We start from the raw sequence: 144,179 nt of genomic DNA, 5'->3' as shown, positions 1-144,179 counted from the left end.
GTAACTGCTCAAAAGCACATCTTTTTAAAATGCTTTGACAATCATGTCTTTCTTTTGCACTCGTTGGAAGAGGTTCACTATTAAGTGCATTGGCCTCTGTTGGGCAGGCAGCCATGAAAGTACCAGGAACTCACAACAATATGAAAAGCCTGCTAATCTACTTGTGGTGATTTACGATTCTGAAGAATCCCTTTTCTTTGACCAGCATCGTCTTATGCCTCACACTAACCTGAACTCATGATTTGGCACAGGAGGGCAGGTGATCAAACAGTTTGATCAGAACCATCTGGGCAGGCCATCTGAAAGGGGGAGAGAAAGTTGGAGATCCTTTATAAACCTACAAAATATCACCAGGCTAATTTTGATTGTTTAATTCTTGAAGGGGAAATTCCGGGCAAAATCCCAATCCCCGAAACTTTCCTTCTCTTTGGAGAGGAGGGAACAGGAAAGTGCATACGGATCTCTCAAATGCTTTTGTTCTATTCTGGTCGAGAAAGAAAGCAAATTTACCAAGTTGCTGGTTTTGAAATGAGTGTGGAGGGCAGAACCCGGAAATCTTGTGCACGATTCCGGTAGCCCAGTCGGAAGGGTTTGGCCGGCGGGATCATACTGGCTGCTGTTGCCGCTGGTGTAATGGCTCCGCTGCTGCGGATCTTCTGTGTGCACGGTTACCGGCAGAACGAGCGGTCGTTCCGCGAGCGGACCGGCTCCCTGCGGAAACTGCTGCGGAAGCGGGCGGAGTTGCTCTACGTGTCGGCGCCGCTCAGGGTGCCGCCTTTAGGGAGCCCGGCGCAGCAGCTCGCCGCTGCTGGAGACGGTGAGGGCGGCCGGCCGGCGGGCGGGCGGGCAGGCCGGGGTGGAGGACAAGGAGGGGGCGGGTTGTGCGTGGTTAGATTGGAGAAGCTATTCGGCCCGTTTTATCCGTGCTGGTCGGCTTTGGCTCTGCATATCCTTGTCATACCGGGGCCCCCACTAAGTTCTAGTGTCCACACCGTCCGGAACTGCCGGCACTCAAAGCTGAAGCTTAATAACAACCACGACGTGCACTTATAAGCTGGTTTATAAATTAGATCATAGAGGCCGAATAAATTCTCTGATCTCATTTGTAACACCCCGCAGTCATCCCAGAGCTGCGTCAGGGGTGTTCTATAGGACAACTAACCTACTACATTGTCAAAAGGGTGGAGTTTTAAGGAGTGTGATGTAGATCGGAGAGGGAGAGGGAGGTAGTTCCGCAGCTGAAGCTGACAGCAGAGAATTGAATGCAACTGGGGAAGTGTTAGCTGGAATCAAATCGAGTTTGTTGTCATCTGAATAAATACAGTGAAGTATTTAATAATAAGCCTGCTTGCAGTGGCATCATAGGCAGTTAGAATCAGACAAAACACTGAATATAAAGTACACATAAATTTTACAAACCGGTGAAGAAAAAGACCGTGTGACACAAAAGTACAGTCAGAAACAAGTCCATGGTAGGTTGTACAACTGGAAGAGGTTAGAGTCAATGGGAGGGATTTGAAAACAAGAAGAATTTAAATTGTGGCTGTTCAGTACAAAACTTAAACAACATACCTATCTATGTTAGCCAGTCTGCCCTCCATGGGCTCTGACTACACTTCTTGTTGCCTCAGTAAAACAGCTAGCATAATTAAAGACCTCACTCACTCCCCTGTCCCATCAGTCAGAAGCCTGAAAGCACCTACCACCAAGTTCAAGGGTAACTTCTATCCCGCTATTATCAGATTCTTGAACGGAACTTCTGTACAATAAGATGGACTCTTGGCCTCACAATCTGCCTTATTATGATCTTGCACTTTTCATTTACCTGCACTGCACTTTCTCAGTAGCTTATACACTTTATTCTGCATTGTTATTTTTTCCCCCTCATTCTCCCTTAGTGCATTGTGTAATGATCTGACCTGTAGGTAATAGTAGGTAATTATAGTAGGTAATTCAGTAGGTAATCTGAATAGTAGGTAATTCAGTAGGTAATCTGAATAGTAGGTAATTCAGGCTCTTCACTGTCTGGAAAGGCGGCACAGTGGCGTAGTGGTTAGCACAATGCTTTACCGGGGTTCAATTCCCACCGCTGCCTGTAAGCGTTTGAATGTTCACCCCATGACCATGGGAGGAAGACCATGTAGGCTTCCTCCCACAGTCCAAAGACATACTGGTTGGTAAATTAATTGTAAATTGTCCTGTGATCAGGCTAGGATTAAATTGGGGTTGCTGGGCAATGTGGCTTATTTTGCACTGTATCTCAATAAATAAACAAAGATGACAATAATTAACCGATACCCATACCAAATAGTCTTGTTCAACGAAAGTTTGTCACCACCAGCTTTGGAGGCTTTATTCATTTTCCCTGCTTTTAATTTGAACACATTCTTATGGGAAAAGGTTTCAGATTTACACCATCTTTAATGTGAAATTGTGCTTGCTTTTCACCTGGCCCTGAACCGTCTAGTTCTCAATTTACGGATTTGTCACCTTGAGCTGCCTGAGGAAATATTTTCACATTATAAATACTTTAATTGTCTTTAACACTCCAATTAGACTTAATCAATACTCAAGAGATTGTAGATTATATTAATTTAGAGATTCAATGCAGAGTAAGCCCTTCTAGCCCTTTGAGCCACAGTTCCCTGCAACCCCCAATTTAACCCTAATCTAATCGCGAGACAATTTTCCATGACCAATTAACCTACCCAAAATGTCTTTAGACGCTGGGAAGAAACCAGAGGACCCAGAGAAAACCCATGCATTCCACATGGAGGAAGTATAGAGGCTCCTTACAGAGTACCCCAGGATTGAACTCTGAACTCTTGACACCCTGAGTTGCAATAGCGCAGCACCATGCTAACCATTACTGTACCATGGTGCCCTTTTTGCCCTGCTGTCCTCCTAATGAGTGATAGAATTGGACAACATTGAACTAGGTCATTCACTTCCAACTTGACCATGACCTTCAGTGGACGCATTTCCATGTTAATCCCATCTCCTGGCACTTGGTCTATCGGCCTCTTTAGCCAAGTGATTCAGCTGCAGCTCTTGTGTCCACGATCTGTGCCCTCAGGCATCAGAGGAGTTTTATCAGGAAGCCGTAATGATAAGAGCATTTTAAAAGGGCGTGATACAGAAAAGGGACGTAGAGGGAGAGGGAGGTAAATTCCAAAGCTGAAGGTGACAACAGTGGGTTGAGTGCATCTGGGAAGTGTTAGAAGCTGGAATTAAATCATATTTGTTTCTGTATGCATAATATATCCAGCAGTATATCTTTCTGAAAATTTCTTCAGGACTCTGGGTACATCAAGGAAACATTTCTGTGCAAAAAGGTTCATAAATAGGGTGCTGGACAAGAGAACGTACATCAGGTAGATCATGCTGAAGGGAAGTAGAATTAAATGGTCTAGAAGCTGGAAACTTTCAGAAGCTATAATACTGGATTGATAGATTAAACCACAAATGATCAATAAGTCAATTTTTTTATATTGTCCTCTCATTGAAGTGTTTACACAGCACCTGTTGGGAAACAGACCAACATTTAGTCACTTGGTTTAGACCAGGGGTTCCCAACCTTTTTTATGCCATGAATCAATGCCATTAAGCAGTATTTATGAAGCTGTTCTACCCATCCTGCAGATCACAGTAATTTGATAGCATCCCCTAACAGCAAGTAGTTAAAATAAAAGGTGTAGCTTGCTCCAACAATCTGATTCACACTAGGAATCTATTATGTTTTATTCCATCAGAGACTCCATCAACAGAGACAGAGGCAGATAGTCGTGGTTGGTGGTTCTCGAACCCAGAAGAGGAGAGCTTTAATGCTTTGGACCATGTTGAATCCAGCAAAGGACTAGAGGAATCACTGGAGACCATTGCCAAAGCCATGGCCGAGCTGGGCCCGTTCGATGGTATATTGGGCTTTAGTCAAGGAGCAGCTCTCGTGTCCATGATCTGCACCCTCAGGCAGCAGGGAGACCCCAAATTCCAGTTTAATTTTGCAATCCTCATCGCAGGTTTTAAGAGTAGGTGCAAACTGCACGACCATTTCTACAGGGAGCCCATTACTCTTCCTTCTCTGCACGTATTTGGTGAAACCGACCGGGTCATCCCTGGGGAGCTGAGCCGGGAGCTCTCCACCTCCTTCCTGAATCCTACAGTTCTCACTCACACAGGAGGACATTTTGTCCCAGCCTCTGCACCTCAGAAACAGGTTTACTTTGAATTCTTGGAGAAGTTTCAGCAGAAGTAATCGAGGCCATAAATGTTTGTACCATTAAAATGTTTACTGGAGATGTGATGTGTTCAAGTTTTATTAAAAGTGAAGAAAAAGGAAATCACAAATTATTATTGTTGCAAATTGAAGGGAGAGTATCCATTTATAAAGAATATGTTAGTAGCTTTATTTGTCACATGTACATCAAATCATTAAGTGAAATGCATCATTTGCATCAAAGATGAACAGATGCTGAGGGCAGCCTGCAAGCATCACCATACTTCTGTTACCAACGTAGCTTGCCCACAATTTTCTAATCCCTTAACCTGTATACCTTTGGAATGTGGGAGGAAGCCGGAACACCTGGAGGAAAGCCACAAGGTCACGGGGAGAATCCATAGATGCTGCCTGCCTTGCTGAGTACCTCCTGAGTAGGTGCTTAGACATTTAGGACTGTCAAAGAAGGATTGTGTTTCTTTGAAATTATACTCCTCAGGGGTATGTAAGTGCTCAGTCATTACATGTGCTGTTGAGATAGAGGTTTGGGCAAGAAAATATGATTGAGGCAGAGAATCGATAGTTTTGGCAAATGGTTTTGAGGTGCACTACAGGGTGCAACTCCTTTAACTTGTTCCCATGTCAAAGGGACCCTTGGAGCACAGTGGCACAGCAGTCAGAAGTGATGTCTCAGCTCTCAGCAATCCGGATTTGATCCTGGTCTCGATGCAGTCTGTGTGGAGTTAGCTCTTCCTCACTGTGACAATGCGGGTTTCCACCGGCTGCTCCCATTTCCTCTCAAAGATGTGCTGTGAGTTACCCCTGTATGGGTCAGTGGTAGGAGAATGGGAGAAGTCAATGGGCTTATGAGAGAGAATACAGATAAGTGAGGGAATGGGATAGCTCTGGGAGCTCGCATACATCCAGTAGGCTGAATGGCCTCTTTATATGTTTTATGGAAATATAAAGAACAAACAGCACTAGTTAGCATAATACTGTTACAGCACCAGTAATCGGGGTTCCATTCCCACCGCTGTCAGGAAGGCGTTTGTGCATTCTCCCTGTGACCACGCGAGTTTCCTGTCACATTCCGATGATGTATGGGTTAGTGGGTTAATTAGTCACGGGTGTAATTGGGCAGCACGGGTTTCTTGGGCCAGAAGGGTTTGTTACCACGCTGTATCTCTAAATAAAAATAAATATTTGTATTGATCAATTGTTTGTCTCTTGGAGTGAGGGAGGATGAGGGTTGACTTGAGAGAGGTGTATGAGATGTTAAAAGGCACAGATCAAGTGGATGGCTAGAGTCTTTTTCCCGGTTAGAAATGGCTAATACGAGGGGATGTAATTTTAAGGTAATTGGAGGTAAGTATGGGAGGAGGGGGTGTCAGGGGTAAGTTCTTTACACAGAGAGTGGAGAGTGCCAAGGGTTGTGGATCAGGCTGACACATTTAGGACCATTTAAGGAACTCCTTGATAGGCACATGGATGGTAGAAATGGGGGGCTATGTAGGAGGGAAGGGTTTGATTGATCTTAAGTAGATTAAAACAGAGAATTTATAGAATGTCTATGAGATGGCTTTTTAGAGCAGCTTATGGTTCAACTCATGAGAGGAAAGGCTACTCTGAGTTGGGTGTTATGTAATGAACCATATTTGATTGGGGAACTTAAGGTAAAGGAACCCTTAGGAGGTAGTGATCATAATATGATCAAATTCACCTGCAATTTGAGAGGGAGAACCTAAAGTCAGATGTATCAGTTTTAAAATTGAGTAAAAGGAATTATAGAGGCATGAGAGAGGAGCTGTCAAAGGTTGACTGGAAGGGGACACCAGCAGAGATGATGGCAGAACAGCAATGGTTGGAGTTTGTGGAAGCTGTTTGGGAGGTGCAGGATAGATACAGTATTTTGCAAAAGTCTTAGGCACATATATATAGATAGGATGTCTAGGACTTCTTTCACTTTACTGTGGTAATTTTATGTATTGCACTGTACTACTGCCCCCCCAAAACAAAACAAACTTCATGTCATGTGAGTGATGATAATCCTGTTTCTGATGTGGGTCTCTATTGTGGACTGAGAGTGGGAAGGCAGCAGGGAGAGGGGAATCATAGTTGGAAAAGGGGAAGAAAGAGGGGAGGGAGTGGAAAACACCAGAGAGACATTCTGTAATGATCCATAAACCAATTGTTCGGAATCAAATTACATTACGTGGTGCCTCAGGGCTGGATGTGTCTGTACCTGTGCCACCCCTGACCCTGGCACTCCTCTACCGCCGGTTCCACCCTCCCGCGATGCTCCACCCTTGCCATTCCCAAAATCCTTTGCTCCTACTGTTACGAATGTGCCACAACTCTGAGGGGCCGAAGGGTACAAAGTAGCCCCCTCCTTCTTGAGAATCGCAAGATCGCCATTAATTCAGGTCTGGGACCCAGGAAATGAGAGAGAGACACGCCGAATCCACAAGGGTTGGAATGTGTCCTGGCCCCCAGAAAGGCGGAACCATTGATAACGGCTATTGTCTCTTGGAGACGGAATTGTGTATTGAGTACTGTACTATTCATTGAAGCCCTCAGGGAATGACCAGAGTGGGCTGGTTGAGGGATTGCATCATCCCAACCTGATTGACATCTGAGACCCCGTGAGTAAGGATAAAAGAGGGTCTGGGGAACAACCCCTTTAGACGCACCAGGAGAAACGCTAGAAATCCCGTGACAGCGTTTAATAGCGACAGCCAGTGGGGCCCGCGTGCGTCCTTTCCCGTTGCCTGGGATTGGCGGGCTTACCACGGAAGAACGGCTTAGCTAAAGAAGAGGCCACCAACGAAATTTCGAAGGATCAACATCATAAAAAGGAAAAGCTGACAAGTTCAAAATTCTCTCTCTCTCTCTCCAACAATTGAAAACCCAGCAGTCTCCAAAGGCGGAAGCCTGCCTGAACTGAATGACTTTTATAATTCCATCGGACAATACATTATCCCCTAGACAACGATAGAGCTTATTTCTTATTGATTATTATTATACCCGCACTTTTAGATTTAGTATTGACGACGTATATTATCTGTATGTTTGCATTGATATTTTTGTGTATTTTTACCAATAAATATTGTTAAAAATAGTACCATCAGACTTCAATGGACCTCTCTCTCTTTGCTGGTAAGTGACCCAGTTACGGGGTTCGTAACACTACCAATCCTTTGAAGGGTAGAATATAAAAAGCAAGTTTAACATAGAAACATAGAAAACCTTAAGCACAATACAGGCCCTGCGGCCCACAAAGCTGTGCCGAACATGTCCCTACCTTAGAACTACCTAGGCTTTACCCAAAGCCCTCTATTTTTCTAAGCTCCATGTAGCCATCCAGGAATCTCTTAAAAGACCCTATCACTTCCACTTCCACCACCGCCGTGTTTGTAATACTGAAACTTTATAAGGCCTCATTTGGATTATTGTGAGCAGTTTTGGGCCCCTTATCTAAGAAAGGATGTGCTGACATTGGAGAAGATCCAGAGGAGGTTCATGAGAAAGATTCCAGGAATGGAAAGGTTAACATATGAGGAGCGTTTGATGGCTCGAATCGAAGAATGGGGGGTGGGTCCTCATTAAAACCTATCGAATGTGGAAAGGCATAGATAGAGTGGATGTAGAGAGGATGTTTCCTGCAGTGGAAACATAGATGAGGAGGAATTCTATTAGAGGGTGATGAATCTGTGGAATTAGTTGCCACATGCAGCTGTGGAGGCCAGGTCATTGGGTGTATTTAAGGCAGAGGTTGATAGGTTCTTGATTAGTCAGGACGTAAAAGGTTATGGGGAGAAGGCAGGAGAACGGAGTTGAAAGGAAAAATGGATCAGCCATGATGAAATGGCAGAGAAAATTCGATGGGCCGAATGACTTAATTCTGCTCCTTCGTCTTATTTTCTAAAAGGTCAGCACAACATTGTGGGCTGAAGAGCCTGTACTGTGTGCTTACTGTTCTATACTATGTTCTCTGAATGGCCTTTTTTCTGAGCAGCGTTGTAAATACTTTGCAGTCTCTGACTCGGAACTTGCACTCTGCCAGAACTATGAACCTCATCATGAACTGACACTGTTCTCCACCAAGGCAGAGCTGGAGAGAAGCCAAGGAAAGAGGGAAGAAAGTTTGTATTTCACAAATGGAGTGACTTTTCTGCTTCTGCTGGGTTTGATTGTGTGATCTCATAAAGTGTTGACACTCTAATAGGTTACACTTGATTTTATGTCAAGTTATTGTTCAATATATCAAGCCATCTGCTGTGAGGCTGATGGCAGCTTCTCTCTGGGGCCTCTGGTTACTTCCTGTCATCTTCTGTTTCCAAATAAATCCATCAAAATGGAGTCAAACACAACCGAGTTGATGCTTCAACTCAGAAGGAAGAGCGTACTTGAGTTTAAAAAAAGAACAGAAAACGCTCAGCAAAGTAAGTAACATCCGTGGGGTGGGAGGCGCAGTTAACATTTCGGGCTGATGTCTGTGTTGGCTACATACACCTTGGAATACGTCCTTAGGGCTGCCTGTGTGAGGGTTGGTCTGACAGACAACAGAGAGTGTGAACTCATTCTGCACCTTCTTGTCTGGTGAGACAACCCTGTTGCCCAGGAGTTTACAAAACCAACAGGAACACTGGGTGACTCTGGGAGCGTGAAGAGGAATGTGCTGGGAAATGTAGGAATGGTATAACTCAATTAATTAACAGTAAGTTAGCTCTGGAATACCTGGTCAATGAAGATGCAAACGTCAGGATGTTTACAGCACAGCATTCAACACAATCATCCCCTTGAAACTCATCACTAAGCTCCAAGACCTGGGCTTCGATACCTTCCTGTGCAACTGGATCGTCGATTTCCTCATTTACAGACCCCATTTAGTTCAGATTGGCAACAACATTGCACAAGTTGTGTGCTTAGCTCCTTCTACTCACTTTCTAGTTACGATTGTGTGACTAAGCACAGCTCCAGTGCTGTATTTAAGTTTGCTGAAGACCAACTCAAAGGTCGTGGCGAATTGGCATATAGGAGGGTGATTGAAAATCTGGTTGATTTTCACAACAATCTCCCACTCAGCATCAGCAAAACCCAGAAGCTGATTACTGACCACAGGAGGACGGAATCCAGAGTACCAAGAGCCGGTTCTCATTCGGGAAATGGAGGCGGAGAAGGTCAGCACCTTTAAATTCCTTAGTGTTAACATATCAGAGGATCTGTCCTGTGATCAGAACATAAGCATCATCATGAAGCGTGTCACCAAAACTTTGACAAACTTCTACAGATGCACAGTGGAGAGTATCTTAACTTGTTGCATCGTAGTGGTATGGCAACACCAATGCCCAGGAACATAACAGGCTTCAAAAAGTGGTGACAGACTCCCCCACCCCCCAACCATACTTCCCTCCAATCACCTTAAAGTTCACCCTCGTTAGTCATTTCTGCCAAGGGAAAACATCTCTGACTATCCACATTGTTCTGCAAAGTTCAAAGTACATATATTATCAATGTATGTAAGCAGTTTGCAACCCTGAGATTCATCTTACCACAGACATCCACAGAACAAAGAAAAACCATGGAACCCCTCCAAAGAAAAACAGATGCCCCCCCCCACCACCGCCATCATGCAAAAAAAAATCACAAAAATGTCCAAAAAAAACCCAGCAACCCACAAAAGTCAATGAATGAGTCCAGGGGTATTCAGTTTCAGTTCCATTCTAGTTCAGTCTGGCACCGTGTCGCTCGCCCCTATCAAAACCGCACGATGTAGCAACAAAAAAAAAGGAGTGATCGGAAACACATCGATATCAGAAATGTTGTACTTGATATAAGGTGCTAATACAAAGCCCTGATCCTTACAAATACGTGAAAGAACCCATGGGACTGAGAGAAGTAACACAGTTGCCCCTGCAGACTGGATGATATTCATCCCTTAACAAATCGCACAAAGAGAACAGATTATCTCCTCAGTCATAATGCTGATTGTGGGCACTTCCTTTTCACAAATTGGATGCCACAGCTATATTACAGCAAAAAAAAATATGTCAGAAGTACTTCATTAGTTGTAAAGCATGTTGAGACATCCGGAGATTTTGAAAGGTGCTATGTGAGTACAAGTCTTCCTTTCATAGGTTCAGGCTTGGAAGGGAACAGACAACTTAAAAAAAACTGCTGTTCATCACCTTCATTTGCGTAAGCATCTGTCATCTGTGGCTTGCTGCTTTTTGTGTGTGTGTGAGCGAGAGATGAAACGTAGTGCATTTGTCACTGAATGTTAAAACAATCATCCTGTGTGTCCAATGGAAAAAGAGATAGTTGCACAATCTGGCTGTAACAAATTCCACTCATCTTGATCACTGAATGAGTACAGCTCAGATGCAGGGGATATTTTGCATTGATGCAATTCCTGGACTATTTTTGCAAACCTTGCACAACGGGAGGCTGGGTTGAGATGCATAATTCACCTTCAGTCTTTTACTCCTCAGAATCATTTTACTTGGGAGATTAAAAACATGAAAACAATGAGAAATAAAACTGCGTCAGGTATTTTTTCTTGCTTGAAATCATTTAATTGGCATAGTTCTAAGCTACAAGTTCAGAGCAGGCCTGTTTTCAAAGATTTCAAAGTGTGGAAGAACTCTAAAGACAGATTACGCCCAGCAAGCACTTATCACCACACAAAGGGATGTTTTAAACCCTCCCTTTCTCTTGAATTCTCCGTGCTCAGTACCTTACCTTCAGTTTTCTTTCATCTAAGGCAAGGGTTCCCAGCCTTTTTTATGCTGTGGACCAATACCATTAAGCAAGGGGTCCATGGACCCCAGGTTGGGAATGCCTGGTCTAAGAGCATGTGGCTAGGTGGATAGAACTCTCATTTCAGGTCAAACCCCAGAGAGACGGCCATACTCATCTGAGGATATTAATGTCCACAGCCTTCCGGCTGATCAAACCACTTTCAGTAGCAGAGAGCAGATCATGGGATTGAGGATTAGAGGGAACTGACAGAGACCAGACGTGATCACATTGAATGGTGAGGCATTGATTATCTACTCCTGGTTGTATTTTCTTGTGATTTCATGGAAAAATGGGGTGCTCGCCTGGTAAATCCATATCACAAAGTACGTGCACTCATGGAAGGTTTCAGACACAGCTAAGCATTTCCATATCAAATGAAAGATTTGCTGTCCAGTGTCATCTATGAATAATAGTGAGTAATAGAGGGGGTGCCCCTTTGATACCCTGATCCTCAGGGAGATTTGGACAGGTACATGAATAGAAAAGATTTAGAGAAACATGGGCCAAGTGCAAGCAAATGAGACAAGTTCAAATAGACATCTTAGTCAGCATTAAAGGGTTGGACGCACAAAATGCTGGAGGAACTCAGCAGGTCAAGCAGCATCTATGGAGGAGAATAAACAGTGAAAGTTTGGGCCAAGACCCTTCATCAGGACTGGAAAGGTAAGGGGCAGAAGCAGGATACGAAGGTTGGTGGAGGGGAAGGAGTGGAAACTGGCGGGTGATAGGTGAAGCCAAGTGAGGAGGGAGGTAGGTAGGTTGGAGTCTGTCAAGGTCATCTGCTGTATCCAGTGCTCCCACTGCAGTCTGCTCTAAATCGGTAAGTCCAGACAAAAACTGGGGGAGCATTTTGTCAGGCGCCTTCGTTCCGTCCACAACAGGTGAGATTTCCCAATGGTTACACATTTCTTCCCCATTCTGATGTTTGGACCAAACAACAACTGAACCTCTTGACCATGTCTGCCTGCCTTTATGCAATGAGGTACTGCCACACGAATGCCTGATTGGATATTTGCATTAACGACCAGGTGTACCTAATAAAGTGGCCACAGAATGTAAATGAAAATCTTTCTGCTTTCTTAAGGCTGATTTATACTTCTGCGTAGGCTCTACACTGTAGCCTGTGCAAGTGGCCTAAGCCATTGTGAGCATTTATACCTGTGCATTGATGTGTCTGCGTCACTCTGCAATTCACCGCCAAAACGCTAGTTGGCAGTGGAGTTTCTATGCCACTGTGTTGAGTTTCTTCGTGTTTGTATGTACATATTTTCGGACTTCCTCAATTAACCTCTCCTCGATTTGGTCCATTTTCCAACTCATGTTCTTCTTCTCTCTTCTCTCGCAATTCGAAAATGGCGGAGAAGAAGAAGCAACGGGAAATGCGTAGGAGGAAATGTGATGCTACCAAGCGGACCAATCACAGTTGTTGCGGTCTGCGTCGCCGCGACGCATAGTTACATTTTTGGGGAGGTGCGCATCAGGCTAAGGTGTAGGGTACGGTGTAGGGTACACGGCTACGCCGTACCACTGTCGTAGATTCAACGCAGAAGTATAAATTGGCCTTTATACTGACCCATGCTAGTTCCCTGATTGCAACACTGGTTCATTGTTGTTACCACAGCATCACTTTACTGTTCTCATCAGGCCCTCGAAGCAATAGGAAGATCCTGTGGAGTGACAGATTATTTGAGAGAGCTGGTTGTTGATGTCAGCACCCTGAGAACAGCATCATTTTTTTTCAGTGTCAAAAATCATTTTCTTCCTCAAAAGCTCCAATTAGGCTCTCAGTGTTGAGTTGTGGTTTGGTAAATTATGACATCCTGACAGTTTTAGAAATCACATAATAGATTCATAATGCCATAAGGGGAAGCTTTAGACTTACAAATTACACAGGCATTACACCTGTCTTGTGTTTCTCTTGCATTTGTTGGTTGCCCAGTGACCAGGTAACAGATAGTCAGTGTAGAACTCCCCTCGCTGTAATCAAGCTAAATAAAATTTTTGGTTACACCACATTTAGAGTAGGGTATTCTGTTCTGATTACCGGATTACGGAAAAGGCGGGCAGGTGTTGGACGGGGCGCAGAAGAGGTTCACCAGGATGTTGGCTGGATTGGAGAGTGTTAGTTGTTTGGAGTGTGTCCTCTGGAGCATTGGAGGCTGATAGATGGAGGGGGTATAGAGGCATCCACACAGGATTTCAAGGCGAGTGGTCCCAGATTTGAATGCGGCTGGCTCCTTGCACGTCTTCCATCTGTGCTGGCTTGAGCATCAAACTAGCAACTCGGCCTCATAAAAAGAAACAGACAGAAGGCTAAATAAACGGCAAGTTGCCACCCGATGAGCTACAAGGCATGAAGAGGAAAAACTAACTTAATATGAAACTTTGAGAGGCATAGATAGGGGATAAAGTCCTTTTAGAAGGATGGAAATATCAAAAACTAGTTGCCAGAGCTTTAATCTGAGAGGGGAAATGTTTGAAGGAGAGTTTTGAGGCAAGTTTTTTTACACAGAGAGTGAAAGGTGTTGGAACATGCTGCCGGGGACCTGGTGAGAGCAGATTAAATGGCAGTTCATGACGCATTTAGACAGATACATGAATAAGTCCATCACGAGTAAAGCCCTCCCCACCACTGAGCACATATACACAAGGTGTTGTTGTAGGTAACCAGCATCCATCATCAGGGACCCCCACCACCCAGGATGGAGGAAGGTACAGGAGCTTCAGGACTCACACCACCAGATTCAGGAACAGTAATTACCCCTCAACCATCAGACTGTTGAGCTAAGGATATAACTTCACTCAACTTCATTGAAATGCTCCCACAACCTATGGACTCACTTTCAATGATTCTTCATCTCATGTTCTCCATATTTATGTATTGTTTGTTTGTTTATTTATTTACTATTTCTTTGTTTTTGTATTTGCACACTGGTTGTCTGCCCCATTGGTGTATACTTTAATTAATTATATTATGGTTATTTTAAGTTATGGATTTATTGAGTATGTCCACAAGAAAATGAATCTCAGGATTGTATATGGTGACATATATGTATTTTTGGGTTCCAAGGTTGTCAGGCTGAGGAGTGGTGGTGTGGACAAGCTCTCACTACCTAAAAGTGCTCCTCACGGCATGCACCTCAAATAGCCTCTGACAACCAAGTCCAACTCCTGGCCTTCTCGTGTGGCCTAGCCTCTAAGCCCAGCAGAACTGTTTCTACTGACAGGAGAAGGAGCAAAGGTGGGTCCTGGCACCTTAAAACCAGTGCTTCGGGTAGATGGAGCTTGTCAGCCTGGGAAGGCAGTCCATCTAAGAGAGGGAAAACTCTGATTTCAAATCTCTGCTCCCTTGTGGTCATACCCACTCATGGGAAAGGCTTCGGGAGTAAACCCTGAGGACAAATCCGGAGCTGGAGTCCCTAAGGCAGTCCGACGTTGCCTTCAACCTCATTCTGGCAACTCCTGCGACATCACTGGTGCCAAGCTGTATCAGCCCTTGCCCTTCCCTTGGACAACATCGGTGGCGTGGAGAGGGGAGACTTGCTGCTTGGGCAACTGCCGGTCTTCCATACCACCTTGCCCAGGCCTGCGCCCTAGAGAGGACTGAAGCAAGACTTTCCAGACGCAGATCCATGGTCTCGTGAATCTAACGGATGCCATCAATCAATATGTATTTTGATAATAAATTTACTTTGCACTTTGAAATGGAATTGAAGGGCATAGACAGCCAGAAGGAATTAGTTTGCATGGGCATCATGCCTGGCTCAGACATCGACAGGCCAATTCCTGTGCAGTAATATTCTACATTCTATACTTTTTGTTCCATGTTCTAATGTAACCTCTTCTCATCCGACAATCCAGAGTCCCATTTTGCTTTCCTCTCCTTCAGGTCTCATTTCAATTACTGCACTGATCTGCCTTCAGTTATTAACAAGTTAAACTGACTCTCAGCCATCTCAAGCTTTCTTTCCTCCTTCAAAATATTCATCAAAACCTATGTGTACCCAAATAACTCCTTATCTGGTTTAGTGTCATTTGATAATTCCCTGGCCATTTTATACTTTACTAAAGTATTATATAATGCTGGTGGTTTAATAGCTGTTGTTGTGCCATAGCTCTGCATAATCAGCTGATAGCTTTTTTACTTGTGACCTAATGTCTAAAGACCTCCTTTGTTGACTTGCTAGCTGTTTTATTCGCAATGATCCTTATTAAAATCTATTTTCCTTCTCTACACAAGAAGCATTTTTTTACAGAGGCTTTTGAAATAAGTATGAATGGCCATTTTGATATGGGTGGTGGTAGAATGCTGTCCAAGGCACTGATTTGGGCGTCACAGCATTTCAGAGTCATAGAGACAGCACTGATGGCAAGGCACAAAAGTACAACTAGAAGAGCTGCTGCCTCACAGTGCCAGAGTGTCAATCCTGGCCTCAGCTGCTGTCAGTTTAGAGTTTACATGTCATCTCTGTGACTGCAGGCATTTCCTTATGTTGCTCCAGTTTACTCGAGCAAATTTCCCCTGGTCGTCGTCATCATATATGATGTAGGCAATTGTGCTTGGCAAATTTTTCTACAGAAGTAGTTTACCTATGCCTTTTTTTTTCAAGTCAAGTCAAGTTTATTGTCATTTCGACCATAAACTGCTGGTACAGTACACAGTAAAAATGAAACAATGTTCCTACAGGACTCTGGTGCTGCTTAAAACAACACAAAACTACACTAGACTATGTGAGACAGCACAAGGCTACACTAGACAACGTAAAACAACTGTACAGGACAACATAAAGTGCACAAAACAGTGCAGGGCAGTACAATAATTAATAAACAAGACAATAGGCACAGTAGAGGACAAATTACAATATAATAATAAATGATGTAGGTGTCAGTCTAGACTCTGGGTATTGAGGTGTCTGATGGCTTGGGGGGAAGAAACTGTTACACAGACTGGTCGTGAGAGCCCGAATGCTTCGGTACTTTTTGCCAGATGGCAGGAGGGAGAAGAGTTTGTGCGAGGGGTGTGTGGGGTCCTTCACAATACTATTAGCTTCTTCTGGACAGTGTTTTTACAAGACGGGTGACCCTGGCCATTATCAATACTCTTCAGAGATTGTCTGCCTGGTGTCAGTGGTCACTTAACCAGGGCTTGTGATATGCACCGGCTGCTCATACGACCATCCAGCACCTGCTCCCATTGCTTCATGTTACCCTGATCGAGGGGCTAAAGCAGGTGCTACACCTTGCCCAAAGGCGACCTGCAGGTTAGTGGAGAGAAGGAGTGGCTTACATCTCCCTCGGTGGAGACGTATGTCCACCCCACCACCCAAAAGTTCCCCTCCTATGTAAGTAAATCAAATCCTCGCTGGTTTGATTTGACAGGAATGACATCTTCCACTGCATGTTTCAATGTACAATGTAGTCTTACATTGTTTTAGCTTAGTGAGAGGTAGAATCTGGCTGATGCTGAATGAGAATGCGTGGAGAATTAAATGGGATTAATGTAGGGTTAATGTAAATGGGTGGTTGATGATCACACATTTTAGTGGGCTGAATGACCTATTTCAATGCTACATCTCTATGACTCTGACAATGTCTCAACTGTAGCCTCAAAGGCAGAAAATTTGGTTTGCAGTAGTAAAGTTGGCAGCTCATCTACTTCCAGAGATCTGATCAAACACCAAGATGATACTTTCCAACGAAAACCTGAGGTGTATCTCCTACTGTTGTGATCATTTTTTATTTCTCAACTCTGCGGCCATTAGCTTAATTGTTTAATAGGATTTAACGGGATTGGACACAAATTTGCTTTTTCGAAGTTCTAAGTAAATTTATGCTCAAAGTACAAATATGTCACCACATACTACCCTGAGAGTGATTCAATAAATGCAAGCCTAACCTTCTTACCTGTGGTTTCGATGTTGGGCACTGTCAGGCAGGATGAAATCGTTCTTTACCATTGGGTTCTGTCACGGTATGTCCTAAACAGCTCCATACCATAGGACTCTGGAAAGCAGCAAGAGGGGATGGAATCAGAATCATAACTCTATTACTTCATTAATTATTCCAAAGATCTGATCACTCTGTAATAAACTGCAATGCATTATGCTGATTAACCTCAATGTTACAGATGGAGTTAATTAGAAAACAGACTTTCTTTATAACTATAATTTAAATAACCTATTTTCATAAAGCTCAAATTACAATATATGAATACTGATTATATGAAATAAATTATGCTAATTAAACCCAAAATGGAAATTTCTTTAGCAATCATACTTAATGTATGAGCCTACTAGTGATTATGTTCTACTGATGGAGTGATTTCCACAGAGCAACTGGGACACATTCCTCCTGGTGTGTTCAATGTTCCATTGTAAATCCCCAATCGCCGTGTGGAAATGTCACTTATCTACTCAGGACAATGGCCAATGGATAATAAACATAAATTTGGACTTGGAAGAACATCTACCCTGATCCTCCAAGTAAACAAGAAAGAAAATGCTTTCTAGAAATCAAAACTGCAGATACCAGAAGCACAGCAAAACACTGCTAAATCCTAGGCAGAACAGACAACATCCATATTTTAATGTATTTATGTATTAAATTAATGTATATTTTGGAACACTTTATTATGAAAGGCAGTGCCTGATGTGGGCAAATGTAGCAGCCACTATTGCACACAGTAAGATTTTTAAAAATTAGAATGAAATAAGTGGTTAAATTTATTTTGGGACATATTGTTGGTTAGTTGGCCAAAACCCCCCCACAACTCTTTGAACGTGTAGTATTGTGGATTCTTCTACATTAGTCCAGCAAGCTTCATTTTAACCCACTTACAATATCAAGAAAACATAATTGTTTATTGCAGTACAACACACAAGATACTTGAAGAACTCAGCAGGTCAGGCAGCATCTATGAGAAAAATGGAAAAATAAATGTCCCAGGTCGAGATCCTTCATCACAACTTCATCCATTTCAACCCTGACATACCAACTGTACTTTTCCCTACATAGATACTATTTGACCTGCTGAGTTCCTCCAGCTTTTGTGTTCTTCCAGATTTCCAGAAACTACAATTTCTACACAGTAACTGGGCCTTCTGGACCAACAAGCCTGTGCCACCCAGTTACACCCATGTGACCAATTAACCTACCAACCCTTAAGACTTTGGAAAGTGGGAGGAAACTGAAACACATGGAGGAAACCCATGCGGTCATGGGGAGAATGTACAAACTCTCTACAGATAGTGGGGGATTGAACCCAGATCAATGTTACTGTAATATTATTACACCAGCCTCTACGCTACTTAGCCAATCATTCAAATACAACTCTAAAACAAAGTTTTTAACATGGTTTCAATCATGCACCATACAGCGACAGAGAACCTGAAACTGTTTCACTTCCCAAAAACAGTCTGTAGTGGTTGCACCCAGCTTCACTGCAGTCCTGCGTATGTATTCCTAGACTACAGAGCACACAAGTTTGCGTGGAAATGCCCAGTGAAATTTGGACAAGCCAGAGGGTGTCTCTCACAAAGGATGTTTTGCCAACAGGAGTCCCTGGGATCTGCCCATTTACAGAGTCCCATGGTATGGAGCTGTTTAGGACAGAACCTGACAAATCCCACTGCATCTCTTCCCAGACTAAGGGCACATTCTGAAGAGAGACAGGTAGTGAAGAGTCTCTAGTAGAAGATTCTCTATGTGGGAGACCTCCCATTTCGCATCAGGATGGGGAAGTTCTTTACAGAACAGTCCCGTGCAATAATTTGCAAACTCAGTCATGGACTCTCAGACCACAAAGCATTTCTGTGTCCTGAACATTTATGGAGTGTGCAAAGTTCCAGCCACTTTTTGAGTAGCTGAAGAGGCAAACAAACCAGAGTGGATAACTTCACTCACCTCAACTCTGAACTGATTTCACAACCTACAGACTCTACAATTCACATTCTCAGTATTATTCATTTACTCTTTTTTTGGATTTGCACAGTCATTTACACATTGGTGTTTGTCAGTCTTTATTTGTGTGTAGGCTTTCATTGATTCTATTGTCTTTCTCTGTTCTACTGTGAATGCCTGCAAGAAAATGAATCTCAAGGTAGTACATGGTGACATATACATATTTTGATAATAAATTTACTTTGAACTTTGAGCTCAACCAAGTTCACCAAAACAGATTATCTGATCATTGTCATGTTTGCCTTTTGGGATCTTGATGTGCACAAAGTCACTGTTGCAGTTTCTGCATTAAAGTGACTAATTGCACCAACGTGGAAAAGCAATTTGGAATGCAATTATTTTGTAAAAGGTGTTTAATAAATAAATTGAAGCCTTTCCTCAGAGTATTTATTGCTAATAGAGCGCTAGCCAAAGGATTAGAGGTACATATGGTGCAGTGGAATAAATTTAAGCAACTTTGCACAGTAATAATTCCTATAGAAAATTGCAGAGAGTGAACCATGGTTACAGAAAAATCAATCTCAGTCACTTACTACAATCTGGTGAACAAGATTGATTGAGGGGGTTATTACCCAATCAACTCCACTGGCTAATTATAGTGTTCGGCCTTCATTTATAGAGTCCCTTTCACAAAATGGAATACCAGTTGGACTGGGTGTTTAAATTCTGAATGCATCCACCTGCAGTTCAGTGGGTAGTTTGCTATCAACCCAATTATATGGTTCCATTTATTGAAAACAGTAATTCAACATCGGCTCACTAATGTGTTGGGCTTAAGAAATTGGTCAGATTTAACTAGTCATGTTAACTACACAGTGATAGAAACACACTGTGAATGTATAACCGCCGTTTTAACGTGGGAATTGTTACCAAATTACCAAAATACTCGGATTTTAGAATTCAGTCAAATCACAGCCTGCTGCTGAATGTGGACAAGGCTTAAAGGTAAGCAGAAGAAATAAAAACCTTGCTCTCAATATCAGTACAACCAATGGATTCAGAAAGGATAAGGCAAGGGAACACACACCAGTCCTCGTCAAGGGATCAGAAGTGGAAAGGGTGAGCAGTGTCAAGTACCTGGGTGTCATTATCTCTGAGGCTCTATCCTGGACCCAATGTATCGATGCAGTTACAAAGAAGGCACGGCAGCAGCTATATTTTGTTAGGAGTTTGAGGAAATTTGGTAAAGATACTCACAAATTTCCACAGATGTGCTGTGGAAAGCATTCTAACTGGCAGCATCACCATCTGGTATGAGGGGAGCATGGCACAGGATTAAAATAAGCTGCAGAAAGTTGTAAACTCAGTCAGCTCCAGCATGGGCACTAGCCTCACCAGCATTCAGGATGTCTTCAAGGAGCAATGCCTCAAATAGGCAGCATCCATCATTAAGGACTCCCGTCACCCAGGACATACCCTCGTCTCATTGCTACCATCAGGCAGGAGGTACAGGAGCCTGAGGGTATACACTGAACAATTCAGGAACAGCTTCTTCCCCTCTGCCATCAGATTTTTGAACGGACATTGAACCCATGAACACTTCCTCGCTATTTTAAATTCTTTTGCACTGCAAATTTAATTTAGGTGCAGGAGTAGGCCATTCGGCCCTCTGAGCCAGCACCGCCATTCACTGTGATCATGGCTGATCATCCACAATCAGCACCCCGTTCCTGCCTTCTCCTCATATCCCTTGACTCCGCTATCTTTAAGAGCTCTATCTAACTCTTTCTTGAAAGCATCCAGAGAATTGGCCTCCACTGTCTTCTGAGGCAGAGCATTCCATAGATCCACAACTCTCTGGGTGAAAAAGTTTTTCCTCAACTCCGTTCTAAATGGCCTACCCCTTATTCTTAAACTGCGGCCTCTGGTTCTGGACTCCCCCAACATCGGGAACATGTTTCCTGCCTCTAGCGTGTCCAATCCCTTAATAATCTTATATGTTTCAATCAGATCCCCTCTCATCCTTCTAAATTCCAGTGTATACAAGCCCAGTTGCTCCAATCTTTCAACATATGACAGTCCTGCCATCCCGGGAATTAACCTTGTGAACCTACGCTGCACTCCCTCAATAGCAAGAATGTCCTTCCTCAAATTTGGAGTACAAAACTGAACTTTTTAACTGTTAATACTTTTACTTCTTACTATAACTTATAGTTTTTACTATTATGTGAGGCAATGTACTGCTGCCACGTAACAACAAATTTCATGACATATGCCATGACACCAAATCTGATTCTGATTCTGAAATAATTCTACTGTTCAATGTATGAAAAATAATTCTCTGGCCCCACAAAGTCAGGCATTTGGAATACAAATTATTTCTGGCATTTAAGAAGAGAAAGTGTGAAAGTTGAAGAGTTTATGGCCTACCATCATTATTAATCACCTTAAGTGGATGATGTGCTTGCAAGTTCATAAACAATAATGGACCAGCCTGTAAACATGATTGGGAAGGATACTGATCAGCTTGTTTTATTTAGAGATACAGCTCGGTACCAGACCCTTCCAGCCCAATGAGCCCGTCCACCCAATTACACCCTTGAGACCAATTAACCCAATACCAGGTCACTGGCATTGTAATAGCATTGCATGAACTGCTACACTACTGTGCTTCCCACTAAAATATGAAAGAACTGGTTTTTAAATGTTGTAATACTTGAAAAATATTTGAATCATTCTACTAGCAACCATCTATTTTATTTCACAATAAAAATAATTGACATCTTAGCCACAACTGCCTAAAGTCAATGTGGATTTATATGAAGGACAAAGCTATTTCCATCATCCATCCCAGTTTTGGAAAAATCCTGAATGAATTTTCATCCGATGAAGTGACGAATTAGTATAGTCATTGCTATAATCCAGGAAGGACATGGAGATAATTTCTGCACAGCAAGTTCCTGCAAACAATAATGAGACTAGAGAGACTAGTAACTAGAGAAACAAAAGCAATTCTGCAGATGCTGGAAATCTTGAACAAAACACACAAAATGATGGAGGAATTCAACAAGCCAGGCAGCATCTATGGAAAGGAATTAACAGTCAACATTTCAGGTCAAGACTTCTCATCAGAACTGGAAAGGAAGCAGGCAACAATTCAGAAAGGGAAAGGAGTACAAGCTGGCAGATGATAGGTGAGACCAGGTGAGAGGGGAGGGGCGATAAAGTAAGAAGCTGGGAGGGGAAAGGTGGAAGAGGTAAAGGGATGATGAAGAAGGAATCTGATAGGAGAGGGCAGCAGACCATTGTAACACTCTGATTCTGTCAGCTGTGTAAGTGTAGGGAAGACACCCTCCAGCTTCACCTAACGTGGGAGATTGAAGTGCAAGCCCCTCCAAATCCCCGTTTGTGTGGATGCTGCGTGATTTGTTATCCTGTTACAAATCAGTACCACAAAATAACAGACAGCACACCGCATATGATTAAAAGATTTAGCTTTATAATTCTTAATTTGACCAAAGGGTTAATAAAGAAAAAGCAAAAAAGGAAAAGGACCCGTGTTAAGTGATAAAGTCTGATGTGCACAAGTTGGAGCTCACAATATCCCCTTCACCCATCCTCCTTCAATCTCCCCAGACTTCATCGAATCCCAGCCCTACTCCAGATTGACTCCTCCAATCTCTTCTCTCTTCTACCCTCTCAAAAGCCCCAAGCCCAACCGAAGTGTCCCTCCCCAGAGAAACTTCCCCTGAATCAGTTCATCCCCATTGGATGGCACACATTTCTCCTATCTCTTATCTGCAACAGTAACCCAAACAAGCAGCTTACACAGAGAACAGAAAAGCACAACAGAGCAAAACTATGAACCAGGGCATTGCACCGTGAAGAAAGGGGAGGAGGAGGGGAATCAGAGAGAGGTGTTGGGCAGGTGAGAAAAGAAGGGGTGAGGAATGGAATAGAAAATGAAAGGGAGGGGGGAGAGAAATTATGGGAGAAATTGATTTTCATGCCGTCAGGTTGGAGGTTACCCAGACGGAATATGAGGTGTTGCTCCTCCAACCTGAGTGTGGCTTCATCATGGCAGAAGAGGAGATCATGGATCCACTTCTCATTGGAATGGGAAGTCAAATTGAAATGGGTGGCCACTGAGAGATCCCGTGTTTTGTGGTGGATGGAGTGAAGGTCCAAGATAACTAGATAAGTTGACATTAATAACATGAGGCATGAGGGATGTACTTTGCCAGGAACAGCACATGAACATCTGAGCAAATAGAAGGCTCCTGATTTAAATTTTTCTCCAAGGGACACATCAAATTGAAAGCATAGTTGCTCTGTTAAATGTGAGTTGTACTTCAGTTAGGAGCTGTTTTTGAATGCCTTCTTCTAAGATTCCACAAACTAAACAATCTTTCAGTGCACCACTGAGCCCATCACTGAACTGACAATGCTCGGACAATCTCTTCAATTCAGTCTCATGAACTGAAATGGACTCCCCTTCCTTTTGATTTCACTTGTGAAACCTAAAGCGTTGTCCAATCAATAATGGTTTCAGTTGTAAATGTACCTGCATTATTTTCATGATATCAGCAAATCTCATTTCAGCTGGTTTGGTTGGAGCAGTTAAACTTTTAAATAAACTGTGTATTTTTCCACCTATTACACTCAGTAACACTAGCACTTGTTTTTCCTTGGCTATTTCATTTGCTTCAAAATACTGCTCAATTTGTTGAGTATACATCAACTAGTTATCTGTTGTGCAATTAAATGTGTCTATTTTTCTGATGTACCCAGCCATTTCTGCTTTTAAAAATATTATTATAATTATCATCCATTACTCACTGTTTATGAACTCGTGAATTTCATCTGCTTTCTGCCTTTTTTTGACTGTCTTTCTATCCTGGTGAAAAAATACCTGCTGTGCTTGTTTTTAAACTCAGATGTGTGTCTCTCTCTCCCTCCAAAGAAGAAAACGTGCTGCACATCAACAGGTAGGTAATTGTCTCAGATTTATTTTAAAACTTACTCATCATATTGTTACTCCAAAAACTAATCAAAAGAAAAATATGCAAGTTGGGAAATATGTCTGCTTAGTTTTACTTTTAATGAGGCTCTCATACATGAGTGGTAGTGTAATGGTGCATGCCATTCAAGCACTTCATACATTTAACCCATAATTAGTTATGTAAACAGAGAAAAATATTTAATCAAACAATATATTTACAATATTACTGAAATATTAAATACACTACAATAGTCACTCAACTAAAAGAAATGTAAGCCTAAGTAATGTGCTTTTCTCTCTGGAGTAGTTTTATTTCTGCAGTAGGGTTTACAAACTACTACAATTTAACTCCGCAACAAGTACCCTTAAGCCTAAAAATGTGATTTTGTAAAGGTTGATGTTAATAAATGTTTGATTAGAACTCCAAGAATTAAATTACAAAGGGTGATTACACCTACAGTAGTTTATAAGGTTAAGAGAAGATTTGATCAAATCTTTCAATTTAATAGGGGAATCTAAAAGGATAACAGCAAATTATTTCTACCGGTTGGGGATTCAAGAACTGAGAGAGGGAATTGAGAGTTCATTCTTTTAGAGATGAAGTTTGGTAAAATGTGAACATGTCAAAGTGTGGGAGAAGCTGTGAACTTTCTTCTACATAGAGCCATGGAAACAAGAGCAATTGTAAACATTAAATCTGAAATTTCAAATCTAAAATGTTGATAAATCAGAAAATAGTGGAACTACTTAATGTGTGGTGTTAGGCTGGAAATCACTTTATAGGAGGGAGGCAAAATGGCCTCTCTTGTTGATGTATTCCTAAATGATGTTAGTACTCTTTCCCTGTTTCCTCATTTAATTAACATTGATTGTAATTAGTTATCACATCATGCGTGGAAGGTTATAAATATTCTGGGGGAAAAAATCCTTTGCTGAGTTCAGCAATGGTTTCTTCAATATCCCTGTCTTCTGCAGTTAGCTCCTCTCCTTGAAATGCTGACACAATATGTTACACAGGCACTTTGGACCCCTTGGTACCTCAGTGGAATACTATTGTTTGGATGCAATAATTGTCAAGGACGATTGTAATGACTCTGCTGTTTCCTGGGCAAAGAACAGCAGACTTTGCACGGATCTCATTTGAACTACCTGGTGTTTATTATCCAGACCTTCAATGCACAGTAGGGAAACTCACTACCAAGTACTGAAGTTGTCTGTATTTATAAACATATTCAGAATCAGAATCTGGAACAGGTTCATCATCACTGACATATGTCAGAAAATTTGTTGCATTGCGGCAGCAAGACAGTACAATTCATAAAAATATTATAAATTACAATTGAAGTATAAAAAAAGTAGTGCAAAAAGTGAGTTCATGGTCCATCCAGAAATCTGCTAATGGATGGGAAGCAGCTGTTCCTAAAACATTAAGTATACGTCTGTACCTCCTTCTTGATGGTAGCAATGAGATGAAGGCATGTCCTGGTTAGTGGAGTCATGAATGGTGGATGCCGCCTTTTTAGGATGTTGCCTTTTGAGATGTCCTTACCGGTGGGGAGGCTAGTGCTCTTGGTGGAGCTGGCTGAGTTTACAACCCTCTGCAGCTCTTTTTATTTACCAATTCTGTGCATTGACACCTCCATACTAGATGGTGATGCAACCAGTTAGAATGCTCTCCACAGCACACCTGTAGAAATTTGCTAGAGTCTTTGGTATTTATATATTTGATGAGGCAGGTACATAACATTTTGCCTATTTATAACAGAATTAGAGTTGATGGGGGATTCAAGTTGCACCAGTACTGAACCACACAGGAACATCCTAAGGATGTTATATAAAGGCTTAACAAGTGCAGAGTGATTCCTTAAAGTATGCTTTTGAAAAATGATCAGTGACATCCAAAGACCAACATTTCCTGGAAGCAAATAGGTCAAGGAACACAGAGGTATTTCTGATGTCATATTCAATGAACATGACTGTAGCAGAAAATGCTGGAAATACTCAGCAGAATTGTGACAGATGCTGTACAGTACTTCAAGCATCTTCTGTTCTTGAGATTCTGAGAACCAGAGAGATCCTGGCTTAATACATTAATATCTGAATCACATTCAGGTTTAATATCACTGGTATCATGAAATTTGTTGTTATGTGGCAGCAGTACAATGCAATACATAATAAAAACTGTAAATTACTGGAAGAAGTACATATATAGTAATGAATTATATAAAATTCAAATCATTAACTAGTGCAAAAAGTGAAAAGAAGTAATGAGGTAGTGTTCATAGGTTCAATGTCCATTTAGGAATTGGATGGCAGAGGGGAAGAAGCTGTTCCTGAATCATTCAGTGTGTGCCTTAAGGCTTCTGCACCTTCTCCCCGCTGGTAGCAATGAGAAGAGCACATGTCCTGGGTGATGGGGGTCCTTAATGATGGATGCCACTTTTTTGAGGCATCGCTCCTTGAAGATGCCCTGGATGCTGGGGAGACTAGTGCCCATGATGGAGCTGACTAAATTCACAACTTTCTGCAGCTTTTTCTGATCCTGTGCAGTGCCCCCCCCCCTACTTTTGGGGAACCAATTAGAGGAGTGGCTAACCAACAGAACTGTCCAATTCTGACACAGGACAGTCACCATGAAACATTAATTATAGTTCTCTTTAGCTGCAGAGAATTTCCTGCATTCCATGTCTCTTTTTCAAATTTCAGGTTTCATTTATGGCGAAGTAGAGATGTTAAACGGATAGATGTGGCATAAAGAATATTATGCAGGAAATTGTGGATGTTCATGGAAATATAGAAAGGCTGACTTGTCTTTAAATGATGAGAGTTTGAAAGTCATTGGTATTCAATGGCACCTTGGTGTCCTTATGCTTAAATCACTTAAAGATTAACATGTAGCAATTAAGAAGGCAAACAGTAAATTAGATTTTATTGAAAGAGGAAGGAGTAGTGACAGTGTGCTCAATTATATAGGGCCCTCATGAGATAGCATCTCAAATATTGTCTATGTGTCTAGCTCCCTACCAAAGAACTACTTACTCGGGGGAAAGCAGTTAAAATTGATTATGTTGGTTCCTGGAATGGCACATTTCTCATATGAGGAGGGATCGAGTAGACTGGGCCACCTGGAGTTCAGAAGAATGACAAGTGACTTTGTGTGCATTCATTTTAAGGACCTGGATATCCATAGCTAAGCAAAAATTTATCACCCATTCCAAATTCCTTCAAAAGAGATTAGCTTTATTTGTCGCATGTACATCAAAACATACAGTGAAATGCAAAGTTAGTGTCAACAACTGTTGTTATGGACTGTAGTTTTTGATAGACTCTAGATCAAGGTCTCTTTGGGGGTGTTTGCTGTTTGTGTGGTGGGGCAGGGGTGGTCAGTGCCTCAGCTGATGCATGTGGGGGGAGGGTTGATGCTTCTGCTGCTTGTGTGTGAGAAGGGGAGGGGGCTTTCGTGTTCTGGTTACTATCATTCATCCTTTGGGGCTCTTGTTTTGTGGAAGCCTCTGAGAAAAGTAAGAATTTCAGGCTGTGTGCTGTGTACATTCTCCAATATTAAATTGAGCCATTTGAATGACCAGCACAGTCTGAGGATGTGCCAGGGGCAGCCCACAAGCATCGCCATGTTTCTGGCACCAACGTAGCATGCCCCACAACACATTGACCCTGACCCTAGCTGTGCTCCTTTGGAATGTGTAAGGAAACCAGAACTCCCTGGGGAAACCCATGTCATCATGATGAGAACATACAATCTCCTTACAGTGGGGTAAGTTGAACCCTGAATGCTAGTACTATAAAGTGTGCTAACTACAATGTAGTTTCTCTTTGAGAAGGTGATGATGAGTGACCTTCATGAGCTGTTGCAGTTCTTCGGGTGAAGGCACTCCCACAGTGCTGTTGCAGTGTTCCAGGATTTGGAGCAGTGATGATGAATAGCTTTCCTGGTCAGGATGGTCTGTGGTTTGGAGAACTTGTCCTTCCTTTGTACTGTTTGGTGGTAGAGGTTTAAGGCTTGAGGTGTGCTGTCCGAATAGCCTGGATGAGTGCCTGCAGTGTGCATGGTAGGCTGTGCACCCTGCAGTTACTGTGTGCCAGTGAAGAGTGAATGGAATGCCAATCGAGCTGGTGACTTTGTCCTGATCACGTTGACCTTCTTCAGAGTTGCTGGAGCATCACTCACCCCGAAAGTTGAAGAGTATCCCATCGTGTTCCTGACTTTTGCCTTGATGAGAGGCTTTGCACATCAGGAGGTGAGGATGCCCAGCCTTAAACGTGTTCTTTAGCCACTGTCCTGGGGTTATAGGACCATGTATTTGCCTTGGACGGAGGGTGAAATGAGGCTTGCTTTGCTGTCACTGGGTATGTTCTGTATTGTTGTGTTCTGTGATGTTTTGCTGAGCATTGCAACATGCTATATTGGCACTGGAATGTGTTTCGATACTTGTGGGCTGCCTCCAGTACAACCTTGTGTGTTGGTTGTCAACTGAATTGACACATTTTATTGCATATTTTTATGTACACGTACATGTGATAAATAAATCAGAATCAGAATCTGTGATCATCTGGCTGATCCAGTTGTGTTTCTGGTCAATGGTGACCTCCCCCCCCCCCCCCCCACCTCCCCAAGGTATGATATGGTTGGTGAGGAATTTGTCAATAGAAATGCCAAGGGTATGTAGTTAGTCTTGTTGGAGGTAGTCAGTTTCTGGGACTCTTGTGGCATGAAAGCTGCTTGTCACCTATCAGCTCAGGCCCGTATGTTGTCTGTGTCTTGTCACCATGTAGTCACAGCCTGTTTCACCCAATGAATAGCTGAAAGTAGAATTACAGTATATGTTATGCAGTCATCAGAACTCTACCTTCGCCCTCTGCCACTTCTAACATTATGACGAAGCCATTGAAAACTGTTGAGGCTAAAAACTTCCTGTAGTGATTGACTTCCTACAACCATCCTTTGTGCAAAATATGACTTAGGGTTAGGGTTAGGGTTTCCTTTGATTCCCATTAAGTTCACTTTTACCAGGGTAGCTTAGTGTCACACTTGTTTCAATGTTGCCTTGATATCAAGGACAGTCTCGTCCCCCTTCCCTTTGTTCCATATTTGGACTGAGGATGTGGCAAGATCTGGAGCTGAGTGATCTAGCCAGAACCAAACTGGGCATCAATTTTTGGTAAGTATGCCTTGCTAAGACAATTGACAATGATATTTTTCCTGATGATTGAGAAGACCAATTGGTGATAACCAGCTGAATGAGATTTGTTCAACTTTTTGTGAAAGAACATACCTGGATAATTTTCCATTATTGTCTAGTAGTTCAATATTGTAACTAGAATAGCTTGATTACAGGTGCATCTAGATTCTGGAATATTCAAAAGGGATTTTGTTTGCTCCAACACAGTGTTTGCTTATTCAGTGCTCTCGGCCATTTTTCTGACATCAACTGGAGTGAATCGAATTGGTTGGAGATTGGCTTATCTTGATGGTGGTGATCTCTGGAGGAGCTGTCACAGATTACTTACTCAACACTTGTTCAAACACAGAATGATTACAGGATTTTATAGATGAGATGCAAGTGCTTCCCTTGGCTGGGTCACCTGGATTTCGATGTCAGTCTCAGAGTAAGACATCAGCCATTCTAGACAGAAATCAGAAGAAATTTCTTTTTAGGTTCTAAGAATAAGTCATGAAATTATAGCCTGGAGACCCTGACATCAGTAGTGGGAATGTTATTGGAAAATATTCTAAGAGACTGGATATATAAGTATTTGGATAGACAGGGTTTGATTACATGGTGGAACCAACATGAACTCCCACAGCCTCTGATGATCCTGTGATTTCAGTCTCTTGAGCAGCATTCAAGAGGGTGAACCCATGAAAAGCACCTGGACCAGATGGGTTACCTGCCCAAGTACCAAGGATCTGTACCGATCAACCGGCTGGAGTGTTCACTGAAATGTCTAACCTTTTGCTTTGACAGTCTGAGCTACCCACCTGCTTCAAGCAGGTTTCAATCATAAGAAGAACGTGTAACGTGTAACATGTCTCAATGACTATTGTCCATTAGCAGTTACATTGACAGTGACAAAGTGTTTTTAGAGTTTGTTGATGAAATGTATCAACACCAGCCTGAGACATGACTTGGATCCACTCCAATTTGCCTATTAGAACAACAGGTCTACAGCAGATGCCATCTCATTGCCTCTTCACTCAACCCTGGAACATCCGGACAGCAAAGATGCATACATCAGGATGGTCTTTATCGACTACAGCTCGGCATTCAATACCATCATCCCCTCAAAAGTAATCAATAAGCTGCAAGACCTTGGCCTCAATACCCCTTTGTGCAATTGGATCCTCGATTTCCTCACTTGCAGACCCCAGTCAGTTCAGATTGGTAACATCTCCTCTGTCAGCACACGTGCACCACAAGGCTGTGTGCTTACCCCCTGCTCTACTCTCTTTCACTTATGACTGTGTGGCTAAACACAGCTCCCATGCCAAATTTAAGTTTGCTGACGACACCACTGTCGTAGGCTGAATCAAAGTTGGTGAAAATCAGCATATAGGAGGGAGACTGAAAATCTGGCTGAGTGGTGCCACAATAACAACCCATTAACAACACAATAACAACTCAATGCCAGTAATACCAAAGGAGCTGATTATTAACTTCAGGAGGAGGATCTCAGAGGTCTATAAACAAATCCTCATCAGTGGATTAGAGATGGAGAGGGTCAGCAACTTTAAATTCTTCAGTGTTACCATTTCAGAGGGTCTGTCCTGGGCCCAGAAAGCAAGTGCAATTTATTAAGTAAGCATACTAAGTGCCTCTACTCCCGTAGGAGTTTGTGAAGATTCAGCATGACATCTAAAACTTTGACAAACTTCTATAGATGTGTGGTGGAGAGTATATTGACTGGCTGCATCACAGCCTGGTATGGAAACACCAATGCCCTTGAACAGAAGATCCTACAAAACTAGTGGATGCAGCCCAGTCCATCACAGGTAAAGCCCTGCCCACCATTGAACAGATCTGCACCGGGGTGTTATCGCAGGAATGCGGCAACGATCATAAGGGATCCCCACCACCCAGGTCATGCTCTCTTCTCAAGGTCACTATCGAGATGAAGGTACAAGAGCATCAGGATTCATACCACCAGGTTCAGGAGCAGTTATTACCCCTCAGCGATCAGGCTCTTGATCCAAAGCAGATTATTTCTCTTGCCCTATCACTGAAATGTTTCCACAACATATAGACTCACTTTTGAAGACTTTTCTTCTCATATTCTTGATACTTATTGCTTGCTTATTGATGCACCATCAATAACTTTCTGAGATGTGAGGCGAGATATCGGCTTTTATTGACTGGAAGAAAGAACAAGCAGCAATTGACCACCATACTACATCCTGGAGACTGAGGGCAGAGCTCAGGCCTCAATCGCCTTTATACCGGGGTCAGTGGGAGGAGCCACAGGATCAGTCAGCAGGGGGCATGTCCAGACAGGTATATGTAGTTCACCACACTTATCTATCTATCTATCTATTTATTTATTTATTTATTTTTATTTGCACAGCTTGTTGTCTTCTGCACACTGAATGAATGCACAAGTTGGTGTGATCATTCATTGATTTTAATATGGATTTTAGTATGCCCACAAGTCATGGTGGAGGGAGTACATTCGGATTGGAGGGTTGTGACTAGCGGTGTCCCACAAGGATCAAATCTGGGACCCCTACTTCTTGTGATTTTCATTAACGACCTAGATGTGGGGGTAGAAGGGTGGGTTGGCAAGTTTGCAAACAACACAAAGGTTGATAGTGTAGAGGACTGTCTAAGATTGCAGAGACATTGATAGGATGCAGAAGTAGGCTGAGAAGTGGCAGATGGAGTTCAACCCGGAGAAGTGTGAGGTGGTACACTTTGGAAGGACAATCTCCAAGGCAGAGTACAAGGTAAATGGCAGGATACTTGGTAGTGTGGAGGAGCAGAGGGATCTGGGGGGTACATGTCCACAGATCCCTGAAAGTTGCCTCACAGGTAGATAGGGTAGTTAATAAAGCTTATGGGGTGTTAGCTTTCATAAGTCGAGGGGCAGAGTTTAAGAGTCGCGAGGTAATGATGCAGCTCTGTAAAACTCTGGTTAGACTGCACTTGGAGTCCAGTTCTGGTCGCCTCACTATAGGAAGGATGTGGAAGTATTGGAAAGGGTACAGAAGAGATCTACCAGGATGCTGCCTGGTTTAGAGTGTATGCATTATGATCAGAGATTAAGGGAGCTAGGGCTTTACTCTTTGGAGAGAAGGAGGATGAGAGGAGACATGATAGAGGTATACAAGATATTAAGAGGAATGGATAGAGTGGACAGCCAGCACCTCTTCCCCAGGGCACCACTGCTCAATACAAGAGGACATGGCTTTAAGGTAAGGGGTGGAAAGTTTAAGGGGGATATTAGAGAAAGGTTTTTTACTCAGAGAGTGGTTGATGTGTGGAATGCACTGCCTGAGTCAGTGGTGGAGGCAGATACACTAGTGAAATTTAAGAGACTACTAGACAGGTATATGGAGGAATTTAAGAAGGGGGGGATATATGGGAGGCAGGGTTTAAGGGTTGGCACAACATTGTGGGCCGAAGAGCCTGTACTGTGCTGTACTATTCTATGTTCTACAAGAAAATAAATCTCAGGTTTTAAATGGTGACGTATATGTACTTTGATAATAAATTTACTTCAAATTTGGACTTTGAGTGAGGGTCATGTCTAACCAATCCTATAGAGTTTTTTGAGGAAGTTACCAGGAGAGTTGATGAAGATAAAGCAGTGGATCTTGAGCAAGGCTTTTAAGTAGGTCCTGCATAGGAGGTTGGTCAAGAAGGTTCATTCACTTGGCATTGAAGATGAGGTAGTGATCAACAATGACACCATGCAGACAGCTTACAAAATTACTAGGTATTCTTCTTCTGAACTCCAATTGATTGCAGCCTTTAATTTTCCTTTTAAGAATATATTTTTAAACTGACTAAATGACCTGGTGCTTCCGCCATCTCCATAGGATTTAGAGTGAGTGCAGCTACAGTCATTGCTGGGGGTGTAAGCTACATTAATTTCTAATGGTGGAATACGAACTCGTGGATGTTCCATCATTCCGTGGGATACGGGGTTGAACTCAACATTTAACTTTGGATGGGGACATGGAAGGGAGGTGTATGGAGGGCAGTTCCATAGACCTAGGCAGGTTAATGATTTGGGATAGTCTAGATGGGCTAAAGAGTCTGTTTATGTGCTGTAGTGTCCTGTGACTCTGACTCTATAAAGAAAGTGATCTTCGGATTGAGCTATCCGAGAGAATTATAGGTGATCAGACTACCTTCAACCAAGAAATTTATAACTACCTGGATATAAGTCAATCAGCGGATATAGGATTCCAGCAGGAAGACACCGAAATAAATTTGCATTTAGGCTCAACGTGCTGACGTTTACCACTTCTTTTGTAATTTAAGATCTTGAGTACTTTTGCAATTCGATCCCGTAAGTAGAAATTGGTTTGCACGTCAACGAGGACGCGCCATTCTGGTTGCTAGGGCAGGCCGTAAATCATCGCGATAACTCCTCTGGCGCGAGAGTTTGCCAGGGGACGAATCCGGGAGAGCGAAGTGACGATAGGCCAGAAGAGGCGCGCGAGGCTTACGAATCCATTTCCTGATTGGTGATGTCGGAGACAGAGATTTGAGGCAATTGGTTGCTGCCCGCCCTCCTCCCCACGTGGTCGCGCAGGGACGGGTGGGTGTCAGGGGTTGGTGTGGGGGGGGGGGGGCAGCTCAAGCAGCCATCATCTGATTGGCTGTAGCCACGGGTGACAAACGGTCGCCTGTGGATTTGAAGACGGGGTAAAATGATGGAGGGCAAATTTCCTTCGGCGAAATCTTGAATCATAGCGCAAACCGATGGCTTCTCCACCTGGGGCGGGCATGTGAGCGGGGAGGAGGCGGCGAAGGATCGAGATGCTGGCAGTGAATTGAAGGTGAAGGGCCGTTCGCTGCGGCACTGTGTGGAGCTGCTGGACCCGCCCCGGCAACTACAGTCGCTGGTCAGGGGGTCGCACTGTTACCGCCACAGGCCGCAGGCTCCATCCTCACCCTAACTCTTTCTGCCCCTGTAGCGGCTCAAGTAAAGCCGGTCCTCGGGGGGAGGCTGGCGGCCACAATAAGCTGAAGTGACTCTGATCAGGTGCATCATTTTTGAGCTTGCCCGAGCAGGGCTTGTGTTATAGCAGCCTGTGATGTAATTGGATATTTGGGGGTTGAATACGAGCTTGTTCTCAGTTTGTTTAATCCAAGTGCGCTCTGCATGTATGACATTCAAGGATTCTTAACCAAGGAGTGAATCTTTTGGGGGAAAGAATTGCTAAAATGCTTAGTTGATCTGATAACTTCTGAATATTTGTTGCAATCCATTTCAGAGATTTCCAGCATCAATGTTTTGTACTAGACGTTGATTTTTTTTTACTGAATTAGTATTTTGAAGGTCACCTGCATTATGCATTTATTTTTAACTGTTTGATGTCAGTGTGTCCTTTACTATGATCAGGCAAATCTGTGGGTGTAATTATTAAAATAAGATTAATTTTCAAATTCCGTGTAGTGGTTTTTGTCTACTACTTAAATTATCCTCCAGCAGGGAGCAATCAAACCTCCAAATCCTTTTAAAATCTGTAGTGTCCTACAGTTCAATTAGAACCTTTTATGACTGTTCTACTTAGTTGTCCTTGGCCTTGTATGCATGAAAAAGAAAATCTTCTCTGATCCCTCTACTCAGGAGTGCAAAGACAGCAGCTTAGAGTCCAGGGTTAAAAACACAAAATGCTGGCAGAACTCAGCAGGCCAGACAGCATCTACGGGAGGAGGTAGTGATGATGTTTCGGGCCAAAACCCTTCATCTGCCAGCATTTTGTGTTTTTATTTATTTCCAGCATCTGCAGATTCACTCGTGTTGCCTAAGGGTCCAGGGTTATTGTATTTGTACAGAAAATTGATAGTATGGTAAAAGCTTAGCTATATTGAAAGGAGGAGAATGCTTGAGGGGCTGACTGGCCCTTTGCCTCTGTTTTTGTTTTCTGTGTCTGTGAAGTCCCTCATCCAAGGTTATAATTGCAGTAAATCTCTTTCTGTGTTCTTTTAAAGGCTTCCAATCGGGTGTTCCTCCATTGCGAATGTTACTGATATTCTTTTTAAAAAGGACTTGAGGTTAACTAAGCTTGTCTAAAAAGTATCTGCTAACAGCACAAACGGAGCCTGAATTTAAGGATTTCAGCTGATGGTAAGTGGTGAACTTAATTAGCAATTTAAAACAACTTGATGAAATTACTGTTACAATCATAATATAGTTTGTTTTCTGTGATTCTAGCATTAATAATTCATTAACACCTGTACAATCTGTTTTGCAGCTTTTAAAATTTTAGTCTTCTATTCAGAAAAAAACTGCACTTTCCTTAGACTGCTTGAAGCATTGAATAATTGCCAAGAACAACCTCAGTTCATTTGTTCTTAACTTTTGCAATTTGCCTATGGAACTTCCACTGGACTCAACTTGCATATGCTTATGGCAGTGTGTTGTCAGTAACTCTTATCCTACACTTTACAAGTTGTTTAGGTAGCCATGTGTGGAAATCAAACTTGTAGATATTTGGTCAACTTTTGCAGCATTACTGTTGATCTCGTCCAGACTCTTCATCAGCCCCTTTGTAGCTTTGTAGTTTCTTTATTCCAGCATGGTTTTAAATTTGGCTGAAGGTTATCTATCACATTGGGTGGCAGTTTTGCATGAATATTTGATGCAATGAATGACAGTTGAAGTTTGGAACAACCAATTTGTACAGCATGTACATCTGTTGTACAATACACAGAGCAACCTCTGTCAAGGGGCTCCTTCAATACCTGTCTTATAAATGAAACTGAATTTGCCTACTTTTCATTTTGGGAAATCTACAACTGGATTTGCAACCTATTTCATTATATAGATCTTGCACTGTATTAATGAAGCACTAAGAATGTTAAGTTCCTTATTTTTCTATTGCACAAAAAAACTGATTTTCTGCATGCAATAAAGTTGTGAATATAGAATATCACCCTTCAGTTTCTAGAAGTTTATTTCAGACAAAAATTTTATTTTTGTTTTTAGCAAAGATACTTTGCCAGCTGGTTAACTGTTCTAGCCGGTCTTAGTTATCATTTTTGGCTGTTTTCTGAGATTTCGCTGAGATTTGTTTTCTTGCAGGCATTTGCAGGAAAGTAAAGAATTACAATAGAAATTATGAAATACTATACATAAGGAATGGCAAACAACCAATGTGCAAAAGAAGACAAGTTGTGCAGAATAATTTAAAGTAAATAAATACTGAGTTGTAGAGTCCTTGAAATTAAGTCCCCATCATCTTGCATTTAATAAGCATCAAAACAATTTAGATTGAGCACGTTTTACCTGAAATTCTAAAAACTTCTGAAATCCAATTTTTTTTGGCATTGACATAATGTCATAATGGAAAATTCTGCAATGCACTGGGAGGATTCCCAGGCAATGCACAGGTCTCTGCACGCCACAGACAGTTCTGAGAAGTAACCTCACATATGTAATGAACGGAAGTTAATGAAAAATAGAAGAACACTGCATAAAGTGGAAAAAGAAGATCTCAATCGTATATTGAAAGTGGATTTGTCGGTTTTGGAGTGAACCTGTGCTGCTTAATGTTAACCTGATTGTCTGATTGTGAAACAAGGATCTATCACATGAATTTGAAAATTGAAGATAATTGTGAATATTGAGCAGGCTGGTTGCAAAAAATTAAGAAAAGGCATGGCATTAAATATTTTGAAAATTGTAATGATAAAGCATCTTATCATGAAGCAGCATTCATGATAAAGATTCTTTATTGAGTTTGCCAAGATCCTCGCTCATGGAATAACTAACGCACCAGAAGACTGCGTCAGTACATGTAGGATAAACAAGTGCAAGACCTGTCACACATACTGTAAAATCGGTCCGAAATAATCGTGATGCCCAACAGCCACTGTGCCACCTGGACTGTTGAAATAGTAATACCGTAGATTCCGGACTACAGAGCGCACCTGATTAAAAGCCGCTGGCTCTAATTTTAGAAATAAAATCAATTTTTTACTTGTACAGGCCGCACCGGATTTTAGGCCGCACCGGATTTTCGGCCGCAGGTGTCCCACGTTGTAATATGAGATATTTACACAGAAAGATATTACACGTGAGGATTTTTTAACTTTTAATTAAATCCATATGGTAACAAACAAATATATATTGCAAATGCTTTTTTTCGAACCGTGCCTGTAATACGGCTACTTTTAAATATACATACGTATCGGTAACACAAATTACGTTGCATATACTTTTTTACTGAACAGCACGAACAACATTCCAATATCTCCTAGCGACTGGTAAAAATATATATACTGCAGCCTACCAGGAAAAGTTATTGATCGCCTTTAACTTAAAAGCAGCGTTTTCGCTCGGGTCTGATGTGCTCGGGTCTGATGTGCTTGCGTAACGCAATCGGGTCTAATCGGGTCTGATGTGCTCGGGTCTGATGTGCTCGGGTCTGATGTGCTCGGGTCTGATGTGCTCGGGTCTGATGTGCTCGGGTCTGATGTGCTCGGGTCTGATGTGCTCGGGTCTGATGTGCTCGGGTCTGATGTGCTCGGGTCTGATGTGCTCGGGTCTGATGTGCTCGGGTCTGATGTGCTCGGGTCTGATGTGCTCGGGTCTGATGTGCTCGGGTCTGATGTGCTCGGGTCTGATGTGCTCGGGTCTGATGTGCTCGGGTCTGATGTGCTCGGGTCTGATGTGCTCGGGTCTGATGTGCTCGGGTCTGTTGTGCTCGGGTCTGTTGTGCTCGGGTCTGTTGTGCTCGGGTCTGTTGTGCTCGGGTCTGATGAGCTCGCGTAATGCCCCCACCTTCCCGTTTCCCACAAGACGCGGCGAAACCGGGTGTGACGTCATAGCATCCCGGGATGTAGTACAGAAAACAAATATAGTTAAAACACTTCTAACTTTAACTAACAAATGAATTACTAAGCGAAAATATTATAAACTAAGTAACTGCCATAAAGGCAGCACAATGCTTTTCTTCGAGTGTTTTCCATGTTGATGAGGGTGAGTACAAATGACTGATTTACAATAATTTAATTGTGAAAGTGCGCTTGATTTATCGTACAATTTCATTGGACCTCTGTGAACTACTCATCAATTTTATTGGTCTACTGTTACGAGGCAAAATGTTTACGAGGCGGCATGAAAAAAAACCATGTATTAGCCGCTCTGGATTAAAGGCCGCAGAGTTCAAAGCTGTTCAAAATGTGGGAAAAAAGTAGCGGCCTATAATCCGGAATCTACGGTAGCTTACTTTTCTGGTGGTTCAATGTATTATTGTTTCATGCACAAAATTATTAAAATATTATATAAAACTACCTTCATAATATCATTTGGGTCCCATCACCAAGCTATTTCATTATATATGTGCAAATCAGGAAAAATCAAAACACTTCCAGCCACGAGCATTTGGATTTAAAGTGGTGAACCTGTAGCTGTAGAGTTAATTCAATGATACCAGTTAAATTGAATTTCCATTTTTCAAGTAACTGGAGAAGGAAGTGCTTATCCAAAGTTCAAAGTAAATTTATTATCAAAGTACATGTATGTCACCATATATTCAACCCTGAGATTCATTTTCTTGTGGGCATACTCAATAAATCTAATAACCAATATATAGTCAATGAAAGACTGCACCAATAGGGTAACCACGTGCAAAAGACACCAAACTGCAAACACCAAAAGGAAAAAAAGAAATAATAGTATCGAATGTGAGATGAAGACTCCATGGAAAGTGATTCCATAGGTTATAAGAACAGTTCAGCAATGATTTAACCAGCAGTAAATTTGAATTCTTAAGTAGATCCTGCTCCCACTAGTATGATTTCACAAGTCACGAATACTGTTTGGTTGATAACAGAATTCAGTAATTTATTAGTGACACCTTACTTGAGCATCAGAGCTGATTAGACTTTTCCAGTTGCTGTGGTCAGAGTCCATCCTAAAACTACCACATTTAAAATTGTACGCACATCTCAAAATTCCTGTACCCAGCATTTGAAATAGTGCAAAGAAAGCACTTTCAATAAAATGGCCTACCCTTCTGTATTAGAACATGTTATGCCAATTTTAAGTTGCATTTTACTATTTACATAGTACCAAAAGAACTATCTTCAAGTTGTCTTTCTTCAAATGACTTATGGGAAAACTTTATAGTAAGTTTGCTAATGGTAATTATTATGCATGTACACGCACACACATACATTTATGGACATAATTAGTACCTTGGACTGTTGCTTCCAGAAATTGTTCCTGTCTCTTAAATAGTGTAGTGTATTATCTTGGACTGATTGTAAGTTCCCATTTGTATTTAATAAGTGGTAGCTTCTGTATTGTCAAAGGGAGTATTGTATGTAGTTACTTAAAATACAGAACTCTGCAGGGTCAACTTTAAATGTCTGTGTGGTTTGTTGCAAAACTGAAAAGGAATGCCTTACTCAAATTATCTGGTAAGCATTTTTTATTTGAGTGGCTCTTTTGACTGATCTGAGTGTGGGGAAAACTTAGTTTAAAAATCTTTAAATTACAGAGATATACTGCACAACTTCAAATTTAAATCCACAACATTTTTAAAATCAGGCGAGTCCCAAGTTCTCCTGTCCTAATTTTATTTGCTATCTGAAAATGGATTTGGACTGCATGGAGGAAAAATCTTGGCTCTGCCTGCTATTGTATAAAGCAATGCAGCCAGGAAGGAAGAAATTGGCTCTCATTCTGATTTTTTTGAATTGTATATATGCATTTAAAATTAAAAGTTTTAGCTGTTGGTCATTTTAGTTTTGAAATTGTTGAGTTTGTTAGCAAACTTTAGGGGAAAAGATGACTTTATCCCTTTTTCTTTTCTGATTGTCTCATAGCAGTAGACTTCATCTTCAGGATAAAATCTGCAGTACGGAACATATAACGAAAATGGATGAGCAAAGTGTTGAGGTAACTTAAAGTTGCTGAGTGTCATGGATTCAAAACTTCAGAAGAAGCACTAATCTTTCTCTCTCGGGACTTCACTAGTCCTGCAAAATGTTCTTGGCATTTTCTACTGTAATTTGTTTTGTGTATGATTTCTAGACTGTCCGGTCCTTCAATTGGGCAAACAGATTGCAACAATTTTTGCTGCATTGATTACTTTGTGGCCTTTAGTGGTCAACTAAATAAATGTGCATATTCAGACAAGTTAATTGTCTCCACTGTCCCTGCAACCCTCCCTTACACAACTCTACTTGATTTGACATTAGTTTCAACGTTAGTCTTGCTCCAGAATTTTTCCCAGATCTTGATTTTGAGACATGCTTTTCTTGGAATTGCTTGCAAGTTCAAGGTCATTGGCAAAGGTCTGTGGTATAATAAAAATTGTCTATTCTAAACAAAACTGAACTCGTCCTATTATGTGAATTTAATAAAATATCAGTGGCTGCTTAACTAATATTTCTTCTAAAACTTTCTTTAAAAAGTCCATTATAATAAATAAAATTATGCGAAGTGGGTCACCCTGCTTAAACTCATACCATTCTTTGGCACATAATCAAAAGTTTTATGTACAACTTGTCTGAATGCTGTGATGCAGAAAGTGTAACTTCATATCTTGGTGGGTAACAGTACAGGTGGAGAGCTGCAAAGATCATACAGATCCTGTTCTTGGATCATTTGGTCTTGTGTCCACAGTTACAGGTAGACACAGCTATTGAAGAGTTGAAATTGGAGTTGGGAGTTTTTTAAAGTAATAGTATCTGCCATTGTTTTGCTTTTAGATCATTGCCCAGCATACCTACTGGGAATTACATATTTGTAGATGAAATGCAAGCATGTTTGGGTTGGATGCTACCCTTGATTTGGTGGTAAACTGAGGTGTGGTGGATATGTGGAATGGGCTGCCAGAGGTGGTGGTTTATAATGTTTATGGGCTGGTACATAGATTGAAAAGGTTCAGAGGGATATTAACCAAACACAGGTAAATAGGATTAACGTAGATAGATACTTGGCTGGAGTGCCTTTTTTTTTTGTGCTGTGCTACTACGATTCTGTTCGTGCACAATAATGTGGTGCTGAAGACCAACTATGTGGGTGAATAATTCAGTCTCGCGTATGTAAGACTTCTTAAAACCTACTTGTGTTGAACTCTGGCCTTCGATCAGCGTGTTGTGGTGGCATTGCCAGGTCTTATTGTTGTGTCTTTTCATGCAAATATGTATTTTGCTATGGAGAGACTGCATCTCAAAAGATCAGTTAAAGGTATGGTTAGTGTGGGGAAAATGAAATGGATCTAATGCTCTTCACTTAATTTGTGCTGCTGGAAAAATTTTACTGGGAAAATGTCAACATGAGCTGAGTTTCTTACACCAGATTAGAATGTATCACTCTCATAAGGTGCGTAAACATCATATTTCAACTTTTCTGGACTTGCTCATTTTCATAAGCCTTTACCCTCAGTAAGTAGCGGAGGTATTACGTCAGGTTACATTCCTATTTTATCATTGGAAATGTGTTGTACCAGAAAGAGTAGGATATTTTAAAATCATGAATTGGGCATCTGGCTTATAAAACAACTTTGGTGATACTGTTGAAGGGATAGTAGCTTGGAAGTATTAAGCAGCAATTGTAAGTCATTCAGGCATATTGCAAACCTTGCTGTATTTGCAAAACCTGACTTCTGTTTGTCTAAGCCAGGTGACTAAATGATGGTCTGTTACCTGACCAGGGAGGGGAACATTTCATGAGCTTCAATGACAGGACAACCTAAAAAAAGTTTTGATTTATTGTTCATTTGTGGTTTAATCTATCAATCCAATATAACTTTTCAAATATCAAAGTTTAAATTCTTTATGAAAAGTTGAGTGATCTCAGCCTTTTCTCCTTGGAGTGACGGAGGAGGAGAGGTGACCTGATAGAGGTGTATAAGATGATGAGAGGCATTGATCGTGTGGATAGTCAGAGGCTTTTTCCCAGGGCTGAAATGATTGCCACAAGAGGACACAGGTTTAAGGTGTTGGGGAGTAGGTACAGAGGAGATGTCAGGGGTAAGTTTTTTACTCGGAGAGTGGTGAGTGCATGGAATGGGCTACCGGCAACGGTGGTGGAGGCGGATACAATAGGGTCTTTTAAGAGACTTTTAGATAGGTACATGGAGCTTAGAAAAATAGAGGGCTGTAGGTAAGCCTAGTAACTTCTAAGGTAGGGACACGATCAGCACAACTTTGTGGGCAGAAGGGCCTGTATTGTGCTGTAGGTTTTCTATGTTTCTATGTTTTTCTATGAAAATTTTCAGCTTCTAGACCATTTAATTCTACTTCCCTTCAAAACGTATGTTCTCTTGTCCAGCACCCTATTTATGAACAATTTTGCATAAAAATGTATTCTTGATGCACTCCAAGTCCTGAAGAAATTTTAGAAAAAATGTACTGCTGGAAGTTTTGATATATCTGGTAACTATGTTTTTCTTTGCTTTTACTTTTCTAGAGCATTGCCGAGGTGTTCAGGTGCTTTATTTGTATGGAGAAGTTGCGTGATGCTCGGCTTTGTCCACACTGTTCAAAACTTTGTTGCTTCAGTTGCATAAGGGTAAGAAATGGTTATGCTCTGAGCTGCATGCATGTGTGTGCATGGTTAATTAAACCCTTTCATTCAATGGAGGTGCTCTGATTTGCAACTATCCCTATACATCCATCCATCCTTAAACTGTACAATTTCACAAGGATGGTTCCTGAGTAGCATACCAGAAATAGAAGTAAGTTTGACCAATTTATTGGAGTTCTTCACAGAAGTGCAATGTACGGAGAATCAGTTGTTACACAATGCTGGATTTCCAGAAACCACTTGATAAGTTGCGCTTAATAGATTACTACAGAAAATAGAGCTCACAACGTTTGAGGTAACATGTTGGCATGAATGAAATACCTGATGAATGAAAAGTGGTGAGTAAGCCTGAACGAGCATATTTTTATTTTGACTAGATGTAACCTGAAATGCTGTAGGAATCAATGCAGGGAGATCAACATGATATAAGTAATAGTGGCATGGTTACATAGTTGTTAGTGTTATCCTATACAGTGCCAGCAATACTGATTCAATTCCACTATTGTCTGTCTGGAAGGAGCTTGTGCAATCTCCCCAAGACAGCCTGTGTTTCCTTCAGGCACTCCAGTTTCCTCTCACTTTCCAAAGTTGTGCAGATTAGTAGGTTAATTGGTCACATGGGTATATTTGGGCACCGCAGGCTTTTTGGCTGGAAGAAAATCACTAGATTCTGGAATGTTTCTGGAGAACTGCAAATGTCACTCCAGTCTTTAAGAAAAGAGGGAGGCAGAAGAAAGGAAATTATAGATCAGTTAGCCTGGCTACAGTGGTTGGGAAGTTGCTGGAGCCCATCATTAGGGAAGAGGTTTCAGGGTACTCAGAGGCACATAATAAATTAGGTCAAAGCCAACATGGTTTCCTTAAGGGGAAAGCTTGCCTGAAAAATCTATTGGAATTATTTTGAGGAAATAACAGGCAAGATAGATAAAGGAGAGTCAGTGCATGCTGTTCAGTTGGATTTTCAGAAGGCCTTTGACAAGGTACCACACATAAGGCTGCACAAGATGAGAGCCCATGTGTTACAGGAAGAACACTAGCATGGATAGAAGATTGGCTGACTGGCAGGAGGCAGAGAGTTGGAATAAAGAAGGCCTTTAGTGCTATTGACTAGTGGTGTTCTGCAGGGGTTATTGTCGGGACCACTTCTTTTCATGTCAATGATTAGGATGTCTGAATTGATGGCTTTGTGGCCAGGTGTGTGGACAATATGAAGATGGGTGAAGGGGCTGGTAATGCTGAGAAAGGGAGAGTCTGCAGAAGGACTTGTATGGATTAGGAGAATGGGCAAGTAAGTGGCAGGTGGAATATAGTATAGGGAAGTATATGGTCATGTCCTTTGGGAGAAGGAATAGCAGCATAGTCTATTTTCTAAGCAGGGAGAAAATTTAAAAATCAGAGGTGCAAAGGGATTTGGGAGTCCCTGTGCTGGATTCTCTAAAGGTTAACTTGAAAATTGAGTTATTGATAAGGAAGTCAAATGCAATGTTAGCATTCATTTTGAGAAGATTAGAATGTAAACATAAAGGTGAAATACTGAAGCATTATAAGGCATTGGTCAGACCACACTTGTTTTGTAATTTAAAATAAAATTGTTGAAAAACAAAACATGGTGGGGGGGAGGGAGAGCTCAGCAGGTCAGGCAGCATCTGGAAAGAGAAACAGTTAACATTTAGGGTTAAAAACCCTTCATCTGGACAGAAAAAGGGAAGACAGAAAGTTGGTTGGAGTATTGAGAGCAGTTTGGTCTCCTTATCTAAAAGAAGGATGGGCTGGCATTGGAGAATATCCAAAGGAGGTTCATAATAATGATCCCAGGAATGAAAGGGTTAAAGTATGAGGAGCATTTGATGGTTCTAGGCCTGTATTTACTGAACTTTAGAAGAATGGGGGGAGGGGTGTTCTGATTAAAATCTTTTGAATATTGAAAGGCCCAGATGGTGGATGTGGAGAGGATGTTTCCTATAGTGGGGAGTCTATAAATAGAGGGCACAGTCTCAGAATAGAGTGGCATCCATTTGGACCAAAGATGAGGAAGCTTTTTAGCTGGACAGTGGTGAATCTGTGGAATTAGTTGCCATGGACAACTGTGGAGGCTTTGTCATTGGGTATATTTTTGGTGGAAGTTGATGGGGTCTTGGTTAATAAGAGTGTCAAAGGGTACAGGGAGAAGGCAGGAGAATAGGGTTGAGAGGGATAATAAATCAACCATGATGGAATGGTGGAGTGGACTTGATGGACCAGTGGCCTAATTCTGCTCCTATGTCTTACTGTGCTGTATCCCTTAACAACATTTGGATGAAGACAAAAAAGTTGTCATTCAATTTACTGATGATGTTGGGTAGGAAAGCAAATTGTGCGGAGGACATAAAGAGACACCAGATGTATGTTGAGTGTACAAAGATTTGACAAATGGGGTATAATAATAAAAGCATTATTTTAAATTGCACTAGATTGCAGATCTGAGGTTAATGGGAAGAGCTAATAAATAGGTACTAGAAGTAATCAGGAAAACTAAACATTGTTTTCCACTTATAATCAACAAAAGAAGGCTATGCTTTGGTTATGTTGTGTGCTGGTGAAAACACATCTGGGAACCTGTGTACAGGCAGTCCCTGAGTTACGAACATCCGACTTATGAATGGCCTGCCATAAAGCCTATAGTATTAAAAATTTGTCAGCGTCCGCCATCTTAAGTCGGGTCAGGTTGCCATTAACACTGTGAGTATGTAACTTTGTGTTTGGCTTAAATTTTTCTTAGCAAGGTTCACCCTGACCCCCCCCCCCCCCCCCCACACCTTTTTCCAGTCAGCACCACCCTCACTTGTCCCATTTAACCTGTCTCAGTGTGGGTGAACTTTAGGACCTGGGGAGCTTGGGACTCGTTGCCTGTGGCTGCTGCTGAATCCACAGTGTTTCTGTTCTGTTGACGGAAAACGATCAGGATTGAAAATAAAGTGGAAATAATAAAGCGATCAGAAAGAGGTGAAATGCCATCGGTCATTAGAAAAGCGTTAGGCTATAGTCAGTCCACGATCGGGACAATTTTAAAGGATAAAGTGAGAATAATGGAGCATGTGAAAGGCCCTGCCCTAATGAAAGCTACAATTATTACTAAGCAACGCAGTGGTTTGATTATTAAAATACATATGTTTCTTAAGTGTTTTATATGCATGGAAAGGTAAAATATGTCCTATATACTAAGACAAACGTTTGACTAACTGATGCTAAATAATACTGGATGTACCTGTTCTGACTTGTGTACAAATCCGACATAAAGACGGACTCAGGAATGGAACTCGTTCGTAACCTGGGAACTGCTTGTATATATTAGCTTCCTTATGTGAGAAAGTGACCTGGTGAGGGTTTACTGAATTAATACCTGGAATGATCAAGTTGTCTTATGAATATGGACTGGGCAGATCAGCCTTCTACCTACTAAGGTGTCAGAGAAGACTTTCAGTTGTGGAAGAATTTTCATTATCTTGGAAGTCTAGGAAATCTGATTCCTTCACTCAGAAGATCAGGGTGAGTATTTTTAAGATGGGTCATTAGGTTCTTTATGGGCAAAGGAAACAAAGTTACTGTGGATAAGTTAGAGTGTGGGGGTGAGATCGATGTGGTTCTATTGAATGGTAGCGCAGACTCGAGGACAGGGCAGCCCAACTACTGTTCCAGTTTTGTATGCGCATGCATAGGTTGCTTTAAAATTTGCCATTCCTATTGACCAGGTTGCATGCTTTTGCCAAAATCCTGTGAAAGGCTTCTTGATTGCAGATAATATAGGAACCATTAATTGTAATTTGAAGCAGAAAATGTAAATCGAGGAAGAGGAAGATTTATATTAAAGTGCAAGAACTTGTGAAATGATTGCTTTTAATCCAGTGAGATTGATTCTCTTGTGTAACCAAATGTATAATGCATCTTGTATTGCAAGGGTGTTTGTTGGATTTTGGATAATACAATCAAAACTGTTAGTAAGCGGAAAGGCTTAGAATGAAAGGCAACTGGAAAATTTCCAGTGTCACTGTAGTGTTGATAATACATACATTTACATAGTCAGTGTGACAATGAAATGAAGTAGTAGCCTTTTGAAAGAATTGTTTTCATTCAAACTGTGGGAATAAACCAGAAAGATTAGATCTTTCTGATGTGACTAATACTTTTATTTTTGGAATGGTATCCATCCTGAATGCTTCAGCTGACTATTTTTAAAATATCCTGTTAATGCTGGGGTATGCTATAATCATTACTGAACAAATCCATTAGTGAACAGTAAAGCTTCTGCGTTTAACTGCTGACTAACTGCATAATGGCGCCTGTGTACATGTGTTATCCAAGAAACTATTTGCTTGCAGCATATGAGCAAGTTGAACATCGCACATGCAGAGTGTGCAGAAATGTACATTTTATTTTGTCTTCCGGTTTTCTTAAATAATTCTGAGGTTATCTCCTACCTACATAAACCCACTTTGCTTTAATGGAACTTGTTTAGGGCACCAGCTTAAATTTACTTGCTGCTTGTTAGTCCGCTGGCTTTTAGCACAGCAATATAGGTCCTCCATCTCTGGTGGTGTTTAGGGCTTCCATCATCGTGTCAGTAGCTTTTCTGCTTTCACTACTGTCAGTCATGCAAGTCCCGGGTGGGGACTCAGGAATACTGTTGCACTCAGATGTCGAAGGATTCTTCATTGCTGTTTCCATAACAATTTTGTTGGCTCTGAGCTCAACTCCCAAACCTGGAAGACAGGTGGACCACTGTTAGTTTGTCCTGTACCCTTTGATGTGTTTGTCATGGGTGACTCCACCAAGAGCCAAAGCATAAAGCCCTGACTCCAGCCAACATTCCTCTCCAGATCATTGAGGCACACAAGCCTCCAAACCACAATAAGAGTGTGGTCCTCTTGGAGGAACTTGAATTTAGTACTAGATCATTTACTAGTTGAGAAGATGTATTCCCAGAAGTCAACAGATATTGGTGGGTTCATTGATGGTCATTTCATACCCTTCTATTACTCCAGCTTTAAATGTTTGGAGTTTATTGTGTTGAATTCACGCACTATAGGGTTGGCACAGTTGTGTGATCTCATTTTTAAAAATATACAGTGAATCCTAAGTGTTGGTGATTCTCATTTGTGAAAAGGCCACCAGAGCTCGAATGCTATCTGGGAAGCCTTATTTCTTTTACAAATGCTTTTTTGTCTTCACAGCGTTGGTTAACAGAACAGAGAGCCCAGTGCCCGCATTGCAGGTAAGAGCACATCACTGGGAAGTCTTGGGGTTTATACAAAGCTAGAAACTAGGTTAAGATCTTTAAACAACCTGTCTAATGCTGCTTTTTGTGAGCCTCTTTTGTTCAAATGCAGAAACCTTGTGCGAAGGCTGTTTAACAAGATAAGAGCCCATGGTATTACAGGAAAGATATTGGCATGGATAGAAGTTTAGCTGACTGGCAGGAGGCAGAGTAGAATTTTTTTTTAAACTTTGCTGGTTGATTGCCAGTGACTAATGGTATTCTGCAGGTGTTTGTGTTGGGACCACTTCTTTTCATGTTATATGTCATTGATTTGGATGATGGAATTGATGTCTTTGTGGCCAAGTTTGCAGACAATGTGAAGATTGAAATGACAGTGTTGAGGAAGCAGGAAGTCTGTAGAAGAACTTGGACAGATTGGGAGAATGGGCAAAGAAGTGGCAGATGGAATGCAGTGCAGGGAAGTATATGGTCATGCATTTTGTAGAAGAGTCCAATTAGATGGGAGTGAATCTGAAAATCATTGCTACAGACAGCTGTGGAGGCCAGGTCATTGGGTGTATTTTAAGCAGAGGTTGATGGGTTCTTTATTAGTCAGAATGTCAAAAGCTACGGGAGAAGGCAGGAAGATGGGGTTGAGAGGGACAATAAATCTGCCATGATGAAATTGTGGAGCAGTCTCACTGGCCCAAATGGCCTAATTCTGCTCCTGGGAACTTGTGGTTTAATGTCGATAATTGTGTACGGGTAACATCCTTTTTTCTTTGTTTTGAAATTACAAATATTTTCCTCTGTGCTCTAATCTAATAAAACCAGAAAATTGAAGTTCTCAGATGGTCAGGCAGTGGTGGAAAGTGTAAGTGTTATTGTTTTGCTGGCCTTTCTTTAGAACTCTAGTTTATACTTACACCACAGCATTTTCTATTTCCAAAGATCCTTCCTTAATTACTGAAGACTAGGGGGAATGAAGCAAAATTGTTCAAATTTTTAGATATCGCTGTGTATTTAAAGTTGTAACAGTTCTAGAGCTTTGCAGGTATGGTAATGAAAATGTGGTGAAAATAATTATATCTGTCTTTTATATCATTAAAGTTAAGATGTTAAAAATCATCAGCTTGGCTCTCTCAGATTAAGTTCTAGATTAATTTTACACAGATTTGGAATTATTGTTTAGTTGCCAGGTTGTCTGCTTTGGGGAAGAGTGGCATTTGAATTCAAATACAAATGAAATGCGATTTGCTTGGAAAAATGTTTTTGAGTGTTTTAAATTTGGCAATTAGATTACACTTTTCAAATAATTCTATTTGATTTTGGGTTTTCAAAGAGAAATAGTATGAAAATTTACAGTGTTGCATTTTATGGATAACTTTATCTCTGAGTCTGCAGCATAATTTCAACAATGTTATATTGCCTCTTTCTATCAAATATCAGCAGGATTTCAGTACAGGGTATTTAATAAATGATATTTATGTGCAAGTAAAAGTAAAAGATTTATAATTCCACGTGGTGCAGGCAACAAAAAATTGGAATTACTCAGTACTAAATACACATCAGTTTAGTAAGAACTTTTATAATTATAGTACTGGTGTTATAAAACTTTTATTTGGTCTAAGAAGGTGCCATAATCTGCCAGTACCGGGAAGTGTTCTAGTTTTGTTTTTCCAGGTCTAGTCTTCTGAGGTAGATAGTTCTATAGATTGACAGGATTTAAAAAGACTTCTGTTACTCCACATATTTTAATATTTTTACAGAATCAAACTGTCAAGTGAAAATATTCTTAAGATGTTGAGAACTTTATACTTGTGCTTCCTATTTACTAATGGGGAATGAAAAGGAGGTGGAGGGGATAATCACTGGCAATTCATCTTAGTGTCATGCTCCTTTTACCTATTTGAATATAATTCAGTAGTGCAGGATTTGTTGCACATAAATAGATGCATAAATAAATGATTTGGGAATGGCTTATTGCCCAAGACATTTGACGGTTATTTTTGCCCATGACATTTGACGATTCGATCAATTGTAATTACTGCTTTCTGTTTTAGCTGCACTTTCAGTCTAGAAGTCTGTTTTTGTTAATTGCATTGCAGCAGAGTGAATAACTGTGTTTGTGACAATCTTTAATGCTTTGTTTCACTCCCTCTTTGTTCTTTTAAACTCATCTGTCATGCTCTAACATATGCTTGTGGTGGCACCTAGATCTTGGCAACTAAGAGAATTCTGTCCTCAGTATTAACTTTAATTTCTGATGATTTTGTATTCCCACTTCTAGATCACCTAGATTCATTGCTGCTTACTTGTCCCATTGCCATCTTTTAAGTAATTGAGTCTCTTTTGCCATCTACCCTCTTGCTGACATTTGTTTGTTCCTTCCCCTATACCCCTTCTGTATCTTGCCTTTCTAACTTTTAACTTTTCACATCTAGTTGAAAAGTCATTTAAGTAAATCACTAGGCTATCTCTCTCAACACAGCTGCAACCTGACCTGCAAGTATTTTTCTGGTTTTATGACAAACTGCCTCATCTTACTTGATGTTGAAATGATTGTTTATATGGAACTAGGTGTAGAGCCTGTTTGGTCATGTTGGTACCTTCCTGGGCATGTCTGGAGTTGACAAAGGAAGACCTTGTTCACCTTTTATACACAATTTGTTTAGTGAAATATCTATTGTCTTTTATTACTGTCTGTATGTAAACAGATCAGTTATTATAGTTATGATTCTATGCCTGATTTTTGTGTAGGGCACCTCTTCAGCTACGGGAGCTTGTGAATTGCCGTTGGGCAGAGGAAGTCACACAACAACTGGACACTCTTCAGCTATCTAATCTCAATAAGCATGAAGAAAATGATAAAGACAAGTAAGTTTTTGCCACTGTATTTAGGACTAAGATCATGATCAAAATACAGCCCTTTGTTTTGTTTGGAAATGTTTTGTGCCATTGATACAAATGTAAAAGTACGTATTACAGAGCAACTCTGATTCAACTTCAGTCCATAACATGAAATAACATAGCTATTATTTATTACAACAGCTGTGGTTTATACCGCCACTGTCAATTTTTGTGATTGATAAGGTAGAGGTGACTGACAGCAAACATACAGCTCTCAAAAATTTCCATTATGATAGACATTTATTATAAACTCTTGGGAGCACACTGTTTTGTTTAGTCATTTCAATTGTAATTTATCATTTCCTGCCTCCTTCTCCCTCAATTTTTTTTTGTTCTTCCCTCCATACGTGTTTTTGACAACTAATCACCCGATCAGCTTTGACATTAACACCCTTTGCCTGAGAAGTGAAATTCACTAGAACACAACATTTAACAGGGTAAACTGACATTGAACTTTATAAAGTCTAGAGCTCAATTAGGCTTTAACTTTGTATGTACAGTACAATGTTAAGACCATCTGTACAGGGATATGATTGGGGTATAAATTCTGCATTGCACAGAATGGTTTGTTTGGCCCATGAGGTCAATTTAATCTGCACATCTGCCTGAACATGATCTTTCCTGCAGTTCCCTGCTTATGTGCCTGTCTAACTGCCTCTTAAACAGTGCCTCAGCCATTTCCTGGCAGTACGTTACAGGCACCAGCCACTCTCTATTTAAATTTAAAAACATAACAGCAAGCTTCTCTCATTTCCTTGAAAGTTTACTGTCACCTTTTTAAAAAAATAAAAGTCCTGTTGTATTCGATATATCAGAGGTGGTGGTGGGAAGAAACTCTGGCTGTCTACCCCATTTATGCCTCAAATTTTTACGTACTTAAACTGATCACCCTTCAGCCTCAGACATTCCATAGAAAACAATCCAAGCTTGTCTAACCTCTCCATATGGCCTTTTAAGTCTCTTATTTCCAATAACGAGAAATAATTTGCCATTGTGAACTTTCTTGCAGAATCTTTGAGTGAGACCATAAATTTGACTAAATTTTAGAAAGCCTTAAGTTGCAGGTTCATGCTGATGTATTGTGTGAATGGCCCAATATGTCTTTCATTTGGAATTACTGTAGAAACAGAAGGCATATTTTGATCTGGACTTATTTAATCCCTTGTTTCGTAAAAACAACTTTACTCCAAAGTTGAGTCATTAGAATTTATTGTGAATTCTTCAGAATTAAATTTTAACGTCTAATTTTTCAATATTTTATTGCAGATGTGACAGTCATCATGAGAAACTAAGTGTATTCTGTTGGACTTGCAAGAAATGTATCTGCCATCAATGCGCACTTTGGGGAGGAACGGTAGGTACACCAGAGACAAATATTTCTACATTCACTTGGCCTGAAAATGTTTTATTAGGTTTTTAGCTGTAAACAATATTAAGCTGTCATCCTAACTTCAATTGGCTTGTCTCAACTACTGCAAGAAAACAAGGCTCTTTGATTAGTGTGCTGCTTTGAAATCAAGTAATCATTAGAAAAGTGTTTTTACTTGTACAGGATGTGCACTTTTACTAGCAAGGTCAAAATTTAATACCTGTCTTCACGGGCTTTGAATGTGGTGATTCACTGACTTGTGAATTTACTCCCACAGCATGATTATTTAAGGAGTCCTGGATTTTGACACAGCGAGTACTAATAGAGCATTGATTCCTGAGGCACTCTGTTAAAGCTTGGCAATTTGAAAATTACGTGTTTTATGCCTACTCTTTCTTTCCTACCTGTTAACCAGTCTCTGTTCTCAGACTTAGTTTGTTCTGTCAACTTGCGTGATACCTTATTGAATGCCTTGGGAATTCCAGATCCTGTTTCTACCATGCTTGTAGAAACGAATTAGATAAACAGGATTTCCTTTCCATTAAACCATGTTGACTATGCCTAATTATCTTTTCTAAGTGGTGTTAACACTTGCTTAAGTGATTGTAGCATTTTCCTGACAACTGTAGAACTATGTGTGCAAGATCATTGACAAACTGATGTAGTTTCAAGTCGCCTGCTCTGAAAGTAGCTGAAATTTCTCTTTGATAAGTAGATAAGAACTAAAAAATATCATTAGGTTTTTAATTCACCCACAGTGCTCCATTTATTTTCTTTACCTTCAGCTATCTTGTAAATAAGAACACAAAAAATCGAAGCAAGAGTTGCTCAGGCCTCTCCCTGTATCTACATTGCTTTAATAAATAATGGATCATCATTTTCTTCTCTCCTTTGAAACAGTGATTGTCTGTTTTCATTGCAGCATGGAGGTCACACATTCAAGCCATTAGCTGAGGTTTATGATCAACATGTGACCAAGGTGAATGATGAAGTGGCAAAGTTGCGACGTCGACTGATGGAGCTGATAAGTTTAGTTCAAGAAGTGGTAAGGTGATAAAGGGGAAATGCCGATCCACTAAACTTGACCATATAACCCAAAGTTGTCTATGCTGATTTTACCTGTTCTGTGTTCCTTTCGAGTCTTTGCGTTATCTATATTTTTGTATGACAATAGTTTTCAAATTGCAAGATTGAATTTGCATTGGATGTATAGGCTTGTTTCTAATACAATTAGCACTGTAAATATCACCTGTGATTGTACCATACAGCAAGATGTTTATTTGCCTTTCTTGTGTAACATTATAGAAGTTTTGACTGTGATGCAAAGTAGTTTATAATTTCTTTAAAAATCTCCCTAGCCCTTGGAGCTTTCCTAGTTTTAGTTTGGCGTCAATTCCCAGATCTACAAATTCTCAGATCTACAAATTCTCCTCTCTTTATGAGTCAATATTCCTGTCATCCCACTATGCATTGTTTTTCCAGAACTAGATTTCTTCACTCAAACTTCACTGACTAATCACTTAGCATGCAATTTGTTTCTCTTGTAATTTCTGAAACTTACTTGATTTTTTCTTTGTATTCAATAGGTTATGAAAATGTTAATGCAGTATAGTATCATACTATAATAGCATAGTAGCGTGCTATGAAATAAGGTTGTAGTCATCGGTGGTCTAAAATGGGCTTCAGCTGATTCATTCAGTAGTAAGCAGGCATTTTAGAGCAATGAGAACTGGCATTCCCTAATTCTGTGCTCAGAAGCTTACAAGCTTACAGTAACCCAGAATTTTCCTGGATGAGTTTTTGTGTAGAGTGGGATTTTGGTATTGATGAATGGCAGTGGGAAGCAGGAAAGTGTTTACTTTTGAATCTTGAACACTTTATTTGAAAGAGTGAATATTTCTGTGCAGTCGTGTATGGCAGTCAGTGGCTCAGACACCTGACCGGTTTTGAATTCGAAAGGCTTAAAAGAATGCAAAGAACTTTTATTATTTCCATGTTCCTACAAAACCAAGAAAGTACTGATAAATACTCTAATGTAGATGCGTGCAGTGGCCAGTTTCTTCTATGTTTCTACAGACCAGAATAAGTAGTAACTAGCTAACAATTCTGCTGATTTTTGGTTGATGATTGATAGTAAGAAAGTTGCCAGTGTCATTTTTAACTAGTTTATGGAACTTTTTGTGGCACTTTTTAAACTCTGAAAATTGATGTCAATCTCATGCAGCTTAAATTTTAATCTTTGGGGGGGGGTGGGAAGAAAGTATTACTGCTCAAACTATGACTTGATATTTCTGTATTCTGAACAGAATAATATCTGGACTATTTTCTTCATGAAGCTTTCTGTAGTGGAGACCATTGTGTCAGTGTAGTCTGGGTGTGAGTCCAGATCCCAGATGTACGAAGCCACCATCGATCTGACTGCAACTCTGCTGAGCTGCTTTTTTTTCCCCCTCAAGAATTTGTATTTTGTGGGTTGACATCTGCCATTTCATCTTGGTTGAAGAAGAGAGTTGGATTCCCATTTAAAAATAAGCATTAATACATAGTAAATATGTAAAAATATCGCCTAGATTTGGACAAACTATCATAATATTCATTATAATCCTGTATAGAACTTTCTGCTTGGATGAACTCACCATAGGTTTTGTCTTCTCGCATTGGGTAATTGCTAATTGGCTTGCATTCCTAACTTTTTATAATTTGAGAGCATAACTGATTAACTGTAATGTCCAAATTATGATATCAGCAGATTTACAGATGTTCTGCAGTGAGTAATTATTGCAGGTTTTCAATTTTTTAAAAAAAGGTAATCAAAGCTAGGGACAATAAATTGTCACTAATAAATATAATAGTTTTTTAATATATCTAAACACATTACCTTATTGAATTTTCTGACAGAATGAAGTTGAGGTGGAGCTTGGTACTGAGGTTAATTAAAGAAATTGAAGAATGGTAGGATGGAAGGAAACTTGTGTGATGCTTAAATATTAGCTTGGTGTATTGCTATGCTGTGAGTTCCATGCAATCTTTGTTTAACTACAAGTTTTTGCATAATGGTGCAGATTTAATAATGTTTATTTTGTACCCAGGAGAGAAATGTGGAAGCAGTAAATAGTGCAAAAGATGAGCGTGTGAGAGAGATTAGGAATGCCGTGGAAATGATAACTGCAAGACTGGATACACACCTGAAAAATAAACTGTTCACACTAATGGGTATGCTATACATACTTATGGAGAAATGTTAATTTCCAAAAAGAAACTATTTCTCTAGAATAGTGCCTCACCTAGTCCAACACTTGTGGGAATTAATGTATGTACTGTCCATAGAAAAGTTTAAAAGGGAGAAATAGCACAAGTTGATCAACGATGCTCTGTGTGGATTTAAGGGTATGTAGGGCCTGACTAACATGAATTTTTATTTTGAGCCATGTCTAAGTTGATGCCTTGCATACCAAATGTAGGGAGACATTTGCTGAAGTTTCTTATGGCAAATTAACCAAGAACGTAAAAACCAAGCAAAAGTTTAAACTTGGCTTAAGAATGTTTTAATCAAGAAAGGCAATGGGTGATACTAGGTAAGTTTTAGTGGTGTATGTGGTGGGATCCACAGGGTGCAGAATTGAGGCCTATGCTTTGTGCGATTATACATCTGCATTATTTTAGTTTTTTATCACAGACATATGACAATGATACCAAATTGGTAGTGTGGTTGATAATGAACAAGATGATGCTAGTGGACTAGTTAGGATAAGTGTCTTAGTGGTGAGTTCACACTTCTAAAAGAAGCCCCTACCCCCACCTTCTAACTCTGACTCCTCATCCTGATGAAGGGTCAGCCCAAAGCATCGACCATATGCGTTTCCATAGATGCTGCCTGGCCTGTTGAGTTCTTCCAGCATTTTGTGTGTGTTGTGCAAAATATTGGGGCTGTTCTTTAAAAACAATGGCATTAGTTGAGCCTTGACTGGAGTACTGTGTACAGTACTAGTTACTAAGTTACTGGGAGAATGTTGTAGCACTGGAGCTCTGTAGATGTTGTAATGAACGGAGAACTTGTAATTATGTGGAATAATAAACAGAGTTATATATAATTGAGTCTTGGGGTGGACAGGAATGATCTTTTTCCTCTATCAATGGGCAGAGTTACCTTAATTTCTTTTCCATTCAATAAGTAGTGGGGATTTGGATTAAGTAGTGAATACAAGCTATCATTGCATTTTTTAAAAAGTTCCTGTCTGTATGCTTGATGAGCCAAAGCCCAAAAAATGAGATTAACCTACAAGATTAATCTGGTCCACTTCTGTGTATTTCTGATTCAGAACATTTGAAGCTATGCAACACCACCCAATGGGCTTAGTTTCTGACTTCCCTCGTATTCCTATGATCATCTATCAAGAAGGTGGATCTCAACACTGCAAATGCTCCTTTAGGGGATTTCTTTATTATTTATAAATAGGCCCTTTGGGCTGTGCTGTCCAACAACCCCAATTTAACCCTAATTTAATCACAGGACTATTTTCAATAACCAGTTAACCTACTAGTATGTCTTTGGACTGTCGGAGAAACCAAAGCGCCTGGAGAAAACCAACACACTGTACAATAGAAATATTTGGGTGCTGTTTATATATCATTTAGAAATGATCCATGTGTTTTTGTAAGATGTCCTTCCTGTAGGTCTGGTATAGATCAATCCAGGTGCATCTGTAGATGTTATCGGTATGGCATAGATATTGAAGCCATATCTGAAAGCATGCTATGTTGGCAGCGGAATGTGTGGCGACATTTGTGGGCTGCCTCCAGCACATATTCAGTTTGTGTTGGTTGTCAACGCAAACGATACATTTCACTGTATGTTTTGATGCACATGTGATTGATAGGGAATGTATAAATCTCTCAACGTGACTTTTAAATCTTTTTTCCTAGGTCAGAAGAGATCGCTGACCCAGGAAACTGAGCTGCTTGAGTCACTGTTACAAGAAGTAGAACATCAGGTAACCCAGAAGTAGAAGTAAAATAATAAAACTTACTTGGATCGCCAAAGTTGGAATTGACAGTTCTTTAAGAGCTCATGATAGATTGAGCTCAATTTATTTCAGGAAAAAGTGATATTAAAGCTAACTGTTGCAGTGGCTTGGTTGACACATTTAATGAGTAGTGCATGACTGAACCATTCATTGCCTGTCATAAATGTGATTTTTTTTTCCCCCCCCCTGGATTATAATGAGCTTGCTGATACAACCTTGATATTGCTAAAGTTGTTGGTTTAAAATCTAATGGTGAAAGTATGAATGAGGGCAGCAGTGTCCTTGGCTATAATTGTGTAGTAAGTTGATGGCACCATCCTGGTTCCCTCCTGAAGTATGGCTATTTGGGTAAGGCACTAAGGAGATGAACAGTGCCTGTGAGATGATTTCCCAGCAACTTCAAAGAAAGACAGAGTGCAAACAACAAGGTTCAAAACTTGAGTGTTTTATGTTGCTGTTCTCATCTGATACTTGTAAGACTATTTCTGAATTGACACCTGTCCTAAATAATTTTGTTTCCTGCAGCTGCGATCCTGCAGTAAAAGTGAACTAATTGTGAAAAGTCAAAAAATCCTGTTGATGTTTCAGCAAGTGCATCGTAAACCCATGGCTTCCTTTGTCACTACACCTGTCCCACCAGATTTCACCAGGTACTACAATACTACAGTAAGACAATTTGTAATAAATGTGAAGATAATGCAGCTGTTTATTGGACTTGTATGAAGAGAAAAAGTATGTATCATTTTGAACTTGAGCAACATACTGATAATAGAGGAATAGATATTTATCTCTATCTCTTAAGCAGTTTGTTTGCAGACGTTCAGTACACTTTGGATTGTATATTTCTGTTTGTTTTTTTGCCTCGTTTCTACCTTTTTCCATCCCTGCTCCCTCCAATATTTTACACAAGTTCTTGCCTTCCACTTTTCAGATATATGTAGATACAGATCTACATGTATAGATGTAAATCTATATTGATCTACATCTATATAGATCTGGTATATAGATTCTGATGCTTTATTTCATTAGTTTTAGTTCAATTGTTTGCTGCAAGATTAGGTTTGGTGTTTATGGGATATGATGTGGAGAAGTAGGGGGAAGAAAATGTTTTTGTTGCTATAATTGTTTCTCATCTTGCAGTGTAGAAATAGTTTTATATTGAGTTTTGAAGAATATGGATTTTTTTCTCTCCCAACCTGGTTATTTTTTTGTGTATTAATTCTATAGAAAAGTTGACTGTTTTGCTTTTTGTAAGAAATGCTGTTCCTTACTGGATGATGTCCAATGGAAGGTGCCGCTTTCACTCGCGAAGAGTTGGGATGGACTTGTACCCCATCTAGTGGTTACATTAAGTTGTAGATGAGAACAAGATTGCCTGCATTTTTCAATGAGGATTTCTGATGTTTCAAGTAAAGCTCTGATTGGAAAGAAAGCGGAGATCTCTGATACCAGATCTGCTTTAAAGCCCTGATTGGAAAGAAAGCGGAGGTCTCTGATACCAGATCTGCTTTCACTTTGTTCGTATTTTCATATGGATGAAAGCCTTGAATGGAAAGAAAGCGGAGGTCTCTAATACCAGATCTGCTTTAAAGCCCTGATTGGAAAGAAAGCGGAGATCTCTGATACCAGATCTGCTTTAAAGCCCTGATTGGAAAGAAAGCGGAGGTCTCTGATACCAGATCTGCTTTCACTTTGTTCGTATTTTCATATGGATGAAAGCCTTGAATGGAAAGAAAGCGGAGGTCTCTAATACCAGATCTGCTTTAAAGCCCTGATTGGAAAGAAAGCGGAGGTCTCTGATACCAGATCTGCTTTAAAGCCCTGATTGGAAAGAAAGTGGAGGTCTCTGATACCAGATCTGCTTTAAAGCCCTGATTGGAAAGAAAGCGGAGGTCTCTGATACCAGATCTGCTTTAAAGCCCTGATTGGAAAGAAAGCGGAGGTCTCTGATACCAGATCTGCTTTAAAGCCCTGATTGGAAAGAAAGCGGAGGTCTCTGATACCAGATCTGCTTTAAAGCCCTGATTGGAAAGAAAGCGGAGGTCTCTGATACCAGATCTGCTTTAAAGCCCTGATTGGAAAGAAAGCGGAGGTCTCTGATACCAGATCTGCTTTAAAGCCCTGATTGGAAAGAAAGCGGAGGTCTCTGATACCAGATCTGCTTTCACTTTGTTCGTATTTTCATATGGATGATGAATGGTCGTTTTGGAAACTTGTACCTGAATTGGGCAGGAGCAATGTTTAAATGCTGTCTTAGAGCTGGGGTATGCTGTGAGACACTTTATTCAATTTTCTAGTCTCTGAGCTGATGCATAAGGTGAATGAATTTGAACCATTTTAAAAATTCAATTCATTTTTCTGCTCCCAATTTCCTTTTCTACCAACTATTTTATTTTTGGCTCTAATAAATTTTTGCTTTGATATTTGGACAGCCAAGATAGGGATCAAGAGCAAAGAAATAAGTGTTCTGTCCTTGCATGATGTTCCCCTCAATCTGCCCCTCCATTTGCAGATAAAGTAGCACAGCAAATTTGGTGAAACTGGCAAGCTATGATGTTGGGTACATCTTTGAAATTCTATCTATTACCTTCAAGAATATTGTGATTTGTTAATACATTACAAATCACGTTGATTCCCATGTCTTATCAAGACATCCCTAAATAGGTATATTGTACATTCAAGTATAAAAACAAATGGGATATTGATACAAATTAATTTCAGAATAACATGGGAGTGCTGTTTTTATGTTATGCCTCTGAATGAGTGGATACAGATGGATTGAATATTTAATTGCAACTTTAATTACAATAAGGCTATTTTTAAATTTGATTTATTTTTTTAATAGTGAGTTGGTTCCTGCCTATGACTTCAGCACATTTGTCCTATCAAATTTCAGGTAATACTTTATTTTCTTTAACAATTTGTCAACATTGTGGCATTTGTTGGGTTTTATCAGTAGTAAGTGATCTCTTTATTGCACTTGCCAGCATATTTCGCACTAGAACTTGGTTGATGTAGTAAATTGTTTGAGGAATATGTTAACAGGTCACTGAGCAACTCCTCAATCAACCTAAATAAAGAATTGTTACTGAGGCAAGAAGTCCATACCAAATGAGTAGGTTAGGAATTCTGTCTAAAATGAGCACAAGAGATAAAAGTAAATTACAAGGAAAGATGGGACTGAGGGAAAGAAAGTTAGTTTAAAGTCGAGCAACAATGCTGATAACAGAGCATCACATCCCAAGAACTTAATGCATTCTATGCACAGTTTGAACAGAAGGGGATTGCAGTATCACCACCCATCCTGTAGACACAAGATCAATCTTCCAGAGAGTGAACCTGTGGCAAGCATCTGGCCCAGATGGTATCCATCACCATGTCCTTAGATTCTGTACAGATCAGCTAATGTACAGATGTTTTTTAGTTTTGCCTGCTTCAATCTGAGATGCCCATCTACTTTAAGAAGACCACTATCAACCTGGTACCTCAGAAAAGCACAGTAACATGCCCCAATGATTGTCGTCTAGAAAAGGGGTTCTTAACCTTTTTTATGCCATGGAAGCAAGGGGCCCATGGATCCCAGGTAGGGAACTCGTGGTCTAGAGGCTCTGAGAGTCTGGTAATGGTACACTGGACCTCCTGCGTACTGCCAAACCAGGTCTATGGCAGATAATGTAACCCAGGCACTACAGTCATCTCTGGAACATCTGGTCAGTAAAAACCATCTGTGTTAGAATATTGTTTGACTACAGCTTGATATATGATACACTATTATATCAATAGTATAATTCCAAACATACTAACAAACTCAGACCGTGTACTCCCCCCTCTGCACCTGAATCCTGGACTTTCTGACCAACTGGTCGCATCAGTAAGGATAGGCAGCAACAGCTCTGCCATGATTATTCTCAACACTGATGCCTCAAATGGCTGCATCGTCAGCTCCTTACTCTACAGACTATACTTTCACAATTGATGCTCGTTTTTGTTCTAACTCCATCTTTATGTTTGCAGGTGATACCATTGTAGTGGGCCGCATGTCAAATAACGATACGTTCATAGTAAATTTTATTATCAAAGTATGTAGGTTACCATCTACAACCCTGAGATTCATTTTCTTGTAGGCATACTCAATAATTCTATAGAATAATAACATCAAAATCAATGAAAGACCACCCAGCTAGGGTGTTCAACCAGCATGCAGAAGACAACAAACTTTGCAAATGCAAAAAGAGGAAACAATATAAATAAATCAGCAATAGATATTGAGAACCTGAGATGAAGAGGCCTTGAAAGTGAAACCTTTGATTGTGGAAATATTTCAATGATGGGGCAAGTGGAGTTGAGTGAAGTTATTCTAGTTAGTTCAAGAGCCTGATGGCTGAGGTTCCTGAACCTGGTCGTGTGACTCCCAAGGCTCTGTACCTTCTTCCTGATGACAGCAGTGAGAAGAGAGCACGTCCTGGGTCAGAGGCCAGGAGGGGAATAGCCTGGTGACAATATCCTTTCCCTCAATGTCTTCAAAGCAAAAGAGCTGGTTATGACTTCAGGAAGTGTGGTGCACAAGCTCCTGTGGTGCTGAGGTCGAGAGGGCTTCAAGTTCTTAGGAGTAAACATCACCAATAGCTTGTCTTGTCCAATCACATTTACACTACAGCTAAGAAAGCTCACCAGTGTCTCCTCTTCCTCAGAATTGGCATGTTCCCATTGACCCCAACCATAGAAAACATTTTTCTCCAGATGCACCACAGCTTGGTATGGCAGCTCTTCTGCCAGTAACTGCAAGAAATAGAATAGCGGACAGAACTCAGTACATCACGGAAACTCACCTACCTTTCTCACTGCCTTTGTAAAGTAGCTAGCATAATCAATGACCCACCCACCCTGGGCATTCTCTCTTCTCCCATCAGGCAGAAAGTGCAAAAGCCTGTAAACGCGTAGCATCAGGCTCGAGGTCAGCTTCTGTCCCACTTTAATAAGCCAATTAAAATGTCTCCTAGTGTAATCTGATGAACTTTTGACCTCACAATCTACCTTATGACCTTGTTGTTTACCTGCACTGCACCACCTTTAACTGTAAGACTTTGTTCTGTACTCTGTTATTTCACCTTGTACAACCTAATGCACTGTTGAACAGCATACAAGTTTTCACTGTACCTCAGTACGTGGACAATAATAAGCCAATTTATTAGAAAGTTCATTTTTTAAAAAACAGGAACCTAGAGAATAGTATTTCACAACTAAAAGTTGATTGTTAGAGTAGTAAGTGCTTTAAGATTTTACAGTTTTAAAAATGTTAATTCTTGCATGGATCAGCCCTAATGCTCTGCTAAGTTTAACTGGTGATTTATCATACAAAACATAAGAAATGGCCTACTCCTCCTTTTATTTCTTATTGCATATAACTTATTAAGATCATGGTTGATCTTTAACTTTGCCACTTTCTGTTACTAAGCCCATCTTCCTAGGATGTCAAAACTGTACATAAAATAAATACCTGCTGACTGAACCACCGCAGCCTCCAGGGTAGAGATTTACTACCTTCTGAGTGAAGAAATCTCTTATCTGCGTGCTGAAAGACTAATCCCTTATTTTGAGACTGATCTCTGCTTCTGGGCTTCCTAGCCAGGATAAGCATCAAGAAGACGGGAGACTTAATCTGGAACAACAAACCAAACTGCTGGAGGAATTCTGGGTTGAGCTGCAGCTGTGGGATAGTTGATGTTTTGAACAGTAGTGTATGTTCTGACATAGGGGTCTTAAATACTGACCATCCAATATCCCCCACAAGGTGATCATCATTTCTATATGTACTGACCTTAATAATTTTTGGTAGCAACGATGTTGCTTGCATATTAAGTGTAGAACAAACCAAGAAGTAGAAGTTGAAAAAGTAGTATGCTGCAGGGAAAAAAGGTGAGCTACAAATGGATTCAATGTATGTTCAAAGTAAATTATTATCTAAGAATACCCTATCCTCGTTATGATTTCTCGCAGTCAATGTATAGTATGAAAACGCATAATGTGAATAATTACTGGAGAAAATAGGGATGCGTTCCAAAGGGCTTCCTAAATATGCTTTATCTGTAATTTATTCACATTTTCATACCAATACGACAGAGACACAAAAGCAGTACCACAAGGCAACATTCGTATTATATTTAATCAATTTAAGGTAATAGTCAACCTAATAAATCATAGAAAGTTAACATACTAGGGTGTATAGTACTCACCAACAGTGGCAGGTGTATTTGCTCCTGGAGATGAGTGGTTGTTGTGGTGCCAGGAAGTTTTACATAGATGAAGTGGATGGTTGTGGGTCGTCAGGATCATATCAAGCACAGCAAGGGGTGAAGGAAGACTCACAGAACTCTCAGAACTGCTGGCAGCAGGAGATGACACCGGTTTGAAGAAAGTGGTGAGGGTTGTTTGGCAGCATTTTGTTTTTCAGCATTAATTTGCTTGCAGGGAAGAAGGGTTGACTGCAGGGAATGACTGAAATGCTGACTCCATTCTAAATTCTAAAAATGTCCATCATCATTTGCGCCAAGTGTTCCGACTTCCACTATTCCCTCACTGTTGGTAAACTCCCGGGATTTTCCAAATCGTCTGTTGCTTGCAGCATTTGAGAGAGAGTTCACCGTAAAAAATACGTCTTGAATGTAGATCACAGTTTGGTTGAGTGGTTGAATCAGTGATGTTGTGTTAGGCGGCAGGAAATGCACTGTTAAGATGAATGTTGTACAAATGTTTAGGATGGGCTGGCGCATTGTCAAGCAACAAAAGAACTTTAAAGGCAAGATTCTGTTCCCAGCAGTAGCGTCCCAGAACTATGTTACCTTCACTTAACACTGCCCTGTTTATAATTCCAACTTTTTTTTTCCAAGTGTTTAAGTGGTTCTCTGCTGCTTGGCTGATGGCCCAGGAATTGACATCGGATGCTTAGGAGGAATAGTTAAATATTTCAAGCACAAAATCAGTGCACTGTAGGTTAAAAACTCAAAAGTTTAAGAGTGCAAGATGGCACATCCACACCTTGCCAAAACCAATGAGAGACTGGCGGGAGTGAGACTGTGAGGTACGGGTACCTGACTTGTATTAGCGGGAAAGCAGTGCTTCTCATCCCAACAGTGAGACTGTGAGGCATGCGCATATGACTTGTATTGGCGGGAAAGCAGTGCTCCTCACATAACTGAGTTTTGGACGCATATAAGGAGAAGTTGGTAGAAATAGGTTCCTTGCGTAACTGTGAATCCGCATTGTCTGAAGATGCATGTAACGAGGATAGGGTGTACATGGAACCAATTACTACCTTGAGATTAATTTTTTTGCAAGCATCCACAGTAGAACTGAGAAATACAAAAAACAATGAAAAACTACACAAAGACTGGCAAACAACCAATGTGCAAAAAGACAAACTGCAAATAAAGAAATAAGTAAATGTAATAGGGTAGAATGTCACAGTGGCAGAATTAAAATTGCTTTATTTAATTATCCCCAGTATTTGCAAGATAGATGATAAAGTAGACACAAAAAAAAATTGGATTTAATCTAATTGCCGTTAAGGAAGTGTGGCCACTGGAACTTTGAATGTTCAAGGATATTTGACAGAAGGAAAAATGGGCAATAAGAAAAAAAAGATGGGATAAAGATAAAGATGAGAGCAGTACTCTAGTGAAAAATAACCTTGGTTTGGCAGATAATTTTGCAGTATTGGAATTACTTTGAGTCATGGTAAGAAACAGCATGGTTTAAAAAAAAAAGCCATAAAAATTGATAGAGGTAATTTATTGACAACCAAATAATAGCTGTAAGATGGGCACGGCATAAATCAGGAAATTGGAGAATTGTGTAACAGGACTAATAGAGTAATCATGGTAGATTTTAATCTGCATATAGACTAGACAAGTCAAATTAGTGATAATGGTAGAGGGTGAATGCCTGGAGTACAAACAAAATGGCTTTCACAGTATTCTATAACAACCAAATAGGGGAAAATCTATTCATTATCCTCCATGTAATTCTCCTGCCTTGATGTTTAAGGGACCCACATTAACCTTAACTTTCCTTTTTATGTGAATAGTCTAGGCTTTTGAAGACTTTGCAGTTATACAGTTCTTGCAACTTAAGCATTTCAAATGCTTTAGTACAGTCTCTTAGAGCATTTATATAAATTTGGTAAATTTAAGTAAATATTCCTGTTCAGAGTTTAATGGATTTGTCATTTCCTGTGATTAATTTGATGTAATGGTATTATGCATTTGTGTATTGGATGTCACATTATTTATTGTTTTAATAAATATACTAATGTAATTGTTAAATGTACCCCAAGATGCATGCACGTTGATTTGGATTGATGGTTTAATATTCACTGTTTATAAATCCAAGCAGTAGAAAAGTATTGCCCATTTAGCAATGAATCATTGTATGCTCTTTTCTTTTGCTCAAGTAAACTTGCAAAGAAACAATCCAGTTTTGTAGTGATAAACAATACCATTTGAATCTCAAAGTCCGAATTTGGATCCTGTCTCACTCTACTTAACTTGCAAGTTACTTGGTAGTGTACAGTTCTGAGAACCAAGTTGCTGGTAGATGTGTTCCCCTGTCTTAAAGCCTATTCCCTTGCTACTATTGACTGAACAAATTAGTTTGGAAGTATGGAAGTTGAAGAATAAAATCTACAGCAATGGCATTATTAGAAACTTTGTGTCCATTTCTCCATATTTCCTTCACTCCTGACCCATTTTTCCACATTTCCTTCACTCCTGACTTCATATTCATTAAATGTTCAGAGTCTGAAATCAAGCTCTTTTAGATATGGAAATTCTTTGGAGGGGAATGGTCATGTATTCTTGTTATCCATTTTTAATATGTGAGTACTTCATTATTATTGCCCCTTTTATTCCAAGAAATTATTAACATGTTTGAGTTTTTTAAAATCTTTTTCTGAGTGTAACACTTGTATCCTGGTTTCAAAATTATGTAAATATTTTTGTTTTGAAAAGCACTTTACGTCAGCGTGCAGACCCTGTGTACAGCCCTCCTCTGCAAGTGTCGGGACTCTGTTGGAGGCTGAAAGTTTATCCAGTGAGTTTTAAAACTGTATTTGTATCATCAATGGATGCTGGAGGTGAGGTCTTTGTTAGAGTAACTGCTGTTTGATGGACTTGGGTATCAGTGTATAGAACTTTCAACACAGGATCATTTTGTTGCATTAACCTTTGTGATTTGAATGAAATGTGACTAAATTCGACAACCTCACAACTTCGTTAACATCGCTCAAGTCCTTGAGTGGCATCAACTGATTAGAAATTTCAGTAGTTCTTTCAAATTTGATTTACTCATGGATAATTTTCTAGAGATGCGTGAATAGTAGACTAAATTTAAAAAAATTATACACAGCTTCAAAAAGAAAATTTCAAATATTTTACACTTAAAATACTTGTCTAGATTTTGAAATTGACTGAATATATTTGTGTAGATTTTTTAAAGAAGTATCTTTTTCAAAGGAGATGCATATACTAAGTGTGGTTTTAAATTTTCTTTAAAATTTCCAATAAAAGTTGCATCTTCCTTTCTAGGATGGAAATGGAGTTGTGCGTGGAAATTACTTGTCAGTGTTTCTAGAACTCTCTGCAGGACTCCCTGAAACATCAAAGTAGGTCACTTACGTATTAAGCGTTTTTACCTCTTGTATACTATTATCGTATTGGGTTTGTCATTTGTATTGTAATAAATTTATTTTCCTCCTTTTGTTGGGAAAGCTTATTCGTACTGTGATATAATGCATTGGATGATAGTGTTCCGGTAATCACAAGGTGATCCCTTCATCTTCATGCCTACTCTACAAGTATTGGGAAAATGTTTGACTGTAGCCTACTCATAGCCATCATTGTGAATTGTCATGAGTACATTCAGCCTATTTATATGTTTAGGCATATTTTGTTTTTCTTTGATTTCATCCCTTTTCACTCCTGCCACTGTTACCTCTTTCACTGTGTCCAGGTAAAGCAATTGTTGAGGTCAACTATTTAGTAAGAGGGAACATAGAATACTTTGTCATTAGTAGTGATGGGACAGTGGCCATTAAAATTGTAATGGAAATATAGGAAGAAGCTTCAAAAGACAGTGGGACTTGCTTTTGATTAGTTAAGGGGATAGCCATGATGTAAATTAGCACCACAAGGCATCCTTTGCTTTGTTGAAACTTTGATCAAACACAGGGTATTCTGGTCTCCAAATGATCGTGCAAGAACCAGGGAGTACTATGACCTTACGATCAAATGAGCTTGTAATTGATGAACTTGAAATTTCACTCCCACAAAATTTAAGAATGCTGGAAAGATTGCACAAGTCCAAAGTTAACTATTCTTCCAATTTCTGTTTAAAGTCATAAAGCCAAAATTAAGATTCAAGATTTAAAAACTTTATTGTCATTCTAGCTGTACACCAGCTCTGCAGGGCAGAATGAGACAGTGTTTCCCAGGAGCAGTGCAATCATAACATAACAAACGCAACACTAAATAATAAACATAACAATAAATAGTAAAACACAACAACAACATATCAGTTAAAAATAAGTTAAAAGTGTCCAAAGCAGAGTCAGGTAGAGCAGCTATTTAGCAGTCTGACTGCCTGTGGGAGGAAGCTGTTTAGTAGCCTTGTGGTTTTAGTTTTGATGCTCCTATAACGTTTACCTGATGGCAGAAGAACAAACAGTTTCAAAATTGAAATATCAGATACTGATTAACTTCTCTCTCACGCATTTTGAGCTATATTTTACTGCGGTTTGACTCTGGGAACAGCTGCTTCATTTAACATTTGTGTCTCTTTTTTTAAAAAATAAGGAGTCTTGAGTGAAAAAGGATCTAGTGCTTTCCCAGCATATATGATGAATAAACACTTCTCTGCCTTCCAGCTGGGTACAGGTATTGATTATAACTGAAGTTTTGATGACAAACTCTGCCATCTTCATCGGTGATGATGCCTTGGTGTCTAGTCCGGTGGCATTTATACCCCTGAAGTCCATCCCTCTGATTGGTTAGTCCTCATCCAATCAGGTTTCTGCTCTCCCACCTTGCTTATAATTGAATTCCAGTTCTTAGAGTGGGACCTTCGTTTAAAGGAATTTTAACAAAGATGAAGGTCTTGCTCTAAGAACTGGAATTTGGTTGCAAACAAGGTGAGAGAGGGGAAAATGGATTGGTTAGTCATCCAATCAGGAGGGACGGACTCCAGGGGTATAAGTACCACTGGAGTAGACACCCAGGCATCATCACTGATGAAGATGGCAGAGTTTGTCATCAAAATATTGGTTATAATTGAAACCTGTACCTGGATGAGGTCCGAGTTTATTAGTCTTGAGTAAAATTCACTTAAAAAAAATTTTTTTCAAGATATATACTCTGACAGAAATTTGTAATTCATCATTTCTTTAAGTTCCTCATTTCCAAATAAGTTTTGCACTCTAACTTTGTTTTCCTCCACTTTACACTTTGTTACATCTGAGCTTGAGGGGGACCAATATTCTTATGTGCAGGTTTGCTAGAGCTGTTGGGAAAGGTTTAAACTAATTTGGAGTGGGATGGAGACCAGAGTGATGGAGCTGAGGGTGTGGCAATTGGTTTGCATGTCAATGCATTGTGTAGTGAGACTGAGGAAGGGCAGGCAAATGATGCGGCAAAATTGCAGACAGTGGGATGAATTGAAGTGTAACAAGGGGGCAAAATCAAAAAGGATGATGAATACAGGACTGAAGGTGTTATATTTGAATGCATGTAATATATGGAATAAAGTAGATGGTCTTGTAGCGCAATTAGAGATTTGGGGTATGATATTGTGGGCATCACTGAGTTATGGCTGAAAGATTATAGTTGTGAGTTTAACATTCAAAGATGCACTGTGCATCAAAAGGACAGGCAGCTAGGCAGAGGGGTTGGGATGGCTCTATTTATATTTTTAAAAAATCAAATCCTTAGTAAAAGCTGACATAGAAGCAGAAGATGTAAAATTGTTGTCTCGAGTTAAGAAATTGCAAGGATAAAAGACCCTGTACGGAGTTATATATAGGCCTCCAAACAGTAATCAGGATGTGGGCTACAAATTATAACAGTAGCTAAAAAATGCATGTCAAAGGGTCAATATTTTGATAGTTTTATTTTAGGGGGGGTGGATTTCAACATGCAGGTAGGTTTGGAGAAAATCAGGTTGGTGCTGCTTTTGGATCCCAAGAGAGAATTTGTAGAATGCCTTTGAGATGGCTTTTTAGAACAGCTTGTGGTTTAGCCCACTAGGGGGTCAACTGTTCTGGATTAGGTGTGTAAAGAATTGGATTTGATTATGGAGGTAAAGGAGGCAATGATCATAATATGATAGAATTCACCCTTAAATTTGAGTGGGAGAAGCTAAAGTCTGATGTATCAGTGTTACAGTGGAGTAAAAGCAACTACAAAGAGGAACTGGCTAAAGTTGATTGGAAGGGAACACTAGGAAGGATGACTGCAATGGCTAGAGTTTCTGGGAGCAATTCGGAAGACACCACATAGATACGGTACATCCCAAAGAAGTAGTATTCTAAAGGGAGGTTGAGATGATTGTGGCTGACAAGGGAAGTCAAAGATGCATAAAAGCAAAAGAAAGGGCATATAATATAGCAAATATTAGTAGAAATATTCAAACTTTTAAAAACCAACGGAGATCCATAAGAGAGAAAGGATGAAATATGAAGGTAAGCTATAAAAGAAGATGCCAAATGTTTTTTCAGATATATAAAGAGTAAGAGGCAAGAGTGGATATCAGTCTGTTGGGAAATGATGCTGGAGAGGTAGTGATGGGGGACAAAGAAATGGCAAACAAGTTTAAGTACTTTGTAGTTTAAATCAGTCTTAACTGTGGTTGCACTAGCAGTATGTCAGAAATTTGAGTGTGTCAGGGCAGAAATGAGTGTAGTTGCTATTGCTAAGGAGAAGGTGCTTGGGAAGCTGAAAAGACTGAAGGTAGATGAGTCACCTGGACCAGATGGACCACATTCCAGGCTTCTGAAAGAGGTAGCTAAAGTGATTGTGGGGGCAATAGTAATGATCTTTCAAGAATCACTAGATTCTGGATTGGTTCTGGAGGACTGGAAAAATTGCAAACGTCACTCCACTCTTCAAGCAGGGAAGGAGTAAGAAAGGAAATTGTATGCCAGTTAGCCTGACTTTAGTAGTTGGGAAGAGGTTTTGGAGTACTTGGAGCAACATGATAAAGTAGGCCAATGTCAGCATGGTTTCCTTAAGGGGAAATGTTGCCTCACAAATCTGTTGGAATTCTTTGAGGAAATAGCAGGCAAGATGGACAAAGGAGAGTCAGTGGATGTTCTTTACTTGGATTTTCAGAAGACTTTTGACGAGGTGCTGCACATGAGGCTGTTGAACAAGATAAGAGCCCATGGTAACACAGGAAAGACACTAGCATGATTAGAAGATTGGCTGACTGGGAGGATGCAAGGAGTGGGAATAAAGAGAGCCTTTTCTGGTTGGCTGCCAGTGACTAGTGTATTTCAGAGGTTTGTGTTGGGACCACTTCTTTTCACGTGATTTGGATAACAAAACTTATGGCTTTGTTGAAGAAACAGGGAGTCTGCAGAAAGGCTTGGACAGTAATAAAGTGTCAGATGGAATACAGTGCAGGGAAGTACATTGTCATGCACTTTGGTAGAGGAATAAAGGCGTAAACTATTTTCTAAACGGGGAGAAAATTCAGAAGTGCCAAGGGACATGGAGTCTTTGTGCAGGATTCCCTAAAGGTTAACTTGCTGGTTAAATTGGGTGTAAAGAAGGCAAATCCAATGTTAACATTCATTTCAAGAGGACTAGAACATAAGAACAAGAATGTAATGTTGAGGCTTTATAAGGCATTGGTCAGACCACCTGGAGCACTGTGGACAGTTTTGGGCCTCTTATCTGAGAACAGATATGCTGGTGTTGGAGAGGATCCAGAGGAGGTTCACAAGAATGATTGCAGGAATGAAAGGGTTAACAGCCTAATAAGCTGGTAAGGAAGGCGGGCTCTGTCATGGGCAAAGTACTGGAGAGTATAACATCGGTAGCAGAGCGAAGGGCGCTGAGTAGGCTACGGTCAATTATGGAAAACCCTGAACATCCTCTACATAGCACCATCCAGAGACAGAGAAGCAGTTTCAGCGACAGGTTGCTATCGATGCAATGCTCCTCAGACAGGATGAAGAGATCAATACTCCCCAATGCCATTCGGCTTTACAATTCAACCGCCAGGAGTAAGATATGTTAAAGTGCCGGGGTTAGGACTCAATGTATTTAAGTAAACTACTTAAGAACTTTTTAAAAGCTATTATTAATGCTTTTTGAGAGGGTGATTTTAGATGCATATCATATTTTTACTGAGTTAAGTATTGTATGTAATTAGTTTTGCTACAATAAGTGTATGGGACATTGGAAAAAATGTTGAATTTCCCCATGGGGATGAATAAAGTATCTATCTATCTGTTTATCATTTGATGGCACTGAGCCTGTACTCGTGGGAACTTAGAAGAATGGGGGCAGGGTATGGAGAAATTTTATTAAAATCTATCGAATATTGAATGCTCCAGATGGAGTGAATGTGGAGAGGATGTTTCCTATAGTGAGTGACTCTAGGACCAAAGAGCACAGCCTCAGAATAGAAGGACATATATTCAGAACAGATGAGGAATTTATTTAACCAGAGGGTAGTGAATCTGGAATTTATTGCCACAGACCGCTGTAGAGGCCAAGTCATTAAATATATTTGAAGTGGAGGTTGATAGGTTAGGGCTTCAAAGATAGTTGGGAGAAGGCAGGAGATTGGGGTTGAAAGGGATAATAAATCAGCCATGATAGAATGGCAGAACGGAATCAATAGCCGAATTATGCTCTTTAGTCTTATGATTTTTTTTCTGTCTTTGAAAGAACTAATAGTGCTCCTGTGGGTATAGTTTTCATCTTGACTATATATGTACTGACAATATTAAGTAGCAGCATCTAAACTGAAAGCAATGTTGAGTTCAAATGTTTGAGTCCTTCACTTATAAATGCTTGCACTTCAGATGTCTCCATTAAAGCATTGTGTATAGAAAGTAATCCGGCAACAGGTTACAGAAGCCATTAAGCGCTGATCCTTGTGAGACATACTTAAAATGTTCCAAAGTTTAAAACATGGTTTATTATTTAAGTTGGTCATAAATTGAGAAAGTTAAATTTTTGACCTTTGTATTTCAACAGTTCCCTTTTGTACAGAATCTGTGAAGTTCTCCATACTTTGTTTCCAGGTATGAGTACAGAGTAGAAATGGTTCATCAAGTCTCCAATGACCCAACCAAAAATATTATTCGTGAATTTGCCTCTGATTTTGAAGTTGGTGAATGTTGGGGTTACAATCGTTTCTTTCGATTGGACCTTCTTGCCAGTGAGGGTTACCTGAATATGCAGAGTGACACTTTGGTGCTCAGGTAAGCAGGATCTTGAGATTATTTTCTTAATTTGAAAGAAGTGCATTTAATTTTTTTACCAAAATAAAATTCTGTGTGCAATTCTTGATTGAAGCAAGGTATATAAAATTTTATTCAATTAACTTGCTTTGGAATAGAGCCATATGTTTCCAGGACTACAGTGGTTTTACTTTTTTTTTAAAAGTCTGCCAGTATTTTGTAGAATTCTAGCATTCTTTCAAAAATAAGGGATAAATCTCTATTCGTACTGTTGTTTCATTTCACCTCCAGGTGGCAGCAAATGAATATAGTTACAGTTGCTTTTTTTTAAAAAAATGCTGGGAATCTGAATCGAGTTAAGACTTTTTTTTGTAGGCAGATTCTGAATGGAATTCCAGTCATAATGCACTGTTTAACTCACGTTGCAAAATCTGGTTTGCAAATTGGTCATTAGTAATGAGAAGTGTCTCAGTCAAGGCAACCTGTTCAGGATTTCATCTTCCAGTTTGAGTACCCCTAATCTGAAAACCTTAAATCCAAATTTTTTTTGTGCTATCATGTTAGCACACATGGAAAATTCCATAAGGTGCTGAGAAGATTCCTAGGCAATGCACGGGGCTCTGTGTGCACAGGCAGCTTTGAAAAATGGCCAATATATGTAATGAACAGAAGTTAATGAGAAATAGAAACACTACATAAAGTGCGAAATAAAGATCTCGATTGTGTATCAAAAGTGGATTTGTCAGGTTTGGAGTGAACACAAGTCACTTAACAATATGTTGATCATGAAATGTGCAAAGATCTATCACGACAAACTGAAAATTGAAGGTTATTGTGAATATTCAGAAGGCTGGTTGCAGCAATTTAAGAAAAGGCATGGCATTATATTTTTAAAGATTTGTGGCGACAAAGCATCTGCTTATCATGAAGCGGCAGGGAAGCTCAGTGGCATGTTTGTCAAGATCATCGCTGATGAAAATCTTAACACTGGTAGCACATTAATTCAGAGCTGGGAATGATGACAATGTCAAACAGTCACAGTCTGTCTGCTTACGTGGCCAAGGTAGTGAGAGCTTACCTTTCTGATAGTTCATGGTATACATTATTGTTTCATGCACAAAATTATTAAAATATTATATAAAACTACCTCAGAGTTTATGTATAAGGTGTGTGTATATGTAATGTAAATGGATTTTGGGTCCCATCTCCAAGTTATCTTGGAGGTGTTGTGGATAGTGTGGAAGGCTGTCAGAGGTTACAGTGGAACATTGATAGGATGCAAAACTGGGCTGAGAAGTGGCAGATGGAGTTCAACCCAGATAAGTGTGAAGTGGTTCATTTTGGTAGGTCAAATATAATGGCAGAATATAGTATTAACGATAAGACTCTTGGCAGTCTAGAGGATCAGAGGGATCTTGGAGTCTGAGTCCATACGACACTTAAAGCAGCTGCGCAGGTTGACTCTGTGGTTAAGAAGGTGTATGGTGTATTGGCCTTCATCAATCATGGAATTGAATTTAGGAGCTGAGAGGTACTGTTGCAGCTATATAGGACCCTGGTCAGATCCCATTTGGAGTACTGTGCTCAGTTCTGGTCACCTCACTACAGGAAGGATGTGGAAGCCATAGAAAGGGTGCAGAGGAGATTTACAAGGATGTTGCCTGGATTGGGGAGCATGCCTTATGAGAATAGGTTGAGTGAACTCGGCTTTTTCTCCTTGGAGCAGTGGAAGATGAGAGATGACCTGATAGAGGTGTACAAGATGATGAGAGGTATTGATTGTGTGGATAGTTAGAGGCTTTTTCCCCAGGGCTGAAATGGTTGCCACAAGAGGACACAGGTTTAAAATGCTGGGGAGTGGGTACAGAGATGATGTCAGGGGTAAGTTTTTTTACTCAAGAGAGTGGTGAGTGCGTGAAATGGGCTGCCAGCAATGGTGGTGGAGGCGGATACGATAGGGTCTTTTAAGAGGCTTTTAGATAGGTATATGGAGCTTAGTAAAATAGAGGGCTATAGGTAAGCCTAGTAATTTCTAAGGTAGGGACATGTTCGGCACAAATTTGTGGGCCGAAGGGCCTATATTGTGCTATAGGTTTTCTATGTTTCTATGTTTATCTCATTAAGTAGATGCATTATATTCCAAAAATTCAAAAAAAAAAGGAAAACGCTTCCAGCTCCAAGCATTTTGGATAAGTGGTGCTCAACCTATACACTTACAGAAGTCACTTGACTGTTACTTGAGGGTCTGGAGTGAGTCATTGGAGATCTAAGTTAAATGAAAACTCTAAACTCTGCCACTAATACTAGTAAGAGGTTAAGAATTGAAAGTAATTGCTGTTCAAGTTGACTGGTAAGGTGTAATTTTATATTTTCTGATTTTCATGGAAAGGATTAAACAATTAGATGCCTCACACAACTTCAAGGTCCTAATCTTTTCCTTTCAGGTGCTTTTTTGGTATTGGCTACCTTGCGCGTGCACACCCCCACCACTCCCTCCCCCCGCTTGATGCCACATTGAGAAGGAAATTCTGTAGAACTAATAAATTTTTTACAATTCAGATCTGAAGACTTCAAGATATGGTAGCTATAGGTATAAATTTGCATTTTCTGTTGAACCAGGTTAATGGAAATGTTTATCTGCAAGTTCTTTAGAAGTATCTATGTTAATGATTTTATTAAAATTTTCACGCAGCAGATGTAAGAGTAGAATTGGTATCACCTAGCGCTACATTTGTGTGTCATGTGATCCAATGTGATTGGGAAAATGACCCAATAATGAAGATGAAGAAAATGTTTTGAGTTGCATAACGTTGAGTCTGAATCATTCATGCATCTGACAGTAATAGATTGAGGATCCCAGACAAATATGTTTCAAATATGTTAGGGGCCTATCAATCTGACCACTCACTCTGAAGCAAGTCTTCATATTGCCTGTGTCATCACCGATTAGTTGGACTCTGAGAACTCACACTCATTCCTCAATCATACTTTTATTTACTTGTACACAAAGAGAAGAGCATGGCCCCTGTCACTACAATGTTCTGAAGCTGTACAGAGAAATGTCGTTTTTATATAGAGTTGACTAGCAGTTACAAATAATGACCATTTGTTAAGCTGTATGTTTAAATTTCTTGCTTCCAATATCAATCACATTCATAATACACGTGTTAAAAGTCAATAGAAACTAGAAGCTAACAACCAATGATACTTTGAAATAATTATCCCTTGGTGTGTGTGGCTTACACTTGTCTTTGTATGACAAATGGCTCCCCCACCACCCCACCCCCCCAGGTAAGGGAAGCTATACTCTTCAAAGACACTACTTAAAGATCCTTTCTTGCCTGGGCTGGCTACACATTATCTGCATTCTGTGCTTGGCTGGAATCTTCTGTTAACCCCTTCCTTGCCACAACCGCTGCCTACTGGAGCAAGTCCAAGGGTGGTGGTGGTAAGCTGCTGTGGTTAACTTTTTAAGGTAAGTAACTTTGGATGTTGTGGGAGGAAAATGTTCTACTCTGTATTGTCACTTCTCAAGCTAAATGGGGTTTTCAGTTACATTTTCTTCCAAAATGTTGGAAAATTACCTCTAAACCCAACTCTATCATATTTCTCTGTGTTTGTAAAATCTAATTTTGGCAAATATTTTATTTGGCTGAATTCATTTTAAGAGTTCTTAATTCTATATGTCCATCTTTCCCCTCCCTTGTTTAAATGCTACAGGTACCAGGTGCGTGCACCTACATTTTTCCAGAAATGTCGTGACCAGAATTGGTACATCAGCCAACTTGAAGTGGCTCAAACAGGCTACATTCAACAAATCAACAATCTCAAAGAGGTAAATTTCTGTAATCTGCCTTCATTCTATAATCAAATGGGAACTGATGGACATTTTGATCTTGATGATTGGTGCTTCTTCCTGAATATTGCATTCTGATGTAGCTTTTCAGTAACTGTAGGTTCAGTCACTAGCTTCATGCCGGAGTCAGACTGCAACCACTGTATTGTATTGCTATCAGGATTTATGAATGGTATTTTCTTCCATGCTTAGTTTTGCTTCGTGCTATAACAATATTTTGTAAATTTTTTTTCTATTAGAAATTGCAAATAAAATGGAATCTTTCCATTAAACTGGTTCAAATGCAGTTTTGTGAAGTGATAATGCTTTATGATGTCTTTTGTTTATTTTTGGTTCAAATATTTTGTACCAGCTGTGTTTTTTTGTCTTGGAGGAAATAAAGCTGTTCATCAATTGTTTTGGGAGGAGCTGTAGGTCAAATTTATGCTGTTGGTGTGAATTGCATTTGCCATTAGTTAGCATCGACTTTTACTTGCATAAATTTTAATTTCTTTAAGTGACAAGTGGTCATAAATGCAGATTATAACATTACTGTGGCAAGTTCAACAGGCAAATGGGGCCTGATTAAGCAGGAGAAGCAGTTGTACGGGTCTCTAACAGAAGTATGAATTAAAATGTAGAGAAAGGTAAAGAAAATAAGGGCAAAGACAGTTTGAATTATGACAGAAGATTAAAAACACCAGTAACTTGGATAATACATTAAATAGGTTTAATGTGCCACCCGTGAAAAAAATGGAAAGCCACTGCAACAACTATAAACTGAAACAAAGATAAAATGTTGGAAATTTGAAGTGTGTGTGTATCTATTTTAAAAAATGCTGCAGTGGTTCTACAGGTCAGTAGCATCTATGCTGGGGTGGGGGTGGGGTTAACATTTTGGCATGATCACCTTTCGTCCGATTTTTTTTCCATCATTGTCAGGTGAGGAAGTTACTGGAGAAACTTTTGAAGTTGTGGGGCTTATTGGTTATTAACAAAAGACTTCACCAGGATTGTTATAGAATGAGGTTGGGATATGTATGGTAATTAGCTAATAAATAAAGAAAGCTAGAAATGCTCAGCCAATTGGGCAGCATCTCTGAAAGAAGCAATTAATATTTCAGCTCCAGGCCTTCAGTCAGACTTTTTCTTCTATACTAACAAGTGATGTTACTAAAATTACTCAACTTTTACAGTAGGTAGTAGATGATGTAACAACTCACTTTTTTATTTTAAAAAAAAAAAGCAAATAAAGTACCAAGAATATTTTACTGGGTATCACAGAGGAAGGTTTTGTTGCAGAAGAAGATTAATTACAAGAATAATTATGCATAGTTCTGTGGTTCATAAACTGTTGCTGCTGTATTCCCTTGATTGTATATCCTCTTGCTTCCAAACTTTTTTTTTAAAAAACACAGCCTATGTGATACAACAGCAAAGTCTCAAATCTTGATATTGCCGCTTGGTCCATGTGATGCCAGCGTACACACTATGATCACCTATAATTTCCTGCTTGATTAATGCCCTCATTTTAATAATTGATTGTGTCTCTGGTTGTATAGCAATTCCAGATGTCCATGTTTTGCATTTGGGCACTGGTTTCCCAGAGTATAGCCTTCCAGCCGTAATAAATTAAAGAACAGTTAGACTTGTATGTGTTTGAGAGATAATCCATCTAACACCAGGAGGTCAAGTTGCAATTCTTGCTCTTGTGCTTCTCTACTCCCATTTTCCAGTTTGTGATTTGAACAAAGTGCATGTAAACATACAATTAAAGTACTTAGATGATGAGCACTGCCAGATTAAAAAGTAAATGCTAGCTTGTTCTAATTCCTCTTAATGTGCATTGTGGAGGAGTAATTGGAGATGGCTGACCTGTGTTTCTCTACAACTGATTGCAAAGAAATATGTGCCTATCACCATAAGAACCTAACAAGCAGATGTAGGAGTAGGCTATTTGACTCCTCATGCCTCCTTTACCATTCATTAAGATAATGGCTGATCTTCGATCTCTGTATCACTTTCCTGCACCAAATCTCATGACCCTTTGTGGAGAGATCAATAGATTTCCAATTACTGTTTATCCATATGGTACAGATTTTACTGCACAATAAATGTCCAACTTGCAGTCTGTCCACTGCTCGGTTGTATAACTAAGATCGATAATGTATCGGTACTATTCATTTGAATACTTTCTTTGATACGCTGTGGCATGTCTTGTAAACTGAATTTGTGGTTCCACTTTGCTTTTGCAGTTCACTTTTCAAACAATGAGGTATACTTTTATGTTCCTATTTTTGAAATGCAGTTCAAGCGTCCAGTCTTGAATTTTTGAAGCACAGATGGTGTTAGGGGTGGCTGGGTAAAGGTATGTCTCTACCAAAGGAAGTGTAACATACTCCTTCCATCTGCTAGCCTGCAAATCACCCTTGGGCAAGGTGTACCCCTGCTTAACCTCCAATCAGGATCATGTGCAGCTATGAGAGTAGTTGGTGGATGGTCCTATGAGTAGCTGGTGCATATCATAAGTTCTGGCTATGTGACCACTGCCGCCAGGTAGACTATCTCTGAAGAGTATTGACAATGGCTGGGGTCACCCATCTTGAAAAGACACTGCCCAGAAGAAGATAACGGCAAATTACTGTGGAAAAATCTTCTAAAGCAATCGAAGTCCTGGAGAGACCATGATCACCCATGTCATATGAACACACAACAAACGAATATGTTGAGCTCGACTATGTGAGAACAGTTTTCCAAAATATCTGCCAGATGTCTGAAAGTTATGCTGTCAGTATAGTGCCAAAGTACCCCTACCCCAAAAAAATTGCAAAAAAAGTTTTATGGCCATTTGTACTTTCAGACATACTGAATAGCATATCAAAAGTTGGACAGAAATGGAGAACGGGAAAGTAAAAAAATCTGACATTTTTTTTTAAAATGGCCGCCAATGAAAAGAATCAGACCCATACCTATTTTGCTATATTTCACTGTTTCTAATAATGGTAGTGCCATAATTGTGGTATAAAATGTGAATGGGAATACCCGTAGGGTGTGTTTTATCACCAGAACTATGAACTATTATTTCATGACATCACACTGTGGGTCAACTACCAGCACATGGTAGGGATTGCTAGGGCACTTGTTGCGGCTGATTGAATGGGGTCATGAGAGATGCATCTCAGTGCCATCTCAGTTTGCTTGCCGATATTCGTGGCCGCTGGCCATCTGAATTATCTGAAGTCAGCTCGTCTCTATCTCCAGAAGATGCATGCATTGGAGGATGACAACTCTGAGGTTCATCAGAAGTTCCAGTCTGGGTTCCATGTACTCAGACACAGCAGCCAATACTGGGCTGGCCTTGGATCTGACCTTGTGATAGAACAGACACTAATGCGCTCAGTAAAAAGCCAAGGGGGCCTAACGCGAGGGAGTGGGATGTCAGAGCACCAGAAAGCAGTTTGGACTATGTCTTCCACTGTGTTATCCTCTTACAACCATGTCATGCAAGAGCTGAATGTGAATAGTTACACAACAGGTGAACGACATAAGGAGTTGTCCACCTCCAGAGTGAGTAGAGATGAGACTGACCTTGAAAAAGTCGCAGCAAAACTGGATTGTTTCGCGCCATTTTTGGATGATAAATCATTGCGCAACATCATCACGGGTTTATGCAAATGAGGATGTCAATGTACATGACCTGTTCACAATAGGAAATGACATGGGTAGGAAAATGGACGAACACTGTTTTCCTGTATTCGCACAAAGGGAGTTTGAAGGTCAAGACACTAGCATCCAGCAGGCAGTCAAAGTTGCTGAAGACCATACCATAGATCCAGCGTTGTTATTCCAGAGGTCCCTAGTTGTGTCAGACAGGTGATCTCCGGCTAGATGAAGTGATGAACTATGAACTCTGTCCATATCCAATATCTTTGTTTGAAGCAAAGAACATCTTGCGCCAGCAGGATAAGCCACAACTGGTAGAAGCGATAAAGAACTATGTCACCTCCAAATTGGACAATGTTGTCACACAGACGGTCCCAGTGACAGATCACTATGTTCTAGATGGGGGATCGCTCCTTCACAGCTTAAAATGGGCAGAGGGGTGCACCTACAGTTCAATTGCAGATGACTACGCCTCATTCACGGTCAAACACTATGCCAGAGCCACTGTAGTGTTTGATGATTATGGGGTTGGGCCAAGCTTAAAGGACTGTACTCAGCAGCGTCAAAGTAGAAATTTGAATGTGAACAAGGTGAATGTTACAGGGGCGACAAAATTTGTTGGATAAAAGGAAGATTTCTTGTCGAATGAGGCAAACGAGCAGGTAATTATCCAGCTCATCATGGAACGTTTGCGATAGAAAAGCTGCGAAGTGATTCAAGTGAAGGAGATGCTGAAGTTGAGATAGCAAAAGCAGCCGTCACAATGTCTGCTTTCAGATCTATCACCCTCATTGGAGAGGACACAGATCTCCCCGTGCTCTTGCTATACCACGTAGTGATAATAAACTGCACTGAGCTCTATTTCTGCTTGGACAAGGCGAAATCAAATGCCTATAATATCAAGGTCCTTAAGCAGATACTCGGAGAAGCAACTTGTGATGATCTATTGTTTCTCCGTGCCTTTACCGGATGTGACTCAACGTCCAGAGTATTTGGGATCGGAAAGAAGTCAGGGTTCCAAAGAATCATCAAGAAAGAAAAGGGAATCACAGACTGTTTGAAAGCGTTCTGTTCACCAAAGCAGTCAGGATGTTATGGAAACCAGTGGCTGTACAGCAACACACACAAAATGCTGGTGGAACACAGCAGGCCAGGCAGCATCTATAAGGAGAAGCACTGTCAACATTTCGGGCCGAGACCCTTCGTCAGGACCCTCCTGACGAAGGGTCTCAGCCCGAAACGTTGACAGTTCTTCTCCTTGTAGATGCTGCCTGGCCTGCTGTGTTCTACCAGCATTTTGTGTGTGTTGTTTGAATTTCCAGCATCTGCAGATTTCCTCATGTTTGGACTGTAGAGCAATGGTGGCATTGTTCAATGGAAATCAGAACGACTGCCTGGCATCGATCAGATACAATATGCTCTGCAAGAAAGTTGCGAGAGCTAAGACTTTTGTCATGCCTGAAAGGCTGCCACCAACCACCTTGGCCTGTAAACTTCACTCCCTGCCGACTTACTACCAGGTTATGGAGTGGATGGGCTATAGTGATGAAATGGAGCCATCTGAGTGGGGGTGGAGGGTAGAAGGGGAAAAACTAGTTCCAGTGATGACAGACAAAAGGCCTGCTCCAGAGGTACTTATTCAGATGATTCACTGCAACTGTTCAGGAGGGTGCAATACGCTAAAGTGTACCTGCAGAAAGCGTGGGTTGGAATGCACCAGTGCATGTGGGCATTGCCAAGATGACAACTGTGACAATGTGACAAATGAGCCAGTGATAGAAGAGAATGATGAACAAGACTGCATCTGAGAAGCCATAAGGTAGCATATTATGTGTCATGACGTCAGTACTTAATACCAGAGTTGTCCCTTGGTTACGTCATTTATGACGTCAGTACATGTGCAACTTTCATTACAGGAACTACTATTATTTGAAAAACATTGGTTAAAAGAGCATTCATTAAAGCATCAAGTTTAAATACCTTGCAGTTTGATGGTTATCAATCAGATTTTTGACATTTATTCCAAAACTTGTTTGTTGCTGGTAAGCATAGATATCCTGAAACAATCAATGATGTTGGACTGGCAGTATACAATCAAATAAATGGTGAATGGTATGTGACTTGGGGTGAATCTATAGATGTTGGTGCCACACGAATAGCTGGAGAACTCAGCTGTTCAGGCAATATGTATGGAGGGAAATGGACAGATAATGTCCATTTCCTCTGCAGATACTCCCTAACCAGCTAAATTCATCCAGTTTCTGTTGCTCCAGATTCAAGATTCCAGCATCTGCAGCTTCTTGTGGCTCCATTGTAGCTAGTCTATTGTAAATGTCCGTGTCTGCAGCCCTTCTTGATGGTAGAAGGATCTATGTCAGCTGTTAGAGTAGTCAGTTTTCTTGGTTGGATCATATTCCTAGTTGATATTGGATGGCACTGATTGGCCTCAACACTATTGCAGGTAGATGGTACTGTTATCTTGGCTTTCTTTCAAACTTTATTTGTTGCACAGAACTGTAAAAACTACGTTTTTTCTTTAATTGTGGAGGTTTTGATTTCACTAGAGGTTGTCAGAATTTTGACTTTTTAAGCTTTGAGGATCACTTGTTGTAAAAATGCATCTTTACCAATTGAGAACATCTTGTATTTTGCTGAAAGGAACAACTTCAGCACATTAGTTCAATTTTGAGAAGATTCTTTCCTTCATTGTGCCTAGAAAGCACTGTCAGGCGTGATGGTGAAAGCAATTACATGAGAGCTTTTCAAAAGTCTCTTGCATAGGTATTTGAATGTGCAGGAAATGGAAAGATATGGACACTGTAGGCAGAAGCAATTGGTTTAATTGGGCATTTGATTATTACTTTAGCTAGAGGGCTGCAGGGCCTGTTTCTGTGCTGTACCTTTCTATATTCTTTTCATTTCTATTTCTTTGAGATCTTGCAACTTTGCAAGTGGAATACCCAATCAAGTCAACAAAGCTGCACTAACACAAGATATTTTGCAGATTTTGGAAATCTTGCTCAACACGCACAAAATCCTGGGGGATCTCAGTAAATCAGGTAGCATTTATTCCGTTCCACAGATGCTACCTGACTTGCTGAGTTCCTCCAGTGCTTTGTCTGTTGAGCAAAGCTTTACTTATTTAATTTGCTTAGATGTGATAGAATCCAGTGTCTTGGTTATCGATGCATCCTGCTTAAGAGCAATTAAGGAAATGGTTTATTTTTGTGGAGTTGTTGACCTACTTCCACACCTGATATCAATGAGGCATGGATGGCCTCATTATTTCCTGCTATCTACCTAGTGCGAGCCTATATATTCATCAGTGTTTAATAAATGTATGTGTCTATCGATTTAAGAGTCCTCCCAACATTCTTCAAGTGAAATAAACAAAGATACATATACTTGTTCATTTAGTTGGTAAAGGAGTGCACTTTATTTGGTGTATTTTAAATCATTTATTTCAATTATCTCTTCCATCTGCATTTTCCCTGTCCCCATCTTGACTTTTGCAGAGATTGGCCATTGAACTTTCACGTAACAGAGCCTCGCAAAGCTTGTCACCACCGAATACGCGCTTGAGCCCACAAAACAATGACTGCTCGGATACCAGGACAAAAAAGCTTGCTTGTAATGAAGATTTGCCAGCAGAGGGTGCTTGTTCAGTTTTAGCAGGCAGCCAGGTTAAAGAGGAGGAGGAAGAGGACAAGACTCCACAGGACGACTCAAATGTAGGTGGTTTTAGTTGCGACTACAAACTTAGAAAATCTTCCAAGCTGATTTAATGAAAATTCAGGTCAAGTCTTGAGGGAATATTTTGAGTAACTCAATCATTCAAAGATCAAATATTGCAAACAGCTTCAAAAAAGAACAATCAAAAAGCTTAATTCAGCACAGATAAGTATGCCTACAAAGCTCCATTTTTGAGACTTTGGCATAGCCCATGTTTTTTGTCCAACAGTTTTATTTGAACGGTAAGTAAGCAATTTCTTCAGAATCTTAAGTAGAAGTAAATTTATAATGCAGGAGTGAGTGTCATAACTGCAATGTGCATTAATCAGTTCACTCAGAGTGAAATGCCGCAAGTTGTGAGTATAAAGGAGTGCCGCATGGAATGTGTATGGTTTAAACTAACGACAGCTCACTGTTCCATTTGCCTATTTTCGGAATATTTTGGAAATACCTGAAGTCCCTTTACCAAGAAGTTGCAGATGATCTCATCCTGCCTTTTAACAAAGTCCTTACTTGGGGAACTATTCAGACAGCTCATCTGAAAATAGTTCATACTATTTGCAGTGCACGTTCTGTAGAGCCTTAAACTGTTGGGTGAATTGTGATTGAACTTATTGCTTAGGATACCTCAAAATATAGGCAGAGGTGAAGCATTTAAAAAATGTTCGGAAAAAAATGCTGGGCCCTGTAACAGGTGAGGTATGTTTGTTTATTTAGCATGATCTTTCTGATGGTGATTTGGACTTGGAGTTCCTCACAGTGGACGATGAATTGAACCAACTTGATGGCAGCAGCTCCTCTGCTAGTTCCACGGCAACAAGTAATACAGAAGAAAATGACATTGATGAGGAAACAATGTAAGTATCGTGCAGTCTCTTGTTTATCGTCAACACCTACCCCATTTCTTGTGCGATAAAACATTTTTTATCAATAAATAAATAGACATTAGTGTGTCTTAATTGATTTAAATTCTTGAGCATTGAATTGTTTATAATTCTGATAACGTTCAAAGTAAATTTATTATCAAAGTATGGATATGTTAATGTATACAACCATGAGATTCTTTTTCTAGCAGGCATTCACAGTAAATACGAGAAACATAATAGAATCAGTGAAAAACTGCGCCCAACAGGACAGGTAAACAACCAACATGCAAAAGACGGCAAACTGTGAAACTGCAAACAAACAAACAATAAATATCGCAAGTATGAGAATCCCTGAAAGTGAGTCTATAAGTTGTAGGAGCAGTTCAGTGATTGGGGCAAGTGAAGTTATCCCCACTGGTTCAAGAACCTGATGATGGGGGGTAATAACTATTCCTGAACCTTGAGGCTTCTGTACTACCTTCCTGATGACAGCAGTGAGAAGAAAGCAGGGCCTGGATGATTGCTGTTTTCCTGCAGCAGCACTCCATGTAATGGACGTTCCAAGATGGCACTAGTGAAGCACAGCAACGCATTGCAGGCAGCTTACAAAACTTATAAATATCCTTCTGAACTACTCTCACTGCAATCTTCAGCCTGTAATTTCCCTTTAAATAACATGCTTTTGAACCATCTCAACGAACTAGCAATTTCACGATCTTCTGAGCGACTTACAGATTTAACTCTTAAATATGCAGGTACAACACCTTTAAATGGATGAAGGTACATTGACACATCTGAAAGAGAGAGAGGAGAGGACTCCCAAGTCAGACTAAAACGCTGGGGTATGAAACTTCCTCTACCCAGCATCATGTTAGCGAATGTACAGGCTTTGGAGAATAAGATCAAGGACCTAATGGCAACATTGCTGTATTGGAAGGAACTGAGAAATTGCTGCATTCTGCGTCTCACAGAGATGAGGCTCATTCTTGACATGCAGGATTTGGCAATCCAAGGACTTATCAATACACAGGATGGACCAGACTGCTGATTCAGAGAAGTGAAAAGGTGGGGTCTGTGTTTCATGATAAACTCTTTGTGGTGCTTGGACACAGCAGTCTTGTCACACTTTTGTCCCCCTTACCTGGAGCATCTAATGATTAAGTGCCGATTGTACTACTTAGCAAGAGAATTCTCCTTCGTGACCCTGACCACAGTTTACATACCGCCAAAGGCCGACATTGAGTGGGCACTAGCGATGCTGAGTGCTGCCATCAGCAAACAAGAAACAACCTACCTCAATGCCTTTCAAATAATTGTTAGGAACTTAAATCAGGCTTGTTTGAAGACATCTCTGCCCAATTATCATTAATATATCACCTGCAGCACAAGTGATCCCAAGGCACTTGACTGCTGCTATATTACAATTATAAATGCCTGAGTTCCATGCCTAAACTGTATTTCAGGAAATCTGATCTACTTCTACTTGCATACAGGTAAAGACTAAAGTCATGGGAGACAGGAGCAGTAATGAAATTGCTTCAGGTTGATGGACTGGGCCGTGGACTGGACTCATCACAAATTGAATACACCATGGTTGTCATGGACATTTATTTATTTATTTATTTATTTATATGCGCGTGTGTGTGTGTATGTATATATATATTAAAAAAACAGTTGTAGATGAGTGTCCCCACAAAATCATTCAGAGTCATCCCCAACAGGAAAACGTGGATGGACCATGAAATCTGCAATCTCTTGAGAGCTAGATCAGTAGCGTTCAGGTCTGGCGACCAAGTAATATACAAGAAGTCCAGGTACAATCTCTGCAAAGCTATCTCACGTGCAAAGTGGCAAATCTAGATCAAACTTGAATCACTGAAGGATGCTGAACAGCTGTGACAGGCTTTGAATGCTATTACCTCTCACAAAGTGAAACCAAACAACACAGGTCACAACAACAACGTTTCATTCCCAGATGAGCTCAATGCCAATGCCTTTTATGATCACTTTGATAATCAAAACATGGAGGCACTTTCATGAGCTCCCACACCCCACTGAGTTTCTGAGGCCAAATGAGAGTATCCTTCAGGAGAGTGAACCAACAGAAAGCATCCAGTCCAGATGGGGTACCTGGCTGAGTACTAAAGACCTGTGCTGAACAACTGGCTGGAGTGTTCACTGGTATCTTTAACCATCTCTCTTTGGGAGTCTGAGGTAAACAGCAGGCTTCAATTGTAGGAAGAATGTGGTTAACTGGCTCAATGAATGTTCCCCAATAACTTTAACCTCTTGCTTTGAAATTCTGGAGTATCTACCGGCTTCAAACAGGCTTCAATTACACATGTGCCTAAGCAGCACATGGTAACCTGCCTCAATGACTATCTTCTAATAGCAGTTGTACTGACAGTGATGGAGTGTTTTTAGAATTTGTTGATGAAATGTATCAACTCCAGCCTGAGAAGCGACTTGGATTCACTCCAGTTTGCTTACTGGAGCAACAAGTCTATAGCATATGCCACCTCATTGCTTCTTCACTCAACCCTGGAACATCTAGACAACAAAGATGCATACATCAGGATGCTCTTTACAGACTACAGTTTGGCATTCAATGCCATCATCCCCTCAGAGCTAAGCAATAAGCTTCAACATCTTGAGATCCAAGATGGCGGCGAGACGCAGCTTGCAGCGGCCACTCCGGAACTGATTATCTGTTATTTGTAAAGTGGGGTGCAGTGTGCAATCATAATCGATTGAAAACAGACGTGGAAGCAAGGAGAAACATTGGGAAATTCCAGGAAGACCTTCTTCGTTGCTGCTGTGAGGTCAGGGACTCTGCTGGGAAGAACCCCCAGTTCTCATGGTCGCTTTGCCAATGGCCGTTGGCGGGGCTGTCTTAATATGCTCGGCAGAGGATGGTGCTCGGAGAAGCTGTGCCGGAGGAGATGGTCGTCGGCTTGGAGGTTCGACAGACTCGGAGTCCGTTGCGGTCAGGTCGCTTTTGGTGTGTGCTGCGTCTGCGAGGCTGGTTTTGACGGAGCTTCCATTGTGTGCTGCATCTGCGAGGCTGAGTTGGGCGGCGCCTTGGAAATCCATAGTGGGGGTACTCCCTTCTGCCGCCGGCGTGGGATGGCGAGTCTGTCGGGACCCTGAGGACTTGTGGAAACTGGTGATTTCTTTCGAACTTGCAGTCCTTTAACATCTTGGACTATTTTTACTGTGCCCATAGTCTTTTTTATCAATTATACTATTGTTTGCACTGTTGTAACTATATGTTGTAATTATGTGGTTTTGTGCAGGTCTTGTAGCTTTAGTTTTTGGTCTTGTTTTTGTCTGGTGGATTTGGAGCTCCTTTCTGGGGAACGCGCTAGACGGTAGTGCGATATTAATACGCAGCAGCCTCTCCGGACTCGGGATTGGGGATTGCCAAATGTTATGTGGATTTTCTGGTGTCGTCTGTTTTGTCATATGCTTTTGTGATATCATTCTGGGGGAACGTTGTCTCATTTTTTAACTGCATTGCATTTGTGGTTTCTAAATGACAATAAACTGAATCTGAATCTGAATCTTGACCTCAAAATCTCCCTGTGCAGCTGGATCCTCTATTTCCTCACTTGCAGACCCTAGTCAGTTAGGATTGGCAACATCTCCTCCTCCACAATTCCCTTCAGCACAGGTGCACCACAGGCTGTGTGCTTAGCCCCCTGCTCTACTCACTTTTTACTTACGACTGTGCAGCTAAGCACAGCTCCATTGCCATATTTAAGTTTGCTGATGATACCACTGTTAACCAAATCAAAGATGGTTACGAATCGGCATATAGGAGGGAGATTGAAAATCCAGCTGAGTGGTACCACAACAACAACAACCTCTTACTCAATGTCAGCAAGACCAAGGGGCTGATTATTGACTTCAGGAGGAGGAAACAGGAAGTCCGTGAGCCAGTCGTCTTTGGGAGATCAGAGATGGGGAGGGTCAGCAACTTTAAATTCCTAGGTGTTATTTCAGAGTACAATTACAAAGAAAGCACAGTAATACCTCTACTTTGGAAGTTTAAAGATTCAGCATGACATTTAAAACTTTGACAAACTTCTATAGATGTGTGCATCACAACCTGGCATGGAAACACCAATGCCCTTCTATGGAAAAGTCTATGAAAAGTAGTGGATATGGCCTTGTCATTGCAGCAGGATGGATTTCTTTCCACATGCTGTACGGTTTGCATGTTTGGGTGTTTAGTGGGCCTGTGTAGTTTTTGACTCCTTACAAGAAGCAGCACAGTAGCATAGCAGTTAGCATAACATTATTATAATGCTAGTGATCCAGGTTTAAATCCACTGCTGCCTGTAAGGAGTTTGTACATTCTCCCCGTGACTGCGTGGGTTTCCTCCAGGTGCTCCAGTTTCCCCTCTCATTCCAAAGATGTGCACATTAGTAGATTAATTGGTGGCACGGGCTCTGGGCTGGAAAGGTCTTTTTCTATGCTGTATAAAATAATGGAGTGTATCTGAGAAAACAGGGCTTTGTAATAAATCTTAACTAATGAGTGGAAACTATACTTGTGGCAAATTTACAGAATTTTTAAAGGATGTGGGAGAGGAGGTGGATTGTGTCCATCTCAGTGGGAAGCTCTCTCTCAGGTTATGATAGTGGCCCATGCAGTAAAACTTCAGGTTAAGTATTGAACTGGTTTCAGCAAAAGTTGTGACTCAGGATTTCAATTTACTTGTGTTTTCTTTATGAGGGGGTGTGAGGGAAATCAGTTATTGATTCTGCTTTAATATCCTGTAATCCTGATGGAATGAACTGGGATTGTCTCAAACTAACTTGACTTGCAAGAATTTTCACATGCAAAGTGCCAAAGGATTGCTGGTGCCCATTAATCAGTACCTAGTCTGAAACAATCATTTTACTAAACTTGGGGGCGGGGGGGAATTGTGTTTCCCTTATTTACAAGATCATAATTTGATAATTACACCCAGTACTTCCGATCTTGTGTGTACATCGTGTGGCTCCTGACAAAACATAGGAGAGGTTACACTGGCTACAATTGTGGTCACATTGATTGGTTTCTTGATAGAAAGATGTGGTTTGGTATCAACTTTGGGAAGGACATTCCACTCTTGAATACTTTGCCTAAGCTGTTGCAGCCAAACAATGAGCCATTGCTTGCTTGCTTGAAGTAAATATTACATGACTACAGATTATACTCCAAATCTTTGAAACTCTCATTGATCCCACATACATTGATCTTTTTTCTGCTCTTTAAGTCGGGGTTGTACTTGAATCTCAACTCAAACTGTTTCAAACTGTTACAGGTCCGGAGAGAATGATGTTGAATACAGTAACAACATGGATTTGGAGGAAGGGGAGTTAGCTGATTCAGCAGGAGCTACTGGTAATTCACATTTTAAAATCTTTAGAGTGATGTTGGAGAGTGAGCATCTTGGAATTATTGCCTTGCAAATGATGTTTCAGTCAATAAAGTACATAGGTCAGATCCAGTTCTATCAGAGATTGAACTAAAATAGCTTTTCTCTTCATTGTCACTATTGAATACTATTGCAAGAAAGTTTGTGAACCCTTTGCAATTACCTGTTTTTTTTTTTGCATTAGTTACACATAATGTGATCTGATCTTCATCTAAGTCACATTAATAGATGAACACAATCTGCTTAAACTAATAAGACACAAACAACTGTACCTTCCATGTCTTTATTGAACACATTGTTTAATCATTCACATTCCAGGCTGGAAAAAGTATGTGAATGCTTGTATTTAATAACTGGTAGAACCTCTTTTAGCAACAATAACCTCCATCAAATGTTTCCTGTGGATGCTGATCAGACTTGCACAATTGTGATGATGAACTTTAGACCATTCTTCAATACAAAACTGTTTAACTACTTCAATATTTCTGGGAAACTTTGCATGAGCAGCAACCTTCTTCAGGTCATGCCATAGCATCTCAACTGGGCTATGGTATGGACTCTGACTTGGCCATTTTAAAACATGAATTCTCTTTTTAAACAATTCTTTTGTTGATTTGTTCTTGTGTTTCAAATCATTGCCTTGTTACATTATCCAACTTCTATTAAGCTTCAGGTGACAGACCACTACCCTAGGGTTTTCCTGCAAAATGTCTTGATACAATTTTGAATTCATTTTTCCCTCAGCAATTGCAAGCCATGCAGTTCCTGAGGCAGCAAAACGGCCCCAAACAATGATGTTCCTTCCACCATGTTTCATAGTTGGGATGAGGTTTTGATGTCAGTGTGCAGTGCCCTTTTTCCTCCAAACATAGTGTGCATTTCTGCCAAAAAATTCAATTTCACAGAACATTGTCCCAGAAACGTGCAGAACATCCAGGTGGTTTTTTGCAAACTTGAGGCGTGCACTAATGTTTTTGTTTTGTTTTCTTTTGTGGTTTTTTTTTTTGGTTTCCTCCATGGTGTCCTTCCATGAACACCATTCTTGAATGTTTTAATTATAGTGGACACAAGAACAGAGTCTTTAGCAAGTTCAAGAAATTTCTTCAGGTTTTTTTGCTGCTGCCCTTGGGTTCGTATTCACCTCCTTTAGCATTGCATGTTATGCTCCTGGTGTGATCTTTGCAGGAGCCCACTCCAAGGGAGAGTAGCAATAGTGCTGAATTTCCTGCACTTGTAGACAATTTTTTTTACTGTGGACTGATTGAATACTTAGGTCTTTAGAAGTGCTTTTTTAGCCTTTTCCAATTATATGCATCTGTACCATTCTTCTGAGTTCCTCTAAAAGTTGTTTTGATCGAGGCATGGTGCACATAAACAGATCTTTCTTGAGAAGAGCAGGCTCTGTCAGTAACCTGACTTTTATAGGGCAGCACATCTCTACTACCCCACCTCCAATTTCATCTCATTGATTGGAACACCTGACTTCAAATAGCTCTTGTAGAGCCTTTCTCCCAGTAGCTATAAGGCTCTACAACTCCTCCTCAAGTATATAAGTATTTGATTTCATTGCACATCTGTATTTTGCTCTATACTTTTTAATGCACATTTTGTAGTCTTTTTGTACCTCAGTGTTTACATTTTGTATTTTAAAGTATATATTTCTGTCTGAATAACCTTGCAGCAATAATTTCCTTTGGGATAAATAAAGTTTTATTTTATTGTATATTATTACCGCAGAGATTCACATCCTTTTTTTGAACCTAGACTGTGAATGTTTAAATGGTGTAATCAGTATTGATGAGAAGAAGTACAACTGTTTGTACTAGTTTAGGCAGATTGTGTTTGTCTATTATTGTGACTTAGATGCAGATTTGGCTACATTTTGTAAGTAATGCAAAAAAACAAGTAATTGCAAAGCATTCACAAACATTTTCTTGTAATTGTAGGCTTGGGTTAGATTTGAAGTTCAGTGTCCAGAGGAGTAGGAGTAAGAGCGTTTATCTCTGCACTTGCTTCATGTTTCTAGGAGACTGATCTTCATAATCAGATTTGGTTTTATACCAAAAGCTATAGCTTAATAAAAATCATTCGGTGGTGGTTTGGAAAATTTCATTTGATCCTTTCTCTCTGACTTCTAGCCTCATTTGCTGTTTTGAGGAAGAGTTCTAGATTTCTGACATCCTTTGTGGTTCCTGCATCACTCCACCACTGCAGGAAATATCTTTGTCTGCACTTGACGGTTTTTGTGAACACCTCAGTTATATTACCATTCTAAGCACAGAAGTGCAAGCTCAGTCTATGCAACCTGTTTGTGGCCATGTAACCCTTTAGTTTCAGCGTTCCTTCTGTACTTGTTCATAAACTTGCATTTACATCAGGGGTTCCCCACCTGGGGTCCATGGACCCCTCAGTTAATGTAAGGGTTCATGGCAAAAAGATGTTGGTGAGCCCTGACTTTAGATGCTTGAGGTTAGGAATGATAGAGATTTACATTGTGCTTAACATCTTTAAATAATTTCACATTAATAACAATATCCCGTTAATCCTACAAACATCACTAATGGTCTCAAATAGAACTTAGATCGGATATGGAACAGTACAGTCCATTTAGCCTATGATGTTGTGCCGTCCTTTTAGTCTTCTCCAAGAACAATCTAACCCCTCCCCATTTACCCCAAATAGCCCTCCATTTTTTTATCCATGTACCTGAGTCTTTTGAATATTCCCACTTTCTCCAGGCAGAATACACACTACATGTACCGTTCTACATTAATCAATTTGTTTTGTCTCTTCTTCAAAAACCAATCAGACTTGTGAAGCATGACCTACCTCTTACAAAGCCATGCTGTCTGTCCCTGTGACTATCCCCATTTTCCAAATGCTGTTAAAGCCTATCTCTTAAGAATCCTCTCCAATAGTTTGGCCAGCACTGATGCTATAAATTCCCAGGATCATCACTATCACCATTCTCAAATAAAGGATAGTATTTGCCACCTTCGAGTCTGCTGGTGTTGCCCCTGTAACCAAAGATCATCTCCAAAGATGCAGCAGTCTCTTCCCTCACTTCATGTAGTAACCTGGGGCATATCCCATGTGGGACTAGTCACTACCTCCTCCCATAGATGCTGTCTGGCCTGCTGAGTTCTGCCAGCATTTTGTGTTTTTACTTATTCTAATGTCTTTTCAAAACTTCCAACACTGCCTTTCTTAACCTTGACAATTTCCAGCATATTAGCCTGTTTTATGCTAACCTCTCATTCATCAAAATCCCTCTCACTGCTGAATTGTGAAACAAAGTATTCATCAAGGACCGAATCTATCTTCTGACATGTTTTCTCTTTTATTGCTGATCAGTCCTACACCCTGGTCATCCCACTGTTCTTCACATATGTGTAGAAAACCTTGGGGGTTTTGCCAAGGCTTTTCACATCCTTCCCACTTTCCTCTTGAGCTTCTTCTTGGCTACCTTTTTACTCAAGATATTTTAGTACTTTTGGAAACCGGAACACTGAAAACTAAATAGTGGGGATTGCATCTTGTTGTTTCCTAGTATCATCTGGAGGAAAAATCATACCCTGCTCATCAAAAGTACTACACCTTTAATATAGTATTTAATCACTGAGATGTGAATCTAAATAGAGGTTTACTTTTTTAAAGAATTGTTTGTCTCTTAAAATGTGCTACAAATATAATGGTAAATCAGCTTTTAATAAATTAAAATAGATCTATAGTTTGAGTCAGGCCATTCATCAGAAATAAATCCATGTCAGGTAGTGATTTTTGACTGCAGTGTATTTTGAGTATATTCAGTTCTTTGTACTTAAGGCATTTTAATTACACAGTAAGATTCATTTGAATGAGTAATTTTAATTAAATGCGAAACTCCCTTGCTTCCTTTCCCAACCATATCCAATTATGTGTGAGTCAGGCAAGTGCTTCATGTTGCAGTTTTGTCTAAGAAGATAACAGCTATCGGTATTTTCCTTATCCTTAAGGAAATGCCTTGCTTGACTTTCTTCTTTTAGATATCCTGTTGTCATCTTTTTATTTAAGATACCAGTGATGTTATTGTTTAATTCTTGAAAAAATAGAAATTTTTGGGTTGGGTTTTTGTGGCAATTTTATGTATTTTTCATTTGGAGATTTTGAGCATTAGTGGCAATCCACCATTTATTGTCCACTCTAGAGATATGAATCTTAAGGTATATGGTGACATGTATGTAACTAGATAATAAATTTAATTTGAGTTTTGAAATGCACTTTTGAAAACTGGTGGTGAGCAGTCATGCTCACTTCTGATAGATGGAGGAGATCACGTCCAGAATGTAGACCCAGTGAAATATTTCCAGGTCAGGATAGTGTGATATAGTGAGGACGTTTCTACAGTGGTGTTCTGCCCGTGGTGATTGAGGCTGCAGGTTTGGAAAGCAGTGTTGGAGTAGCCTGGTGAATAACTTCAGTGCATTTTGTAGGTGGTTCAGATTTCACCCACTGTGCACAAAGCGCTGAGAAAATGAATATTTGGCTTCCTTAAATTGACAGCTAATCAAGCAGTCTGTTTTATCCTGTTGAGTAGCTGGAGGTACACTAATCCAGGCCCATAGAGAGAATTCCATTACACTTCTCAGTGACTCGCTGTGGGAGGTTGAGTATCTGATTGGCTCTTGTAGTAACTGAACTGGAGTTCTATAGGAATCCTAGTTATAAAATCTGTATCACTGATTTGGATGAAGTGATTAAGTGCATCCTGGTGAAACTGGGTAGTAGTCTGGGTCCTGAGGGCAAAACTGAGGCTTCAGGGGGATGTAGACATGTTAATATCTGAAATACTCTGTGCAAGTTTGGTTTCACTACTTAAGGAAGGGTGAGTTTTCAATAGAGGGAGTGTAGTGTCAGTACACCAGACTGATTCCTGTGATGGCAGGTTTATCCTTTGAGGGGAGATTAAGCACACGAGGCCTATGTGTTCTTGTGTTCAGAAGATTGAATGCTGCCTCACTGTAAAGTTTAACTTGATGAAAACAGGGATAGTATTTTCCCTTGGCTGCTGTGTTTGGAATTGGGGGGGCAGATCAGCCATTCCTAACACAAGTTTTTTCCCCCTTCAGAGGGTAGTAAATTCAAAAAAAGTTGTTACTACTTGGTCACTGAGTAAATTCAAGATGGAAACTAGTAGATATTTGGGTATCAAAGGAATTGCAGGAAAGATCAGCCATCATCTCATTTAATTGTGAGCCGCCTTCTGCTTTTTCATGTAATCATATATTTGGTTATCAGTTCAAGTCTACCCAGTAAGCGAGCACTGAAAGCTTTTCTTGGAAACAGGAGTAAGGTATTCAGTAACTTGTTCATATTTGAGCTGTAGCCATAGTATCATTTCACTACTTTTGAATATCTCTTGGTATCATTTACTTCAAGACATTGTTCTTGTTAATCTCCATATGCAAAGCTTAATTAACTCTGCATCGACAAATTCCAAACGTACGCTACTTTGTAGAAAAGGTCGTTTTTGTGTGGTGGGAAATCAAAATGTTTATGATGTTCAATAACTGAGTATTTATATTTCCCCCAACCTAGTGTGCAAGAGAATACAGGTTAGGTTTGTGTAACCTCTCCTTAATGTCTATGAACCTGCATACTACCATATCTACCTCAACAACACAACCCCATTCCTCTCCCCGCACCCCCCCCCCAGTACCTCATAAGAATGCCATCTCTTTTTATCTGTTTCTCTATCTTTGCTGCATATGCTCCCAAAATGAGACCTCTTGTCTTAAGAGCTTCTGAAATGCCTTCCTCCTCCTGACATAGTTGGAGCCCGTACACATGTTTGCTCCACTTACGGCTAACAGTAAAGAGTTCCCTCATCCTTGTCTTTCAGGCCATCAACCTCTGTATCCATCATATCTCCTCAATTTCTGTCAGTTCCAACCTGATCCCCACCACCATGCCTTGACTTTTGCCTCCACATGGATTGCTCTTTTTGGGATTTCCTGGTCTACAGGCAGTCCCCGGGTTACGAACGAGTTCCATTCCTGAGTCTGTCTTTAAGTCAGATTTGTACATAAGTTGGAACAGGTACATCCGGTATTATTTAGCATCAGTTAGTCAAACATTTGTCTTAGTATATAGTGTATATTTTACCATTCTATGCATATAAAACACTTAAGAAACATATGTATTTCAATAATTAAACCACTGTGTTGCTTAGTAATGACTGTAGCTTTCAACAGGGCAGGGCCTTTCACATGGTCCATTATTCCCACTTTATCCTCTACCTGTATCCTTTAAAATTGTTACGATCGTTGACTGACTGTAGCTTAACGCTTTGCCAATGACTGGTGGCGTTTCACCTCTTTCTGATTGCTTTTTATTTTCAATCGCGATCATTTTCTGTCAACGGAACAGAAAACTGCAGATTCAGCAGCAACTGCGGGCGGTGGGTCCTCTGCTGCCTCGGGTCCTAAAGTCTACCTGCACTGAGACAAGTTAAATGGAACAAGTGGGGGCAGTGCTGACTGAAGGTGGGGGGGGGGGGTCAGGGTGAATCTTGCTAAGAAATATTTAAGCCAAATACAAAGTTACACACTCAACACAGTGTTAACTTGTTGAAAATAGCGCACGGCGTTCTCCTCCCTCTGTTCGCAAGTACAAGTTGTCCATAAGTCGGACGTTCGTAACTTGGGGACTGCCTGTACTTGCCTCTCCCAGGCTCTTTTCTCCTGAAACTGTAGGATAGTGGTCACCAACCTCTTTAATGCCAAGATCCCCTACCTCGGCCGTAGTGAAAGGCGAGATCGACCCCAAATCGATTAGTTGCATGCATGCGCACTGGGGCAGAAAAGACCAGAAGTAAAACCCCACAATCCGGAAGTAGAAATAATGCATAAGCACCAAGGGTACCCACCATTTTTTTTTTTTGCACCGCGGACCCGTTTAATATTGACAATATTCTTGCGGACCGGTTGGTGGGGTAGACACGACGGGAATACAGCAACACTCGAAGCAGGTTCCTTATGTCCAGTGTATTCCGCAATTTAATTTTGGCGGCTCTCAGCACTTAGCTGCTGTCCTGCGCTGCTCGCGTTTTTTCCGCTGAAAAAACTCAGCGGGTTTGTCTTTAAGTGCAGGGTGCTTGGACTCAGGGTGCCGAAGCTGTTTTCAGGGCTTCATTGCCTCATTAGACAGCCTCTGCCCGCCTGCCGCCAGACACCTTGGCCAATTGCAGCTGGTCGTGGGTGGGGTGAGAGGACAAAGTCAGGGCCGGAGGTCCCCGTGCCGGGGCCGCGGCGGTCACAGTCCGGAGAGAGTGACCGATGAAGTGAGGAGTGCGACAGGCCCGCGCCCCCCCTTGTAGGATCCATGGGCCAACAAAAGTTTGGCTGGAGGGATGACTTTCAGTATATCGCAGCAAGGTAGCTGCTCTGCTACTTACGAAACCTTAAGCCCAAATTAAGTCGTCTGCGAATATTTTAGCACCAGGTTCCCCACAAACATTCGGTGTGCTAAACAGGTTTAGAGACGGCGCCCATCTGTCCGCGCTCCGGGCCAGTAGCATTGGCACTTCCCGCCGGCCGCGCTCTGGGCCAGTAACATCGGCACTTCCCGCTGACCGCGCTCCAGGCCAGTAGCATTGGCAGTTCTCGCCGGCCGCGCTCTGGGCCAGTAACATCGGCACTTCCCGCTGACTGCGCTCCAGGCCAGTAGCATTGGCAGTTCTCGCCGGCCATGCAAGGCAAACACTGGCGCGAGGAAAGGTGCAACTGACCCATATTGTTTCCTTGCGGCCCGGTGGTTGAGGACCACGGAAGTACACTGTGTAGTGCGGGGGAGCTATGTGCATGCGCACTGTGCAGAAAGAACGGAAATAAAAACCCTGCAACCCGGAAACAATCTGTCAACAGTATTTGTGTATTTATTTTTCTTTTTTTTTTTCGGGATCTACTGGGAAAGTCTCAAAGATCAACCAGTCGATCACGATCGACAGGTTGGCGACCACTACTGTAGAAGATGTAACATCTGTCCCTTCATGTCCCTAAAAATAGCATTTCCAGGTAAGGCAGACATTCACATATTCCCCATCCAAAGTGGTATACTGATACAGTGTTCTGTACAATCTCTACATTTTGTGAAACCAAGCATGGTTTCTAGTGACTATTTTGTAGAACTTGTGTTCTGCCCAAATTTGCTTCTGGTTACATATCAGTAGCTATTCTTCCCATTCTCACAATAACCAGTCTCTCCTTACATTTTCCCTTTGTTGCAGAGAGAATTCACATACAATAGGAAGAACGAACACACACACACACACTTTTTCTTTCTCCATTTTTTGCATTGCCCTCTGCCCCACTTCCATCTGCCCATTATCCCCTCCTCATCTGGTTTCACCTGTCTGCTTCTATCACACATCCTGTACCTACTTCTTTATGCTGTCAATCCTGTATGTTTTCCTCTCCTTCCTGTCGCAGGGATTCAGCCAAAAATATCCATGCTTTCCCCTTCACCTGTTGACTCTCAGTCTATTGCTTTTGTTCTCCTGAATACAATTTGTACCTGTGTACTAGCTTTTATTGATTTCTGTACCTAAATGCCCAGTTCTTTTACTGTTCATAGTTTTTCATCATGTGAGTTGTTTCAATTAGTTCTTGAGTACAGAATGGATTACCTTGATAATAGACCACATGGAATTCCATCTGCCAGAGTTTATTTCAATTATTCTGACTGTGATCTTGACTATGCTTTGTCCATCTGTGTATTTTTCAGCATCTATTAATTTGTACCTTCTACAAACTCTAGAAAAGAACCCAGATTGTTAGAGATATGAACTTTGGTACCTTCTGTGCCACCCTTCTGCCAATTAGAGTAGGTTTTTTTTATCAATCCCAATTCATATGGATGATTTTCTGTTATCAAATGCTGCTGTGAAGTTAATTTGTATAACATCTGTAGTAATACCCTAATTCATCAAATAATATCAGAAATCCAGATAAGTTTGCAAATTGACACATTCTGGCCAACTAGTGTTTGTCCAAATGCTCAGTAATTCATCTTATAGCTTTCTGTAATGCTCTTACAACAGACTTACTAAAAGTTCAAAGGTCCAATTTAATGTCAGAGAACTGTATACAATATACATCCTGAAATGCTTTTTCTTCGCAACCATCCAAGAAAACAGAGGAGTACCCCAAAGAATGAATGACAGTTAAATGTTAGAACCCCAAAGTAACCCCCCAGCTCCCCTCCCTCCCGCGTGTAAGCGGCAGCAAGCAACAATCCCCCTCCCCCCACCGGCAAAAAAAATGCATCGGCACCCACCACCAAGCACTCAAGTGTGAGCAAAGCAATAGCAAAGACACAGACATGCAGTTACCCCAAAGACTTTGCATTTCACCCAGTATACAACATACCACAGGCTCTCTCTCCCTAATAAGGGAGAAGGAGGTGTCTCTCTTTTCCTAGCGAGCAGGGAGACATTATGAACAACTCGCTGGTTTACGATGTTAAAAGTCTGTTACATCGCTTGCTTTTTTTTTTTGAGCTCTGTGCCTAAAGATCTCAGGTCTCCAGGCACACAGCCATAGATATTTCGACTCCCCCCAACAACACACAGGTCTCCTGCCATGACACCAACCCTTGATCCGCCCATCTCCAGAGCCCTATGATTCTAGGTTTCCAAATCCAAGCTGGACTCTTAAGTCTGTCCTCCACCTCTCTTTTACCTACCACTTGCTTTTGGCTCCTATCTCACCAGTGTCCTGCACCTCTTTATATTGGCTATCTCCCCTCTTCACTCAGTCCTATTGAAGATTCTTGGCCTGAAATTTTGACAATTGCTCATCTCCTTGTTCTTCATTTCTTCACACCATCTTGTGGTGAAGATAGCTATGCTGGCCTTTATAAATCAGAGCATTGAGTATAGGAGTTGGGAGGTAATGTTAAAATTGTACAAGGCATTGGTGAGGCCAAATTTGGAGTATTGTGTACAGTTCTGGTTTTACCGAATTATAGGAAGAATGTCAACAAAATAGAGAGAGTACAGAGGAGATTTACTAGAATGTTACCTGGGTTTCAGCACCTAACTTACAGGGAAAGGTTGAACAAGTTAAGTCTTTACTCTTTGGAGCGTAGAAGGTTGAGGGGGGACTTGATAGAGGTACTTAAAATTGTGAGGAGGGTAGATAGAGTTGATGTGGATAGGCTTTTTCCATTGAGAGTAGGGGAGATTCAAACGAGGACGTGAATTGAGAGTTAAGGGGCAAAAGTTTAGGGGTAACATGAGGGGTAACTTTACTCGGAGAGTGGTAGCTGTGTGGAATGAGCTTCCAGTAGAAGTGGTAGAGGTAGGTTCGATTTTGTCATTTAAAAAAAAATTTAAAAAAATTGGATAGATAAATGAACAGGAAAGGAATGGAGAGTTATGGGCTGAGTGCAGGCAGGTGGGACGAGGTAAGAGTAAGCGTTCGGCACAGACTAGAAGGGCCGAGATGGCCTTTTTCCATGCTGTAATTGTTATATGGTTATCTCCAAAAAACAGATGCCATTCAACCTACCGAATTCCACCAGTTTGTTGCTTTGAATTCCAGTATCTTAATTCTCCATACATCAGTGGAGTCAATTGTGTCTTTATATTGATCGTGCTCTTGTTGCTTTAAGGTTACTTTCTTCCTTGTATTACTTAGCTTTCCTGAAATTGTAAGTCTAGGAATTGTTTCATGTGATGAAGACATCTGCAGCCTTGTATTTCACTGTGTAGGAATGAACTGATAAGGGGTTTGGAATCTTTTTTTGTCACTATTGTATGTTTTCAGATATTAGTCACTTAGCTACTTGCAGAAATATTTGTCCTTCCACAATTATCAGATCATCTTTGGCCTCCCCTTTTCAGCTCGTTGACTTGTATTCTCGTAGATCTCTTTGTTTGCCTGTTTATTTCTCTGTTTGTTTAATATGGGGATTGGAAATTTGCTTAATAACCAGCATTAGCACTTTTTGTTTTTGGCTGAATGTTGCTCCTTACCCAGTATTTTAGTGTCATTAAGTGACCAATTATTGTAATCCTAAACGAATGGGAAGAAGTACAACATACAAAATGCCGGACAAGCTCAGCACATCAATAATCAGTCAATGTTACACAGAGAGATCTTTCACCAGGACTAGAAAGGAAAGGGGCAGAAGCCAGAATAAGGAGGTGGGGTGGAGGGGAGGGAGCGCAAGCTGGTATGTGAGTCTAGGTGAGGAGTAAAAAGGATGCATGGGAGAAGGAGTTGAAGTGAGAAGCTTTGAGTAGATAAGTGGAAGACATAAAGGTCTGAAGAAAGAGGAATCTAATAAGGGACAGTGGCCAATGGAAGAAAGAGGAGGAGGGGAGCAAGAGGAAGGTGATAAGCAGAGGAGGAGAGAGGAAACAGAATGGAAAAAGAGAAGTGTGAAGGGAAGAAAGTTACCAGAAGTTGAAGAAACTTCTCCCCCATTAATCACTGATTAAAGCATCGAGGAAGATTGAGACATCAAGGAGAATGCAGAAGATGAGCAAGTTTCAGCACCGATTGCCTTCCTTTTGATCGCTGCCAAGAATGAGTCCGTGAGTGTCCTATCGCTGTGACAGGTGGGTAGGCCTTTGCCTTGTGTGGTATCCCCCTCTTTCTGTGAGTGTTGGTGATATCGTAGGATGGTATCGTTGTGCCGAGTTTAAGGATTAGACTATTGTGTTTACAGACTGTGGACTCTTTCAGACTTATGGTTTTTATATTATGTGTTTTTATCAGCTGCTCCTTTTCCGTTTTGTCGTGCAAGGAGACAGTATTTGGGGTTGATCTTCCTGTTCCATTTTGTTTGGAGGGGGGTTAATGATTGGAATGCTGTTTTTTTCTACAGGGGCGATGGATTTGATGTTTCTCTCAATGACTTTTATGTTCTTTGTTTCATGGCTGTCTGGAGAATACAAATTTTAGAGTTGTATATAGACACATACTTAGATAATAAATGAACCCTTGAGCCTTTGATTAACCAGAATGTATACAATTCCTTATTAGATTTCCCTGCGGTTTGTCTCTAGAGATACTACCTGATTTACTACATACAGTATCTCCTGAGTGAGCAAGACCAGTTCATTTTATAGTACTTGCCCTCTTGGTTGTACAGGGGGAATAAAATGGTGGCTAGCCAAGGGGTCCAAGAGTAACTTAGAGGACAAGTAACATAGAATATGAGCAAATCTTTTTTTTTTAATTTTTTTTAAATTAGTTTTTCAAAACATTTTACAAAATTAAAAACCCCAAATCCCAATGAGGAGCATTAATACAGAGCAAGGTTAAGCATACAATATCAATATGCTACAGAGGAAGAGAATTTAACAAAAAGGCACCTAAATTAAAGACAAGTGAGCTTAGTGTCCTCCCCAAACCCCACAACACAAGAAAAAAAACCAACAATTCCAGACCAACCACCACACAATATAGAGAGTATAAGTCCGGACAGTCAAACTCCCAGACTGTGAATACGCTTAGCAACAGAGGATAATAATGCCTACTACCAGAAAAGAAAGGGAGCTGAAAGCAAGGGACCGAAAAGAAAAAAAAAACCCTAGTCAAGAGGAAGGTTATGAAAGTACTCGATAAAAGGCCCCCAGATCTTATGGAACTTTAAATCCGAATTGAGAACTGAATAATGAACGAATATGAGTTTCTTGGAGGAAAGCAATGTCAGCTTTGAGTTGTTTAATATGTGAGAATACCTTCCTCCTTTTAACGGGGTGATTCAGTCCCTTTACATTCCAGCTCACAAATTTAAGTGCACTAGCCATTATCAATTACTAATGCATAAAAGGCAGCAGGCATATAAAAAATCAAGCGGTACAATAGCAGAGATGTAAACATAGATTCGTAAGGTCAAAATATAAACATGTCCTAACCAATAAAGAAATGTTGGAACTGGAAAATCCACCCCACCCACACAACCCAAAACTAGACGGCTACCAAAACAAGTAGCTAGCTCTACCAAAGAAATTAACCCAAATACATCTTCCAGATCTGTGTCATTGACAGCAGTTCCGTATAAATGCTATAACAAACAGTAACTAGTTTATGCACTAGGAAACATAACTACAGATTAGAACACCTTCTGCCGAGATATACAACTTAATACAGAGAAAATCGGAAGAAAACCAAAACTAATCTACCCGCGAAATATTATAGAAGGATAAAGTAAGAGAAAGGGAAAAAAAAGGTAAGAAGGAAAAAGAAAAAAAAGAGGAAGGGGAAAATTGTAAATTCAAGACGAGTATTTATCAACCGTTTACCGAGAAGGGAGAAAAAAACATTCAGAGAATGGAAAAAAAGGGGGTGAAGAAAAGAAAAAGATAAAATAAATAAGTATTTAAAACAGGAAAAATAAATCAGCAGTTGAACTGTGAACCGACAAACAGGGAGGCCTTCACTAAAGACTTCAAACCTCCAAAACAAGTTAGATTTAGTTGTAGAACTCTGTAGGTAAAGTTATACAGAGGTGAAAATAGATTACACACACACCAAATCCCGGGAGAGATTGTCAACAGCCTTTAGAGTTTCAGTGAATAATGTCTGAGTGATTCAAGTGAATTCCGAGTCCAGAGAAAGTAATTTTACTACAAGGAGTACTTATCCACCATTTTAGGAAGTCCGATCAGATTCCGAAGATGACTGGATAGCTGGAAGACTTGCCACAAACGCTTCGGCTTCCCTCGCTGATTTGAACCACTTGAATTCCCCGGTATTAAACTTGATTCTTAGGTCAGCAAGATTACGAAAGGAAGGTTTGAAACCACGATCAAAAAGCACTTTCATTACGCCTTTATACTCAGCGCGCATCTTTAAAGTCTGGGGTGCAAAATCTTCCACAAAGCGAATGGTTGTATCCTGGAAAGAAAAAGAGCCTCTGCGACGTGCCTCCACAATCAGACTGTGTTTTACCTGGTATTGATGGAAACACAAGATTACTGGTCACGGATGGGTGCCCAGAATTCCGGGGGGGGGACGTTAACTCTGTGTGCCCGTTCGAGCTCGGGCGGGTTTGGAAGCAGATCCTTCCCGAATATCTCACAGAGAAACTCGGCGAAAAACTTCACGGTTGACCCCTTCTCAGTTGCCTCTGGTAATCCCAGAATTCTGATGTTGCAGCGTCTGCTGCGATTTTCGAGGTCCACCATTTTGGAAAGAAGTTTATTAGATTTTTCCTCTAAGCTGGAACAGAGAGTCTCCAAGTATCGAACCCGACTTTCTAAAGCTTCAGAAGTCGAATCGATGCGAGATAAGTGTTCAGCATGTTTGTCCACTTTATCGTTGATCCGATCCAGTTTGTCTTCTAACTGTTTTGAAAGCGGTTTTAATTTCCTTTAAGATTTCGTCTCGGAGATTTGCAAGCGCCTCCATTGTCACGCCCGACGAAGTCGTAGTTTCTTTTCTCCCGGATTTAGAACTCTTGCTAGACATTGTAGGTTAGATATATTCACAGGCAAGTAAGAGATACCGAAATAATTCCTATCTAAGCTTTATAAAATGGAGACATTTAGTGCAAAGGTAGCGACAGTAACGGAACAAAAGTTCGGAGCAGCTAAGCAATCGCCATCTTACCGGAAGTCAATATGAGCAAATCTATATACTACTAAAACTTCCATGCTCTGTCTGTTTGTGACGGTGCATTACAGCGGCACTTTTTTTGGCTACATCGCTTAAAATGTGCTAACTTACAGAATGCAGGCAAAGTTCAGGGTTACATATTCGTATAAAATTGCTCATTCGCCAAAATCAACTGCCTCGTTTTCACCCGAGAGCCGATCCGCCATCGTGGAAATCGGGACGCGACACCACGACGCATGCGCGCGGCCAGCCTCAGCAGCGACACCAACCGGAGCAAAAGGGCGGGGCAGCTCTATTTTGAGCAGTCACATATCATCATCACCATCAGCATGTGCAGGATTGGGACAGAATTAACTGCCACCCATCAATAAGAGATCATTAAATCTTATTGTAATGACATACCTCTCTTTCAATATTTTAATTAGTTTCTGCATAAAGGAATACAAAGTACAAGAAGATATATATTAAGTCCAAAAAAAATTACCAAATACATTGTATTAAAAATACAGTTACAATCACAAAACCCTGTATTCATATAAATTAAATTGTAATATTGAAATATAATTTTTATTATACAGAAAAAAATCTAAACTCACTACCAAAGTCAGAGCTGTTAGGAAAAGCAAGAAAAAAGGGGGAGAAAATCCTTATCATATAATAAAATATATTATTAGCCACCATCTGTACTTTTACAACAAATCAAAGATTTTGAAAATAACTCAAATGAGTTTATACTTTTATACAATGTATAAAAGTCTTGACTAGATTCACAAACTGAACATCGGATCTTCTCTAAATTTAAGCATGACATAACATCCCGTAACCTGTATTGACGTACTTCGAGACACCCATCAAACCCTTTGCTGCAGTCAAAGGACAGCGGTGACTATATCACATCCATTCAGGAGAGCGCCAACCACGTCATCAAGAATAATCAGCTTCCTTTGGTATTACTGCTTTGTATCTTCCATCGAGCATAGGGTAAAAAAAATATGGTCAGCCTAACTGACGCATGGAAAGAGAAAGGGGACATTGTGGTCAAAAGATGATGCCAAATGTCGTCGGGGAGCAGCAAGGAGAGGGAGAGAACAAGAAGCAGATGAGGCCAGGGCCACACGACTCCAGGATCAAAGAGTCAGGACAAAAAAGATGAGAGAAGAAGAGACAGAGGAGGAGAGTCATGTACATCTCCAAAATGACAACAACAGGCACAGGAGGAGGAGAGAGGAAGAGACAAAGGAGCTGAGAAATGCCTGTCTCCAGGATCAGAGATGAAGAACAAACAGCAGAAGAGATGAAGAGACGGCGGATGAAAGGACTGCACGTCTCCAGAATGAATACGAGAGGCACAAGAGTGGCAGATCAACCAGAAATGTTGCCATCAGAAGAGTCCTTCGTTAAACGAGGAGAAGCTATATTTGCCTTGCTACATGTCTGTCTTCTTTAATAAACTGGTTTTTCTTCCATTTCCAAAGCAAAGCAATACCAATAGCATTCAGGAAAATTTTATGTTCATTCTGGTCACATCAGACTGCACTACCTTTCTCTCAAAGGGTCGCCCCGTTGTCTAGTTAGAATCTATAATTGTTTTCTCATCGTGTGAAAGTATTGTGCGTAGAGAGGTACCTGTTTGAAATATACCATTTTTGCATTTATTATGATTTTTGTTTTGGGTATCATTCTCTTTCAAGACACTACAGGTAGTCCCCGAGTTATGAACGTTCGACTTACTGACAACTCGTACTTACGAACCGAGGAAGGAGAACGCCGTCCGCCATTTTATTTTATTTTTTTAATTTTTTTTATTGAAGTTCATCATCAAACAAACATTTCCATAAGATGTATTTCAGACATTGTACATATATATCATATAATCATATATATTACAAATCTCCACAAAGTATTTATCTGAGGTATACACTCATAGAAAAGAGTGGAAAGAAAAAACAAGCAAAAGGAAAGAATTATGTACAAGTAGGGAGTAATCTTTTTTTTACAACAGATTCATTGATTTGTGAGAATAAAATCAGGTCTATGAGGCATTATGTAGTTAAACCATTTTTCCCAGTATGAATCAAATTGTTCCAAATTGGATAAAATTCTCTTAACGTTTGATTGGATTTAATAGCCCATTGACATTAAAAGAAATGAATTTTACCTTGTCCTTAGCCATCTGTACTTATCTGTCAATGTACCATTGAAATTAGAATAGAACTTAAATCGATCTACTTCCTGAACAAATAAGAACCAAGAAACGCAAATAACAACAAAAATGGCAACGAACGTGTGATTCCAAAGCTGAGGTCTCTAGTAAATGACCCTGCGTTGAGCTAGAGGAAATGTCTAGCTGTGGGGGATAACCCCTCCTACTTGTGAGTTGAGGGCCCCCAGTGCAGTATTCATAAGTCAGTGAACAAATCCATTACACAGAAAAGATTTCCCTGTGTACTCGTATATACATACACACATATACATACATATACACACACACATTACATACACATATATATATTCTTATTTTGGTGGGGGAAAAGGAGTAAGTGAGAGAATAAAGAATAACAACTAAGTAATATAAAATCCACATTATAATAAGTATTTCCTGAGATAGGTATATCACTGTGTACTTTTGCTTCCGTTTAGCTTCTCAACATTTTTAAAGTTAGCCAAATCTTATGGCTCTTCTGAAGGGGGTGAGGACTGAAATTGGGAAACTCCCGGTCTCTTCCTGATATATTTCTCTCGGCCTCCTCTCGTCTACTGCCTTCTCGATTCTCGCACTATTTCCCAAGCGGAGCGGGATAATTCCCCATTCAGGCTCTCCCTCGTTTTGGTGACGCTAACGGGCAACCCTCTGGCCTTCATGTCTGTAGTCGCCTCTTCCACTGTCTGGTACAATCGCGTCCAGTTGTCATAAAACACTCGAAGTTTAGCAGGGTACGGAGTTTTTCAGTCAAAACTTCATTGGGTGCCGTCTCTCCCAGTTGGGGTCCTAATTTCTAAAAAAAAGACATCATGCAGTTTGAGGGGGAGAGATGTCTCCACACATCAGAAAACTCTCATTCACCTCTTCCCTACTGACAAGGCATTTCATGTGCAGTTGAGGTGTAAGGCTTACTTTTGAGTGCCAGAGGTGCAATAGGCAAGCATTTTTTGCTAGTGATGTGTAGCGATTTAGGAAGTGGTAATGCATTATTCCAATCTCTGCACTACTTGAGGAAATACTACTGAAAACTCAACAGGGTGAATGATTGAGCATTTGGGCAAGCAAAGATATTTGCCCCGGGAGAGAGTATCGATTTGTAAACAATAATCTATCTGTATTTTTGACATTATTACTTGATGAATTAGGGAGTTACTACAGATTTTATCTCAGAGGCCTGATTTGGACCAGTGCGGACTAGGTAAAGCATATGTCAGAAGTAAAAGATAAGTCAGTATGGACCAATACAGTATATCACTAAGAAAGAGGCTGAAGCTATGTTTACAGTGTGACTGTATCAGAAATTCAGACTAATTATGATAAATTTAAGTTGCTTCCAATGCAGCAATTACCTGCTAGTGCTATACCTGTATTATTGCCATTAATTTTGGAAACTGGGTTTTGGCAATCCTGGAATGGAAACAAGAATTGGTGAATGTACAAGGTGAGTTTAAGTTTTTGTCAGGAAGAAAGATTCAAGTTTTGAGTCAAGATCTTTTGAAGAAAGAGAACACAGAGAATTGAATCCTTTAACGACAGAAGTGACGTATAATATGGGGAGTAAGAGGTATAATCGTTGAATGTCTAATAATTTTTTTGTGGTGGTGATGGCTGTCGTGGTAACAATTTGGTCCATCTGTGCAAGTCTTTATTTGTTCAAAGTAATGAAGTATCCTTGAATAGTAGTGAAACAAGAATAACAGTTTAGTGAATATCATGTGTTGCTTGGAATTATCAGCTGTTTGTCCTATTGTTGTAAATTTTGAGGACTAATTTAGCCCCTTTCGGAAGACCACGTTTTTCCTCCTGGTTTTTCAGTCTTTGCTGACTTGAGGTTTGTTTTTTGTTTTTTTTGGTCTTGGTTATAGTATTCCTCTGTTCTCCACAGGAGGAATGAACAACCACAGTAGGTCTTCAAGGAAGGTAATGGGCAGTCTGACGTCCACAGCCAGCAACAGCCTACTTGAAATTGACCCTGTCATTCTCATACAGCTGTTGGACTTGAAGGACAGAAGTAGCATGGAAAATCTGTGGGGTCTTCATCCCCATCCACCAGCTTCCGTCCTGCATTCAGCAGGTAATTTAATTGGCCTGTAATTTGTACCATCATATGTGAACATAACTGTTTGGACAAGTTGGTAAGTCCTCCTAAACTTGGAACTGTAAATAACAAATGTAGCTGGAATCTGAACAGTACTTTCCTTTGTGGTGCTTACTACCACGAGTAGTTGAGAATAAAAGCATCCCAGGAAAGAATAAAGGGCAAAAAAAAGGAACATGCTAATGATGTTTGTTGAAGATGGAGATTCGTGAAGTTAGATACTAGGTAAGGACAGTTGGGCTAGAAGGCTTTTTATTTCACTGCTTTTGCTTGTTTCCTTTTAGTCTCATTACCTGGGGTAGTCAGTATTTAGTATTTTGTGCCCTTGCCTCAATTACCTTTTGAAAAAATGGTGACGATTCATTTACATGTTGCTTCATTCCTTGTAGTCCAGCTCTCCCACAGTGCTATTGGATAAAAAAAAGTTGCAGCATTTTGGTCTCGTGATGATAAAGGAATGGCATTATATTCTCAAATCTGACCAGTGTGTGACTTGGCAGAGAACATTAATGCATTTGCCTGTGGGTCTGCTGCCCTCATGGTTTTTCTGGCAGACCACTGAATTGGAAGTGCTACCAAACAATCTTTGGAAGTTACTGCAGTGCATTTTGTAGATGCGTCCTGTAACCATGGTGTGCTGACATTGGAGGAAGTAAATATTCAGGATGGTGGAATTTACGTTGTTTTTTTTCCTGTCTGGGGGTGGTAGTTGTTATCTGGGGGTCATTTCAACTGCTCTTATCTGGACAGGTAGAGTGTACCATGTGATTTGCTCAAGTATGCCCCCCACAATAAAATCCAATTCCAACTATTTTATTTATCACATGTAATGTGCATCATACAGTGAACTGCGTAGCTCGTGCTAACACCATCACAACTGAAGGATGTGCTGGAGAAAGCCCATGTTCTGGCGCCCATATCCTCAATGCTTGGTAGAACAGCACAGATCACAACAAGCAAATAAATCAACAAAATAAGCCCCATTCCTTCATCCCACCCACCAATGATAATGGTAACAGTGATGAATTTTTTTTTGCCAAAAAATGAGACTGCTTCGTCCCATATCCATGAAACATACTGGCTTCTCTTTAAAGTCAACTGATCTACACCTGATGCGTATGTTTGGTCTACCAGTGAGATAGTAAGTTATTTTCCAGTATCCAATACTTGCAATCTTGTTGTCAGTTGGAATGGATTAAATAATTTGAGGACTGCTTCTATAATGAGTATTTTGGGATGAGACAGATGGATCATCCATTTGTCACTGCTGAGGATGATTGTGAGTACTTTAGCCATGCCCTCAGCAGTTGCGAGTTGGGTTCCATTACTGAGGATGAGAAGGTTCATAGAATAGAGCCTTCTCATCCCTTTTAATTGTCCACCACCTTGCAAGGTGATGTGGTGGACTGCAAAATATTGGTTGTAGGATTGTTGTGCACTGTTTATAGCAAAGTGTTAATGCACTTTAGAATGCATTTGATGCTTTGTTAAAGCTTGTTAAGTGCATTTGATAGTGGTTCAGCATGCTTTCTTTGCTGTTCATTAATCTTTAGTTGCTCCCAGAGTTGGTGCCAATGGTAGAGTGACAGATAGGTCTTGAATTGGTATGTTGTAATGGGGTACAGTTCTGCAGGTACAGCAGGCGGTGAAAAAGGCAAATGGTATGTTGGCATTCATAGCAAAAGAATTTGAGTACAGGAGCAGGGAGGTTCTACTGCAGTTGTACAAGGCCTTGGTGAGACCGCACCTAGAATATTGTGTGCAGTTTTGGTCCCTTAATCTGAGGAGAGACATTCTTGCCATAGAGGGAATACAGAGAAGGTTCACCAGATTGATTCCTGGGATGGCAGGACTTTCATATGAAAAAAGACTAGATCGACTAGGCTTATACTCACTAGAATTTAGAAGATTGAGGGGGGATCTTATTGAAACGTATAAAATTCTAAAGGGATTGGACAGGCTAGATGCAGGAAGATTGTTTCCGATGTTGGGGAAGTCCAGAACGAGGGGTCACAGTTTAAGGATAAAGGGGAAGCCTTTTAGGACTGAGATGAGGAAAAACTTCTTCACACAGAGAGTGGTGAATCTGTGGAATTCTCTGCCACAGGAAACAGTTGAGGCCGGTTCATTGGCTATATTTAAGAGGAAGTTAGATATGGCCCTTGTGGCTAAAGGGATCAGGGGGTATGGAGAGAAAGCAGGTACAGGGTTCTGAGTTGGATGATCAGCCATGATCATACTGAATGGCGGTGCAGGCTCGAAGGGCCAAATGGCCTACTCCTGCACCTATTTTCTATGTTTCTATGCAACTGAATCTCAAGAACGCCCAACTTTGAACTGTGTTTTGAATATATTAACATTTGTATGGTGGTAGTGCCACAGATTCAGAATGTGAAGGAAGAAGCCCTCGGTGACTTTTGTTTCCATCCCTGTCCATCCCCTTCTTGCTGCAAAGCCTACCTGGCTGTTGTGTCCTTCAAGGCTTGATTAGTGGTGGTGCCACTGAGCTATCTGGCAATGGATAATAAACTTGCCCATCCAGGATCCATTCTTTGTCCTTGCTACCCTTGGTGTAATCTTCTGTGTTTGCTGTGGAGGAGTGGACATTCATCAGCCAATGAAATGGCCCTTGTTTGACCTATTGCTGTGAGGTTTCATGGAATACAAAGTCAACACTAAGGATCTTGTCTTTGCTGCACCAGTGAGAGGATGCACATATCACGATTATAAATAGGTTTGTATTATAAATTCATGGCAGTTTTCTGTAACTCACTCCTTGGATCTCCAAGTGACATGTTGGCTTCCTGCATCTTTTATTTGAAGCTTTTCCTCCATTTCCAAGAAAAAGATAGGGATGGAAGAAAACTTAATCTGAATTTTTGATTTTTAAAAGAAGAATCTAAAATATCTGGGATTAAATCAGATGTTCAACTGGTAAACCATCATAGTATTCAGAATGAGGAGTGATAATTTTAATAAAATGAAATTTTTTTCCAGGCCCGTAAGTGTAACTCCCCAGTTAGTTAAATGGTTGCAAGTTTTGAAATGCAAGAAACTATTTGGTGTTGCATTTTGCCTCATTAGGAAGAGAGACTTGCATTTATGCCGTGTCTTTTAGTACTTCTGGGTGTCCCAGAGCGCTTTACGGCCAGTGAAGCATTTTAAAAGTGTAGTCACTGTTGTAATTATAGGAAACGCATCATTAGTGCAGTATAAATTTGCTACCGTGTTCTTGATGATTATTAACATCCAGATTGTTTTCTCATAACTTTAATTTTTATGCTTTCTCCTTGGGAGAGATTGTGTGACAGACTGCTTTATGCAACGGAAGAAAGCTGATTGGCACTTAATTCTTCTTTTGTACTAATGCCTCCCTCTCAAAATTTGGATCTAGCAAATTATCTATGCTTAATTGAGGCCCCCAGCTGAGTCATGTAAGGTACCTTCATGTGAGGGTGTTATGCCTATAGCTATTTTTTCATCTGTGGCACAAACTACAATGTACAGATAAAGATTGGGTGCGGCTAAAGTGTTAATATTTTTTCCTATCTATATCCTGTTGTAGATATATTTGGGTATGGTTTAGGAACAAGATAAATATTTTACTCTGTGGGCATATACTGGTTTTATCTTCCACATTATCATCTTCCTTCTGTTTTAACAGCATGTTTTCTATTCATTTCACCCATTTTCCCTTAATTATATTTATTCTATTTGGCTCTATTTCATGGTCTAGTAACTAAATAATTTTCCAGAATGCTCTTTGGATTTACCGATAACTTCCTTGTATTTCTAGCTCCTAACTTTGTACTCGCCCACAATTGAAGTTGATGCTGCCCAGTCCAATCACAAATTTGAAATCCTCTGGTAGGGCACCCTTCAGTTTTGTTTCATGAGAACGATCCTGGGAATGAAAGGGCTAATGTATGAGGAGTGTTTGGCTCTGTGCCTGTACTTACTGGAGTTTAGAAGAATCTTGGGGGGTGGGGGGGGTGATCTCATTAAAACCTATTGAATACTGAAAGTTCTAGATAGAGTGGACGTGCAGAGGATCTTTCCTATAGTGGTGGAGTCTAGGATAAGAGGGCACAGCCTCAGAATAGGATGTCCCTTTTTTTTAAAGTGAGGAATTTCTTCAGCCAGAGGGTAGTTAATCTGTGAAATTTATTGCTGTAGATGGTTGTGGAGGCCAAGTCGCTGGGTCTACTTAGACTGGAGGTTGATAGGTTGTTGATTTGTCACATCAAAAGTTACCGGGAGAAGGCAGAGTAAGATTGAAAGGGATAATAAATTAGCATGATGGAATGGCAGAACAGACCTAATGGGTTGAATGTCCTAATACTGCTCCTATGTCCTATAGGAAGATGTGTTACATTTATACACTAAATATATAATGCAGCCAAACTCAGGACATTTTGACCTGCTCATCTGAATCAGCAATGTGTGGCTGTGATCACATTTGTCTGCATTGTTTCCACCAAAGGACTTTTTAATAACTCTTGAGTTAGAGCTACATTGAACTTTAAAGTTCCAGGCTAAACCTTGTTCTGTCCGGAGTGAGAAGCATTCTGAGTGGCTTTAAGAGACTGCAGCTAGTCTCGCCTTCCTTGCTTGAGAGTAAGAGAAATGACAATCTAAAGTTATTAATACGAGGACTGAGGTTTTAATGAATGTCTACATAAATGTATGTTTAAAAGGAGGGTCTAAAAAGAAATTCATTCTGTAAATAGCTCCATGTCGTAAAGACCGTGACCAGCGGAGACAGCAGTCTGTGCGTCGTTCACCTCCTGATTCTGGAGTTCTGAAGAGGTTAAAGGCACAAATGGCTGAGGTCAGGAGCAAAATGTCTGAAGTGAAAAGCCAGATGTCAGAAGTGAAAAGTACGGTGTCATGTACTGATCTGGGATCAAACTGCATCACTTCTGCTGGAGAGCAGGGACCACTGGGGTCCTGTGGAATTGACAACATCCAGAGACGTGAAGCAGGGCTGGACCTCTTTTCTAATTACATAAATTCTGGTAAGTAACAAGGACATTACTTTCACTGTAGCTTTTCAACACATGACTGAATAAAAAATGTAAAATGACATAGTTAATGATACTCGTATGTGTTGTATTATCTAATTTTATTGAGAGAAAATGTTTAAAGTTAACAGCCACATCACTTGAGCTGTGTTTTGGGCACTATTTTAAAAAGATCTAAGCTATTGATACCACTTTAAAGTTTTGCTCACACAAAATGTACACCATTGCCTCTGATTCCAATGCTAATGTTTTTTCCTATTCCAAACTAATCACATTAACTGCTTTCAAATGAAGACTGATCATAATAGAAACATGGTAGTAACTGGTACACAGGCTTATTTGCTTTGTAGCCAGTTCCTCAATTTCAAGAGTGACTTGCTTCCTCTTGGGTTTTGAGGGTTCTCAAGTGACTAACTGGGTGAATATGATGTGGAGGATATTCAACAGAGGGCAGTGGGTAATTTGAAGTTGTGCATCCCTACTTCCACTTATCTAGGGCTTCTTTGCGTGGACTTAAGGTGCTGAATACAGTCCTGTATGCTCCTTCTCCATTTTGAGCATTTGTGATCAGAAATTCCCCAAGAGTCTTTGAGCACATTGTAATTCAAAAAGGCTTTGAGAATAATCTTGGGTTCTTTCCATGACACAGCTCTGAATGGTGTCTATTTTGGGAGTCTGCTGTCAGGCACACGAATGACATGACCTGCCTGATGGAGTTGACTGAATGTCTTTGGGGCTTTATTGCTCAGAAGGTTGACTTGGGATTATGGCTTATCTAATCACTGAATTTGGAAGATTTTTGCAGGCTTTTATGGAATTCCAGCAATTACTGAAGGTGCTTATTGTGGTAGACCAAATCTCGAAAACATAGGATAGGGATCGTTGCTGCATAGTAGGCCATGACATCTATGCTAGGTTTAAGATCTTGATCTTTGAATATTTTATCTAAATCAAGAAAGATCACTGCTACACTTTGAAGTTCATGTCAAATTTCATTGATTCTGCTTTTTGGTAACCATCGAAATTAATTTTAATTTGGAGACTTGGTATCCAGGTCTTGGGTGACCGTCTGCATATGTGTTGTGAGCAGATGTCATGGGTTAATGATCCAAAACAGGAGTTGTCATTTTCTTTTCCATCCCCGCCCAATGCTCGAGGTGACTGGAGTGTCTCAGTTGGTACACACCTGAGCACAGCTAATGGGACAAGTCTGGAGTCAAATCTGTCACCACCTGGTGCACAACTTATTGCTGCATCCCCAGTACCCTTGTCTAAAAGCTCATGAGGAAATGATTGCACCTGTTTAAAAGTCAAAATGAATTCTCTTATCACATTGCTGTGGAAAGTGGGAACGCACATCTAATAGAGCTCTTAGAATTGAATGCCAGGCTTGAGACTTGTCTCTTTTTGCAAAGGGAAAAAAAATGCTTTTGCATGTACCAAGAAGACAAAAATACTCTTATGAACATAAAGCTCTAGAAAATGTTCAAGCGCTGGAATTTAGTGCTTAGTGATCAGATTGTTGTTACCTGGGAAACGGGACTGATCTACTTCATAGTACATTCTGGTGAGCACTCAGTTTGTTCCTTCAGAAATCAAAACCATAAATGTCCTATCAACATTGATTTGATTTGCTGAAATTTAAGGAAATATTTGTGAAAAGGACATTCAAGAAAATATTTGAGTGAAGTGGTTACATGTTAGTGGGCAGAATTCGCAACCAGTTAAGATACTGGGGAAATTTGATGTTGGTAAACAAGGTTGTCAGTTTTTTTATTTGAATAAAGAAGAGACCCTTTTTGTCTTGGATTTTCATGGCAGTTTCTTTCTTTTTAGATTCCCAGCATGCCTTCTATTAATCTGAGGAAAAAAATTATCTACTAAGTTGCAATTCTTTTTATACTTAAATGTTTTGACCTAATTTTAGAGGAATTAGGGTTTGTATGTAGTAGCTTGAGGTTTTAGCTGATGAACAGATGAGCTGTAAGTCGTGTCTCCTTTCAAACTATCTGTCAGCAACCAGTAAGAAATCAGCATCTCCGAAGAACAACCGCTCAGGCCCAGGGACCTCCCTCTCTCTCCGCAGAGCACTGGATGGTGGAGATAAGGATTTCCACTGCCAAGAGAACTGCCAAACCATTGCAGGAGGTAACCACTAATGTTTTTGTTCCTTTGCTTCATTTTCATACTCAAGATGGCAGCAGGTACTTGGTCTTGCAGAATAGGAAAGATGCATTCAGAAAGAAACTAACTTTACAATTATTAGAGCAAATAGATTAGAAGGAGGCATCCATCACTAGCAACCCTCACCATCTGGGGTATGTCTTCAAAAAAAATGATAGTTTGTATGTCTATAAAGTGATGCTAGGCACAGAGTCTGTACATAAGCTGACAGGAAATGATAAAGCAGATATTTTCTTTTGCATTGTTTATTTATAATAGATACATAGAAAACCTACAGCACAGTATAGGCCCTTCAGCCCACAATGCTGTGCCAAACGTACTTACTTTAGAAATTACCTTCGGGTTACCCATTGTCCTCTATTTTTCTAAGCTCCATGTACCTATCCAGGAGTCTCTTAAAAGACCCTATCATATCCACCTCTGCCACCATCACCGGCAGCACATTCCACGCACTCACCACTCTCTGCGTTTATGTAAAAAAAAAACTTACTCCTGACATCTCCTCTGTACCTACTTCCAAGCACCTTAAAAATGTTAGCCATTTCAACCCTGGGGAAAAAGCCTCTGACTATCCACACGATCAATGTCTTTCATCATCTTGTACACCTCTATCAAGTTGCCTCTCGTCCTCCGTCACTCCAAGAAGAAAAGGCCAAATTCACTCAACCTATTCTCATAAGGCATGCTCCCCAATCCAGGCAACATCCTTGTAAATCTCCTCTGCACCCTTTCAATAGTTTCCACATCCTTCCTGTAGTGAGGTGACCAGAACTGAGCACAGTACTCCAAATGGGGTCTGACCAGGGTCCTATATAGCTGTAACATTACCTCTCGGCTCTTAAACTCAGTCCCATGGTTGATGAAGGCCAATGCACCTTATGCCGCCTTAACCACAGAGTCAACCTGCGCAGCAACTTTGAGTATCCTATGCACTCAGACCCCAAGATCCCCCTAATCCTCCACATTGCCAAGAGTTTTGCTATTAGTACTATATTCTGCCATCATATTTGACCTACCAAACTGAACCACTTCACACTTATCTGGGTTGAGCTCCATCTGCCCTTCTCAGCCCAGTTTTGCATCCTATCAATGTCCTGCTGTAACCTCTGACAGCCCTCCACCCTATCCACAACACCCCCGACCTTTGTGTCATCAGCAAACTTACTAACTCATCCCTCCACTTCCTCGTCCAGGTCTTTATAAAAATCACGAAGAGAAGGGGTCCCAGAACAGATCCCTGAGGCACACCACTGGTCACGACCTCCATGTAGAATATGAATCTTTGCCTCTGTGTGCAAGCCAGTTTTGGATTCACAAAGCAATGCTCCCTTGGATCTCATGCCTCCTTACTTTCTCAATAAGCCTTTCATGGGGTACCTTATCAAATGCCTTGCTGAAATCCAAAATTTATAGTAATTTTGTATCTTAGCACTGTACTACTGCCACAAAGCAACAAATTTCACTATATATATATATATAGCTTTAATCTGACAGTAATATGTTTCATGTTCCCTGATGTGATCCACTTCTGGCCATTACTGCTCTCCCTTTTGGAACTATCTGATGAAGTTTGTGCATACATCCTCTACCTCTGGTGTAATGACTTTTTTTATTTCTGAAAATAGAAGATTAAGTAGAGGTTAGCAAGAAGTATTCAGACTTTAACCATGAACACTATAATATCAATGCTGGAAAGGAAGTTATTTGTGGAGAGACGAGATTTTCTTTCTTGAGAGGGGAGAAATTATTTATATTATTTATTTCTAGGATCAACAAAATCCAGCAGTAGACAAGGATCCCCACATTCCATAAACAAATGCAGTGATTTAGAGATGCCGTCAGTCTACAAGGCTGACGATAGACCTTCTATCATTGCTGCTTCAGAAATATTCAGCACCTCGGCACTGAATGGATTAACCTCGCTGGAAATGTCACGGAAAATCGTCACAATAGGGTGAGTTGCGTATTCACCTTCTCCATTTATGCTGCTTTGAATAAAAATAGCAATAAATGAATGATTTTGTTTACTAATTCTGCCTAAGGAGAGTATTTTTAATCCTTGTACAAAAGTTTGAAGCTCATGATACAGTGACCAAATCTGTATCTCTTTCCAGCAGCACCAGAACTAATCCTTTAGGACAGGATGGAATTTGAATTTTTATTGCTGTTTGTCATGTAAGAGTGAGGAGTTATTTTTAAAATGTAGCCTCTGTTCTCTTGACGAACACCTGTAAGTTTATCTGCAAATAATCCCAAAAGTAGCCGTTGAACAGAAGTTTCTAATAGTGGTAATTAAAGGGAAGTGGTAAGAGAACTCCCAACTGATAAAAGTATTAATTGATCTTTAATATTCCATACAAGCTATCATGTTAGGTTTAAAACTACTTCATAAGTGATATCTCTGATAATGTAGCACTATGATGTCAATTTACTTGCGTGGTTTCTTCCGGTGCTTAAGTTTGTTGCTCTCCCCTTTGATTTATAATATTATCAACTGGGCCAAGATGATGTTTCAGTTGCAGTGTGTAACTGTCATTTTTTAAAATGTTTGCTATTTCTAGCCTTTTTTCAATCACTAATGAGAAGGCATTTTACACATTTGCAGTTGTCCTTGTGACAGGAAAATTGCAGGATTTTGATCCAGTGACAATGAAAGAATAGTGAAATGTGTTAGATCCTGACCACTAGGGCTTTCACTGTGGAGTTTGCATGTTCAGTTCATGTTCATGTGGTTTGCGTCCAAGTGCTCTGGTTTGCTCCCACAATTTCTCCCCCTCGCCCCCCCCACCCCAAAAGATTAAGTTGATAAGTTAATTGGCCCTTTGTTTTAGATGAATGGTAGAATTTAGTGAGAATGTAGGGAGAATAAAATGAGCAAGAATAGGTTTAGTGTAAAGATGGGTGCTTAATGGTTGGTGCTAACTCCATGGGTGTAAGTGGACATTTCTGATTCTGTGTGACTCAGACAACTTGCAGATTATGCTGTTTGTGTTTCTGCTGCTATTAATTTGCTGGTAGTCAGTGTGGTATTGGAAACCACACTTTGGCTTACTCTCCTGATAGCATCTTGTAAAAGGTGCTCATTAAATTTGTAGCTTACCTGTAAATGAAATTAACAAGAGTAAGTTCAGAATGAAAATGCTTGTGATTGGTTTAAAGGATCTTTATTAATTTTATCCCAGGTCGGTTACCCCATGCTCATTCACAGAAAGTCAGCAACACTCCAACACAGAGAATGCAATCACTTCAGGCACACGTGCTCTTGAGAGCGGATCGACTAGTCCTGAAGAAGGTATGGTCTCACCTGTTGAATTATTAGGCAAATGCCAAGCAAGCTTAATGTGCTTGCTTATTCTTTTAATTCTTCTAAAGAATGGATTCTATGGTAGTGAGACCAAGCTGCAGTGAACCATATTGTTGCTTCAGTCACTTTGCACTCATTATATAGTAATGTCATAGTGAGGTGAAAACTCAATTAATAGGAATTCATCTCATTGCATTAGTTTTTATGAATAACTCTACCAAGGCAGGTCCATGATTCCATAAACACAATACTATTTTTACACATTGATAAAGTGGTAAATGCAGAAGCAATAATAATGAAGAATGCTATATTACAGAAGCTCCAAATTAAACTCTGCTACTGGAGGTCATCTTGTTGGATCTACAATAAAATAAGAGCAGCCAAAAATGCTGAAACACTGGAGTAGGCCAGCAGCTGAGGAAAGAATAGCATTGCAGAGGGACAGCAATTCATCAAAATTGATGAATGGACACCAACTTGCACCATATCCTGTCTTACGTTTTCCTTGATGTTATCTGATCCACTGAGTAAGCATTGTCTTTTTCACAATTTCAGTACACAGTATTTTGGTTCTGTAAAATATCTACATCCACACGAAGGGGTTTTCACCCAAAATGTCGACTGTCCACTTCCCTGCATAGATGCTGCCTGATCTGTTGAGTTCCTCCAGCATCTTGATTTACTCCAGATTCCAGCGTCTGCAGTCTCTTGTGTAGACAGGTATCATGGATGTGGAAGAGCATGAACATGAAAATGGGAGCAGGAATACATCATCTGGCCTCTCAGGCTTTCTTCAGTATTCAGTGTGATCATGGCTGATCTACTCAACCCTCAACTCCATTTGTCAGAACCCTGCAGCCCTCAATTCCATGATTTATGTACACCCAACTGTGGCAAACCTTTCCCTCTATTTAGGTATATAGGACACAAAATGATAGGTCTGGAGTGCATAGAATATTATATAGAACATGTTCCCTAGAAATTTCAAATTGGATGTGTTTTTTAATCTGCCACGATATCTTGAAATGGTGACCCCCCCCCCCCCATCTTTTTCTTCAGCTGCTTATTTAATCCTTGTTAGCAATGTCTTTTGCTTGAGTCACTAACTCAATTTATATTTCCCTACTCCCTTGCCATTCTGGAGTATACTTGGCATTGTAACCTTTATGTTCTGGGCCTTTTGTTATGAAACCATAATTCTATTGACTTTTTAAATGTCTTTTCAGATACCTCTTTTAAGATGTTATGAACTTGACCCTATAAAGCCCTGCAGTCTCGCAACACGCAGCTTTCCTTCATTTCAAGTACTGCATATTTATTGTTTTTATTATTTTCTGATTTGGTACCTCAAGCACTGCCATTGAATTGCATCTGCTACATCTTTCCCCATTGCCTTTCCTTTTGTCTTCAAAATAATTCCTTACTCTATTTCAAATCATCTATAAATTTGTTATTGCCTTTGGCTTAACTACCATCTTACAATGCACACTGAACAAAAACATTTCCAGAACAGAACCTTAAGTCAAACAGCCACTTTTAAGTTCTCCCTGAGAAACTGCCATAAGTCCTGCATTTAAATTCTGTTTTCTCCCTTCTTAAAAGCTATTTCCCTACCTAATGACTGGCAGTTATCAAGCTTCCGCCCTATATAAATATAGTCCACAGTACAATCCCCTGGCACTCAAATGCTTTCATTGCTAGGTTGTGCCTGCCTCTTCCAAAACTACACATTGCACATTATGTCCCCTGGTTAAACGTGTATTGTGGCATGTTGGTCCTCTGGGTTTGAAGAAACCATAAAACTGGTGTAAACAACTGTTAATTCTGGTTAGCATAATTGAAATGTCCAAAACACCTTGTCCTATGCTGTGAGTATGCAACATAGTGGAAATGTAATATCTTAGGATGAACACTCAGAAGTCTTGGCACACGTTGGTACCAATGACATGAGTAGAAAAAGGGAGGAGGTCCTAAAGAGAGAATTCAAGGAGTTGGGTAGGAAGCTGAAAAGCAGGACCTCCAGGGTAGTAATCTGGGGATTGCTGCCTGTGCCACGTGCTAACAAGTGCAAGATCAGGCATATTAATACGTGGCTGAGAGACTGTTGTAGGGGGCAGGGCTTTGGGTTCCTGGATCATTGAGCATCTTCTGGGTGAGGTACAAACAGTACAAAAAGGACGGTTACACCTGAACCCAAAGGGCACCAATATCCTAGCAGCCAAGTTTAATAGAGCTGTTAGGGTGGGTTTAAACTAATTTGGCAGGGGGATGAGAACCGGAGTGATGGGGCTGAGGAAGGGGAAAATGGAAATAAATCAAAGTTGGTGTGCAACAGAAATTATAGAAAGGACAGGCAGGAGATGAGGCATAATCACAGCCAGTGGGATGAGTTACCGGGCGAGAGAGGCGTGGTGCAGTTAAAACAGAAAGCAACAAATACTGGAATGAAAGTGTTATATTTGAATGCACACAGCATAAAAAAATAAAATGGACAATCTTGAAATTCAGCTACAGATTGGCAAGTATGACGTTGTGGCCATCTCTGAAACTTGGCTAAAGGATGGCTGCCATTGGGAGCTGAATGTCCAAGGATATACAGGTATCGGAAAGATAGGTTAGTAGGCAGAGAGGGTGGTGTGGCTGGCCCTGTGTATAAGAAATAATATAAAATCTTTAGAAAGGGATGACATAGGATCAGAGGTGTAGAGTCTATGGCTTATGTTAAGAAATGGCAAGGGTAAAAGGACCCTAATGGCAGTTGTATACAGGCTTCCAGACAGCAGCCGGGATGCGGATTACAAATTACAGCAGGAGATAGAAAAGGCCTTTCAGAAAGGCAATGTCATGATAATAGTTGGGGGATTTTAACATGAAAATGGATTGGGAAAACCAGGCCAGTACTGGACCCCAAGAGATAATTTGTAGAATATCTAAGGGATGACTTTTAAGAACAGCTTGTTGCTGACCCACTAGGGGATCGGCTGTGCTGGATTGGGTGTTGTGCAATGATCCGCAGGTGATAAGAGAGCTACGGTTCAGGAACCCTTAGTGATCACAATATGTTCGAGTTCACTTTAAAATTTGAGAAGGAGAAACTAAATTCCAATGTGTCAGTATTTCAGTGGAATAAAGGAAATTACAATGCCATGAGGGGGAACTGGCCAAGCTTGACTGGAAAGGGGCTCTAGCAGGAAGCACAGCAGAGCAGTAATGGCTGGAGTTTCTGCGAAAAATGAGGAAAGTGGAAGGCAGGTATATTCTAAATGAGAAGTAATTTTAGAATGGAAGAAGGACACTACTGTGGCTGACAAGTGATGTCAGAGCCAAAGTAAAAGCAAAAGTACAAGGAAGCCAAAACTAGTGGGAAGTTAGAGGATTGGGAACCTTTTAAAAACTTGCAGAAGGAAGCTAAAGGTCATCAGGATGGAAAAGATGAATTATGAAAGGAAGCTGGCAACTAATATCAAAGAAGATGCTAAAAGCTTTTTTAAGTATATAAAAGGTAAAAAGAGAGTTGGGTAGATATAGGACCAATAGAAAATGACGCTGGAGATACTGTAATGAGAGACGTAGAGGTGGCAGAGGAACTGAATGCTTTTTTTGCATCAGTCTTCACAATGGAAGACATTTGCTGTGTACCAGACATTTAAGAGTGTCAGAGAAGTGAAGTATGTGCAGTGAAAATTACGACTGAGAAGGTGCTCAGGGACCTTAGTGGTCCGAGGGTGGATAAATCTCCTTGAACCTTGAATGCATCCTCTGGTTCTGAAGGAAGTAGCTGGAGAGATTGCGGTGGCATTAACAATGATCTTTCAAGAATCAGTACATTCTGGCATTGTACCCGATGACTGGAAAATTACCAATGATACTCAGCTATTTAAGAAGGGTGGGTGGCAACTATAGACCTGTTAGCCTAACATCAGTGGTTGGGAAGTTGTTGGAATCTCTTGTTGGGATGAGGTTACTGAGTACCTGGAGGTACATGACAAGCTAGGCTAAAGCCAGCATGGTTTCCTGAAAGGAAAAGTCCGCCTGACTAACCTACTGCAGTTTTTTTGAGGAAATTACAAGCAGGGTCAACAAAGAAGATGCAGTAGATGTGGTGTACATGGATTTTCAGTAGGCCTTTGACAAGATGCCACACATAAGGCTGTTTAGCAAGATTGGAGCCAATGGAATTACAGGGGAGTTACTAGCATGAGTGGAGCATTGGCTGATAGGCAGAAAATAGAGTGCGAATAAAGGGATCCTATTCTGGCTGGCTGCCAGTTACCAGTTGAGTTCTACAGGGGTTGGCGTTGAGACCGCTGCTTTTTATGGTGTATGTCAATCATTTGGACTATGGAATTAATGGATTTGTAGCTAAATTTGCTGATGATACAAAGATAGGTGGAGGAGCGTTTAGTGTTGAGGAAACAGCCGACAGGGAGTCTTAGATAGTTTAGGGGAATGGGCAAAGAAGTGGCAAATGAATACAATGTTGGAAAGTGTATGGTCATGCACTTTGGTGGAAGAAATAAACGGGCAGACTATTATTTAGATGGAGAGAGAATTCAAAATGCAGAGGTGCAAAGGGACTTGGGAGTCCTTGTGCAGGATACCCTAAAGGTTAGACTCCAGGTGGTGAAGAAGGCGAATGTAATGTTGGCATTTATTTCTAGAGGTATAGAATATAACAGCAGGGATGTGATGCTGAGGCTCTATAAGCACTCGTGAGACCATTGGGCTCCTTATTTTAGAAAGGATATACTGACATTGGAGAGGGTTCAGAGAAGATTCATTAAAATGATTCCAGGAATGAAAGGGTTACCGTATGACGAACATCTGGCAGCTTTTGGGCTGTATTCCCTGGAGTTCAGAAGAATGAGTTTCTCATAGAAGCATTCCGAATGTTAAAAGGCCTGAACAGATCAGATATGGCAAAGTTATTTTCCATGGTAGGGGAGTCTAGGACAAGAGTGCAGGACTTCAGTATTGAAGGACGTCCATTTAGAACAGAGATGTGGAGAAATTAGAGATGTGAAGTCAGAGGCTGGTAAATCTGTGGAATTTGTTGCCATGAGCAGCCGTGGAGGCCAAGTCATTGGGTGCATTTAAGGCAGAGATAGATAGGTTCTTGATTAGTCAGGGCATCAAAGGGTATGGGGAGAAGGCCGGGCAGTGCGGATGACTGGAAGAATTGGATCAGCCCATGATTGAATGGTGGAGCAGACTCAATAGCCAAATGGCCTACTTGTACTCCTATATCTTATGGTCACTTCAGGCTGACTGCATTAGACTTAAAGCTAATTGCCCACATTGTATGTGTCACAAAAGAAATGTGGCTTTTTAAATTTATTCCTGTACTAAGTTAATACTGCACATAAAATGGGCAATTAATTTCCATAAATTTAAGGAAAATATTGCCTCTTGGACATGTAGCAGAGGAAAAATGTTGTTTGCATTCTGCTGTCAGGATTTTTCATAAATTTATGGAGATTAATATAATGTGTTTGTCAAAAAGACTTGTACATGAGACCTTCAGTTTATGTCATCATAATTTGTACTAATCGTTACCATCCCTGCCCTGTTTTGTGCCACCGTGTGAGGGAAGAATTGTTGATTTTCTTTTTCAGGCAGGTAATAAGTGATGCAGCTCTGAAGTTGGAGTACCTTTCACTTTGTGTTGGTTTGTAACTAACATCTGGAGCAATCACTGTCCGGTTTTAAGCATGTAACCAGCATCTCCGTGTTTATTCCAAATTGAGATTTGCATTATAGTTCTGTCAGGTAATTTTGTGCACTTAACCTTTGTGTACACAACACAGCTGCAATGTATTTGTAACAGTGTGTTAATACCAACAATCAGAAAAGTTCCATTAGCACCTGCTTATCCGTATTTACTGATGTTTACTTTGCACAGGTGGGAGTCTCACTCAGTGCATGTTTTTTTTCCAGTCATGTCCCTTCAGAAGACTATCCTCCGTTTACTACCTGGGATGAGTACCGACAGTGAGAGCGAATGCGATACTGAGAATGAGGAGCAGGAGGAGAATGTGTCTGCAGAGGTGCTCACTCTTAACTTCGCAGTACAAAGTTCGGGTGAAGGTATGAAAGCAGAGTTCCATGCCTGAAAGCTAGATTTTCATTCTTGAGAGGGTACAGAAACATTAGCACTTTTTTTTTGTGTCACATGCTCATCGAAGTATACAGTGAAATGTGTCATTTCCATCAAATCAGTAAGTGTTGCCACAGCTCACTAACTCTAACCTGTTTGTTTTTGGAATGTTGGAAGAAACTGGAGCATGTAGAGGAAACCATACAGTCATGGAGAGCATACAGATGCCCTGCAGACAGTGGTGGGAATTGAACCCCAGTTGGTGACCACTGTTGGTGATTGTGCTAACTGCTACAGCTGTTAGTATTGTAGCGGTGTGCTACACGCAGCGCTGAAATAACGACACGTAGTCGATGAGCTGCAGTTGCAAAAGAGATTTATTTGAACTTTGCGGCCTCGCTTTAAAGCCTTCCTGATCTCGCCCTCCCCGGGCAGGAATGCTGTAAGGGGCGCATATTCACAGTCCTGTCCCGCGCGCGGGCTTTTCCCCTTGCTGGTGAAGCAGACTTGGCGCCCTTTTTGGGACTGGCCTCAATGCCAGCGTGCGCCAATTTGTGAGCCGGTTCGAGTGTGCTGGGAAGTGGGTCGCCACATAACCCCCCTCGAACCGGCGATACACCCCCCAATGTCCACAGTCTGGGCCGGACTCTGTTTGGGAGGTCTGCCTCTGCGCCGCGGTGCCGGAATCTCAACTGGCTGCGCCATGTCCACATGGGCCGGTTTGAGTCGGTCCACCGTGAAAACCTCCTCTCTCCCCCCAATGTCCAGCACGAATGTGGACCCATTGTTTCTGATCACCGTAAACGGCCCCTCGTAGGGCCACTGTAGCGGTGCCCGATGTCCGCCCCGGTGTACAAAAACAAACTTACAATTTAGCAGGTCTTTGGGCACGCAGGTCAGGTTCTGCCCATGCTGTGAAGTGGGTATGGGGGCCAGGTTACCGAGCCTCTCGCGTAGTCTGCCCAGGACTGCTGCGGGTTCTTCCTCTTGCCCCCTTGGGGCTGGTATGAACTCCCCTGGGACGACCAGGGGTGCGCCGTACACCAACTCGGCCGACGAGGTGTACAGATCTTCTTAGGGCGCCGTGCGGATTCCAAGCAGGACCCAGGGAAGCTTGTCCACCCAGTTAGGTCCTCTCAGGCGGGCCATGAGAGCCGACTTCAGGTGACGGTGGAAACGCTCCACCAGTCCGTTCGACTGTGGGTGGTAAGCAGTTGTGTGGTGCAGCTGTGTCCCCAAAAGGCCGGCCATAGCTGACCACAGGCTGGAGGTGAACTGGGCGCCCCTGTCGGAGGTAATGTGGGCCAGTACACCAAAGTGAGATACCCAGGTGGCGATCAGTGCCCGGGCGCAAGATTCGGAGGTGGTGTCGGTGAGCCAGTTCGAGTGCGCTGGGAAGTGGGTCACCACAGTGTGTATATATATATATATATATATATATATACATACACACACACACACTAATACTGCCCTATATACTGCCTATGCTTGCTCTCCATTGTGATTTTATTAAAATTTCACATCAGAGTTATTGGGGAAAAATGCTTGGAACAGATGTGTACACAAAAAAATCAGATTAATTCAGGAAAGGTTGCATATGCACATGGTTTAGTTGGCGTTAGTAATGAAAACAGAGATGGTATTTTGAGAACGTGAGCCTAAATACTTAGATGACTCTTCATTAAACTGGGATGGGTTGACTTTCACATTCTTTTGTTGACATTAATTGAGTAATAAAACAGGATGTGGTAATTTAAATTTCTCCATTTTTAGTGAGACACATTGATCATGTATATTTTTCATAACTGTTGGTGGAAGGACATGTCTGTCCCCTCATCTGCCAAATCTGGTTGATTGTTTTTAAGCAATCCACTGACCTGTAAAACACAATTTTTAAAACAAGATGTGCCTCCTTTGTTTCTTTTACCCTTTTCTCTTGTCCAGTGATCCTGGTGGTGAACTCCTGTTTTACCAGAGCTAAATTAAGGAACCTGTTAAATTCATCTTAAAGAGTTACGGCCATTTCATTCTGTGGTTGAAAAGGAAAGTCCCTCCTTTCACCCAGGATTCTCTTGTGTAGCACAACTATGGCTATGATGTTAAATCAAAAATTCAGAACACATTTAACACTTTAAAACTAGGTGTTGGCAGTGGCAAGAATGTATTTCATTGGAGTGTGTAACTTCATGGCCTAATAAATCATTCCCTCGCTCTCCCTTTTAATCTTGAAGTCAACACCAACATTGATATGGTGAAGAATGTTGAGGATTTAGTGGATTATCACGTTTTTTAGAGAGATGACAGCCTGGCAAAATGGCAACTTAGGAGTCATAGACCCTTCACTTACTAGATCACATCAGGGCTCTGCAATCCTGCCTCATCATTTCCATGATGGCTGGCCAATATTTATTAGGAGGAGGAGGTTTTAAGAATGTTCCCGTCATCGGCCATGATTAGCAAAACTGAAGATAAAAACATTTGCAGTCACTTTCAGCTAAAAATGCCAAATCGATCCCTCTTGATGCCTTGGGATATCTGCTCTCACTGAAGCCAGTTTTCAGCTAATGCTATATTCATAACAAGTGATTCCAAGAAAGGCTCATGGGACAATGCTGAGGGATGCACTTAAGCTTTGCACAGTCACTGCAAAGGCTCTAGAGAAGGACCATGGTCTCGGGAGCTAGCCACCACTGGGCATTAAGGGGCTAGTTCCTGTGTAATAGCCCCTCAGACCTTCCTGGTGACAAACCAAGTCTCCTCAAACTCCTAATGAAATGGAGCCACTGTCAAGCGTTCTTTGCAATTTTCTGTAGCTGTGAAGATTAAACTCTGAAACGGACTCTGTAGCACCTGTTACAGTTTAATTACTATGACATTTCCCCACAATGTAAAAAAATGTCCAGGTAAATCTGTCCACAAAAGGTGGGATAAATCGTCTTGCTTGTTCACTTGCTCCCCATCAGTAATGTGATGGAAAACGTTAAAGCATGCTTTATACAAGCTAGGCCTTGCTTGGAGTATTGTGAGCAGTTTTGGCCCACTTACCTAAGAAAGGATGTGCTAACATGGGAGAGGGTTCTGAGGAGGTTCACAAGAATGATTCTAGGAATGAAAGGGTTATATGAGGAGCGATTGTCTGGGCCTGTACTTGCTGGAATTTAGAAGAATGATGGGGGATCTCACTGAAACTTATCAAAGTTGAAAAGACTAGATAGAGTGGATGTGGAGAGGATGTTTCCTATTGTGAGTCTAGGATCAGAAAGCTCCACCAGAGAATAGAGGGACATTCATTTAGAACAGATGAGCAGGAATTTCTTTTAGCCAGAGGGTGGTGAATCTGTTGGATTCATTGCCACAGCTGGCTATGAAGGCCTGGTCATTGTGTTGGTCAAGGTGGATGTTAATAGGTTCTTGATCAACAAGGCCATCAAATGTTATGGGGAGAAGTCAGGAAAATGGGGCTGAGAGGTAAAATAAATCAGCCATGATCAAATGGGTAGGTTCAGTGGGCTGAATGGCCTAATTCACGCCTACATGTTTGGTCTTGTAACTCTCAACTCTTCAGCCAGGGAAATCACCTTCTGTACGTCTTCTGTTGATTCGTCCTCAGTGTTCTGGCAGTGACAATTGACCAAAAAGTTAATCAGCTAGCCTTATAACTAAACTATCCATATAAATCCTGCACTTTCAAGACCATATTGCCAGCTGGAGGTGTAGCAGCATTTGCACTTCAAGGCAGGTGGTCCTGGATTGAAATCCGGCCAGCTCTGTGCACGCTTTCCATTCATGCTGAGTTGAGTGTCGAGCTAGCAACTCTGCCTTGTTTAAAAAAAAACAGATCTTAAAGAAATGGCAAGGTTGCTGCCCAATACGCCACAGGCATGGAGAGGAACAAAAAGAATACATTAGAGCAGGGGTTCCCAACTTGGAGTCCACAGACTCCTCAGTTAATGGTAGGGATCCATGGCATAAAAGGGATTGGGGAACCCCTGCATTAGAGGTGGGATATTCTAAGGTGACTAACCTCTGGCTTCCAAAATGCCAATCCAACTTCTGCAAGATGTGAGTAAAGAGTGTAATGGAGTGCTTTGTTCAGATGAGTATAGCTTCAGCAACATTATAAAAAGGTCAAGTGCCATAAGGACCAAGGTTTACTTTACTGACTTGTCGTCACTTTGTGGTTTCATCTACAAGTTTACTGAAGTTACATGGCAAGCTACTTACAACAAATTCAAGGGTGTCAGTGGCACAGGAATGTTGTATTTGCTGTTTACCCAAACCTCATTTCCTAACTTAGAAATGTATCACTTTTCTTTTACTTTTGACTTGAACTTTAGAAATTACTACAGGTTGAGCATTTCTTACCCAAAATAGAATATTTGCATCTATATAGTGAGATACCTTGGGGATGGTACCCAAGTGTAAATATAAAATCCATTTACATATATAGCTGGTGTAAAGCTCAATGAACAGCCTGAAGTCTAAGTACAGTCTTGACCCGATAGAGCTGGGTCCTCTACAGACTGGACCACTCCTGACCATGTTATTTACCCGTTTTCAGTGCTACAATTGGCTTCATATCCGCCATTGATTTTAAGCAACTTTGTGCATGAAATAATTACCTTCAATTTTCATGATAGATCTTTGCTCGTATCGTGATCAGCTTACTGTTAAACGACATGTGTTCAGTCCGATGACAAATCCACTCTTTCAAAACACAATTAAGATCTTCGTTTTTGCTGTATACAGTGCTTTTCTGCTTATCATTAACTTCTATTCCTTACATATGTGAGGTCTCACAACTGTCTGTGATACGCAGAGACCTGCACAGCACCCCGGAACCTTTCCAACATCTTGTGGAATTTTCAATTTATAACACCACATCAGCATTCAAAAATGTTTGGAGGTTTTTGGATTTAGGATAAGGGGTACTCAACCTATATTGAAAAACACCAGGAAGCATCTTTAGAACGGCAGCCATCATTTCCACTTTCAAAGACTATTAGAGCTGTGCAATAAATGTTAACCTTGTTAGCAGTGACACATCCATTCCTGAATTTTAAAAATTGCAGTCAGCACCAATGAGGTTTGGGGTGGGTGGGGATGAACAAATGTTACCATAATCTTCTGTTGAGAATTGTACAGTGGTGAAGGGGGTGGGGGGGCTATGCCTGGTCTAAACAAGGAAAAGGAAATTTAATATTTTATGCTCACCATTTCAGCATTTTGTGTCAATACAATAAAGTTGTAACTAGAGCTGCTCTTGCGTGAGTAATGAGTGTCTTTGGTTGTGTCCTTGGCTCATCACCAAGGGATGTGCCTCCAACAAGTTCTGCTGACCTTTCAAACCACAGGGGCTCTCATGACCCATTTTCCTCTGTCTGCCAGGCTGATGAATGATGAAGTTTTGTATCTGCAGAAGGAAATTGAGATGCATTTTTTTTAGCAGGTGATTTGGGCAATTCCGATTGTGCAAGTTTTGTCAATGGAGAAAAAAATGAGTGGTAAGTGCAGCTGTTTGTGATTATTTTAAGCTCCTACTCTAGTGCCCAGTACTGTTGAACATGCTGGAAAAAAAAGATTCTGCATTGTTTTTGTGACATTTCAAAATAGAGAGAGCTGTTCCCTCGAGACACTTTTAAATGCAGTACACTGCTTGTGTTCAGGATGATCTGGCTTTTGGTCTTCAAAGCCTGTGCTTAATCACTCCTTTTTGATGTGTCCTTGTCATCAGTAAAATCCTTAAGCTCTCCTTTACTAGTCATTCCCCTCTGTAAATCCCCACCCATTTTAATACTTTTACCACCAAACACACACTTGAGCATTTGTGTTGCAAAGCTGGTGTGACCATTCCTGACAGATCTCCCTAGACTAGTGCTTTCATTTCTTGCTCTCAAACTGTAAAGCTGCACATTCCCTATTCACTTTGGAATAGTTAAAAGATAACCATTTTCAACAGATTTTTTAAACCCCTCACTATACTTCTGACTCCAGTGGGAAGATTTTCTGAGCATCAATCACCAAGATTAAGATTGTATACCTGTTGGGTGGTGGCCCCACTTTTTTTTCTCGTCAATAAAATGATGAACACCTGTCAACTTCTCCTGTTCTGGTCCACCCACCCCTCTCCTCAAAAATTCCTTCATGCTAGCTATTTTGTGCAGTTTCCCTTTGTTCCACTGTCAATTGCACTTTGTGTCTGCTCTTGCCATCCTGTTCCTCAAAGAGAAATCTTGTCTTGGATTTCTCTTTCCTCAGATTCTTGAATCAGTTGTGAGTTCCTTCAAATTATAGTTACAGTATTGAATTTGCCCTAATCCTAGGGTACTGTGACATCTGTACTATTTTCCCCATTACCTGCTTTCTGTTAATCTCACAATTCACTTCCAAATAGCACTGCCTGAGCCCCATGTTATTCTTCTGTTCTGACTCATCTTCCATCTTTCATAAGTTTGCACTGAATTCAAAGCTCTACTGCCCACCTGAACTCTGTCCTTAATGTGAAATAAAAATATTCAACGTTTCAAGCAGCATCTGTAGAAAACCATGCTTTGAGATCCAGAACCATTCTTATCTAATTGGTCATTGCCCGTGAACTTTTAACAATGACATCTTTTCCACTTTGTAAACTATCTGAGGCTCAATCCTTGGTGGCCTTCTCATTTCTCACGTATGAGCTCCTCTTTAGCACCACCATCTGAAAACTCATCACTTGTATGTCGATGGTATACAATCCCACTCCCTCACATCCTATTTCTCAACCTCCACTGAGTGCTCCAAAATTTCTTATTTAAACACCAGGAAATTAATGCCTCTGCTGAAGACTTGGTGCCTGTCTGACCAGGCTAAATCAAAATCTGCAATCATGCTCTCTTGTTGACCATGATCTAGGATTTTATAACTACCTTTCAGTAATTATAACCCATTTTTGGTGAGGTTGAAAGCCTCATCAATGTCTCTGTTAGTTCCCTCCTGGCCAGGCACAAGTATGAATTCACATTCAACCTTGCAGTCTTGTAACTCGCTGACTTCTGCAGCAGTAACCTCTTTATTCAGTGACTCTTAGTGAAGCCCAGTGTACTGATGTCAATGCTTTTAAAATTCCCATCCGTGTGTTTTAATCCTTACTGCTCATTTTCCTTACAATTTATTTCCTCCCCAAGAATTCTTCCTTCATCTCTCACCTCTGGTGAATCCTGACTTCGTTTACATAAGAACATAAGAAATAGGAGCAGGAGTCGGCCATCCGGCCCATTGAACCTGCCCCGCCATTCAATAAGATCATGGTTGATCTGTCCGTAAACTCAGCTCCATCTACCTGCCTTTTCCCAATAACCCTTAATTCCCTTACAATGTAAAAACCTATCTAACTGTATCTTAAATATATTTAGTGAGGAAGTCTTAACTGCTTCCCTGGGCAGAGAATTCCACTGGGGAAAAACAGTTTCTCCTCATCTCCATCCTAAATCTTTTCCCCTGAATCTTGAGGCAATGTCCCCTAGTTCTATTCTCACCTACCAATGGAAACTTTCCTACTTCTATCTTATCTATCCCTTTCAAAATGTTTTATGTTTCTACAAGATCCCCTCTCATTCTTCTGAACTGCAGAGAGTATAGTCCCAGGCAACTCAATCTCGCCTCATAAATTAACCCCTTCATGCCTGGAATCAACCTGGTGAACCTCCTCTGCACTGCCTCCAAAGCCAGTATATCCCTCCCAAGTATTTTACTTTTGCTCACCCCAGCACTGGGGTGCCCTGAACATGATCCACATACCCCAAATCCTCCATTAAACTGTCTCTCGAAATCTTCCCCCATCCCAACAGTGCTTCCATAGGCTGTAATATGCTGTAAAATAGTCTGAGATTGTGAAAAGGTGATGTAGGAAACAGTGGGAAGGATTGCTCTCCTGGGTGCTGGCATGGGCCCAATGGGCCAAATGGCTACATCCTTTTAAACTAAAAATAAGTTTGCCTTCCTTTTTGGCTTAGTGTCAATTTTTGTCTGAATAGATTCCTGTGGAGTGCCTAAGGACGATCCACTATATAAATGCAAATCTTTTTGCAGTCTATTGTTTGGAAAGCACATTTGGCATTAATGTAGGCAAATGTGAAAGCTAATTTGCACAGTGTCATCCCACCTCTGAAGAAACTTGGTTCTTGCTGAGATCCAGTGCTGCAGATGCTACACACGAAAAAGTACTTGCCCAAAAAAGCTGTTACGTGTGTGTGTATGTAAACTTGGGTATTGTTATTTATTACATATTAAGGACTGATTCAGTGCACATTAGTTTGAGACCCTGGATTCAGCTCTTTTTGGTGTTAAATTTAGGGGGAAGTGCTTGGGTGTTTTGCAGAGGGAGAATGGAATTGGGGGTTGAATTATTTAGTGGCACCAAATTACAGGGCTGTGGTCTCAGTCAGTTCAACAGGGCAGGAAGTAGAGTGGGTTACTTAATCTAACCACTGAGTCATTTCTGGTCTCTCTCACTCCCCCCACAGATCATGAGGACTTTATCAATGGAAAATATTTTGTATCCAAATTGCAGTGGAAGCATGGAAAAGAATGGGAACCTGCTGAAAATGTTTCCATCCTTATTAGCTGGTTAAGGGAAATAAACTGTAACATCCCTTGTGAAAGTAATGTTCGCCTATCATTCATACACTATTGCACCAGCCATGTGCTGATACAGCCAGCTCCCTATAAACATTGCACTGATTTTGTTTTCTTCAATGGGTCAGAGTTAATTACACCCACCAGTACCTGGTTGTACATTTAAAAAGCTCTTTTTTAAAAAAAAAACTGTAAACCATCTCATTAGCACAGCAAAGCTTTGGCTGTAACGGTCTCTACTTTGGGACTCTGGCACATTTGCAGCCTCCTGTTTCTGCGCAGCTGCCCTGTCTACTGTCCTTGGGGGGAAAAAATCCTTCTGCAGCAGTTGAGACCTCTTACCAAGCAGTTGACTTGCTATCCTTCATAACTTTAGTTCTTCTGCATTTTATTGTTGAAGTTATGGTAGGTCATTTCCTCAAGCTATCCACCTCTCCCAGAACAATTAGAATAACCGTGAATGGGCCCTGGCATGTTCTCAATTGCCCCTGGTTAATATAAGCTAAACACTAACAATGATTCGTGTAGGAACTTGGCCTTTCCTGGCAAGTTGAGATGGGGGATAGGTAGGGGTGGACTGGGGATTGGTTGCACTGGTGAGCAGTGGCTGAAATTGTGAATTACTGAGTAGGTTATTGGCATTGTTGCTTGATCTAGGCCACTCGTGTTTTACTACTGATGACTTTGAGATTGTAAAATAACTTGTAGAATTAGACTGACGGACTACAGTAGATATTATTGGTTAGTATAAATGAGTTTATATTCTGTGTGTGCTGTGTAGCTCAGACCATTAGATTAATGATTAGAAGCATGTACAGTAGGGTGTTGTTTTATCCCTGTACAGACACAATGGACACTGAATTGAGTGGTGATTGAACAAATGCTCAGTATTGAGGAAAGTAATCCAACTGATCTCTGCATGTCGAGCCTTTGTGCTTTTTGACTTTAATCGTGTATTTTATCAAAGTGAACACGAGTGACATTGTACTCAGTTGTTTTGCCATTTATGATCTAAATGGCATATTTAAATACTGCACTGTCAACTCCACTGAAGTTGACAGTGGGGATATGATTTGATTGGGCAGCTTCCTTGTCCTCAATGCAGAAATCATAGATCTGTTGTACTGATGCATGGTGGTGCTGTGTACATATGTTCTGTGCAGAATTTCTCCTCCGCCTGGTATCTCTTCAAGTGGCTCTAGTATTTCCATCACTTGCATCTCTTGTGTGCAATGAAGCCCTATAGCAACTAGCCTGCTGGTTACCAATGTTATAGCAGCAAGTAAGCTGGAGTCCTCTACAATGAAACTGAGTATACTGTATCAAAGTTTTACAGTTGTACCTGTTTGTATGGTCTGTTTTATACTTGATTGTTTCAGTTCTGGATCATTTCTGGCACAATCGTTGAAGCAAAAGTTCCAACAAGATTCCTTGATGTTAATTTATTTTCAAATCATTTTATTTATTCATTCAGCTTCTGCTCTGAAGCAGCTATTCTGATACCCACTATTAAACCCTTCTCTACCAAATGGTTTCTGTACAGAAGGTACAATCACTTCGTAATTTTTCTTTGTAGCTATGCCCTACTGGTGCCAAACAGTGTTTTCCTGTGGTAGTTCCCCAGATATGAATTGATTAGCAAAGCTGTAAGAGCTGGTGCCTTTATCTAGAGAAATCTCTTGCCTGAGTTTTGCTCACAAATCGGCTTGATGCTCCCACCCCAAAAGCCTTTGTGTAAAACAGTGCTTATGAATCTGTCATTATAATTTGTTCTCCAAGAGATGGGCAAATCTGTGGGTTCTGTTAATTTATAGTTTACAATATCTCTGCCTTAGTCCACTCTTTAATTATACTCTGATATATCAGGCATTTGTTCATTATTTGGTGCTGATATTAGAAATAGGTTTTTCCAGAATTTTCCATTAGGTTGGTCAAAAATACTTGAATCTTTGGGGGACTCTTTACTTCTCTGCTCACTAGTATGGTATGTTATTATTTTGGTTTTCAATACTTGTGAGCCTTTCTTTGAAAGGTAATATGTGGGTAACTGGTGATCGGTTCGCTCTGGCAGCATGACCTTAACAACAGCCTTGTCCTCATTTCTGCTTAACCTACAACTGTGACATGCTTTGCAATGTATTTAATGTTGGCTAACATTGCTCTACAGAGCACATTAAGGTTCTGTGAATTTCTTCAGCACTCCTTTGAGAATGTTCTGCCATTGAGAAAATTTGGAAATCTAGCAACAAGTCTACTAAGTCGCTGCTGGCAGTCTATCTGTGTACTAGAAGGTGTAGTACTGAGTGGATCGTCCTGACGTTTCATCGTGGTGCAAAGTGCCCTGGTCCCAGTTCCTGCAAAGCATGTCAACATCCTGTCTAACTGTGATGTACCTTGTACTGTGAGAAAGTTGTGCTTTATCCGTAAAGTGTATCCAGTGTTGCATTTTAAATACTGTATCCATTGTGTTTACATGATAACATTTCTGCACTTTGTTAATAAAATTTGTGTTGCAAACTATTGGTATATTTTCTGTTTCTGCGACAGGGTGGATATAACTGAGGTACAATTTCTAATGGGCCAAGCAAAATTTTAGCGGTTAATGTTAATGGTTTCAAAGAAGATTTTATTTGTGCGATGCTTTGTCACTGGAGAACTTCTGAAAGTGGGTCCTGGGGTGGGTCATTCTGCGTATTGAATTTTGTCCAGAAATCTAGCAAAGTGAGAGAAGAATGCTGCCTAATGTGGTACTGACACTTTGCTGCTGCTCTGAATAGCTGACAGTGACAGTGAACTTTTGTCTGCCTTCTAGAAGTTTGGAGTTTCAGTAACCCCTTGTTCTGCCTGATGCTCTGCACACCAATAAAGTTGACTTTGAAGCATCTGCAAAAGTTTAAATGCTTGATTTTTCCCGTAAACCTGGTGCAGTCTCATTCCTTTCTTTGCATAAATTGCCTGTTTTACCAGCCGTCTTTTTCTTTTATTCCCTTCTCGCTAATTAAGGAAGTTTTGTCACTTACTGAGGTCTCACCTTTACAGTTACCACATTGCACGTTTGCTGATTTTCACCCTGGGTTTCTATTCTGAAAGTGAGTATCCTACATTCTCAAAGTTCGAAGGCATGTTCAAGGAACACCTCACCATAACTTAAAAGTTGTGCCACTTGTTGGAGCACTTTGAGAAGTGGTCATAAAATTCTTGATCGGAGAATTGTCAACACAGCTTGTATTTTGTTATTACAGTAGTGATATTGTCATTCAACATCTGTGAATGCATAAAATTACATGTTTGGTATTTTTGGTGGTGGAAAGAGTGGAATTGTTTATAAAGGTGTCATGGCATCATGGTCAGTACAGGCAGGATAGGCTGAAGGTCCTGTGCCGGTGCTGTACTCAAAATCATAGTTGTACAGCACAGAGCACTTCACTCTAACTTGTCTGTACTGAGCAAGATGCCTACACAAGCTAGTCACATTTACCTGTATTTGGTGCTGCTAGTTCATATCATGCACCCACCACCTGTGGCTGTGTATATTGGGGGGGGGGGGGGGGTAGCTAATTTATCCTTAGATCACTTTAAAATCTTTCCATTCACTTTAAACCTATGCCCTCTAGTTTTAAACTCCCCTAACCTGGTAAGATGACTCCCTTCAGCGAATCTGAACCTTTTGCGTTCACCCCTTAGCCTCCTGCACTCCAGGCAAAATGGTCCCAGCATATGCAGCCGCTCCTTTTATAATTGAAGCTCAAAACATCCTGGCAACTTCTGTGAATCTCTTCCACCACCTCTTAGCTTCATCACAACATTCCTGTAGGGGAGTGTGACCTGAGCATTCCTACTATTCCATGTTCTAAGTTTGATGCATGATGCCAGGTCAGTGGTGGAACAATGTGTTTGGTGCCCAGCCAGAAATCTTCACCACGGCACTTAACCCAGCAGTGAGACATTCCCTGCCCCACTAAGAAGCTGAGCCTGACCGACCTAAACCTTGGAGCCAATCCTTATCCTGAAGTTTACAGATCTGACTTGCTGACTTCCCTTCCTTACACTGAGAAGCCACAAGAGTCCCACAAACATCTGTAAGATAAAGCATAGCTCTGGATTTCTGTTACCTTATACTGGTGGAGGATAGTGGGGAGAATTCCCTGGTGGTTTTAATTACTGCTGTGGGATCCAGCTGAGAGGTTTCACTTTAATATCAAGGTATCAGAAGTTTTAAGAGGAGGGGATTTCAATTACGTTCACTACCTGAATAGAAAAGGCAGCAGCGGGTCGCTACAGCAAAAAAGAGCTTTGACCAGCGACTGATCAGTGTTTGGGATTGATTAGCAAGAGTAAGTTAAAGGAAGGCGAGGCAAGAGCAGTGGCAGTCATCTGAGTGGACAGTCAGAGTAGTGAGGCTTTAGCTCTTCAAGGCTTCAGTCAGAGAAACAAAGGAAAGAAAAGCTCAAGGTTAAGTTTTTTTTCCCCTCCCCTTCATTATATCTGCTCAGCTAGGACAGTTGAGATATCAAGGCAGGATAGCGGAATGCTACTTTTACAGGATGAGGGAAGGCAGGGAGACCTCCAGTGTCCTTGATGACTACAAATGTCAGAAGTGCATCCAGCTGCAGCTTCTAACAATCCACGTGAAGGATGAATTCCAGATTGTGCAGGAGGCTGAGGCTGAGGCAGTGATATAGCTAGGAAATATAGAGGTAGTTACACCCAAGGTGCAGAACACAGGAGACTGTGTGAGAGTCAGGAAGGAGAAGGAAGTTGAGGAACCAGTGCAGAGTACCCCTGTGGCCATCCCCTTCAAAAGGTATATCACTTTGGATACTGTTGGGGGTGGGGGGTCACAGTGGTAGAGTCTCTGGCACTGAACTCTGCAACTCAGAAAGGGAGGGGGGAAGAGGCATGCTATGGTGATAGAGGATTTGTTAAGGGGTTGGTAGGAGGTTCTGTGGGCAAGAACGATATTTCTGGGTGATGCGTTGCCTTCCAGGTGCCAGGGTCCGGGATATCGCGGATTGGGTCTTCAGCATTCTTAAGTGGGAGGATAAACAGTCAGAAGTTATGGGTCCACGTAGGTATCAATGACATGGGTAGGATGAGTGATGGAAGTTGGGTGCTAAGTTTTAAAGGGCAGGATCTCCAGGGTTGTGATCTTGGGATTGCTACCCATGTCCCATGCTAGTGAGGCTAGAACTAGGATAATGCATGACATGACTAAAGAGTTGGTGTAGGAAGAAGGGCATCAGATATTTGGATTATTGGGCTTTCTTCCAGGGAAGCTGGGACCTGTACAGAAGGGTTGCTTTGCATCTGAACTGGAGGGGGACTAATATCCTAGCAGGGAGGTTTGTTAATGCTGCACAGTGAGGTTTAGACTAGAGTTACAGAGGGATGGAACCAGAGTGCCAGAAGAGTTAGTGAAGAGGTTGTGGACACAGATGTAGGTAAGACTTCTGATAGTTAGGAATCGAAAGGTTGAGCATGGTGCAACTAGAGTCCTGAGCTAGGTATATTTCAATGCAAGAAGTATCATAGGAAAGGTGGATGATAGTGCTGGAGATGAGGTAGCTGGTTTACAAACAGAGGCAATGTGAAGTGAGGAGAGGCTGTTGATGGGGCAAAACTGCAGTTTGCAGGATGAGTAAAAGGCAGACAAAAGTGTGATACAGGACTGAAGATATTATATTTGAGTGAATAAGGCAGATGAACTTGTAGCACCGTTGCAGATTGGCAGGTATTGAATCATGATTGAAAGCAGATTATAGCTGAGAGCTTCATGTCCAAGGATACACTGTGTATCAAAAGGATAGGTAGGAAAGCAGTTGCTCTGTAAGTTGCAATGAAATCAAATCATTAGAAAGAGGTGACAGGGTCAGAAAGCATAGGATGTACATCCCAAAGAGAAAGAAGTATTCTAAAGGAAAGATGACACAACCAAGGCTAACGATAGGTGAAAGCCAGCATAGAAACTAAAGAGAGGGCATATAGTAGAGATAAAATTAGTGGGAAGTTAAAGGATTGGGAAGCTTTCAAAAACCAACAGAAGGCAACTTTAAAAATCATTAAGGTAAAGGTGGAATGCGGAAGTAAGCTAGCCAATGACATTAAAGAGTATTCCAAAAGTTTCTTCAGATACATAGTGTAAAAGAGAGACTAGAGTGGATATTGTGCTATTGAAAGATGATGCTGGAGAGGTAGTAATGGGGAACGAGTAAAAGGTGAATAAACTGAATAAGTATTTTCAAAGGTACATTTAATGTCAGAGAAATATACAATATACATCCTGAAATGCTTTTTCTTCACAACATCTGTGAAAGTGGAGTGGCCCAAAGAATGAATGACAGTTAAATGTTAGAACCCCGAAGTCCCACCCCCCCAAGCCCCCTCCCTCCCCTGCGTAAGCGGCAAGAAGCAACAATACCCCCTCCCATCACCGGCACCTGCTGCTGAGCACTCGCATTCACCTGGTATTTGGCTCTCAATTTCACAGTGAGAGGGGAGACATAACAAACAATGTTTGCGATGCTAAAAGTCCATTACTTCGCTTTTTCCGAGCTCAGGTCTCTGGGCACACAGGCAAAGATCTTTCGGCTCCCACGACACACCAGTCTGTCGGGACACTGACCTTCGATCCGCCCGTCTCCAGAGCCCCGAGATCCCAGGCCTCCAAAGGTGAGCCGAGCCCTTGGCGTGTCGGATAACGGCCAGTTGTGAAATCCCGAGAGCGGGTCCCATTCCCGCAAAGAACCAAAGTCAGCGTGTAACTCCAGATCAGGGTCTTCAAAAGAACCCTGAAAGGAAAAACTGGAGATATTAAAGATGGAAATAGAGCTGTTTCTGAAGAAGCAAGCAAAGGAGTCGCAGTTGAGTGCCATTTTGCATCAATCTTCACTGTGTCAGTAAGGTTGAAGTTCCAGGTGGTAGGGTCATGAAGTGTGTGAAGTTACCATCACCAGAGGAAGATTCTTGGGAAACTGAAAGGTCTGAAGGTAGTTAAATCACCTGGACCAGATGGTGTGCACCGCAGGGTTCTGAAAGAGGTGGCTGATGAGTTTGTGGAGGCATCAGTAATGATCTTTCAAGAATCACTAGACTCTTGAATAGTTCTGGAAGACTGGAAAATCGCAAATGTCACTCCACCCTCAAGAATGGAGAGAGAAGAAAGGAAATCATAGGCCAGTTAGTTTGACCTCAGTGGCTGGGAAGATGTTGGAGTCTATTGTTAAGGAAGATGCTTCAGGATACTTGGAGGCACATGATAAAATAGGCCAAGGTCAGCATGGTTTCCTTAAGGGAAAATCTTGCCGGACAAGTCTGTTGGAATTCTTTGAAGAAATAATCAGCAGGATAGACGAAGCAGAATCGGGTGATGTGTACATGGATTTTCAGAAAGCCTTTGACAAGGTGCCAAACATGAGGCTGCTGAACAAGCTATGAGCCTGTGGTATTACAGGAATGATTTTAGCATGGGTAAAGCAGTGGTTGATTGGCAGGAGGCAAAGTGTGGGAATAAAGGGAGCCTTTTCTGATTGGTTGCCAGTGACTAGTGGTGTTCCACAGGGGTCTGTGTTGGGACTGATTCTTTTCATGTTACATGTCGGTGATTTGGATAATGGAATTGATGGTTTAGTTGCAACGTTTTGCAGACGATATGAAGATGGGTGGAGGGGCAGGTAGTTTTGAGGAAGTAAGGAGGTTACAGAAGGACTTAGATAAGGACAATGGGCAAAGAAATGGCAGATGGAATAGTGTCGGAAAGTGTATGGTTGTACACTTCGATATAAGAAATTAAAGGGCTGACTATTTACTAAATGGAGAGGAAATTCAAAAGAATGAGGTGTAAAGGGACTTGGAGTCCTTGTGCATGATTCTCTGAAGATTAATTTGCAGGTTGAGTCTGTGGTGAAGAAGGCAAATGCAATGTTAGCATTTATTTCAAGAGGACTAGAATATAAAAGCAAAGATATAATGTTGAGACTTTATAAAGCACTGGTGAAGCCTCACTTGGAGTATTATGATCAGTTTAGGGCCCCTTATCTTAGAAAGGATGTGCTGAAACTAGAGAGGGTTCAAAGAAGGTTCACGGAAATGATCCCAGGATTGAATGGCTTGGCATATGAAGAGTGTTTGATAGCTCTGGTCCTGTATTTACTAGAATTCAGAAGAATGAGGGATGACCTCATTGACACCTATTGAATGGTGAAAGGCCTTGATAGAGTGGATGTGGAGAGGATGTTACCAGTGGCAGGAGAGTCTAAGGCCAGAGGACACAGCCTCAGAATTGAGGGGCGTCCTTTTAGAATGGAGATGAGGAGGGATTTCTTTAGCCAGAGAGTGGAGAATCAGTGGAATTCTTTGCCACAGGCAGCTGTGGAGGGCAAGTCTTTATGTATATTTAAGGCAGAGGTTGTTAGATTCTTAATTGGTCAGGGCATGAAGGATACGGGGAGAAATGGTGGAGCAGATGTGATGAGCCAAATGGCCTAATTATGCTCCTCTACCTTATGTTCTTGTACCTTATAAACAGAATTAAGAGCAGGAGTTGACCTCAGTCTCTGAAGTCATTTAATGAGATGACATGAGTGGATGGCCAACTCCACATTCCTGGTAGCCTTTCATTCCCTTACTGGTTAGTATTAAAAATATTCAAAGACATTGCTTCCACTGAAATTTTGGGGTGGAAGGTAGGGGGAATAAGGTTGATCCCAGTTCCATGAAGGAAACCACATTCATCCTGTTCAGGACCCCTCGGGATCCCAAGACAATGCTAGAAATCTGAAAACGAGCTGTTGTAAGGACTCAGCAAGGCGGTCAGCTAGAGCAGAGAGAGAGACAATGGTGACATGGTCAGCTTAGTAGCATAGCAGTTAATGTAAAGGTAACCCCGTGTACAATTGCAGCCCGTAAGGAGTTTGTACATCCTCCCTGTCACTGGATGGATTTCCTTTGGCTGCTCCAGTATCCTCGCACTTTCCAACGGCGTGCAGATCAAAGTACATTTATTTATTATCACAGAATGTATAAATTATACAACCTTAATATCTGTTTGCCTTCAGGCAGATATGCAAGCAAGAAACACGAAAGAATCCAGTTTAAAGAAAATAAAGGCCAACCCCCAATGCGCACAGAGAAAGAGAACAAAAATGACAAATCATGTAAACAATCGTAGTGAGCAACAACAGCATTCCGAACCCAACTGAATCCATAGATCGAAACCCCCGGAGTAGGCCCAAAGCCTCTTAATTGGCCACATGGGTATAATTGGTCTCGTCGGGCCAGTAGGGTCTGTTTCAATGCTGTATCTCTAAATAAATCGTGTAAAGTTCAGGGTCAAGGAGCCTTCTTCAACACTGGAAAGTGAAGGGAAAAGGCATGTTAAACAACGGAGGGCAAAATGGGGCAGAGAATGTCTGAAAAGTAGATGGTGAGAATTGTCAGGGTAATGAGGGACAGAAGACTTAAGTTGAAGCAAAGTTACAGCCACGTCTGAGAGGAAAATAATGTGGCTGCCTAAAATTAGAGCCCTGGGTTCTTTTCAGATGTGGTTTGTTCCCAGATTAAAGTTAATTCTCTAAAGTTCCCTGAGTTTGTGTTGAGCATTGTTGGAGCTCTGTAGATTAAAGTGAGAAGTCAGAGCAGGATTGAGGCTGAACAATTCAAGTGACAGACTGAGCAAGTATTTTGCAAACTGCATTTGGTTTCTTCAGTGTAGAAGACTGTACCTTTTGATCATGTCTCATCTTGTTCTCCTGAACAGTGAATGAATCCTGTCTGGTCTAATTCTTCCTTGGAAACGGACTTGCCTGTTCCAGGTACTAATCTAGTCAGCCTTCTCTGAATTGCTTTGAATACACATCTGTCTTAAATAAA

At 40.8% G+C, this 144,179-nt stretch overlaps 2 protein-coding genes across 10 annotated transcripts; both read left to right on the top strand.

Moving 5' to 3' along the window:
• Positions 1-582: 582 nt before the first annotated feature.
• Positions 583-5,428, top strand: ovca2 (OVCA2 serine hydrolase domain containing). Its single transcript, XM_073053175.1, has 2 exons — positions 583-817; positions 3,753-5,428. The coding sequence occupies exons 1-2, from the start codon at positions 634-636 to the stop codon at positions 4,253-4,255; spliced, it is 687 nt and encodes a 228-aa protein (XP_072909276.1). The 5' UTR covers positions 583-633; the 3' UTR covers positions 4,256-5,428.
• A 28,315-nt stretch (positions 5,429-33,743) lies between these two features.
• On the top strand, positions 33,744-136,832 carry trim37 (tripartite motif containing 37). 9 transcript variants are annotated; one of them, XM_073053166.1, is made up of 27 exons: positions 33,744-33,939; positions 35,099-35,234; positions 39,944-40,016; positions 42,537-42,638; positions 47,861-47,901; positions 50,647-50,763; positions 52,063-52,150; positions 53,088-53,210; positions 55,255-55,378; positions 57,089-57,156; positions 57,715-57,839; positions 60,035-60,085; positions 66,195-66,276; positions 66,771-66,847; positions 72,494-72,673; positions 76,373-76,487; positions 83,666-83,881; positions 84,600-84,739; positions 90,064-90,143; positions 108,878-109,066; positions 113,821-114,108; positions 116,131-116,262; positions 118,066-118,252; positions 119,481-119,590; positions 125,540-125,689; positions 131,146-131,203; positions 136,510-136,832. In XM_073053166.1, exons 3-27 carry the CDS (start codon positions 39,996-39,998, stop codon positions 136,535-136,537), a joined length of 2,892 nt encoding a protein of 963 aa, XP_072909267.1. In that variant the 5' UTR covers positions 33,744-33,939; positions 35,099-35,234; positions 39,944-39,995; the 3' UTR covers positions 136,538-136,832. The 9 variants fall into 9 exon arrangements, with proteins under 9 accessions (XP_072909267.1, XP_072909268.1, XP_072909269.1 ...); XM_073053167.1 differs by having other exon boundaries at positions 33,744-34,145; positions 39,947-40,016; XM_073053168.1 differs by having other exon boundaries at positions 33,744-34,145; positions 131,149-131,203.
• The last annotated feature ends 7,347 nt before the right edge of the window (positions 136,833-144,179 follow it).

The sequence above is a fragment of the Hemitrygon akajei genome, chromosome 8 (genome assembly GCF_048418815.1).
Source record: "Hemitrygon akajei chromosome 8, sHemAka1.3, whole genome shotgun sequence".
In the NCBI taxonomy this organism is placed as follows: Eukaryota; Metazoa; Chordata; class Chondrichthyes; order Myliobatiformes; family Dasyatidae; genus Hemitrygon; species Hemitrygon akajei.
The sequence above is the reverse complement of the archived record's forward strand: the minus strand, read 5'-3'. Positions and strand labels throughout refer to the sequence as shown.

Excerpts from the sequence above, each read along its gene's own strand:
- ovca2 (XM_073053175.1), top strand. The coding sequence starts at position 634 with ATGGCTCCGCTGCTGCGGATCTTCTGTGTGCACGGTTACCGGCAGAAC. Across the intron at positions 818-3,752 it reads GCTCGCCGCTGCTGGAGACG|AGACTCCATCAACAGAGACA; the intron begins GTGAGGGCGGCC and ends TTATTCCATCAG.
- trim37 (XM_073053166.1), top strand. The coding sequence starts at position 39,996 with ATGGATGAGCAAAGTGTTGAG. Across the intron at positions 53,211-55,254 it reads TAAGTTTAGTTCAAGAAGTG|GAGAGAAATGTGGAAGCAGT; the intron begins GTAAGGTGATAA and ends TTTTGTACCCAG. Across the intron at positions 55,379-57,088 it reads TAAACTGTTCACACTAATGG|GTCAGAAGAGATCGCTGACC; the intron begins GTATGCTATACA and ends CTTTTTTCCTAG.